Source organism: Halichoeres trimaculatus, unplaced genomic scaffold (genome assembly GCF_033239565.1).
Source record: "Halichoeres trimaculatus isolate MK-OKI-2021-1 unplaced genomic scaffold, fHalTri1.1 fHalTri1_scaffold_5, whole genome shotgun sequence".
NCBI lineage: Eukaryota > Metazoa > Chordata > Actinopteri > Labriformes > Labridae > Halichoeres > Halichoeres trimaculatus.
In genome coordinates this window covers 31,173,443-31,315,870 of record NW_027437183.1, presented here as the reverse complement: position 1 = coordinate 31,315,870, position 142,428 = coordinate 31,173,443, and the positions used below count along the sequence as shown (strand labels likewise).

General features: G+C 40.8%; 9 protein-coding genes and 1 long non-coding RNA gene across 13 annotated transcripts; 1 reads left to right on the top strand and 9 right to left on the bottom strand.

The window, feature by feature from the left end:
• Nucleotides 1-7,214: 7,214 nt before the first annotated feature.
• Nucleotides 7,215-7,835, bottom strand: LOC141790078 (uncharacterized). The gene is made up of 3 exons (XR_012598257.1): nt 7,706-7,835; nt 7,443-7,571; nt 7,215-7,289 (listed from the first exon to the last, which is right to left on the bottom strand). It is a non-coding gene; the product is annotated as an uncharacterized LOC141790078 (long non-coding RNA).
• Nucleotides 7,836-51,023: 43,188 nt separating this feature from the next.
• On the bottom strand, nt 51,024-52,620 carry LOC141790122 (major histocompatibility complex class I-related protein 1-like). Its single transcript, XM_074669781.1, has 7 exons — nt 52,581-52,620; nt 52,135-52,295; nt 52,026-52,065; nt 51,606-51,908; nt 51,314-51,412; nt 51,202-51,219; nt 51,024-51,081 (listed from the first exon to the last, which is right to left on the bottom strand). The coding sequence occupies exons 1-7, from the start codon at nt 52,618-52,620 to the stop codon at nt 51,050-51,052; spliced, it is 693 nt and encodes a 230-aa protein (XP_074525882.1). The 3' UTR covers nt 51,024-51,049.
• Nucleotides 52,621-58,293: 5,673 nt separating this feature from the next.
• LOC141790835 (P2X purinoceptor 4a-like) lies at nt 58,294-63,402 on the bottom strand. The gene is made up of 12 exons (XM_074670938.1): nt 63,260-63,402; nt 62,621-62,768; nt 62,387-62,458; nt 61,770-61,842; nt 61,592-61,688; nt 61,432-61,512; nt 61,207-61,348; nt 58,989-59,125; nt 58,809-58,902; nt 58,642-58,707; nt 58,447-58,551; nt 58,294-58,326 (listed from the first exon to the last, which is right to left on the bottom strand). Exons 1-12 carry the CDS (start codon nt 63,400-63,402, stop codon nt 58,294-58,296), a joined length of 1,191 nt encoding a protein of 396 aa, XP_074527039.1.
• A 1,057-nt stretch (nt 63,403-64,459) lies between these two features.
• Nucleotides 64,460-71,082, bottom strand: zbtb26 (zinc finger and BTB domain containing 26). The gene is made up of 2 exons (XM_074670351.1): nt 70,781-71,082; nt 64,460-67,185 (listed from the first exon to the last, which is right to left on the bottom strand). Exons 1-2 carry the CDS (start codon nt 70,790-70,792, stop codon nt 65,872-65,874), a joined length of 1,326 nt encoding a protein of 441 aa, XP_074526452.1. The 5' UTR covers nt 70,793-71,082; the 3' UTR covers nt 64,460-65,871.
• An 803-nt stretch (nt 71,083-71,885) lies between these two features.
• Nucleotides 71,886-83,047, bottom strand: susd1 (sushi domain containing 1). The gene is made up of 14 exons (XM_074671031.1): nt 82,778-83,047; nt 82,524-82,664; nt 80,570-80,725; nt 80,233-80,385; nt 79,885-80,064; nt 76,722-76,901; nt 76,463-76,642; nt 76,127-76,306; nt 73,796-73,960; nt 73,616-73,710; nt 72,616-72,802; nt 72,433-72,526; nt 72,091-72,346; nt 71,886-71,997 (listed from the first exon to the last, which is right to left on the bottom strand). Exons 1-14 carry the CDS (start codon nt 82,827-82,829, stop codon nt 71,905-71,907), a joined length of 2,112 nt encoding a protein of 703 aa, XP_074527132.1. The 5' UTR covers nt 82,830-83,047; the 3' UTR covers nt 71,886-71,904.
• A 10,936-nt stretch (nt 83,048-93,983) lies between these two features.
• LOC141791022 (uncharacterized) lies at nt 93,984-99,417 on the bottom strand. Its single transcript, XM_074671204.1, has 2 exons — nt 99,303-99,417; nt 93,984-95,021 (listed from the first exon to the last, which is right to left on the bottom strand). Exon 2 carries the CDS (start codon nt 94,999-95,001, stop codon nt 94,321-94,323), a length of 681 nt encoding a protein of 226 aa, XP_074527305.1. The 5' UTR covers nt 95,002-95,021; nt 99,303-99,417; the 3' UTR covers nt 93,984-94,320.
• Nucleotides 99,418-107,958: 8,541 nt separating this feature from the next.
• LOC141789907 (uncharacterized) lies at nt 107,959-111,052 on the bottom strand. The gene is made up of 5 exons (XM_074669442.1): nt 110,669-111,052; nt 110,428-110,591; nt 108,693-108,923; nt 108,318-108,524; nt 107,959-108,155 (listed from the first exon to the last, which is right to left on the bottom strand). The coding sequence occupies exons 1-5, from the start codon at nt 110,938-110,940 to the stop codon at nt 107,959-107,961; spliced, it is 1,071 nt and encodes a 356-aa protein (XP_074525543.1). The 5' UTR covers nt 110,941-111,052.
• Nucleotides 111,053-111,238: 186 nt separating this feature from the next.
• On the bottom strand, nt 111,239-113,622 carry ier3ip1 (immediate early response 3 interacting protein 1). Its single transcript, XM_074669443.1, has 3 exons — nt 113,450-113,622; nt 113,101-113,202; nt 111,239-111,473 (listed from the first exon to the last, which is right to left on the bottom strand). Exons 1-3 carry the CDS (start codon nt 113,538-113,540, stop codon nt 111,418-111,420), a joined length of 249 nt encoding a protein of 82 aa, XP_074525544.1. The 5' UTR covers nt 113,541-113,622; the 3' UTR covers nt 111,239-111,417.
• A 1,183-nt stretch (nt 113,623-114,805) lies between these two features.
• On the bottom strand, nt 114,806-127,297 carry LOC141790220 (mothers against decapentaplegic homolog 2). Of its 3 annotated transcripts, none has more exons than XM_074669936.1 (11): nt 127,116-127,297; nt 125,705-126,114; nt 124,186-124,275; nt 123,748-123,941; nt 121,889-122,023; nt 121,673-121,735; nt 120,753-120,806; nt 119,371-119,583; nt 119,083-119,220; nt 118,700-118,844; nt 114,806-117,121 (listed from the first exon to the last, which is right to left on the bottom strand). In XM_074669936.1, the coding sequence occupies exons 2-11, from the start codon at nt 125,938-125,940 to the stop codon at nt 116,998-117,000; spliced, it is 1,392 nt and encodes a 463-aa protein (XP_074526037.1). In that variant the 5' UTR covers nt 125,941-126,114; nt 127,116-127,297; the 3' UTR covers nt 114,806-116,997. The 3 variants fall into 3 exon arrangements, with proteins under 3 accessions (XP_074526037.1, XP_074526036.1, XP_074526038.1); XM_074669935.1 differs by having other exon boundaries at nt 121,661-121,735; nt 127,116-127,296; XM_074669937.1 differs by lacking the exon at nt 124,186-124,275 and having other exon boundaries at nt 121,661-121,735.
• A 710-nt stretch (nt 127,298-128,007) lies between these two features.
• On the top strand, nt 128,008-139,576 carry lrp13 (low-density lipoprotein receptor related-protein 13). 2 transcript variants are annotated; one of them, XM_074671367.1, is made up of 21 exons: nt 128,008-128,139; nt 128,238-128,390; nt 129,026-129,241; nt 129,331-129,537; nt 129,851-130,066; nt 130,164-130,393; nt 130,575-130,704; nt 131,005-131,195; nt 131,352-131,538; nt 131,695-131,907; nt 132,019-132,202; nt 132,286-132,487; nt 132,794-132,958; nt 135,036-135,236; nt 135,545-136,091; nt 136,176-136,295; nt 136,491-136,598; nt 136,718-136,951; nt 137,051-137,426; nt 139,306-139,414; nt 139,504-139,576. In XM_074671367.1, the coding sequence occupies exons 1-21, from the start codon at nt 128,082-128,084 to the stop codon at nt 139,525-139,527; spliced, it is 4,071 nt and encodes a 1,356-aa protein (XP_074527468.1). In that variant the 5' UTR covers nt 128,008-128,081; the 3' UTR covers nt 139,528-139,576. The 2 variants fall into 2 exon arrangements, with proteins under 2 accessions (XP_074527468.1, XP_074527467.1); XM_074671366.1 differs by having other exon boundaries at nt 128,009-128,139; nt 128,232-128,390.
• The last annotated feature ends 2,852 nt before the right edge of the window (nt 139,577-142,428 follow it).

The following is a 142,428-nucleotide window of genomic DNA, read 5'->3' as shown; positions in this document are numbered from 1 at the left end:
TCATTTCTTGCCAGCTGATCATTGGAGGCTGAGTGCTAGCTATCAATGTGCAAATATGTTCTGTATCTGTAATACAGAGCTGTAACTTGTATGCATACTTTAAAGTTGTTTATCTTGGCAAAGGCTTAGCACGTACAGTGCTCTTCCATGTAAGCCTGTGTGCTTGTTCTTAGGGAGACCCCCCCCCCCCAAAAAAAAAAAAAACACCTTAGGTGCTAGAACGAAAACTAGACACCACAAAACCAGACAACACTTCAGCTGTATAAATCAGAGCTGTCTAACTCTTTTTAGTTCAAGGCCCACATACACCCTAGTTTGATCTCAAGTAGACCACGCCAATAAAATTATAGCAAAATTACTTATAAATAACAAGAAGTCAATTTTTGTCCTTTGTTTTAGTCGAACAAAATACAATTGTTTTTTAAGAATCTTCACATTTAATGAGCTATCCTTCTACGATACATTTTTTTAAAAAGCCTCAGCTATTTCAACAGTATTTAACCTCAGTTTATCACTTACATATGTGTTTTTTAACTGATCACACTGATTGTACAGAGGCATGAAACATAAAATCCCTTGAATTTGGAATGAGAAAAATAAAGTATTGCAGTGAGAGATAAATAGTTTTTGAATTTTTCATAGTTTTAGCTATGACAGTTTGTGCTTAATTGCGATGATTTGATTTGGACTGCAGTATTGGGCTGCATGGTGGTGTTACTGTTAGCACAGTGTCGATTGATTCCCAGTTGGCCCAGTAGACCTTTCTGTGTGGAGTTCTCTCCATGTACTCCAGCTTCCTCCCACAGTCCAAAAACAAGCTCATCAGGTTAATTGGTGATTCTGAAATTGTCCGTAGGATGTGAGTGTATGTGTGAGAGGTTGTCTGTCTCTATGTGTCAGCCCTGCGATTGACCGGCGACAGAAATGAACAGGATAAGTGGTACAGAAAACAGACGGATGGGCTGCAGTATTGAAGCAGTTTATGTAGATTACATGCACAGCATTATTTACACCACTAGGTGGTGCCTGGGAGTCAGGGGCAGAACAGCGCTCAGAAGTCATGTGTGAAGAGCAGTGGCATAAAGAAACAAAGTAAAAGTACTTTGTTAGAGTATTTAAGTAGGTTTTGGAAGGATCTATAATTCACTTGAGTGTACTATTTTTATTGCAACTTTTACTCTACATTTTTACAACATTTACTGTCCCCTTCGTTACTCACTACGTAATAAATGTGAATTTATTTGTCTTATCATGTTTGGATTATTAGGACTGTGTGTTCCCGGCAAATCGGTTTCTTTCATATCAAGCACCACTAAGCTGAGACTCATCTCAGCAAGACCGCACCACCAGAACCAGTGTAGGGCTTGATAATTCCCCTCAAGGTGAGGAGGAGGTGAGGACGACGTGCTGGTTCTCGGGTGTGAGCTGGGAGGTGATGACGTGGACCTGTCCTTCCATCCATCGTTGTTGGGAACGTGGGATCTATCTCCGGTGGGATGGACGAGCTAGCCGTGCTAGCCCAGCGGCAGAGAGGCTGTCGGAGGGCAGAGCAGCATCGTCCTGTCCACAGACGTGGCTGACGGAGCTGACATCGGACGCCAGCGCCACATTGGAGGAGCTTCACCTGCTGTGAGCAGACAGGATCCAGGAGACAGAGACTGAACAGACTGCTGAAGAAGCTCAGTCCTGGACCCTGTGGAGGTGGAGACTGGCTGGGCTGGAGAGTGGTGGACGGGCTGTCGTCATCTAAGTTTCATGTGGAGCTTTTTGCAATTTCTATATACATTTGTTTTCTTAGATGCTGCTGTGACTGCTGAATTTCCCCTCGGGGATGAATAAATTATTTTCAATTCAATTCAATTCAATTCAATTGACATAGTGGAAGGGAAAAGATGTGCCTTCTGTTAAGACTTGGTTGCAGAAATGACCAATGGAAAGGATCAGACACGCTGTTTCTCTCAGCTGTGCAACCTTTGACAAAATGTGGCAACCATTTCTGTCCAACCTATTAACAAAAACCTAATGTAACTACATATGTATGTGTGCTGGCTTATATGTTGTGCCTTTTCTCTATTAGCAATGTATAATGTATAGAGTATTATACAGTTGGAGCAGATTTTTTTTTAATTATATATTTTTTGGAGTTAATGTGTAAATATGCATGTGTTTGTATTAGGGATAGATGAATTATCTAGGTCAATATTTGGCATTTTGAGGCATATTGGCATCAGCTGATAGGAAACAAATTTAAAACTGTGTTGTTGCATCTCTGATGCAGCTGCTCCACTGTCTGCTGTCACTACTCAGTCCCCAGAACTGTCCCACCCACAGTACCATTAGATTGGTTGCAAACAGAGCCATGGCTTAGGTAACAGCCAATCAGTAGTGCAGTTATTACAGTTATTGCAGTTGCTTTGAAATTTTTGGAAAGCTTTAATTACTGTAGAAAACTTTAGCTATTTTTTTTTATGTTTTCATTTAACTTTATAAAACATGCTTCTAAGTCTGGAAGATGTTTAATAATCATACGCTTGAAGGCACTTGAACGCAGTTAAGTGTTGGAGTTTGTATTGTTTAAAATTTTGACACAAATATTTTCACTCTGACTGCAAATTAATATCACTTCAAATACCGGTTATTGGCCTCTTTGACTACAAATAATCAGTATTGGTATCAGCCCTGAAAAATCCATATCGGTCTATCTCTAGTTTGTATATGTGTATACCTGCTTGATTTACCAACCTCTGTTTTTTCTTGTAGTCGCTCTTTGTCTATAAATTGAAAATCTATAAATAAAATAAAAATCTAGGATTTTTTTTATGTCAGTCTGTGTTTTCAATACCAATATTCAGTTATGTTTTTACTTTTTTTTTTTGTAGAGTCGCTCTTTATTTCAGTTTCAACATACTTGTTTACTTAGGCCGCGTTTCCACCAAGCAGATCGGTTTGGTTCGTCTCGGTACGGCACGCATTTTGTGACGTTTCCACTAACTTATCCCAGGACGGATCCCTAAAACTCGAGACGAGCTATCCTACTTTTTTAGGACCCTTTCGTATGGGTACCAGACTGAACCGATCCGCTCTCGGAAGGTGAAGTAACACACTGCAGACTTTTGATTGGTAAAAACAATCGTCACTTACCCCGACAGCGGCTGCTGTATTTCACCTGGTGGCACACATACTTCTCTGAAACAAAGCTTGATTGCACTTTGTAACAGAGAGCTACATACCAATCACAGAGAAGATGAATGTTGCATGTCTTCCATCTGTGCTCTTTGTTTACTGTGTCGCTTTTTTCTTCTTTGTTGGAATTAATCGCGGGGTAAGCTGTTACGGCGTCACGCTATAGTTCAACAGCTGTGGCTTTCTGCATCCAGCTTACACGCCGGCCACCACGAGAGGGCACAGTTTGCTGTGGAAACGCAAATGGGATCAGGCTTGACTGTACCAAACCGTCCCATACAGTACTGAACTGACCCAGACTGCTTGGTGGAAACACAGCTTTATTTACTTGTTTTGACATGGAGGGGAGGGGTAGGAATTGGGGGCGGGGCTTGGGGCGCAAGAATGTGCTTCCAGGTTTTCAGGAGAGGAGAACAGCCTCTGTCAGCAACCAGCAACTTGTTGCCCATGTGGCTGTGATCATACACTAAACAGTAATGTATAGAAGTTTACCTCAAGCTCCCAAACTGCCAGTAAGTCTGTTTCTCTCAGTTAGTATTTTTAGGATCGGGGAAGGACACTATTTTCTATGCTGCCATCCTGCTGTCGTTCTCTTTGCTATCTGCTGTTCGGTGTCTGCCCTGTTGTCATGCACACAGGTCTCCAATGAGCTGATAAGAGGAGATACATCAGGGCCAGTCGGAAAAGTCATTACATACACACTAAATAAAAAACTACATGCAAAAAAGTCGAAGACTGACCCTGTCACACACACATGGATCCCGAAGACTGTCGCTTAGGCGACTGTATGGCAGCTCCTACTACTGTCAGTCGAGCCTGACGCTCAAAAAAAAAAAAAAAAAAAAGGGTGAAAAAACATATCTGAATATTGGCATTGAAAAACATAACATTAAACAGAGAAAATAGTTTCATTTCATTTCATTTTCCACTACTTATCTGGGTCATGGGGGCAGCAGTGCCATCAGAGAAGTCCAATGACCCCTGTCCCCTGCCACTTCCTCCTCTGCTCCTCTGAGGGGAGGTGTTCCCAGGCCAGTCAAGAGATATAATCTCTCCTCCGTGTCCTGGGTCTGCCCCGGGTCTTCTTCTAGTTGGACATGCCCGTAACACCTCCCGAGAGAGGCGACCAGGAGGCATCCTCACCAGACCCACCTGATCTGGCTCCTCCCGATGCAGAGCAGCAGCGGCTCTAGTCTGAGCCTCTTACGGATGTCCAAGCTACAAACCCTATCCCTAAGGCTGAGCCCAGACACCCTGCAGAGAAAGCCCATTTCAGCCGCTTGTATCTGCGATCTTGTTCTTTCGGTCACTACCCACAGCTTGTGGCCATAGGTGGGGGTTGGAATGTAGATTGGCCAGTGAATTGAGAGCCTTGCCTTCTGGCTCAGCTCTCTCTTCACCACAACACACCAGTATAGCGTCCACATCACTGCCCACGCCCCGATCCATCTGTCAATCTCTCCCTCCATTTTCCCCTCACTCGTGATCAAGACCTCGAGATACTTGAACTCCTCCACTTGGGGCAGAGACTCTTTCCCGACCTGGAGTGGGCAGTCCACCCTTTTTCATCCGACTGAGAACCATGGCCTCGAACTTAGAGGTGCTGATTTTCATCCCGACTGCTTCACACTTGGCTGCAAACTGCCCCAGTGTGAGCTGGAGGTCAGTGTTCGATGTGGCCAACAGGACCACATCATCCGCAAAAGCAGAGATGGGATCTGTCACCATTCCTAAAAAAAAATTTCACTTTTGTCAGAATTAAAGGTTCATCTTACAGGATGAAGTGCCTCCTGTGTTTGCTGAAAAACAAGGAAATCTTTGCTTTCAAAAACACCATGAAACCCAAAAAGGGGAGCAGGAGGAAAAGAAGGAGAGAGGGAGCAGGAGGTGAAGGAAGGATAGAGGGTGGAAGCAGGATGATTATTAAGACCAGCACCAATATATAGACACTAACAGAGTTTCTACCAATAAATGTAGGTTGAGTTGTCTTTTTATTGGCTCTCCAGGTATTGCCCCTCTCTTATTGGCTGCTGGCTGTCCTCTGTCTCTTTCTGTGACTGGCATTTATCAAGTGGGTAATGAGCCCCCTTCACTTATCTGTGGGGAAACTGTTATGGTACAGCCACACCGGACGCTAATTTGTGTCGAGATTACATACAAAGTCAATGCAAAGACGCATTTGGATGCAGATTCGCCCCGGCCAGCATGTTGGATGCTTTTGGCGTGGCAGCCGGGGCATCCAACGCCTCTACACTCAAGTTGAAAATATTGAACTTTCGACACATATTCGCAAGAGGCTGTGCCGTGGCAGCCAATCAGCAATGACATTCCCCCACGACGTCATTGATTTGATCACCTGTGACGCTCCCGCCATCTGCTCCAGCTGCAACCCCGTCAAAAGATGGAGGAGAAAATAATCTGTGCGGTGTGTCATCATCCAGAGTTATGGGATTCGACGTGTGTACTCTACAGAGATCAGAAAAAAAGGAGCAGGCTTGGGCAAGAGTCGCTGAGGAGACAGGTTTTGGAGGTAAGTTCTGTAAACATTCGTTCCCAGCTGGATTTGCCTGCACGGGTCATCGCTGAGTCCAACTGTGTTTTTCTCAGTGGAGTTTTGAGCCTGATAGATAAGAGGGAGGAGCGGGGCAGGGGCAGAGCAAGGGAAAGGATGGAAGTTCTCTGCGGTCCTCTCTTTCCTCAACCCCTTCATTAACCCCAGGGAGAACTCCGGGAACATGGGTCAGGGGGTCAAGGATGAGGTCGCAGGGAACAGCCAGGGAGGGTCAGTGGAGGTGGATTACCAGGGAGAGACAGCAGGCCCCTCAGGGTTTGAGTGTAGGGGTTTATTGAGAGATGAATATATACACATATAAAGCATCAGTGCTTCACCCCCCAGCGTCCAGCCTCAGGTGTGACGTGGGTTTAAATTTGCCAATTCTCATCAGGTGAATTATTGACTTTAGTTATTAGGGTTCCCGGTTACTTCTTTTTATTTTTGGGTATAAACATTAACTTCATTTGTGGTCACTCTCTACTCTGGGTGCTCCATAAAATCCCAGGAGCCCCCAGCCTCCCTCAAGTGTCCTGTAATGCATACCAACACAATGAGCACATGTGTACAACCAAGTCAGTAACAGCACATCTGTATAACATTGTTAATAAAAGCTCGTCTACATAAGCTATCTTCTTTTAACAGTCAGACCATGCTGAGGAGCTTTCAAAATGCACACAGTAAAAAAAAGGGAAAAGACACCTGAATAAGAAGCAGTGAGGAGCTCCAGACATTGTTTCACTTGCTTTAGTTTTTGTTCATCTAACACTTTGTTCAGACTCATTTACAGTCAGGACTGTCGTGGCATTATTTACTAAGGTTAAATTTCCCTCTACAATAAAAACTACTTAAGTGTGCTCTAATGTTTTTTTTTTTTTTTTCAGGTGTTACTTTCTCACTTTTATCTGTAAATGGTTAAATCTGTTGTTCTTGTCTAACCCTAACTTCTGAGCTGATCTTCATTTTGATCTTTGGTGTTCCAGAGAAGTCAAAAAGAGAGTCATAATGAATGCTGAGAATTGATTTATTGAAACATTTCAAATAATCCGTAATGTCAAAAAATCTTCAAACACTGATGTTATCAAGAACGGCAGTGAAGAGATTTCCATCAGGATCATTGAGGATGTGTTTTTCTTAGGCTGGTATCGGGTCTCGGGCACATATGAAGGCTTTTTTAAAGTGACACGGAGCATCATTGAAGGGCTGCTTATCTGTAGAAAAAACACACAAGACAGCAAATGATCAGACATGCACTGAGTGACCATCTTAAATCGTTTTTTAGTTCATCATGACAGTGTTTATTGAAGGTAAGCACCTCTGAAGGAACACATTATTCTTTTTCTGTAAAATGTTTATAATTGTTCAAAAGGATTCAGTGTAAAAAAACACTTTCCAAAAGTCACACAAGAGCAATGAAAAGTAAATCTGTACCTCCATCTGCATTTCTGTGCATCATCTCCAAGCAGTTTTCTTTTTTATTGCCTATTTTCCCTTCATTTTTGCCCCATTTGGTGAAAGCAAAGGGCTCCCCATTGGCGAATTTCCAATTACCCTCCTGAATAAGGAAAAAAATAGATAGAAAACACTTTATTGCACAAGGTCAAATCCTCTTAAGTCTGTGTTTTTATCTTTATTTGCAGTGCCTCCACTTTGCAGTGACTTTCATTCAATCTCTCTTTATATCAATAATCTGACATGATTCACTCACGTTCATTTGATAGGCTCCAAACCAACATCGTTCTGGTCCACCTGTTACGTTTCTCACAAAATCTCTGAAACCATCGACTTCATTGTCACGAATTGGAGCCAGATTACCACCCATATCTATGCATGTATCCTAAAGTGAGCAAACAAAGTGAGAGGCAGAATTAGAAGCAGAAATAAAATCACCAAATAAAGGGTTAGAGAAAATATTAACATCAGAAAGATTCTTGAAACAAAGACATGCAGTAAATACAGTGTTATGAGTACCTCAGCATCACTCCAGTCCTTCGGGCCTTTAAAAAACTTGTAACAGCGAGAGTAATTTCGACTCCAACCTTCAGGGCATCTTACGCAGCAGTCTTCAACGACAGAAATGTAATGTTGGAAAGACAATGAACATTGCTGATCCTTTAAATACAAACAGATAAATAATACAGGAAGTGCAAATCAGCTGACTGAGAAAGGATGGAGAGTTATCAAACCCTCTGGTCTCTGACTGTGAGAGTGTGCTCTATGAGCCCTGTGTGTGTTTTTAGAGGATATCACCTCAAACTCCTCCCTCCACTTTATTTTCTCTCTTAAACTACATCACAGCTGATAGAGCTGCTGGAAGCTGCAGCTGGACTCAACCTGAACACGGCTTCATCTCCAGCTGCTGCTCAGACAACCTATACAGCACTATTTCAAGGACAGACTGGAACCAGAACTGAGACCAGCTCAGGCCTTCAGAGCACTTTGACAGCTGGAGACCATCTGATGCTTGGCTGCAGACACTAAATATGACTCCATTATGACACAGAGAGGCCAGTACCTACCTGATTTACAGTCCGCCTGTGAACACAAGAAAAACACTTTAATCAGTTTGATTGTTAGAGGGGAAAAAAAAAGAAGAAAGAAAATTAAAGGAACCGTGGCAAAGCCCACTGAAGGAGTTTTGATCCATCGGTCTTCAATAAACATGTTCACTTTCCCAAAATATATGGTTTAAAATCTGATTGAAGAGTTTCTGGAAATTTCCCTAACATGACCAATATTATCTGTGATCAGATGTTTGTAGTTGGAGCACACAGCACAGCCCACAGAGCTCCAGAAGAATCCAACAAGACTTACATCTATTCCCATCCACAGTCCACTGCTCAAGCCAAGGAGCAAAATGAGTTGAAAAGTGAGTGCCATCTGCAGGAAACAGAAAGAGCTAAATGTTTGCATAGCATGAGAGTAGAGTGATCCATTTGAACAGCCAGAAAGAGAAATGTCATCTGAACTAATAGAGCTGAGAGAAAGACAGGACTGAGAGAAGCTTCACCACATGACTTCTCAAACGTCCCTTTGGGGAAATCATCTCTGAAGCTGGAACTTAACAATATCTGATTCCCTGTTGTTGGTGAATGTCTTCTAGTTTACATCTATTATTGTAAATGAATAAGCACAGTGTGGCACAGATCAAGAAAATATAATATGAAGTAAATTGTGGAGTAGAAGTTAAAACCAAACCCTTACCTTGTTCTGATGATCAGATCAGACTGGATTTGCTGAGATGTGGTGAAGTCATGGTCATAAAACGCTCTTTTTATACTTTCAACAGATGTTTGGGCTCAAAAATTTGCATACTACGAGGCCCTCAGAGGACAATATTGATACTGCAATCAGCTTTGACGAACGTATTTCAACAGCTTTTAGTAAAGGCTGCTCTAAAAAAATATTTGCTGGAAAATTTGTTCAATGATGTTTTGAGGAACGAGAAAAACTAAGAGCAAATATGTCCTGAAACATGTTCGTACACTCATATACATAAGACTAAACACATTCTTCAAACAACTTCTGTTCTCCATCTGATATCAAGGCTGAAAATTTAAACACGACCCCAGTTACAAAAAGTTAGGACCTTGTGTAAAATGAAATACAGATTAATGATTTGCAAATCCCATAAATCCACATTTAATTGTCAATAGAACATAGACAACATAGATTTTTACAGTGAGATGATTACTTTTTCACACAAAATATTTGCCTATTTTGAATTTGATCCCAGCAACACCTCTCAAAAATGTTGCGATAATGGCATCAAAAGGCTTAAAGAAGTAACTTTTAGCACTTTTAATAAGAAACAGTTGTAGGAGCATTTTGCAAGTAATAATGAATGACTCTGTTAATGTGGTGATTTTGTATTGTTCCAGCCCTGTATATAGCGATGTAAGATACTCATTTGTGTTTTGGAAGCACTGGTATGACTGCCTCTTAAAAGTTTAGAGGTTTTAATTGTTTTAATTGTTTGTGTATTTGTGTTTTTTTAGTTTCTGTAGTGTGGACCATGAGTCTGGAATAAAGTTTATCTCTCTGTCTCTCTTCATAAGCTTAACTGGAAACAGGTCAGAGAGGTGACTGGATATGAACATCTTAAAGAGGCTGAGTCCTTCAGGAGTAAAGATATACAGAGGTTCGACAGTCTGTGAAACACTTGCAGGAAAAACGTTCCTCAGCTGAAAATTGGGAAGACTTTGGATTTCTATGTTGGAAGCCCGTGAACTTTGGGCCCTCAACCAGCTCTGCACACAAACCAGACATGGCTCTGTAGTGGAGATCACTGCCTACATAGACACTGCCTCTTATAGTCTGTGAACACAGTTCGTTGTGCCATCCACAAATGGGAGTTAAAGCTGTACCATGAAAAGAGGAAACCATTTGTGAACAGGATCTGAAAATTCTGTGGTCTTCTCTGGATCTGAACTTGTCTGAAATGGACTGAGCCCAATTGGAAACTGTTCTATGGTCAGACCAATCAAATTTAAAACTCTTTATTTAAACCATGGACACTGTGTCCTCTGCTCTAAGGAGGAGGGGGATCTTTCGTTCTGTCATCAGCTCACAGTTCAAAGCCAACATCTCTGAAACTGTGGGGGTCACATTAGTGCCTATGGCATGGACAGCTATCACACCTGGAAAGGCTCCATCAACACTGAAAGGTGAACACGAGCTTTAGACCAACTCATGCTCCCATCCAGACCACAGCTTCCTCAGAAAAGTCCTTACATATTCAGCCACACAATACTAAACCACATACTGTACCCATTCCAACAGCATGGCTCTGTAGTAGAGGAGTCCAGGTGCTGAACTGGTCGTGCCTGCAGTACAGACCTTTGACCAGTTAAATAAATATAATGTATCGTCAAATTAAAAATCCAGCAAAGAAGACCCAGGACTGTTGAGCAGCTAGAACAACAACATTCCCCTTAAAACTCCAGAGACTGGTCTCCTCAGTCCCCATACATTTACAGACTGTTGTTAAAGAAGAGGGAATTCTACAAAGAGGTCAACATGGCCCTGTCACAATTTTTTTTAAGTAGTTTCTGCCATAAGATTCAGAAAATCTATAATTTGGATCTTTTGCACAAGTTGAGGTGCATGGAGAGTGTTTTTGTGAATTAAAGCTGCAAGCAGCGTTTGATGGGTCCTAGCACTATTGCCCGTCCCTCATGCCAGTCTGTCTTGGCCGTTTTACCTCCAATGTCAAGATCCCTTTAGAATTTGTGTGTAAGGGAAAAAGAGCATTTTCCTTCCTTCAGTGAGTCAGACGACCAGCTGCACTGAACTCCTTATGAGTGTGTGACATCATCAGCAACTGCTGCAGAGGGAGTGACATTCACAAAAGTTTTGCAAACAAGTCATCATGGATGACACAATTTTACACAAATCTACGAAAAAAATATGATATTTTTGCAGTAAATTTTTTCAGGAATCCATCCATGTCATTTTTAAAGCTGTACAACGTTTACTTTTTTGTCTAGAAACCCAAATGCTACAACTTCCATGGAGCTGCTTCTATTGATTCTAATGGAGGGAGCTGAGAGGGCTTCTTTGGGGTTCACCGACTTTGAGGGCTCGTTGTTTGAAAACCTTTTGTACAGCAGGGTCTAGTCTGTCATCTCAGTGATTTTCAAGCCGATACCATTTGTGGTTTCGGAGGAGATAATTTTTGAAGAAAGGGTAAAAATGTGTCAAAATTTTACTTTGAAAGGCAAACTGCTGACTTCCTGTTTGAGATAAGTCAGGGGTGTCATTGTATGAATTTTGAGTCTCAATGAGACAAAAAATTGGTAGGTTAGTTTGATATCTATATGACATTCTTACTAGCTGCAAGGGCCGTTGCTGTGTGCCTAGGTGGCACTAGAGAGAAAATTATGGGATGTTGGGGGTCAAGTCTAGTATGATATCTAATTTTTTGCTGATCCTGAGGTGTTTGCCAATTTTGGTGAGTTTCGTGCATGTTTAGGGGGTCAAATTAGAGCTCATAGAGTGGAGAGAAGAAAAGAAAAAGAAGAAGAACAACAAAAAGAGGTAAGAAAAGGACCAAATACTAGCTGTGCTAGAAGAGGGGCCCTTTCCCTTCAAGGGAGGACCCTAATTAGGCCCAGAACTCTCACTTACTTACACAACCAGCATGGGAATCTGCACACCAATGCTCACTTGTATTTGCTGACTTTCATCATCCTTTAATATGATGCAGAACAATCCATCAGTAGACAGGTTCATTTGTGGCTCTAATTTGTATCATTATTGTTTTGACAGACAGGAGAGAGCTTCAGTAAATAGTGTTTTTTAGTCTCACTCTGAAACGTGTAGTCTCTGCCAAAAGACTGTGACCTGTCACCCTTGATGGTCCATTTCTCTTAGCTGTTTCTTTTCTCAGGTGAAGTACTGGCTCTTAAGGAAACTCATTTAGATGGAATTTCTTAGAGTGATAAAATTTTCTTGAGTTTAAGTGTTTCCTAACACAAATAACCTTTTGAGACGTCAGACAGAACAGCAGCACAGGAACACTGAAGAGTTACAGGAAAAGATCACATGAATACGTAGGTACACTGTTTGAATCTCACCTCCAACTGGAAATAAATAAGGGTCTTTTTAATGACAGGATTGGTGCATTTTCTTAGCTACCATCAGGCTTTGGTTGCCATAAAGTTGGTGAAACTAACCACAGTTTTAAAGCAGTCAGTCCTTGTGAAATCAGACCACTATATAAGTCCCCTCAGAAGAGTTCAGTTGAGGCAGGATCAAGATGACGGGGTTAATCCAAACTGGTCTGATAATGCCACAATGGACTCTGGATGTTTTTTAGAGGCTCAGACATGGTAGAACAAAATACAAGGGCCCATAGTGTTTCAACAAAGTTGGAAGCACTCAGTGGAACAAGCCCTATCTGTCTCATAGAAGACCCTGAGAAAACCCCCAGACCATTATTAGTGTATTTATGAAGGAGAGATCAGCAAAGTTAAACATAGATTTGAGAATTGTTGTATAGTGTTCTGCAGACAATGCATGTGAGGTATTTGCTCAAATAACTGAGCTAAAACATAAAATTGGCATTTTGCACAGCAGCACCAAACACTCTCGTGACAACCTGAGAGCTTATATGGTGCATGTCTATTGGACTGACACATACTGACACATGGCTCCTCACTGTTCCCTTCTTGATGTGAGTTCAGCTCAGAAGCAGCAATTGGGATTCCTGCTCAACCATCTATTTCATACAGCTTAGCTTACAAATGTATTCTGTTTGCGCTACCATATTTGCACCCACCGGCCACTTTATTATGTACACGTTGCTGGTACCAGGTTGGACCCCCTTGTGCCTTGAAAACTGCCTTAATCCTTCATGGCATAGATTCAACAAGGTGCTGGAAGAGTGTGGTCCGTATTTACATGATAGCATCACACAGTTGCTGCAGATTTGTCGGCTGAACATCCATGATGAGAATCTCCCGTTCCACCACATCCCAAAGGTGCTCTATTGGATTGAGATCTGGGGACTGTGGAGGACATTGGAGTACAGTGAACTCATTGTCATGTTGAAGAAACCAGTCTGAGATGATTCCAGCTTTATGACATGGAGCGTTATCTTGCTGGAAGTAGCCATCAGAAGATGGGTACACTGTGATCATAAAGGGATGGACATGGTCAGCAACAATACTCAGGTAGGCTGTGGACTTTGAACCATGCTCAGTTGGTACTAAGGGCCCAAAGTGAGCCAAGAAAATATCCCCCACACCATTACACCACCAGCAGCAGCCTGAACCGTTGATACAAGGCCGGATGGATCCATGCTTTCATGTTGTTGACACCAAATTCTGACCCTACCATCTGAATGTGGAGCAGAAATCCAGACTCATCAGACCAGGTAACGTTTTTCCAATCTTCTATTGTCCAGTTTTGGTGTTGCTGTGTGAATTGTAGCCTCAGTTTCCTGTTCTTAGCTGACAGGAGGGTCACCCGGTGTGGTCTTCTGCTGCTGTAGCCCATCTGCCTCAAGGTTGGACGTGTTGTGTTCAGAGATGCTCTTCTGCAGACCTCAGTTGTAACCAGTGGTTATTTGAGTTACTATTGCCTTTCTATCAGCTCCAACCAGTCTGGCCATTTTCCTCTGACCTCACAAGGCATTTTTGCCCACAGAACTGCTGCTCACTGCAGCAGATCGTCTTGAACATGTCTACCTGCCTAAATGCATTGAGTTCCTGCCATGTGATTGGCTGATTAGAAATTTGCTTTACGGGCAGTTGGACAGCTGTACCCAATAAAGTGGCTGGTAAGTGGATATCATCTCACTGTGGCAAAGGGCTTTATGTCCCCTTTTGAGCTTAGCAGCTGTGCTGCTGGGGCGTGAGCCCCTGGTAGGGTCTCCCAAGACAAAATGGTCCCAGGAAATGATCCAGAACGAGTTCAGTTCAATGAACTGTTGTTTAAAAGCTCCCAAATCAGCCTGAGGTGAAGAGCAGAGCCACCCTCACTGGATTAGAGAAACTGAGGCTAACACCTGGAGCAAGGTTGGAGGGGGACACATGTTGGTGATTGTCTTGAGTCTTAATCGTGGGACCTGGACGGTTTCTTCATTGTATCATGTATCCGATGATACAGCCATCGTCAGATGCGTATCACAGGGGGATGAGTGGGAATACAGGACTGCCATCTCTGACTTTGTCGACTGGTGTGACGTGAACTACCTTCAGCTTATAGCAGTAAGACGAAGGAGATCGTTGTGGATTTCCGCAAGAGGAGGACACCCCAGACTGCACCTGTGAGTATCCAGGGTCTGGACATTGAGATGGAGTCCTTTAGATTCCTGGGTGTTCACCTCAACAATAAACTGGACTGGACACACCATACAGACGTCCTGTACAAGAAGGGTCAAAGTTGTCTCCACCTGCTGAGGAGACTGAGGTCCTTTGGAGTGTGCAGGACTCTGCTCAGGACTTTTTATGACTCTGTGGTGGCTTCAGCACTTTTCTATGCAGTGGTCTGGTGGGGAGCAAGGAGTACATAAAAAGGGCTCTAATTTCGTAGACCAGGTGCAAGCGCAGGCGCACCTGCCCTGTACGCCTGCCCTGCACTTTGCAAGTTTCCTGCAGTGCCAAGAGAGGTGCAGTCAAAGCGCAGAGGAGTGCAGAGCTGCGCGTCCACGCCTCCCTCCACGCTACCAGCACTGCGGAAACAGTGCTGGTAGCGGAGACGGTCACAGCCGCTGTCCCTGCAGCAGGAGAATGGACAGCGGGGCACATCGGAGGACACGAAGCGCGTCACTGTGTGGGCCTGCTCCCGGGACAGATTTAATCTGTTCCTTTGTCATTAATAGGAGTACAAAATGAAGAGACAGTTACACAGCTGGCTTATCCATTCAGAATACTTTTGATCCACCTGCACTCCTGGTTTGTCATCCCCAAATAGCAGAACCTTTGGTGATATACTGTATACTCTCCAGGTGTCTCCGCCTCATCCTCCTTACAGTAATGTACTCCATCTTTTTAGATCACGTTAAAAATAAAGACTATAACAAAGAAATATGGGAAATCCTGAGTGACATAGATTTATTTTGTCTCTTTTTTTCTTTGTCTTTTCTCTCCCTCTTCTCTTTGAATTAAATGAAATGAGAGAACCAGATATATACTCAGTATCAGATGTTAAGGCTGTTTATTGTTTAATTGTAAGATGTGCATCAAACTTCCAGCTGCCGTCAGGTTAACTTTCCACTATGACAAACGGCTTTAATCTGACATCAGATGTGACGGGACAGTTAATATAGATATAAATGTATATGCTGGTTCAGACGGTTACATTAAATAGTGATTACTGTGATTGTTTATTGCATTAAAATGTGCCTGACACTCTGGAAACCTGCCTCTGAGGCTTTGATGACATGTGCGCACATGTGCACCTGTCATCAAATAACAGCTGCGGAGGGTGCGCTTCACTTTGCGCCGAGAATAGACAAGGTCGGAGCTGGCGAGCTTTCAGCGAACTTTCTGCACTGTTTTTGGCACGAAATTGTCACTGTGCCAACATGAATATGCCGACACCTCCCCCTGGTGCGCCGTCACTCCCATCTCTGCGCAGACGGTCTACCAAATTGTCAAATTGGCAGCGCACGGTAGTGCACCGCACGAAATTAGCACTGCGCAGGGTGCGCCAGTCTTGTGCCCTCTGCGCTGCACCACGAAATTTGAGCCCATAGACTTAACAGACTGGTCAGGGGGGACGGTTCTGTCCTGGACTGCTCCTTAGACTCCCTGGAGGAGGTGGGTGAGAGGAGGATGCTGGCTAAGCTGGCATCCATCATGGACAATCCCGCTCACCCACTACAGGAGACTGTGAGGGAATTGAGCAGCCCCTTCAGCAGCAGACTCAGATACCCACCCTGTTAGACTGAGTACTACCGCAGGTCATTCCTCCCTTCTGCAATAAGACTTTTTAACACACAAACCTGAACTCACACATGACATCAAGCATTTAATAAATACATGCCTTTTTGCATCACATTCCAGAACTCACTGTAAATTCTCATTGTCAAGTGTTTTTCATTTTCATCCTCCAGAACCAATCTTGTTTTTATACCTCACTCCTATATAAATATGTAAATAGTAATATTTTTTTCTACTTTTCTATACTTCTTACATTCTTTATATTTCTTCATTTTTTTAAATTTATATTCTATTATCATTATTCTATTTTTTATTTTTATTGCATTACAGCACTTATTTTTTTGTGAGTTGCTGTGGCAAAAAAAAATTCCCCCAAGGGGCTCAATAAAGAATATTCTATTCTGTTCTATTATATTCTATTTAAGAGCTTCATGAATCTGCTGCTTTATCAGCTCACAGACTAATCTAAAGGTCTGAAAAGTGCAACAGGTGGCAGGCCGCAGACACCTTGACGTTATTCTTAATAATTGACTGTCAGTTTCTGGGAATTCACATTTCTGGCAGCAGAACCAGCAGGAACCAGTACCCACCTGAGCTTCAGTCTTACAAGACCAAACTCTCCAGGAAGGGAGATGGGTTACGCAAGGTTCACACAGGACGTGCCGTGCGCGGAACGGAAGCGCCGCGCACAGCAGTTTCGGATCGGCACTGGGGTTAACCGATGTAATTGTTCACACAGCACGCGCGTGGAAGCACCACGCGCAGATCGGCTCACACTCTGGATCGCCTCAGCTCCGCTTCTCTCTATTTTTTCTGCGAGCCGCACGCCGCAAGCGCCAGTTGTAAAGTTTGGACGGAGCAGACGGAAACGTCCGATCACTGCCGAGCTGAGTCGATGTCTGATCACACACACACAGAGCGCAGCAGAAAACGCTTCATGAGTGAACAGCCAAGCGCCATGCGCGCGACGCTGTGTGCGTGGCGCCTCTGTTCCGCGCGGCGCTTCCTGTGTGAACTTAGCGTTAGATGTCTCAGGTAGGAAAACAAGGAAGGCTTGAGTAATTTTGTGAACTGTTTCCTCAAACTGAAGAAGTTGTTGGTGGAAAGACTCTCTGAACTCTTGAAGCTAACGAACACATCTTTGGAGGAGAAATAAAGTTTAAATACTCCAAAGGGTTCCTTCTCTTGAACCCCTACAGACAGAGTTAACAAGCTGCTCTGGCAAAGTGTCTATTGATTGACTGTTGGTGAGATTCACCTCGGGATGTTTGACAATGTTGAGAGTTTTTGTGGCTGTGACACAGCTGTCCTCCATGGGGAGGAAAGCATGCCAAACCACGCACAGGGTTTGGCATGGGGGTTGGCTGAACAGAAGGCCAGGTGGTACTCAAAGAACTTGCCTCTGACTTGCTGATTGCTGATTGTTGGGGGCTCATAAGGCAGTGGAAAAGGTCATCCAAGGTATCAAAAGGTACCGGGGTTGGTTCAGGAGGTAGAGCTACACTGAAAAGTTATAGTTATGCTCACTCTACTAACATTTCATTTCAAAACTGCATCAGGAAAAAAAATTGCAGGGGACTTTGCTCTGTGAAGTTCTTAGAAACTTTTTTGGATATGGTTTTGTATTGACATCACCACGGCATGAGACCAAGTTAGTGCCTGTTCTGATTGTGTTGTCTCTCTATTTCTCTTTCTATATTATTATTCCATTTGCATATTAAGCACAAACTCAAATACCTCATCAGTTGTCACCTCATAATTGTAGGGATATAAAAACGCCTGCAGCGACTTTATTTGGTAATGATCAAATCAACACTCTGAAATAGTTCTAGAGTTTGTCATGTCATTTATTTACACTCTTACATAGTTCAAGGTCTTTGGACACACAACACACTGAGGAATAAGAAATGGTCACAAAGGAACCACTGCTGTTGTTCAGGTAAAGGGATGAGGATGTGTCTTGTCGTGCCAAATATTTCAGATTTGTCTCAGTTAAATTTAGGGATAGAGTCAGGAAGCTTTGCACTCAGCTCCTCAAAATGCCTGCTGGAGGAGTAAACAGGAGCAGTGTTGGGCAAGCTTCTTGGTAAATGTAGTGAGCTGAGCGACCAGGCACTGTGTGTTCAGTCTAGACTTTCCTACACTACACCTATGCAAACTATTACAGAAGCGGTCCAAGAGCTTAAGGCAGCATTTCAGTCCTTACAAATAAAGCTACGAAATCTAAAGCTAGATTTAAATTCTCAAAAAACAAGGTTCATGGTCTTCTCCAGAGGTAAATTGCAACAGGCGAATCATTTTAATGTTACTACTTCTGAAGAGAAATGTATTGAAAATGCGACCTCCTACATGTACTTGGGTATTTGGATAGAAAACAAACTCTCATTTAATGTACATATCACAAACCTAAAATGAACATTGGCTTTTATTTTAGAAATAAATCCTGTTTTACTTTTAATGCCAAGAAAAAACTTGTGGAGGCTACATTTTTGTCTGTGATTGATTATGGTGATATCCTCTATATGCATGCGTCTGCTTCCACACTGCGTACCCTTGATTCAGTGTTTCATGTACCTCTTTGCTTCATAACTAATGCAAAATCTCTAACCCATCACTGTATTCTTTATGATTTGGTTGGGGGGGACTTCACTAGCAGTTTGCAGACAACAACACTGGCTGATTTTTATTTATAAAGCAATACTGGGAAAGCTTTCACCTTACCTCTGTTCCTTTCTGTATAGCAGCTCTACTGGGAACCAGCTACAATCCTGTACCTTGCTGCTGTTCTCTGTACCCAGAGTTTTTACAGCCCTGGGGAAAACTGCTTTTTCTTTTAATGCACTTTGGTCTTGGAATAATCGTCAAAAAGAGCTAAAATTGGATGCAATGATATCTCTTAGTTAATTTAAGAGCATCATTAAGAATGTGGTGACAGGGGCATGTGGTTGTTTTTCTTGAAAGCCAAATGCGTATTTGATTATTTGTTTTGAACCGGTTGATTGTGTTGTGTCATTTTATATGTAACGTGACTCTGTACGGCTGCCATTTTTGGCCAGGTCTCTCTTGTAAAAGAGATTTTTTAATTTCAGTGGGACTTCCTGGTTAAACAAAAGTTAAATAAAAATAAAAATACACTAAAGCTACGACCCACAGAAATGTAGCAAGCTCAGCTAAATCAAGATGGCCAAAGTAGCTCAATTCATTCAAGTTACTTTTTCTATCCACACTAAAAAGACTTAACCCCCCTATAAATTTCAGAGACTTATGAAAATGTCAGTAAAACAAAGACAAGAAAATGTTAACTTGTTTGTTATTTAACAATAACTTTTGCTCTCAGTGTTATAAACATATATTTGTGCGAGTAGTATAGCTTGTAAGTATGAGCTTATCTTGACAAACAGCACCTACAGGTGGGCATTTAAAAGGTGACATTTGATAAAATTGACCTATAGCAGGCCATTACAGTCTTGTACGGAAGTCTTTTCACTGAAAACTATATGAAATTTTGTGAACTATTTTACTGAACTATTAGTGTTTACTCAAATCAGGGTTTAATTCTTACATCTAACATCCATGTTAACTAGTTCAACTCTCTTCCAAATTGCTGTATCATCTACTACTAAACTCTAATTTGAAGCTAATGTAGGATTAGGACATCTTGTTTGTTTAAGCTAACACTAAGTTTCCTTTTTTTTTTTTTTTTTTTGGCACAAGTCATTAGCTAGTTAGTATTTAAAGTAATACTGATTATAGAATTCAGATTTTTTTTTGTTGTTGTTGTTGTTGTTGTTTTTTCTTCCCCTTGTCCGCATTATCTTTTCTGCTGAGCACTGTGTCAGATGACAGCGATGAAAAGACCAATGCATTTTTTTTCTAGCAGTCAGAAAGATGTGGATATGATTAACTGCTATAGTGAGCATCACCAGCCCTCCCTGCAGGCTACTCCATCATTCTAAACTTTATTTAACCCTTGATGTGAGCTGAAGGGGAGAGCCGTGCCACACCACAGTGTGAAAGAAGGGGAAATAATGACAGGCAGGATGAGAAAGGGCAAACGGAAGGGAGGACAAACGTCTACTGTTGTTGATTTGAGATAGCAGTTCAAGTGCTGGGCTAATTCAAGTCAATACATAAAGTAAAGGCTGTACGAAACCAGAGACACCAGAAATGTGGGGTCTTGATAGTGTGGGGAGTGTGGGCCTACGTGGATAGGAGATGGAGTGGGATGCATCACAGGATGTGAGAAGATGTGTAAGAGTAGCCGACTCAGAATGTTCTGACGGGGTCTATCGTGTCTTTTAGTTAGTCTCGACAGGAGCTTGAGTATCTGCAAACGGGTGAGGTGGTCACCAAAGACCCAAGTAAGTAAAACACAGCAATAGGTGCCCCCCTGGGCCACCAGGGCACCCGGAACCCCCACACACACACATACACACAATCCGCAAACTACCAGGCCCAGGGACAGTGGATGTTGTGTTACATAGGATACAGATTGTTGTTTTACTGTTATCTTGTTTTTTCCCCACCTCTTCCCTTCTATATGTGTCAATTTAAGTGTTTAGTCCCCCACCGTACACCCACCGTACACACACACTCACACTCACACACACTGTAACTCTCAAGCTTAGTTTAATTCATATTTAGGGAATTGTTCGCTGATAAAAAAGGGCTTTTTGTGTTGATGTGTAATGGTTAGCTTCAGCTGGTTGTGCATATTTGAGAATCAGCTGGAGATGGGTTCTCGGATTGTGATATGTGTCTTGTAGATTGACAGAAACGTTGCCTTGGGTTGAGCTCCTCGGTGAAGGCCCCTCAAAACCTTTCTCCTCCGCCATCTCTCAGTGAAGCGAATAAGTGTGTGTGTGTGTGTGCGATTAACTGTAAAAAAAAATGGATGTCATCTTGTTTGGCTCAAAGTGAGGTCTCCATAGAAACTGCTCCCCCTGGTGGCTCGCTGCAGTATAGGTAAAAAAAATCAGGCTCTCCAGTCATTCCAGATGGGCTGTGGTCGAACTTTAAAAAATCAATACACCTCATAGAAATTTTTCTCACGTCCAATTGTTGTGGTGATTTGAAGATATTATTTGGCTGTCCTATATTCAAGTCCTGATTGTTTCTGTAAAGTTTTCTTGCATTAGGTATTAGAGGTTAAAACAAGGCTTTGTTTCATCTTTATCGATGATTGACAGCTGATGTTATTGGGTTTTTTTTTTTGTTTTTCCGGGGATCAAAAAATATGTTGGGAGGCAGAACCAAGAAAAGATTAGACTCTCCAAAGAATAAATATATTTATTTTTGTCACCCGGCTCCTCTCAGATTCTGAGAGTCCCTTGTAATATCCACTGCGCAGACTCTGGCTGCACAACTGCTACCCATGGCGGCACCTGTGACAGGGTATTTGGCTACAGTCGTAAATGGTAGAGCCACTCTGTCCACTTTATATACAGTCAATAGTGTGTGTATGTGTGTGTGTGTGTGTGTGACTGTAAAAGACTGTTGTGTGACGTGATTACAATACGACAGTACCACTGCTTCTTCGCAGACATGTGCCTGTGCCTTCTTGCCTTGTTCCAGTGCCTAAAAAACCACAACCTGCTGAACCAAATGACTTAAGACCAGTTGCCCTGACATCTCACATCATGAAAGTCCTGGAGAGACTCCCACTGGCTCACCTCAACAAGCAGGTGAACACCTTTCAAGACCCATTACAGTTTACATATCGTAATGGGCTTGGGGTTGAAGACGCCATCATCTACCTGCTTCAGAGAGCCCACTCTCATCTAGACCAGTAAGGCAGCACTTTGAGGGTCATGTTCTTTGACTGCTCAAGTGCCTTTAATACGATTCTGCTGGGGCAGCAGCACCAGAACCAGACACTTGAAGAGAATCAACAAACTGATCAACAAAGCTGCTTCTGTGCTTGGAGTAACTCTGGAGCCGCTGGAGCTGATCGTCCAAAGAAGAATAGTGTACAAACTGATGAAGATAATGGAGGACTCTTCACACCCTCTCCACAACACAGTGATTAGACAGAAGAGTGTTCAGTGAGAGGCTTCTTCAGGTCCGATGTAAGACTGAGAGGTACAGAAGATCATTCCTGCCAGCAGCCATCAGCCCCATGAACGAAGTCCAGAATTAATTATTGTTATTATTATTGCTGTTATCATTATTATTATTATTATTGAACGCAATCTGAACTACTACAATCCTGAATTTCTCTTTGGGATAAATAAAGATTTTTTTTTTTCATTTCATTTAATTTCATTCATTTCATGTCAGCGTTTGGTGATTGGCTTTACTCTGGGATCCTTAAGATTCTTACGAGTGTGAGATAATGGGCTCTAATTTCGTGGCGCAGCGCAGGGGTCGCAAGCCTGGCGCAGCCTGCGCAGTGCTAATTTCGTGCGGCGCACCACCGTGTGCTGCCAATTTGACAATTTGGTAGACCGTCTGCGCAGAGGTGGGTGTGACGGCGCGCCAGGGGGAGTTGACAGCACACCAGGGGGAGGTGTCAGCAGATTCATGTTGGCGCAGTGACAATTTCGTGCCAAAAAAGTGCGCTGAAAGCTCGCCAGCTCCAACCTGGTCTATCCTCGGCGCAAGGCGGAGCGCACGCCATGCAGCTGTAATTTGGTGACAGGTGCACATGTGCACAACAAAGCCTCAGAGGCAGGTTTCCAGAGTGTCAGGCACATTTTAATGCAATAAATAATCACAGTAATCACTATTTAATGTAACTGTCTGAACCAACATATACATTTATATCTATATTAACTGTCCCGTCACATCTGATGTCAGATTAAAGCCGTTTGTCATGATGGAAAGTTAACCTGATGGCAGCTGGAAGTTTGATGCACATCTTACAATTAAACAATTAACAGCCTTAACATCTGATACTGAGTATATCTGGTTTCTCTCATTTCATTTAATTCAAAGACAAGAGGGAGAGAAAAGACGAAGAAAAAAGAGACAAAATAAATGTATGTCACTCGGTTTTTACCAGTGATTTCCCATGTTTCTCTGTTTTAGTCTTTATTTTTAACCTGATCTAAAAAGATGGAGTACATTATCGTGAGGAGGATGAGGTGGAGACACCTGGAGAGTATACAGTATATCACCAAAGGTTCTGCTATTTGGCGATGACAAACCAGGAGTGCAGGTGGATCAAAAGTATTCTGAATGGATAAGCCAGCTGTGTAACTGTCTCTTCATTTTGTACTCCTATTAATGACAAAGGAACAGATTAAATCTGTCCCGGGAGCTGGCCCACACGGTGACGAGCTTCATGTCCTCCGATGTGCCCCACTGTCCATTCTCCTGCTGCAGGGACAGCGGCTCTGACCGTCTCCACTACCAGCACTGTATCCCCTGTGCTGAGAATCACTCAGACCAATCAGACTCTGCGCCTCGGCCGCAGGGCATTTAAAGGCGAGGAGAGGCGCTCATTTGATTGGTGAAAACAGCGCTCGGCTGTGTTAAACCCACTCACGGCTTTTCTCCTCCCTCTTTGCCATTTGCGCGAAGGGAGTCGTGGACGCGCCGCTCTGCACTTCTCTGCGCCTGGACTGCGCCTCTCTTGGCACTGCAGGAAACTTGCAAAGTGCACCGGTCACGCCCTGTGCGCCTGCGCCTGCGCCTGCGCCTGCGTCTACGAAATTAGAGCCCAATGACAGACACCCACAAGAAATACACACAACAATGCACAATGTCGAGAGCAGGGGTCATCAGCTACATTTCTCCAAGGGCCAAAAGTTTTTGAGTGCTAGGTGTTCTCACAGCAATGAACAATAAATGGTGCTGTCATAAATAAATATAAAAATACGATTGGTCAAAGTAAAAAAGATACTACTTATGCTGTCCTCGCAGCATGTGTGCTTGTTCGAGTTGCTTTTCCTGCACTTTACTCAGAGCTTGTTGATGAACCAATAACTGTAAAACTGAGAAATTACAGAACAATAAAAAATAGATCAGTTTACAGCACTGACCGTTCATGTCTGAAGTAAATACTACTGTTAGCAAAACGAAGGAAAATTAATATTCATCTGCACATTTACTCACAGACAAAAGATCTCTTGGTTATGATGTTATGAGAACGAACATTATTTATATGGTGTTAGCTCCATTTTATCTCTCTGCTGTCTCTGAACAAACCAAACACAAGAGAAAGCTAGATGAAACCTCAAAGATTGTCTTAGATTGTAGAGCCGAGAGGGTGCTTACTGTGATGTTACTTTTGAAAAACAAATGAATACAGAGCGGTCATTCTGTCACTATTTGTGAAACAAAACTGGATTGCTTTACAGTCAGCACACTAGTTAATAATGATAGAACCACAACAACTACTACTTTAAAAATACATACTGCATGATAGTGACAGGAAGTAGCAGTAGCAGCATTAAATGAAATGAGTCTTGTGCAGATATTATTATTGAAGCTTATACTGCATGTACATGGAGAAATGATGTGTAGGGAATAGGCTGAGGTTGGTCAGGGCTTGTATGAGTTCAGTGTGCTGATAGCCTTAGGAAAGAAACTGTCTCTGAGCTGTGTGCCTTGGCAGACCTGTAGCGCCTCTCAGAGGGCAGCAGCTGAAAAAGTTGGTGGGCGTGATGTAGTGACAGGTAGATGAGGCCTCATGAACCGTTGCAGCACATTACCCAAACTGTATTGATACTGCGTCCCTACTGTGTAACTGTGTCGCTCAATATGGACACCTGCTGGATCTTAAACATCATGGCAGGAAACAGAGTTGAGAGACTCAACTGGCGCACTGATTCAATGACCCAGAATACACAAAATTATTCAAATTGTTAAATTTTATATTATATTGTACCAGGGCTTGATATGAACTTTTTTGCTCACCAGCCACTGTGGCTAGTGGTATCCCTGAGTTACTAGCCACTCAGTATTTTCACTGGCCACAATTTGTTGTTGGATAATTATGTTCAATACGATTAAAGCCGATGATGACATGCTAAAGTTAACTTAAAAAAGATTTACAACCTCTTTAAATGTAAATGACCCCAATGCTCACTCAAAACAAGACTACATCAATGTTAAAATCCACAGGTCCTTAATCAGGTATTCAGCTCTGATAAAGTTGTGTGTAACATTGTGCTCCTTTCATATGACAATATGCAGTCTATTAAGACATAGTAATTAAAATAGTAGTTTGTTATTGCTTATAATAAAATGGTAAAGGGGATTAATTGAACTGGTAAAAACTCAGCAAGAGACACTGTCTGCTTAAATATTTATTAACGATTGTAATCAGAAAATCATTGCTTTTTTCATGAGAATGACAATGAAGAGGTAAATTAAATTAAATTTTCTCAGAGCTTTCATCATCAGTCATCTTTTTGCTTGTCTCTCTGCTCCATGTTTGAGATAAAATTCAACCCGCCAAAGTGGCCAGTGGGAGCTGTGGTGTTACCAGCCACTGGCGAAATCCACCCGCATTTAGCCGGTTGGCCGGTGTCAATGTCAAGCTCTGTATAGTACTTTAAATTTAAAATGTCTTTCATATCTTTAAAGTATAAAGTCAATTAATGATGTGAACACAAGTTCTAACATATGAACAAAGTTAAAATGTTTCGAGTGATGATGTTGCTTATGCACTTATCTTTGAGTTAGAGAGTTTTCATTTTAAAATAAAGTTTTAATCAAAAAAAATATCTTTTTGTGTCTTGGCAATTCCGTTTTCGGAGAAAGATCTCCAGCTTCAGATCGAGCCGAAACTAAAAAGAACAGAATTATGCAGGGAAAATAAAAAGAAACACCTCATTTGCCGTTATTCGATCAAAATGGTCCCACACGGCTGAAACTGTATTTTTCTTTTGGGCTCCGTATCACAATGGCTTGAAGAAAAGAATTGTGCTTCAAATAATCTGTGATTGGGCATCCCGTTGACAGATGCAACCCGTGAACACAGTTTGGTGCCTCAGTGAGACAGGTGACACAGCAGCTGTATCTGTCACGTGACTTTCTCAAAGTAAAACATGAGGTGACACGGGGCTTCGTTCTATAAGCTCGACACATGGTCGAGGCATTGGTGTCGCTGGACCCATCACTGGTATGATGGAAAGAGTCCTAAATGAGTACCTGACCCTTATGGTGTAACAGGACGTGGCGATGTCCTCCAACCAAATCAGTGGACAGCTGATGATTGTCTGAGCTGAATTCACTACCTTCTTCAGAGCCTTCTTATCAGCGGCTGAGCAGCAAACCAAACCAAGATGTAGTAGGACAAGATACTTTCAATGGCTGCCCGGTAAAAGGCCACAAGCAGTTTCTTCTCCAGGTTAGACTTCACCTCCTGAGCACCTTCAGGAAATGCAGTCTTTGCTGTGTCTTTTTAATTGTTGCTGTGGTGTTGTCAGACTAGGACAGGTTGTCAGAGATGAGGGTTCCCAGGAACTCAAAAGTGTAAACTCCACGCCTTGATGAAAAGTGGGGGGTCTGTACTTCACTTCCTCCTGAAATCCACTATGGGTCATTTAGTTTTAGTGGTTTTCAGTAAGACATTGTTAGGTTAGGTTCATGTACATCATTTATGTACATTTAAAAGTCTTTATCAGTCAGATGTTGCAGTTGCCAGATGTCAACAAGGCTCGTTGAGGTCATCAGATTATTTAGTGCAGTTGTAGAATTAGATGGGGTAACAGAGCATGTAGAAAGTCGGTCTGGAAAACAGTATTGGAATCACCTCCTGTTATGATATCAAATCAAATATTTATTGATTAAGTGTTTTTCATACAAAAGGTGTCACACAAAGTGCTTCACAGTCCTTTAGAAACAAATTCATTTGCCCTTCAACCCAACCCCTTCACGCACAACCACACAACCATACAACCCACATTCATTAGTCACATACACAGTCACCCAGAGCAAGACACACACACACACACACACACACACACACACACACACACACACACACACAAAAAAAAAAAAAACACACACACACACACACACACACTCACACACACACACACACACACACACACACACACACACACACACACACACACACACACACACACACACACACACACACACTAATGTACATAGATGAACCAGTTGAGAGAGCACCATCTGGGGAGTGCACCAGGAGCAGAGAGCCGGCCACAGCCACAGGACAATGACCCAGGGCCCAGAGGAGGGGTGTAGCAGACACCAACCTCTACCAAGAGCTGATGTGACAGGCCCCTGAAACCACCGCCAACCACTGAGTGATTCCTCGAGAGGAAAAAAAAACTGGGGGTCCTAAAAATGACAAAAGGATAAAAAATAAGTAAAAACTATAATATAATATAAACAAGACAGACAATAAAATAATAGTGTCAGATACAAAAAAAAGAAATAAGAAACTTAAGCTTCCAGAATAAATGGGGATAAGATATTTTAAATATTAACCCAAAGCTAAGCTAAAAAGGTAGGTCTTGAGCCTGCTCTTAAAAACATGAACATTCATTACGGCTCTGAGGTCCGCTGGCAGGATAATCCATAGATGAGGCCTTAATGGTGGAAAGACGTCTGCTGCGAGTGTGTTTCCTGATCATGGGAATGACTAGGTACCTTCTGCCAGAAGAGCGCAGGGCTCATAAAAAGAATAGAACAGAATAGAATACAACTTTATTGTCATTGTAACAAGAAAACAAAAGTAAGAAAGTGTTAAGATGACAGCTTGTCCATCATTGTCCAGTTCAGCCAGCCTCCACCTCCACAGGGTCCAGGACTGAACTTCTTCAGCAGTCTGTTCAGTCTCTGTCTCCTGGATCCTGTCTGCTCACAGCAGGTGAAGCTTTTCCAATGTGGCGTTGGAGTCTGATGTTAGCTCTGTTAGCCATGTCTGTGGATAATAGCATGATGCTACTCTGCCCTCTGGTATTCCTGTTGCTGGGTTAGCACAGCTAGCTCGTCCATCTTATTGGAGATAGATCTTATGTTCCCAATAACGATGGATGGAAGGACAGGTCCATGTTGTCACTTCTTAGCTTACACCTGAGAACCAGCACGTCGTCCTCACCTCCTTCTCCTCACCTTGTGGAAAATCATCAGGCCTTACGCCAGTTAGCATTGACATGCTACAGGCTGCTAACAGCTGAGTTCACATGTAAACAATGCAGCCATAAGTTGAAAAAGTAAAGCTAAGTAAAGCTTAATTTATGCTTCACATGTCTGGGATGTCCATCCAGCTTCGTGTGGTAGAGTAACATCAGTTTAGCAACCGTTTCAAGTTTCAACTGTTGTAAACAGTGTAAACAACTTCTTTTACTCTTCAGTACTGTGGAAAACATGAGTTTGCAGTATGCTGTCCCCAGCAGTTTGGAAAAAAGCATTCTCTCGTGCTGATGTTACTCATCTCATTTCTGTGCTTCATGTTCATGCAAAAAGCATAATCCAGCCTGAAGACGCACCACTACTTGTTGCCAGAGATAGAGGTGAGGGCAGGCCCCTTTAGGGGGTTCTGAGCAGAGCTGACATGGTCATTGCAAACTCTCCTTATTGTTACTACTCTGCAGTGATTCAAAGTTTGTCAGCTCTGTGGGGCCCTCTTCTGGCTTGGGGCCCAAGTATTTGCCTCCTCTGCGTGTTGGCATGCAACAGGCTCTGTCTACGAGTTTGTGACCAAGTGACTTTGTGAGTCTTCAGACTCTGCCACCTTGGAGGGAGACATTAGTTGGATATAGAAGTTCCTCAAAGTGTTGTTTCCACCTCCCAACGACATCCCAAGTCAGGCGGAGTGATCCTCCACCCCTGCTGAAAACAGCCTGAGGTAAGACCTGCTTGCCCTTCCTGAATCGTCTGATGGTTTGCCAGAGCTGCTTTGACGCCAACCAAAAGGCCTTCACCACTTTCTCCCCAAACGTCTCCCACAGCCAGCACACAGCATTTATTGTCATGGCACCTTTCAGGGGTTGATTTTCCCTATATGATAAAGCCTACTAAAGTGTGTTAATAGTCTTTTTTTTTTTTAGGTGGTAATTTTTCACTTTTATCTGTAACTGATTAAATCTGTTCTGCTTGGTCCAACCCTAACTTCGGAGCTGATCTTTGCTGTAAACATTTTGATCATTGGTGTTGGAGAGGACTGAGTAAAAGGGAGTCATGATGAATGCTGAGAATTGATTTATTGGAACATTTCAAATTATCCATAATGTCAAAAAATCTTCAAACACTGATGTTATTGAGAATGACAGTGAAGAGATTTTCCATCTGGATCACTGAAGATGTTTTGTTTTTAGTTGGTTGCTATCCTGTTTCGCACACAAAGGAAAGCTTTCTTGTCACCACATGGAGCATCGTTGAATTTCTGCTGAGCTGTAGGAAAACACACAAGACAGCAAGTGATCAGACACAACGCTCTGAGTGACCATCTTGAATCATTTGTTAGTTCATCGTGACAGTAGTTTTAACGTTTTTATTTCCAGACAAAGAGAGAAGCATCACAAAGGTACAATGAAAAAAAATATAACCCCCAACACCCCTAAACCCAACCAAGTCCTCTTTCCATGATAAATAATTCAATAATTTGCTTGAGATTCACTGATTCCAAAAAGTTTCATAAAAGTCACAAAACAGCAATAAAAAGTAAATTTATACCATTGCCCATCACTTCCATGCAGTGTTCTTTTTTCAAGACGTTGTTTGGTTCACCAGGGGGCCAACCAGTGAAGTCAAATTTGTCACCATTGCTCCATTTCCAAACATTCTCCTGAAAGGGAGGAAATTAAAAAAAGACTTTTTTAGTCATTAAGTGATAAAGTTTGTCACTGCACATGGTGGCTCATCCTCATCATCACCCCGTCACTTTGCTGCTCTCTTTGTGACCATGATTCTGTCTCCACCTCAAATTCCTTTGTGCTGATATCTGTGCGTCCCTTCACCTCCATAACCCCCCGACTCCACAGAACCATGGGAATACGTATGCCAATGACCTCGTGTTACATTACACTTATACAAAATGTTGTAATAAAATTCTTTAAAGTATGTCACCTATTTCCGATCCTCTGAGGTCTGTGTTTACTTTGCAGTGCCTACCCTGGTTTATCAACTCCAAGTATTTCTCTGAGTACAGCAGTCAGTATCTTTCTATAAAAACAATCTGACATAACTCACCTTTACTGCATCATAGCCTCCAAGCCAAGTTCCTATTGGTCCACCTGCGAACTGTTTCACCAAATTTCTGACGAAGGGAATTTCATTATTACGAAAAGAGGCCAGATTTCCACCTTTATCTATGCATTCTTTCTAAAGTGAGCAAACAAAGTGAGAGGCAGAATTAGAAGCAGAAATATAATCAACAAATTAAGGGTTACAGAAAATATTAACATCAGAAAGAGTCTTGTAACAAAGACATGCAGTAAAAACGGTGGTATGAGTACCTCAGCATCACTCCAGTCCTTTGGTTCGTTAAAAAACTGGAAACAGCGGCAGCTATGCATTAACCAACCATCAGGGCAGGCCATGCAGCAATCTTCAACAACAAAAATATCAGTTAGAAAAACAATGAATATTGTTGATCCTTTAAATATAAACAGATAAATAATACAGAAAGTGCACATCAGCTGACTGAGAAAGGATGGAGAGTCATCAAACCCTCTGGTCTCTGACTGTGAGAGTGTGCTCTATGAGCCCTGTGTGTGTTTTTAGAGGATATAACCTCAAACTCCTCCCTCCACTTTATTTTCTCTCTTAAACTACATCACAGCTGATAGAGCTGCTGGAAGCTGCAGCTGGACTCAACCTGAACACGGCTTCATCTCCAGCTGCTGCTCAGACAACTTATACAGCACTATTTCAAGGACAGACTGGAACCAGAACTGAGACCAGCTCAGGCCGTCAGAGCACTTTGACAGCTGGAGACCATCTAATGCTTGGCTGCAGACACTAAATATGACTCCATTATGACACAGAGAGGCCAGTACCTACCTGCTGCACAGTACGCAGCCTGTGAACACAAGGAAAACACTCTTATCAGAAGTTTACTTTTGGGATTTTTGGATAAGACATTGAACAAAACACAAAAACAGAAAAAAGGAGCCATGACTGAGACCACCGAGGGAATTTGGATTCAACTTTCTTCATTAAACATGTTCACTATCCCAAAAGGTGTGAATTAAAATCTGATTGAAGACTTTCTAAAAATCCCCCTAAAGTGACCAATATGATCTGTGATCAGATATTTGTAGTTGGAGCACACAGCACAGCCCACAGAGCTCCAGAAGAATCCAACAAGACTTACATCTGCTCCCATCCACAGTCCACTGCTCAAGCCAAGGAGCAAAATGAGTTGATAAGTGAGTGCCATCTGCAGGAAACAGACAGAGCTAAATGTTAGCATAGCATGAGAGTAGAGTGATCCATTTGAACAGTCAGAAAGAGAAATGTCATCTGAACTAATAGAGCTGAGAGAAAGACAGGACTGAGAGAAGCTTCACCACATGACTTCTCAAACGTCCATTTGGAGAAATCATCTCTGAAGCTGGAACTTAACAATATCTGATTCCCTGTTGTTGGTGAATGTCTTTTAGTTTACATCTATTATTGTAAATGAATAAGCACAGTGTGGCACAGATCAAGAATATATAATATGAAGTAAATTGTGGAGTAGAAGTTAAAACCAAACCCTTACCTTGTTCTGATGATCAGATCAGATTGGATTTGTCGAGATGTGGTGAAGTCATGGTAAGGAAACGCTCTTTTTATACATTCAACAGATGTTTAGATTAAAAAATTTGCATATTACAAGGTATATCTGGGACAATATTGATACTGCAATCAGCTTTGACGTACATATTTCAGCAGTCTTTAGTTAAGGCTGCACTAAAAACATTTGTAGGGAACTTTGCTCTGTGATGTTCTTAGGACGAAGAATGATAAAGAGCAAACATGTCCTGAAAAGTTTCTTACACTTATATACATAGTACCTCCTCTGATCATATGGTCTCTTGATTTTTCTTGCTAAGTTATCATTTCATTTGCATATTAAGCACAAACTCAAACAGCCATCTGTTGTCACCTGATAATTGTGGAGACATGTTAATGCATATAGTGTCAATATTCAGTAATGATCAAATCAACACTCTGCAACACTTAAGGCCTTGTCATGTCATTTATTTGTAGACTTAAATGTTTTAAGGGCAGTGGACATGTAACATACTGAGAAATTAGAAATAGCCACAAAGGAATCAATGGTTTGTTCAGGATGTAAGCTCTATCTCCAATAAGATGGACGCGCTAGCTGTGCTAACACAGCAACAGAGGGACTACCAGAGGGCAGAGTAGCATCATGCTATTCTCAGACATGGCTAACAGAGTTAACACTGGATGTAGAATAAGAATAGAATAGATTCGAATAGAAATTTATTGTCATTGTAACAAGTACAACGTAATTGAAGTCACAGCTGCAATCAAGAAAACAAAAGTAAGAAAGTGTATAGAAAGTGCAAAAAGGTCCATAAGAAAATAGATGATGACAGCTTGTCCATCATTGTCCAGTTCAGCCAGACTCCACCTCCACAGGGTCCAGGACTGAGCTTCTTCAGTCATGCTCCATCTCTGTCTCCTGGATCCTGTCTGCTCACAGCAGGTGAAGCTCTTCCAATGTGGCGTTGGTGTCTGATGTTAGCTCCATTAGCCATGTCTGTAAATAGCATGATGCTACTTTGCCCTCTGGTATTCCCTCTGCCGCTGGGTTAGCATGGCTAGCTCATCCATCTTATTGGAAATAGATCTTACTTTCCCAATAACGATGGATGGAAGGACAGGTTGATGTTGTCACTTCTTAGCTCACACCTGAGAACCAGCATGTCCAAACCTCACATCAGGCCTTACACCAGTTAGCATTGACATGCTAAAGGCTGCTAACAGCTGAGTTCACATGTAAACAATGCAGCCATGGTTACATGTAGGATCTCCAGACAAACACAGGAGAAAAAGTAGTAAAAATATCACTGAAGCCAAAAAAAGGTTTGGGGTCCATGACCAACAAATGAGCCATACAAAGTAATGATCCACTCCAAATACAAAGATTATGAAAAAGAGACCATAACACATGAAACCATTCCAGCTTAGTAAAAACTAAATAAATAAATAAACAAATAAAATGCAGAAATAGAGAAACAACAAACTTAACTTTTGCTGGCAACAAAATGTCAGGGCTCGGTCTTACCACGGCGGCCGTGAAGCATAACCACCAAATGATCAGTGGCGTTTTCTCCCGGAGGCCAAGGGAAGCCATGCTTCCTCTCTTTTTTTAGACTGTAGCTGTGATTTAATGAAAATATTCCTTTTTAACAGTTTCAATACTTCTTCTGTGTTTTGTCACGGTCATCTCTTCCTTATTCCTCTCCTCTAGTTATTGAGCATTTTACAATGTGTAAAACAGCGCCCTCGTAAATGTTCTGTGGCGAATGCGTGGTGAAGATACGATACTGTACGCTGTTGTCCGCGAGGAAGCCAAGCTGAGTTGGCATCCCTTGGTGAAAAAAAACAAGACTGATTAACCAATCAGATGAGGCCGTGGTCATGACACTGCTCATCTGTGATTGACCAAGACTGTGTCAAGGGAAGCCACCCTGTCTTTGGCCTCAAACCAATCAAATCACAGTATCGTCATCCTCGAGCCACTGAATGAAATCAGGGAGGTTAGCACATTAGCAGTGTGCATGAAGCGGCCGGTTGTGCGTTTAAGTGGGAGGTTGAATGAATTAATACCATGTTTAAGCTAAGTCAAGAGGACAATGTACGTGTGTGAATGAGTGAGTGAGGGTGGGAGAGTGAAAGGGTGTGTGTCAGTGTTCAAAGTAAGTAAAACGAGCGCTCTCTGGGCACTCTAACAGGTCGTTCCGTTACATGAAATAGCGATACAAACTGCAACAAAAAAATACAGATAACAGGCTTTGTCTCACTTGGCTTCCTCAAAAAAAATCTCGACGCCACGCCACTGCAAATGATTGGTAGGGAACATCACTGCCAGGAATGGGGACTGCTGCTTGCTTCTGCCCACAGCACCTGGAGAACACAAAGAAAATAAATAAATTGATGCCTTCTGGACCACCTTGTGCAGAAAAATCATAGAAGTCTTAAACTTAACACAAGCTAAGTTATAAAAGAAAAGACTCAAATCAAAACTTCAAAATTAACTCAGGAGAATACTTGGATAAGACGCAAACCCTAAGCTTAAAAATACTCAAGATTACTTATGTCGCACAAAATAAAGCAATATCGGACTAGAAAATAAATGTTCAGTCCAACAAGCTGCGTGACTGACATACATCTGGAGTCTCGAGACCAAGAAAGTTCCCTGACGTCCCACTCCATTACTAAGTCTCTCATTCATGTTGGGCTGTAAAATCTTAAACCTGATGACTCCTGGTCTGACTCCACTCATTATGTCCATTTGTCATTGTAGTCAAGCTAAATACAAATTGATTTTGACACAGTTTATGAAACTCACATGCTTTTTGGGTAGTTTCCAGTCACGACTTCTTGTTCCACTCAATCCTACCTACGCTGAATTTATGCACCACAGCCTCGCGTCCGGCAAAAATATGATGTCGGTGCATTACCTGGGACATGACAGACCAGCCTTGCAGCAAATCCTCAACGGAGTGGATCCAGTTTAAGTTGACACATTGGCTTGAACTGCCTGTGGCGGAGTAGAGACAGACTGCAGAAGCATCTGGTGTAATTCCGCCATTACCCCATAAGTGAGTACCTGTACAGCAGAAAAGAACAGCCGAGTCACAGCCGAGCATCAACATGCTTTGGTCACCAAGCAAGACAGGGGTGGCAACTTACACCAAAGTCATGCTGCATCAGGCACACACCCCCAGCCAAGCAGAGCCACAGCCCCACAGCTGTGCCAACACCAACCTGTCAGCCACGGCAGCCACACTGTACGGTGCTCAAGGGAAAAAAAACAAGGGAGACTGTCTGTAATTAATGATGAGGTACACCAAGAAGAAGAAATTAACAGCTTACCTTTTGTATTCAGACACACACATCAACATACACACCAGGTTAAACAATTCTTGCTGCCCCAGGCCCCCTGCGGACGCTGCTGAAAGGTGGCATTGTTCTGCGATTATGCCCTTTCAATGGTACGAAACCGACAAAGATCTCTAGTGTTGTGAAGACTGGCACAGCACTACACAGTGGCAAGGAGTGCCCCAAAGGCATCTGGTTACACCCTTTAGTTTCACCTCCTGCCCATGTGTTTCCCTCTGCCTACTTGGTCTCTGTGTTTCTTCAGATCTTTGCCAGTTTGTCAAGGCTACTAAGTTAGGTCTTTTGAGCTTTCATGTTTTGTTTGTTTTTCTTAGGATTTTTGGTTGGTAATTGAAATCTTAATCTGGGTCCTCCCTCTTTGTTGCTTGAAAAGCCCGACAGGACAAACTGTCCTAATTATGGACCTAGCAGACAATTTGGAGAGTTTGGACTTTTTTTTTCAAAGACATGCCATTCCGATATACGCTTAGGTTTCCTTTTTTGGTAGTTTTCCTAGGACTTGTGGTGGCCCCAGAGGAAGATGTGGCAATTGATGCTACCCATGTCAGATCCTGCCTTGGCTGTGTGGCAACCAGCCCACCCCAGGCAGTTCTCTCAGGCCTATTCAAGTTTGAAAAGCCTGACACACTGTTTGGTAGCCTTTGCTGACATGCCTCTTTTAATGCTGTGTTGAAGTCTAGGACAGAAAGATCAGGGAACTTCCCATTCTTAAAAAGGGGCAGCAGAGAATGTGCTCTGGTTACCGGGGTATATTATTTTCATACTTTAAGGAAAACCAAACCCCAGGGTGCTTGAAGAAAGGCTCTGGCCAATTTTCAAACCGCACATCCAGGAGGAACAATGCAGATATCATCCTGGCCATGGGGCCGTAAACCAGCTCTCTTGCCTCACAAGGCTTCTGATCTGGGAATTGGAGCTCACCCATATAGTCTACAGATGTTTTGTGGGTTTGCAGAAGGCCTACATCTTTTGGGGGCTGTAGGAACATGGGGCTGTTGCTAAACCAGTGTTTACCTCAGTGAAATACTCTGCTTGTGGTCTCCTTGGACAGGATCCCAAGGTGCAGCCAGAGAAAAGAGGGTCTTCAGTTTTGGGGGCCTCAGAATTTAATCTTTGCTAATTGCTGATGATGTTGTCCTGTTTGCTTCTTCAGACTGGGACCTCCAGCAGGTATTGGAGGGACTTTGCAAAGCTTCCTGACTCTATCCCTAAATTTTACCAAAACATTTCTGAAATGTTCTGCTCACAGCACCACAAAACACATCTTCGTACCTTTACCTGAACAAAATCAATGATCCTTTTTTATGTTACGTGTCCACTGACCTTAAACCATGTAAGAGTATAAAGTAATTGCAGAGTGTTGATTTGATCATAACTGAAAAATTACTCTACAGACGTTAACATGTCACGACAATTATCAGGTGACAACTGATGACTGTTTGAGTTTGTACTTAATATGCAAATCAAACAGTAATTTGGTAAGGAAAAAAAGAAACCACACAATTAGAAGAGGTACTAGGTTGGTCAAATGCTGTGGTTATGTGAATGCAACCCTATATCCAAAGAAAGGGTTTTGTAAATGTAAATAATAGGATAAAATGATTTGCACAAATGCAGTTTTGGTTTGGGCTGAAATATGTAAGAATTTCCTGAGAAAGCTGTTGTATGGATGGCAGAATGTGTTGGACTAAAACTTGTATTTAGTGTTTTTATTATTCAGTGTTGATGGAGCCTTTGTAGATGTGTAAGTCTGCCTGTGCCATAGGCACCAACACACCCCTATGCCATCATAGGTGCTAGCCCTGACCTGTGAGCTGACAACAGGCCCTGTGGTCTACTTCTCTTTCGAGCAGAGGACACAGCATCCATGGTTAAAAAAAAAAGAGTTCCAAAATTGGATTGATGGCATCATACAAGTAAAGGAACACGTTGATATTGCATAACTGTTTTTTCATAACTAGACAAGGCAAGGCAAGTTTATTTGTAGAGCACAATTCATACACAAGGCAATTCAAAGTGTTTTACAGCTAACATAAAATAAATCACAGCAGGCAAAATAAAATCATTACATAAAATCACATCATATTACGGAAGCGTATTGCATTCACTTGACGAAAAAAAAAACAACTCAGGTTTTTCAGAAAAATGTATTCTTCGGTTTGTTTTTTGTGGTAATTAATTTTGTTTTTCTGATTAATATTTTTTTATTGGTTCGTTTTTTGATATAATTATTTCTGTTTTTATGAGTAATTTTTTTGTGGTAATTAATTTTGTTTTTCTGATTAATATTTTTTTATTGGTTTGTTTTGTGTTATAATTTTTTCTGTTTTTGGCCTGTTTTTGAGATGGTAAAAAGCCGCTGATGTTATTGATTTGATGTGGCTGTTAAAGTTCAGGTCTGAGTCCAATATCACCCCTAGATTTCTAACCTGGTTACTCACATTTAGAGAGAGAGTCTGAAGGTGACTGATAACCCTTTCACTTTGTTTCTGTGGGCCACAGACAATGGTTTCCGTTTTGTCTGAGTTCAGCAGGAGGAAATGGTTCTGCATCCACATACTGATCTGTTCAACACAGTGACAGAGTGAATCTACAGGCCCAGGTTCGCCTGCCGTCATTGACACGTAGATCTGAGTGTCATCAGCATAGCTGTGGTAGGACACATTACAGCTGCGTATTAGCTGACCCAATGGGAGCATGTACAAATTAAACAATAAGGGTCCCAGGATTGAACCCTGGGGAACACCACAGGTCAGGGCCATTTGGTCTGAGACACAGTTACCAATTTCAACAAAGAAAGTCCTGCTCTCGAGATAGGACTTCAACCAGCTTAAAGCAGTACCAGAGATTCCCACCCAGTTTTCTAACCTCTGTAATAAGATCACATGGTCAACAGTGTTAAAGGCAGCGCTCAGATCCAGCAAAACTAAGACTGAGACTTTGCCTGCGTCTGTGTTCAGGCTGATATCATTTGTCACTTTGATCAGAGCTGTCTCAGTGCTGTGGTGGGGCCTAAAGCCTGATTGGAAAGTATCAAACACATTGTTATACAGGAGAAAGTCAGTAAGCTGTTGGTATACAACTTTTTCCAGGACTTTGCCTAAGAATGGCAGGTTTGATACAGGCCGGTAGTTATTCAGTACTGTGGCATCAAGACTGCTCTTCTTCAGGAGAGGCTTAATGACAGCATTTCTTAAGGCCTTTGGAAATGTTCCAGTCTGAAGTGAGATGTTGACCAGATAAGCGAGTTGTGGCTCAGCACAGACTTTGGAAATCTAGTGGGTAACTCGTCAAGGCAGCACGTTGATGGACTCAGACTGCAGATGATCTCTTCGACTGTTTTGTCAGTTACTAATGAGAATTGTGTCAGCTCTGGGTGTCCAAGTGGCTGCAGAGTAGTTCCTTGTATTGATGAAATTTTTGTACTTTTAATGGCTTGAACTTTGTCGTTAAAGAATATTGCGAACTCCTTGCACTTAGATGTAGAAATGAGTTCTGGGGGCAGTGAAGCTGGAGGATTTGTTAATCTGTTGACTGTAGCAAACAGGACACAAGAGTTTTTACTGTAGTTTTTGATGATTGAACAAGTCTTCCAGAAAACATTGTGTTCAACATGTCACATACAATGAAGCACTGGCACTCTCAAGCGGCATTAAGAAGACAAAACAACAATCAACCACGGTTGTCACAAGTGGCCAATAGGCAATTCACAACAAGTGGCCTTTGGTCTGATGAGACAAAGATTGAGCTCTTTTGCATAAATACCAAGTGTCATGTTTAGAGGAAACCAGGCACCGTTCATCTCCTGGACAATACCATCCTTACAGTGAAGCATGGTGGTGGCAGCATTATGCTGTGGGGATGTTTTTCAGCAGCAAGAGCTGGGATACTGGTCAGGATTGAAGGAAAGATTAGTGCAGCATTGTTTTTTTTATGTTACTGCCTCATTCCAAAATGAAAGCAATTATATTTCTTCCTCAAAAGACCCCATAAAACACTGTAAGACACTTTTTTTTTTTTTTTTTCCCCTGATTTATTAAAAATAAAAAACAAAGGTATCACATAAACATAGCCTTTGCTCAATACTTTGTTGATGTACCTTTCGCAGCAATTACAGCCTTAAGTCTTTATGGATAGCCCATAAGCTTGGCACTTTTGAGCAGTTTGGCCAATTCCTCTTTGCAGCACCTCTTGAACTCTGACAGGTTGGGTCTGCACACAGTCATTTTCTCTCATCTCTTCATGATGCTCAATGGGATGAAAGTCTGGTCTCTTGCTGGGCCACTCAAGGACAATTACAGAGTTGTCCTGAAGCCACTCCTTTAATATCTTGGCTGTGTACTTTGGGTCGTTGTCCTGCTGAAAGAAATCACTGCAGTCTGAGGTCAAAAGCACTCTGACGTGGGTTTTTATCCAGGATGTCTGTACATTGCTGTATTTATTTTTCCAGTATTCATTCATTTTGGAATGAAGCTGTAACATAAAAAATGTAGAAAAGGTTTAGCACTGAATACTTTCCAGATGCACTTAAAGTTAAAGCTCTATCATTCAAAAAAGGAGACATTTGTGTTCGCAATCCAGAACCGCTGCTGTCCTCTCTGGATCAGAGCTTGTCTATAAATGGTCTGAGGCAAAGTGGAAATTGCTCTGTGGTCAGACCAATCAAATTTAAAATTCTTCTTTTTTTGGAACCATGGATGCTGTGTCCACTGCTCTAAAGAGCACTGTGAAAAAGAAATCTTCAATCAGTTGAAGTGATGTGATTTTTTTGTTTAAAAATATTTTTTTCTGCCGTACAGATACGCACTTCCTGGGTCAAGTTCGTCCTTGCAACCAGCCCTGGTTTCTCCCTGTGTAGCTGTGGTCGGACGCCGGCTTTAGACGGCCATCACTAGAGCTGATACTGCTGATTTGGTTATTTGGTTTTATTTACACTGGTTATTCTATAGTTTAATTCAATTCTTCCTTTTGATAAGATAAGATAAGATAAAATAAGATAAGATAAAAATACTTTATTCATCCCCGAAGGGAAATTCATGATTCATGAATGAGATTCATGATTGAGTCATTCATTTTGTTTGATTTTCTCTTCATTTAAATTATTTTATTTATTTTTTGTTCTATTTTATAGTACTATTAGTATTATTTTTCTATGTTGTTTCTTTTTGATTTTACTCTGTTCATCAGTTTGGCTTTAACTACATTTAATGCTTTATCTCTTCTTCCTATAGTTTCTTCAGTTCTTTGACTTGTTTTGGGGGCTTCATTTACAATTAAAATTTTGTATCAAGTCATTTGGTTGTTTTCTTTATTTTGTGTTAGTGATTCACTTTGGTCATACCCTGATAAGTGCTTTTACAGCTATTTTAATTGGTCTTGGGATAGGCAACTGACATAGATTTCTTTGATTGTACAATTTTAATTTTCATCTTAACTTTGAGTATTGTTAAGCTTGGGGTGTGTTTCTTGTCTAAGCTATGTTCTCTTACGTCAATTTTGAAGTGTTTCTTTGATTAGATTTGAATTTTATTTTCTTTTTTAATTACCTATTTCATGGTTCATATTTCAATTTTATTATCTTTTTGCATGAGGCGGCTAAGAAGGCATCCCTACCATTTCTTTTCTTTGTGGTCTGCAGGTGCCGTAGGCAGAAATGAGCAGCAGTTTCCTCTCTGGTGGTGGTGTTTCTCACAAATTGTTTGGTAGTTATGCTTCACGGGTGATGTTTGTTTTGGATTTTCCCTCATTGTTGCCCTGCCGCTGTGGTAAGACCCATCCATTTCTACAACATTCTGTTGTAGCCAGAGTAAAGTTTGTTTGCCCCTCATTGCACATTCTTTCTTTCTTTTTTTTTCTTTTTTTTTTTTTTTTTAGGAATTTTTGGGGCTTTTCCATGCCTTTTATTTGAATGGATAGGGCAGTGGATAGAGCAGTAATGAAAAGAAATCATATCCAAATAAGCAGACATCCAATCGCAAACGCTGTAACTTATTGGTTGTGTGTTGTTTTCTTCAACTGAAGAATGGGATTACAGTAGTGGGAAGGAACTCTCAATGTTAAAGAGTTGGGAGGCACAAGATAGATAGATAGATAGATAGATAGATAGATAGATAGATAGATAGATAGATAGATAGATAGATAGATAGATACTTTGAAATTAAAGTTAGGAGCAGCCATTTGAACCAAGCCAATGGGTTCAAGACATTTTCAATAGGACAAACATTTTGGGCTCTTCAGAGAGGTTCTGAGGGCAATTTTGGGGCCTGATTCATTCATAGGCTTTCCAATAAGACCTTGTTGACCTGTAGTCAGGCTCTGGCCAATTTTTTAACAGGTTTAATTTAAAAGTTAGCATGTTGTTGCAGTGAATTCCTGTTGCCTGTGGGTGCCCTTTTGTTTTGTTTTGTTTTTACTTTAAAGATGTAAAGATGTAGATGTTTTAGGAAGGGACTTCTTATGACCTTGTGTGCAAATGTATTGATGTAGGACTGAGCTAGGACAGTTTAATGTTTTGTTGGAACACATCATATAAATATTCAATTTCATCGTACCCTACCATGCCCTCTGACATAAGACTCACAATTTTGGAGGGGACATTAAATAAAGAAACAGAGGAAAAGAGGTGGAACAAAGCCCACTGATACCCACTTTTCCACCTAACTGGTGCTAGTTCCAGGCCAGTGCCTGGCTTAGCACTGGTTCTTTGTGTTTCCACCAGCACTGGTTCCAGGTTTTTAAGGGCACGGTCACACTGGCCATCCAAAACGTGCCGTGCCTAAGCGCGACTGCACCACCCCCCCCACCCCCCCCACCCCCCCCCGCAGTGCCGTTCCCTAGCTGGAGAGTACGGCCAGCAGTAACACTACTCCAATATGAGCCAGACTTTTGCAGGTACATTGGACAACAGGCGCATGGTCCGCCTACATCACCGTGAAGTGTCTGTCTACATGAAGCGCGATCTCATCAGAGTCAGCACAATGAGACACAGAGAGCACTGCTACAACTTTAGAGACTTTTGGACTTATGGTAAGTCGTTTTCACCCGACACAGCCCTCTAACACCCCCTCTTTGTTTTAAATGAATGTCGAGGGATGCGCTCGCGGTGATCATACGCCAAGGATCATACGTGCTGTCCACGTGCTTGTGCTCGTGCAATAAATAAACCAGGCCAAAGCCCACCTCTCTGAAGCATGCCAAAGCACGGAAGTGAATTGTGCTCAAGGTTGTGGTCCCACTGGCCATTCAAACATGCTTTAGGGCAGAAGCATGCTTAAGCACGGCACGGTTTGCCAGTGACCATGTCCTCTGTGTGAAAAACAGTCATTGTTATCAAGGAAAGCAGCTGGGCAAGTCGTCCATTGTTTTGTCAGAGTTTCCTCATTCATGATTTGAGATGGAGGCAAAATTAAAGCACTAATGTCTTACCTCTCTCATAGATCAGGTCTATACCTTATTATTTGTTAAACAGAATAAACAGTCTCATGTTATTTATCATTCTTAAAAAGGAAAGCTACTGCGTGAGCTGTATATGTTGCCGTTAACTCATTCAAAACTTCAACTGAAGGTGAAATTTAAGCAGCAATGCACAGTCCCCTATAGATCAGGTCTATACCTTATTATTTTGTTAAACAGAGTAAAACAGTCTGATGTTATTTATCTTATTTACATGACAGAGTGTCTCTGTTGCCTCATGTTCGTGGTTTCACATTTGTCCCCTGCTCCGTATTGCACGTGGCAGATATCCACTCCATTTACCGACACACAAACACATGCGCAAGCGCACACACACACATACACAAACTCTCACACACACGCACACACACACACACACACACACACACACACACACACACACACACACACACAAACACACACACACACACACACACACACACACACACACACATTATTATTTGTATTTTTTTGAAGTAAATACCAACATCTTAAGTATATTCTGTGTTAAAATTATGCAAATATATTTGACATGCTTGGTGTGCTAGCTCTTGCAGTAAACCATGGATTCTCTGTTGGCTGCTCGAGGGCACTGAAACACTGAGCTTTGAGAGGTCTTCATGGCCAGGCCCTTTGGCAAAAACTAAAACTAGCTAACTGGGAACTTCATGATCTTCAGTTTGGGGGCCTCAGAATTGAGTATTTTGCAATTTGCTGATGATGTTGTTCTGCTTGCCTCTTTAGACTGGGACCTCCAGCAGGCATTGGGGGGAGCTGAGTGCAAAGCTTCCTGACTCTATCCCTAAATTTTACCAAGACAAATCTCAAGTATTTGGCACACAGCACCACAATACACATCTTTATCCCTTTACCTGAACAACACCAATGGTTCCTTAGTGACCATTTCTTATTCCACAGCATGGTACATGTCCACTGACCTTGAACCATTTAAGTGTACAAATAAATGACATGACAAAGCCTTTAAGTGTTGCAGAGTGTTGATTTGATCATTACTTGAATATCGAAACTGTATGCATTAACATGTCTCCACAATTATCAGGTGACAATTGATGACTGTTTGAGTTTATGCTTAATATGTAAATGAAATGACTTAGCAAGAAAATTAAAGAGACCATACAATCAGAAGAGCAACTGAATTGGTTTGTGTATATGAGTTTAAGAAAACTTTTCAGGACATGTTTGCTCTTTATTATTCTTCGTCCTGAGAACATCACAGAGCGAAGTTCCCTCCAAATGTTTTTAGTGCAGCCTTAACTAAAGACTGCTGAAATATGTACGTCAAAGCTGATTGCAGTATCAATATTGTCCCAGATATACCTTGTAATATGCAAATTTTTTAATCTAAACATCTGTTGAATGTATAAAAAGAGCGTTTCCTTACCATGACTTCACCACATCTTGACAAATCCAATCTGATCTGATCATCAGAACAAGGTAAGGGTTTGGTTTTTACCTTCTACTCCAGAATTTACTTCATATTATATTTTCTTGATCTGTGCCACACTGTGCTTATTCATTTACAATAATAGATGTAAACTGGAAGACATTCACCAACAACAGGGAATCAGATATTGTTAAGTTCCAGCTTCAGAGATGATTTCCCCAAAGGGACGTTTGAGAAGTCATGTGGTGAAGCTTCTCTCAGTCCTGTCTTTATCTCAGCTCTATTAGTTCAGATGACATTTCTCTTTCTGACTGTTCAAATGGATCACTCTACACTCATGCTATGCTAACATTTAGCTCTTTCTGTTTCCTGCAGATGGCACTCACTTTTCAACTCATTTTGCTCCTTGGCTTGAGCAGTGGACTGTGGATGGGAGCAGATGTAAGTCTTGTTGGATTCTTCTGGAGCTCTGTGGGCTGTGCTGTGTGCTCCAAATACAAACATCTGATCACAGATGATACTGGTCACGATAGGGAAATTTTCAGAAACTCCTCAATCATATTTTAAACCATATATTTTTGGAAAGTGAACATGTTTAATGACAAGGGTTGAAGCCAAACTCCCTCAGTGGACTCAGTCATGGCTCCTTTTTTCTGTTTCTTTGTTAAATGTCTTCTCCAAAAATCCTCAAGTTAAACTTCTGATAAAAGTGTTTTTCTTTTTTCTTTTTTTACAGGCGGCGCACTGTGCAGCAGGTAGGTACTGGCCTCTCTGTGTCATAATGGAGTCATATTTAGTGTCTGCAGCCAAGCATTAGATGGTCTCCAGCTGTCAAAGTGCTCTGAAGGCCTGAGCTGGTCTCAGTTCTGGTTCCAGTCTGTCCTTGAAATAGTGCTGTATAGGTTGTCTGAGCAGCAGCTGGAGATGAAGCCGTGTTCAGGTTGAGTCCAGCTGCAGCTTCCAGCAGCTCTATCAGCTGTGATGTAGTTTAAGAGAGAAAATAAAGTGGAGGGAGGAGTTTGAGGTTATATCCTCTAAAAACACACACAGGGCTCATAGAGCACACTCTCACAGTCAGAGACCAGAGGGTTTGATAACTCTCCATCCTTTCTCAGTCAGCTGATTTGCACTTGCTGTATTATTTATCTGTTTATATTTAAAGGATCAACAATATTCATTGTTTTTCTAACTGATATTTTTGTTGTTGAAGATTGCTGCATGGCCTGCCCTGATGGTTGGTTAATGCATAGCTGCCGCTGTTTCCAGTTTTTTAACGAACCAAAGGACTGGAGTGATGCTGAGGTACTCATACCACCGTATTTACTGCATGTCTTTGTTACAAGACTCTTTCTGATGTTAATATTTTCTGTAACCCTTAATTTGGTGATTATATTTCTACTTCTAATTCTGCCTCTCACTTTGTTTGCTCACTTTAGAAAGAATGCATTGATAAAGGTGGAAATCTGGCCTCTTTTCGTAATAATGAAATTCCCTTCGTCAGAAATTTGGTGAAACAGTTCGCAGGTAGACCAATAGGAACTTGGCTTGGAGGCTATGATGCAGTTAAGGTGAGTTATGTCAGATTGTTTTTATAGAAAGAGACTGACTGCTGTACTCAGAGAAATACTTGGAGTTGATAAACCAGGGTAGGCACTGCAAAGTAAACACAGACCTCAGAGGATCGGAAATAGGTGATGTACTTCAAAGAATTTTATTACAACATTTTGTATAAGTGTAATGTAACACGAGGTCATTGGCATACGTATTCCCATGGTTCTGTGGAGTCGGGGGGTTATGGAGGTGAAGGGATGCACAGATATCAGCACGAAGGAATTTGAGATGGAGACAGAATAGTGGTCACAAAGAGAGCAGTAAAGTGACGGGCTCATGATGAGGATGAGCCACCATGTGCAGTGACAAACTTTATCACTTAATGACTAAAAAAGTCTTTTTTTAATTTCCTCCCTTTCAGGAGGGTGTTTGGAAATGGAGCAATGGTGACAAATTTGACTTCACTGGTTGGCCCCCTGGTGAACCAAACAACGTCTTGAAAAAAGAACACTGCATGGAAGTGATGGGCAATGGTATAAATTTACTTTTTATTGCTGTTTTGTGACTTTTATGAAACTTTTTGGAATCAGTGAATCGCAAGCAAATTATAAAATTATTTATTATGGAAAGAGGACCTGGTTGGGTTTAGGGGTGTTGGGGGTTATATATTTTTTGATTGTACCTTTGTGATGCTTCTCTCTTTGTCTTGAAATAAAAAAGTTAAAACTACTGTCACGATGAACTAACAAATGATTTAAGATGGTCTCTCAGAGCGTGGTGTCTGATCACTTGCTGTCTTGTGTGTTTTCCTACAGCCCCGCAGAAATTCAACGATGCTCCATGTGGTGACAGGAAGGCTTTCCTCTGTGTGCGAGACCGGATAGCAACCAACTAAAAACAAAACATCTTCAGTGATCCAGATGAAAAATCTCTTCACTGCTGTTCTTAATAACATCAGTGTTTGAAGATATTTTTGACATTATGGATAATTTGAAATGTTCCAATAAATCAATTCTCAGCATTCATCATGACTCCCTTTTTTGACTTCTCTCCAAGGCTTGTGATCGAAAGTCCAAAATTTTCACTCATCCAGGTTAAAGTTATTCTAGATCAGGGTTCTCCAACTCCTATCCTGGAGGGCCGAGAGGCTGCAGGTTTTCTTTCCAACCAAAAACTCCACCAGCTGATTTCACTGATTACCTCACCTTCAAGCAGAGAGCAGGGACTGATCAGTAAAATCAGCTGGTGGAGTTTTTGTTTGAAAGAAAACCTGCAGCCTCTCGGCTCTCCAGGATAGGATTTAGAGATCCCTGTTCTAGATGTTCAAAAACAAGGCACACCTGGACTAGGCCGGAAGTGAAAATCTGCTCATGGGTTGGGGTTAGACAGGGCTGGAGTGGTACTCCTTGTCAGCCCTAGAGTTCGATGGCTTAGACTGGCCCACTTTAGATCATGACCTATAATATCAAAATAATCAATCAATCAATCAATCTTTATTTATATAGCTCCAAATCATAACAAATGTTATTTCAAGACACTTTACAAAAACATTTACAGGTCTAGACCCGTAAATGTTAATAAAATTTTATTAGCAGAAACCCAACATCAAGACAAGATAAGGAGTCTTATCTTATCTTAATCCACCATGAGTACAGGACTTTGCAGCATTTAGCAAGTTACAATGGCAAGGAAAAACTTCCCTTTAACGGGCAGAAACCTCGGACAGAACCAGACTCATGTTAGACAGACATCTGTCTCGACTGTGTTGGGGTTAGAGAGAGACAGAGGACAGAGAGTGGGAGAGAGAAGGGGGGGGGGACTAGGGATACACACACACTCAGACAGACACATACACACACACACACACACACACACACACACACACAGAAAGGGAGAGAGAGAGAAACAGACGCAGTCTGAAGTTTGGCGCTGTGGCGACAGTTAAGGTGAAACCAGTAGGCCATTCCCGGCAACAATCCAAAGCCGTAGCAGCTGGAGTCTGACGGGAGCACAGCAGCAGGCCATCTACTTCACCGATCCCCAGGAACCTACAAGACAAACTCAGATCCTCCCAGAGAGGTGTATGGTCAGTAACTATAACAGGACAGTAAGACTAGAAGTTAGACTGACAGAAAAAGAGGGAAACAGGAGCCCTGTGTGTCAGTTCCCCCCAGCAGTCTAAACCTATAGCAGCATGAGTAAGAGCTGGTTCAGATCTGATCCAGCTCTAACTGTAAGCTTTATCAAAAAGGAAAGTTTTAAGTCTACACTTAAAGGTTGAGACCGTGTCTACTCCCCGGACCTCAACCGGTAAGTTATTCCAAAGAAGAGGAGCCTGATAACTAAAGGCTCGACCTCCCATACTACTTTTAGAGACCCTAGGTACAACGAGCAGACCTGCATGTTGAGAACGCAAAGGCCTAGACGGATTATACGGAACGATTAAGTCTTTAAGATACGATGGCCTGATGCCATTAAGCGCTTTGTAAGTCAGAAGAAGAATTTTAAACTCTATCCTAGATTTTATAGGTAACCAGTGTAGAGACGCTAACACTGGAGAGATGTGCTCTCTCCTCCCAGTCCAAGTCAGTACCCGAGCGGCAGCATTCTGAACCAGCTGAAGAGTCCTAATAGACTTATTAGGACAGCCGGATAAAAGAGATTTACACTAGTCCAGCCTAGAAGAAACGAAAGCATGGACCAGTTTCTCAGCATCGCTCCGAGACAAGATGTGTCTAATTCTCTTAATATTGCGAGGATGAAAAAATGCCGTCCTTGAGACCTGTTGGATGTGAGAGTTAAAGGACAGGTCCTGATCCAAAAGAACTCCCAGGTTCCTGACAGTGGTGCTGGAAGCCAAGCTGATGTGGTCAGAGGCGGCGATGTTGTTCAAGAAAGCTTCTCTGAGATGTTTAGGTCCAAGAACAATGACTTCAGTCTTCTCTGAGTTCAGCAGTAAGAAGTTTCTGCTCATCCAGGACCTTACGTCTTTGAGGCATGCTTCAAGTTTAGATAAGCGGTTGGTTTCTTCAGGCTTCATTGACAAGTAAAGCTGAGTGTCATCTGCATAGCAGTGAAAGTTTATGGAGTGTTTCCTCAATATAGTGCCAAGAGGAAGCATATACAAGATGAAAAGAATCGGTCCGAGCACTGAACCTTGAGAAACTCCATATTGCACCCTGGTGTGCGAAGAAGGGACGTTGTTCACATGAACAAACTGATGTCGATCCGAAAGATACAATCGAAGCCAGGCTAAAGCGGTTCCTGAGATACCAAGAAGACTCTCTAATCTCCACAGAAGATTGCAATGATCAATAGTGTCGAAAGCGGCACTAAGATCAAGCAAATAATGTAGCCCAACAACAACCTGATATTTTAGATATTTTAAGTCTGCTCTCTAACCCGTTGTTATTATGTGTGTTTTTCTAAAAAAAAAAAAAAAAAAAAAAAAATTCCAATCACCCAACTGAGAAAGGCAGCTCCTGAAGCATGATATTGATAGAAGCACATGTGTGGGCAGCTCCTCAGATAGTGCAGCTCATATGCAGGGACAGTTTTAGGGGTCTCCTACTTCCTCAACAGTCCCCCTGCAAGGATCAGAAATACTTTATTAATTGAAGTCAACACAAAAAAACAAACAAAAACAAAACAAAACAAAAAAACAGAAAGCCTCTTGTTGGAGAGAAGATGGCAAGAACATTCTCCTTCAGAAGAAAAAAAAAGTAAGAAAATCTTCCTGCCAAGGAGGTCAAAGCCAGGTGGCCTGCTCTTTTCCAAATCAATGAGCTGGGAACTTAGATCAGTGCGGTAACAGATTTTTCCCACAAGGAGCCAGAGGAACTGATCATCATACTCAGCAAAGACAACTGGCAAAAAATTGATGAAGTTAAAAAAAATAAATTTTACAAATACACAAAAACACAACAGAAGTGTTTCCAGAGGACACTTAAAGTGATGCACATCTGCTGACAAGCTTGTTGTCGCAGGGGATTTACAGTCACAGCTCTATTATATCTTTCCATCAGTTGTGTTGGGAAATGACGTGAAAAGTGTTTTTTGATTATTTCACATTGTATTACAGTATATGCACAGATCGCTGCACATTACAGCGAGGTGGCTTTGGCATTTCCAGCTACCGAAAGGAGTAGAAAGTGTCAGTAGATGGTGTTATGGTGGCAGAGTCTAAATAAATAAGGTGTCTGCTAGAGATGCCTAAAGTGTCTGTTAATGATTTACAGAGAATCGTCCAGGTATATAGTACAACACCATTTGGCAAGTCGTTGGCTATAAAATGTATGTGTTTTCATTTTTTGGAGCTTTGAAGGTTATTTGCTAACACTACCTAGCCTGAGCTAGAAGACTTGATTTCAGGTCAACCGTACTTTAAAGTGAGTTAGATCATGTGTATATACCTCTCAATTAATGTGTTTGCACTTCTATATAAGTAAAGGGTAGAAATGCGGCTACTAGAGATCTCCCTTAAAGCCCCATAATGGCTTAATACAATACTGTCTTACAAGAGATTCATATTTCATACATTCAGCATGTTATTAAGCTCTTAATCTATCAAAACACTATAGAGCACTTCACACCAGCTTGATGCTAACATATATTAAAAATTGCATTGAATTTCTAGCAGTTAGTACACATTGATACAACATTGTTTCTCCAGCAAAACAACAACTTTCATCACTGAACACAAAGACAAGTGTAATAGTCTTGCACATGCGATTCATTTTTAATCCATTCACATATTATATAGCTCTTAATCTACCAAAACGCCAAGGTGCACTTGGCGCTAGCTTGATGCTAACGTACAGTGGAAATTGCATTAATATGCTATATAGCATGTATAGATACAAAGTTATTTTTCAAGCAAAATATCATCTTTCATCAATGAACAAATAAATGTACATAATTTACTCACAAGAGATTCATTGTTAATCCATTCAGCACGTTATATCTCTCCTACACTACACAACAGTGGTGTGGAGAAGGCTGAAAGAGCTGTCATTCTGTCTTTAAAAGGACACTTACAAACAATCACACGTAATCTCTTTCAGCGCATAAAAAAAAAAAAAAAATCCATACTTAAAAACATCAACATAACTATTAAAATTAACCACACAGCAACATCCAAAATGCACCGTTTTAGATGATTTGACAGCAAACATTCAGCTGTGACAGAAAATCCACCTCAACAACAAGCGTGTCGGCAGATGTGCATCACTTTAAGTGTCCTCTGGAAACACTTCTGTTGTATTTCTAGAGCTGTGCATGTGTTGGGAAATTGATAAAGATGTTTTCTTAATTTGCTTGTGTTTTGTCTTTTTGCATGTACTTCATCAAGTTGCAGTGCTGTGAGCTCTCAGGGCCACCGTATCAAACACATATATCATAGCTGCTGCTTCATTGTTACTGAAGGAAGACGTGGGTCTGTGTTAAACTGTGAGACTTTCTAAGGACCCTCATTCATTGTTGGTCAATCAGCCATCCGCGTCAATCTCTCAGAGAGTTCAGTGGGCTCAGAGCTGCGTTCAGGAGCAGAAAAACAGACAATCAGAATTATCATCAACAACTGTGTCAAGTCCCTCCACAGGCACTTTAAACACATTTGATCTGTAGACACAGAGAAAAACATTTCTACTCACTGGATTCAGAGTGTGGAGCTGAAATCACAAAGAAGAACATTTTAGTTACTAAAAAAATGAAGACTTCTGTAACCTCACCTGAACTACATTTGTGTTTGTCTTTTTCATTCACCTCTTCGATATTTGTGTGCAGCTCTAGCCATGATGAAACCACAGACACCAATGATGGCACAGATGACGATGATGATGGTAGTCAGGTAATGACGAGCAGCTGTGGATCAAAAGAACAAGACAACAAAGATCTATCTCAAAGATCCAAATAAGAGCATTGATATTAGACTTTGATCAATGGTTATTAAACATCAGCCACTGACTGCAGACAGAGAACACTGTCCCCTGAGGAAGACTAAACTGTTTGATCACCTTAAAGAGAAGCTGTCAGCCTGACCAGAGGACACACTCACCATGGTTGGTTCTGATCACATCTTTGTGGAGTTTGGTGACCATGTCCTCCTTCTCACCAAAGAGCTGAAACACATATTCATACTTCCCCCAGTCCTCAGGTGGGACTGATGAAATGTTTAGTTTCACACTCATCTGGAAGGTTCTGTTGTGGTTTGGGAGGATCTCTCCGTGGTACACCTCCTCCTGAAGCTCCTCTCCATCTCTCCTCCAGAACATCACAGCTCTGTCAGGAAAGAAACCTGTAGCGTGGCAGGTGACTGGAGAGGAGGGAGACCTCTGGAGGAGAGACACTGATGGGAGGACTATGTGTGTGTGTGGGGGGGGTAAAGTTAAAAAAACAAAACAAAACAAAACAAAACATGGATTAAAAAGTCACAAATGTGATGATCTTGATGGCTGTCTTTGTCATGTGATCATACCTGTCCTTGGCTGAGAGCTCTTGACAGTGCCCACATACATCTGCAGAAAGTGTGGAGCATCCCGAGTGAGGAGAATTTTTAAAAATTGTAACCCAGGGGGCAAACTCACTTTTTCAGTGGTGGGCTCTGGTTTATGAAAAGTCAGTGTCAGAGTCATCAAGTCAACTGATAAGAAGTCCTCTCCATCATATCCAAACTTCATGACATAATCAAAATCTCCAGTCTCATCGTCAAACTCGATGCCACCTATCATCTGTAAGACGTGAACACCTGAGAGAGACAGAGACAGAGAGAGATACAGATGATCCCACCTATTAAAATTATTAAGCTAAAAACTTACATTTATATTGATTGATGCTTTGGATTTTACATATTCTATAACTCCAGTCTCACTATGCTGACTCCATAAGATACAGTCTGAGTCTTTCATGAAGTCAAAGAGAATCTGCTGGTGTTTCCTGTGATCTTCTGTATTGTCACACCTCTGGTAGCAGCCTAATAAATATTAGAAATAGAAAAATAATATAAATAAGAACTGAGGATAGAGTAGCCTACCTTCAGTATGATTGAAGAGCTGCCTCGCAGAGTGAACCATGTCTTCAAACAAGTGAGGCAGAAATTCCAAATATATGCTTTTGAACAACTTCAGCCAGCCTGGAACAAACTGCATTGTAGTATCAATCCAGTCCAGAGACATTTTCAGCTTTTTGTCATTGTTGATGTAGAGAATTTTGGTTCCATCCACCTCTGCAGCAAAGAAACCAGGAAAGTTTGGGATCCTTGAAAATCCAGCAGAGAAAGTCTCTAGGGAGTGTTTCTCTGTGGGGAAAAAGGAAGATTAGCATCTGTATGCTCAGCACAAACTAATTATTGTTGGTACGGCCCTCTGACACAGTCTATATTTTTCAGGTGGTAAAAAATTAATGGCCCACCACTGCTGTAAACACTTGTAACCAACATTGCCATTTATAAGCGTACTTAAGCTAGGTCTGTATAAAGAAAGAACATAATAAACATGTGCTTCTTTCTTTCAAAGGTCTTTTTATGAAAAAAAAAAAAAAAAAATGAACACAAAAACAGTTTGATTGTGCAATGGCCCACACATCTCCCAAAAAAACATCAAAAAAGTAGAAAGGGGGTAAATTAATAAATACAAAATAGATTAATAAATAAAAAAATAACAAACTGATTATAAAAACTGACAAAGAGATGCATTTGAGAATAGTGAACACACAATTAGGAAGACAAAAAGCAAAAACGACAACAAAAAATAATGATAATGAAACAATTTTAAAAAATAAATAAAAAAAGGGGGAGGGAGCTACTCAGAAATAACTGCCAAGGGTTTCACAAAGAAAGTCAGGAAAGGGCGCCAAACTCTGTCAAATCTGTTTTCTGTTTCTTGTGTGGTAAATAAATGTGTTTCCAACAAGGGGCAACACCTGGTTAATAAAAATCAAGCCTATGTGGAAGTGCTAAAAGTTGCTCCTAACTAAGAATCCGCTTGAGGCTGGCTGCAGAAAGACTGCAAGTCACATACACATCCAGCCATTAAAAAAAAAAAAAAAAAAAAAAAAAGGGCTTTAAGGTATTAAAAAGAATATTTACAGCCTGGTTCAGAAAACAGCGAGGAAATAAAATGCTGATTTTGCTTTCCCACTAGCACACACTGTACGGTGAGTGATTTGTTTTTTTCTATCTCGTGGTTTAGAGGATATCAGGATTGTTTGATTGTCCAATCAAAGACACAGCTCAGCTCACGTGACTGACAGGTGCCCTGTAACTGTTAAAAAACAAAGCTCAAAGCCAAGGTCATATCCAGTGTGGTTGCATCCACAGATTGACTTCATGTTACAGTATCAGAAACATCAAGGTGACGTCGCGGGGACAATGTCCATGGTTTATACAGTCTATGGTTTCTAACTTATTTGCATATCCACTTTTTACTCTTTTCACTCCACACTATTTATGGTTTTAATATGTGCTAAATGATACATTGGTATAGTAACATTCCATCAATCTGTCAAAGTTATGAGTTTTGGAAATAACTTCTCATGAACTGCTTTAGTTTAGGCAGTGCATGTTCCTGTGAGGTCAAGTGTCTCAGTTCAACACCTGTCTGTCTGTGACGCAGTTTGAGTTTGTGAGCTACATCAATAAAGTTAGTTTCAACAAAAGTTTAGAAGAAATGAAGCACAAAATAAAGAAACCAAAGTGGCAAAATCAAAGGAGTCACTTTAAACTATTAATAGAGCAACAAAAAGGGGAGAACTAAGAGTTAGGAAGAGTAAAAATGAAAGTACATGTTGTGACTGTTTTTACCAGCCATGTAGAGGATAAAATTGTAACTTTTCACAGGCATAGTTACTAAAGAGGGGTGTTCTGTTTTTCAATCAAACCCCCTCAGGATAGAGTAGCCTACCTTTAGCCTGGCTGAAGCGCTGCCTTGAATAGTTAGATGTGCCCTCTGTGAAGGCACGCCAGATTTCGTGAAACGCTGTTCCAAACCAACCCACCAGGTCTGGCACAGTCTGCATTGCATCTTTAACCAAATCTGGATTTATTTTCAGCATTTTGTCGCTGACGCAGTAAGACGCATCAGTTCCATCCACCTCTGCAGCTGGAATGAATTCAGGCAAGTTTGGGATCCCAGAAAATCCAGCAAAGAAAGTCATCACAGAGTGTTTTTCTGCGCGGGAAAAAAAAAAAGGAAGTTTAGGATTTTCTCAGCATAGTGTCCAGATGTAGGTGAAAAATTAAGTAAATAGCTGAAAGGAAAGACTCAAACATGACTTGATGATGAAACATGAAAAAATAAACAGTATATGAAAAAAAATTTTTATTGTGTATTGATGTGTTGATTTTGTATTATCAGAGTTATTCAGTCATGTTAATACTGAAGAAATCAGTTTTGCGTTTCCTCTTTTTTTAAAGTTTTTCTCAGTTGCTTTGGTTCATTTCTAAGGTCAGAACTGAAGTTCTTAAAACTACTTGTTCAATCTTCACATCATTGTGTCACTTGTGCTCATCAAAAAAGCAGTTTCTCATTTCTTTGAACAAGTTACAAATGCTTTGGGACATCCAAACAAATGACTATTATGTTTTTTTTATTTTGAAGGGAGGCTCACTGGCTACATTTACATGCAGTCCGTAACCCTTTCATACTTGGAATATTAGCAATAAACCAGTTGTGCACCCCCATGTAAACACCAATAACCCTTTTTTTAAAAACAAAATATGCTCCAGTTTTCAAAAACCTGAAGTTCACCCCTGGGTTACTCCTCTTCTTACCCAAATATTTGGTCATGTGTACACATATCGGGATATCACCATCCAACATTAATTTGTGTTCTGCTCATGTTCTATTCGCAAAGAATCTTGGTTATTTGAATACAGGAGGTCCCCCATGCTTCTGCTGCTGTTGTCACTGCTGCTGCTGTCAATGCTATGGATACGGTAAGAAGAAGCAGAAATGATGTGCATTGGGTCATGATGTTCTCAGTAGTCGAGATGTTGTCCAAGCGCTGCTGTTTTGATACCATTTATAAAGGAATAACCCTGTTTGCTCACACATGTATACAGGTTATTCCCAATGTTCCAGAAACTGGAATTATGACCTTAAACCGAATATTGGCTGCACGTAAACATAGCCAGTCTTACACTTTGAAAAGCCCAGTTCTAGTCATTACGATAACAGGGTAAGTTTAGCTGAACAGCACCATCTAGGCTGCCTAATAACAGGTCATTCACATTACTGTAATCACTTGTTACAAACATTTTAGCAATCATTTCAGAGTGTACTAAAGTTAGGTAAAAAGAAAGAAAATTATAATCAGTATAACTTCTATTTTACATAATTACACATTTCTAACTTATTTGCATACCACCTTTTCACTTCAGTAATATCTACACTGAGACCTTTTCTTTCCACCTCCTTTTAGCTGCTCTTATTTGTTAAATCATGGTGTTGATATGGGCTAAACAATACAGAGGCACCCACAGCGGTACAGTAACATTCAAACAGTCAGTCAAAGTTCTGAGTTTCCACATTGAAAAACTTCACACGAACCACTTTAGTTTAGGCAGTGAGTGTTCCTGTGAGGTGCATGTGTCTCAGTACAACGCCTGTCCGTCTGTGACTCAGTTTGAGTTTGTGCACTACAATTATTATATACTGTTCATTGAGAGATGCTTCAACAAAAGTTCAGAAGAAATTAAACATAAAATAATAATATCAATAAACAAAGTGACAAAATCACAGAAGCCACTTTAAACTATAAGGAGAGCAACAAAAAGTGAAGAACTAGAGGTTAGGAAGAATGAAAGTGAAAGTTCATGGTGTGACAGTTTTTATCTGCCTTGTTGGAGGATAAAATTGTAACTTTTCACAGGCACTGCACTAAATAAGAGTGTTCTGATTTCTAATCAAATACCCTCAAAATAATTGATTGATTCAATAATTGATTGAGTTGATTGATTGTCATTGATTTGAAGGTGAAACTTATCTGTCATAAATTGATTTATATTATTTTCAGCCTCATGTCTGTCAGACATTAACAAACTGTTGTACTGCTGTATGTCAAGCTGTTTTTAGCAGATTCATGGAAAACATATAAACTCTGATCTAACCTGCAAATGCACAGTGGCTCAACAGGACCAACAACAGCACTGAGGTCTTCATGTTTCCTGTCAGGTATCTGAAATGCTCTCATTTCCTGAATAGTGAGGTGTTTTACGAGAAGCGCCCTCTTTGTCATCACCATAAACGGTTCATTTTTGTTATGTGGTTGATTTCAGCTCCTCCTCGAGGGGAAGTGGAGGTCACTCTGCTGTCATGAGAGTGATAGACTAAAGAGGAACACTCAAATGTTCAAACTGTGACACGGAAAACCCCTTTCTGTATTTGAACTAAACTCTAACCTCCAAGTGAACTCAGTAGATTCAACCTTTTCAATAAACTTTGATTGATTTGACCTTTTCGCTCCAAATTAGTTAATGCTTTCACTTTGACAAAGTCACCACCTGTAGAAATGACAGTGAAGGAACAGGTTGAGCCCCACATGGAGTGACAATAACTTTAAAATACATCTTTACTCAAAAAGCACAGTAGGTAGTTTAACATAGGATCATAGAAGATAGAAAGCGCTGTTAGTCTTTCTTTCAGGAAGGTTAGAGTCAGGCTTTAGGATGAAACCAACTGCAGAGACAGACAATTTCACTGTTCATTTTCTTCAAAACAAATTCAGGCGTCTGAATAACAGTGATTTCCCAGATGTCCTCAAAAAGCCTTTAGTTAACATTATATTACAAAAACCATATTCAGAGATGACTTTAGACTCTTCAACTTTAGAAAACTGAAGGAACTTCAGCATCAGGAGGAACAGAAAAGTAGGCAAATTTCTCCCTGGTAAATCCTGGCTTTCTCTAACAAATAGAAATGGCTGAAGCATTAGATCAACCAAAGATCGACCAGTTTCTGTAATTCCTTCTGTAATTCCCACAGCACTGTGTGAACAGTTTTCCCTAAAGAGACTGTACTATATATTTATATTTCTACTTTTGTTTTCATTCTTTGTGCTATGCAGCGCCGAACAGTAAAAGAGAAAATGATTTTTGTCCAGTCTCTGGTAATTAATCTCCCACACACACTAAGATGTAACTTACAATTTACAATAAGTGTCATCAAAACTTTACTAAAACTGTTATACTGACAACATGACTCAGCACTTTGGCTGTCCTATCCATACACACTGACACAAGGACTCATCATTCTGATGCACTGACACGTTCACTGACACAGAAATTTACTTTTGAGGGATGAACTAGGGATTCAGAGAAAGAGACTGGCAGGTAATCCATGGATTTTTACTATTTGTACAAACTGTTTTGAGAAAGACAATAAATGACAACAACAGAAGCTTGGTGTAGAGAGTAAGACAACACACCGCTATCATTCCCCCCCATCTTCTTCTTTCTTCTCTAGGAATGAGAATATTCCTAGCAGCTCTCTGTTGTTAGTGACGCAGGATTTCCCTCCTCTTGCTTTCATTTAATGTTGCTCTGTATCATAACCTACCTAGTTTTTGTAGTAGTGTGTTAATGACCACAACCATAATCCAAAGTTGACCACATATGTAGTAAAACCCTCATGTACAGTCACATCTTTTGTACAGATATATTTTACATTTTGTATTTAAGAACTTAATGCAGGAATTCATGCAGGAAGGCTGCGCGTTCTCCTCAGTCTTCCCACGGTGATGAGACCACATTACTGGGTTCCATATGTGGTGCTCATTGACACCTGTTCAGTAAAAAAAAAAAAAAAAAAAAAAAAAGATTAACACTGAAACAAAAATTGAAGTAAAGTACACACCTTTATTCAGAACTGTTTCTTGCTTGCAGTGACAGATCAGCTGCTTACTGCTTCAGTGGCAGCATCGTCATCCAGATATTCAACTTTACGTCGGTTGTAAAGATGCCTTTTTCTCGCACATGTCAACATAAAGATATCAGCAAAAATAGGAACCTGCAAGAAGATTAAGTGAAAAGTTGCATTTTCTATTGAAAGAATAATTTGTGTAATACTTCAAGAAGGGAACTAGACATAGTTACTCACCAAAGTAAGAAAAGACAGTCCTGCACCTAAACTCACTAAGGTTGGCACTATTCCAAATTTTCCTCCCTGCAACATTAAAGAATCAGGGGATGATGCTGTTATTAAAGAGGTGAGGGCATTTAATGTTTCTGATTATTTCATTTTAAGACTCTTTATGCAGGTCTTACAGTTCCAAACACAAGGATATCAAATCGGATCCCATATGCTTTAATTAAGGTCCTGGTTTCCATTCCATCTGGGGTCTTGTAGTATTTTGCAAACCTTAAAGAGGAAGGAGCTTGTCAAGAAATGTTTCACTAGTTGATTCAAGAAAAAGCATTTTTGTATGTGTTGCTTGTGGCTTCTACCTGAAGTTGTATCCAGGAGCAACGTTGTTGACAGGGTTTTTGTTGTCCAGTCTGCGGAAGCTGTACTTGGGGGAACACTGTCCTGCCCACCAGTCCAGGTCACAGCTCCAGTCAATAATAATACCGAGGATACCCCCCTTTAAAAAACAGTGGATTATAACAGTACACTTTAACTCTGGCTTATTGTCCAAATGTGCTGCATTTTAGACTTTGGCCCCGTTTACACGACAATGTTTCATCTGAAAACGCAGAGATAAAAAATCTGCGTCTACATTGTCCTGTTCTATGCACTCGAGCATAGCGGAGTGTGATGTCAGCGCTTACCATTTACACGGCAACAGTGTCGGCAGCGTTTCAGAAAAAACCCCACTCTGGAGACTGTTTTCAAAAGTTTGTGTTTTAGGTCATTTCTGTGCAAACGTGAGGCTGAAACGCAACAAAACTTGTGTGTTTCACCCTATAACCATTGTTGTGTAACAAACCCTTTGAAGGTCCCATATTCTGCTCCTTTTCTGCAGTGTAATATGGATCATTGATGTCTTCATGAAATGGTAGTAACATGTTTTGGTCCAAAAAGCCAATAAATCAAGCAGGTTCTCATAGCCCCTCTGTTCAGAACGCTCTGATTTAGTGGGCGTGACCTTCATATGTAAATGAGCCACCGCTAATACCGCCCCGCTCTTCCGCGTCACTGAGAGCGGTGCCACGAGCTCTGAGTGCACAATGTTTAGAAAACAGCAAAGCTTGTTTACCGTAACATTACAGGCTAAACCAACAGGCTAACCGCAGCTAAAGTTAGCATCCCCGAAGCTAACACAGAGACAGGGGGGTCACTGAGAAAAAGCTCTTACATCTGCTCCACAGCACACAGCATTTAAAATACTCACATTTCCAGGGACCAAGGTTTGTTGGTGGATGGTTGGTAATGCGCCTGGATTCAGTCTATTCGCTAGCCCTCTGTTGGACCGTCCAAAGTTGGAAAAGCAGTCAACCGTGAAGTGACTAGCACACACATGCACAGTTTTACTGAGTGTAGCTGGAACATTTCCTTGATAAATGAACTCTAGCCACTTTGTCTAGTCTTCTTCTGAGATGAGAAGCTTGTGCATGAACTACCATATTTTCCGCACTACAAGGCGCACCTAAAAGCCTTCAGTTTTCTCAGAAGCCAGTGCGCCTTTTAATCAGATGTGCCTTATGTATACCCCTACCATAGTCAGGGGGCGTCGCCGGAGTAACAGCGGTAAGCAGTGAGAACCTGTAAAGAGGAATTCTGCTAAGTGCTAACATTAGCTCACTGGCTGGCCCGGGCTTCTTCTCTTGTTTATTGTTAGAGCAATACAGCGCCCCCTAAAGGTCTGGCATTTGAACTGATCTCTGGAAACGGCTTTTGTGGATGGCAGAAACGGCTTCGTCTTTACAGCGCTCTTTTTTGAAAACGGCTCAGAAAGTAGTTGGATAGGAAAATGTGCAGCTCTGTGTGGATGTAGCCTGAGTTTGACTGACTTATCTGACTGTTTCGTTGACATTCCCTTTAGCGCAGCTCCATCTAGTGGATGCATAACGCAACCCCAGCCACTACTGTAGCGTCTATTCTATGCGCCTTATAATGCGGTGCGCCCTATATATGAAAACAGTTTTCAAATAGGCCGTTCATTGAAGGTGCGCCCTATACTCCGAAGCGCCTTGTAGTGCAGAAAATACGGTATGTGGCTGTTTACAGCCAACAACAGAGCAGTGATGGCTGTTCTACTTGCCGTGTAAACAGTAAGGCAGCATTCTCAGTGGAAATGCTGACATCACACTCCACTTTCTGCGAGCACATACAACAGGACAAGAGTACTGTTGTTACGATTGTCGCAAACTACCGTGTTGTGCTTGTGCTGTTCAATCTGCTGAATCTGCTGTCTTTCAACAAAATGTGCATCTGTTGCTCCGCTTTTGCCCTTAGCATTCCCCCATACACCAGATCATTGACCCAACTCTACTTCAGTGGAGATCTCCCAAGAGCGGCTTGTGGACAAGACAGTTACAGTTGTACAGTTGACTACAGGCCTGGCATGCTTACCACAGCGTTTTCTGTCCCTCTGCGTTTCCGTTTAAACGCAGATTTTTTTTTCACTGCGTTTTCAGATGAAACGTGTAAACGGGGCCTTAGAGAAAGATCAGGGCTCTAGAAGTTTTTCATGTTTGCAGTTTTAAAAATCAGTTTTCTGACCTTCACAGCCATGTCCTCAAATTCCTCTCCAGCCTCTGAAACCATATGTTTAAGGAGGAATATTGGGCAGTCAGGATCTGTTGTACGGTTGAATTGGCACCTCTTTAGGTACAAAGAGTTGATATGTGGCAGAATGTTTCTTCTGGAAAAGATGGAAAGATTCATTTGAACACACATTGAAACTGTATATTTGCAAACTTTGGTTCTTAACTCTGCAGCACTGACGCATGGAAGTTGAACTTTGGGTATGTGATGCTGTTTTTGATCAGCACAGTGAAGTTCTCTGCAGCAGCGAGCAGCGGGTGCCTGTGTGACAGAGAAAAAACACGTCAAATGAAACGTCATGATACTTGAGTTACAGACAGAGCACTGTGGTTTATCTCACTTAGGCAGCTTTGTGTCTATTTCAAGAGGGCACCATGAGAGCACTTCACAAGTCCGGGCAGTTGTGGAGTAGTTTTCACACAGCCCTGTTCTGATACCTGCGTGGGGAAACAGCTGTCAGGTCTGTTCTGTATAATCCAACATTATCAGTCGAACGTCAGCAAGGGAGAATGGTTTACCGTTGCCTCTAGGATCACTGTATCCCTCGATACAGTCACAATCATCCACGCATGTAGTTGATGGGCCCGGCAGCTTAAGGAGATACCACAGGTGTTAGATTTAGAGTCTGAATCAGTTTTACTGACCAGGTATGGGTGCACTTGTAATAAATTTGACAATATTCAAATGTTGAGTCAAAGTAATCTTGATGAGTATTTGCAGCTGTGGAAACAGCCAATTTATCTACCTGCCTATCTAGATGTGTTTGTGGCTACAGTAAGTACAGTACATAAAGTACTGCATACATGTGGTTCGTTCAGTAATGGTGTTTACAGGACATATCTGACCATGAATATGCATCAGGCTTCATGCCATGTCTGTACAGTTGCTGGTTCAAGTATGCTTATTTCATAAAAGCATGGATCTAATGAATAAAGTGCAAGGTGTCGTCTTGGATCTGACCTTTTCTGTACATGAAAAAACTTGGCCAAAGACTGACTGGAACAAAAATATTAACATGATTTTTGACAATGACAACTCTGAAACAGAGCAGACTTTGTTCCTCACTCTACACGAGGTGTATTTGAGAAATGGCATTTGCATGTAGTGTTAATCATAACGATGTGTCCGTTCTTACCTCAGCACAGCGTGCTTGTGTTTGATGTGGGGTAATAACCATATTCGTCAGCACAAAGAATGAATTCACGCTCTGTTATAAAAGACAAAAGATGCAAAAACAGATATGTTAAGACATGGTCTAACTTTGTTTATAATAGAGCAAACATACAGGCACTTTACCACATCAGATACCATAACTGAAGATGTAAAGTGACTCTAGACTTTCTGTAAGTTTTATTTCTGATACAGATACCTGTGAAGGGATAACATAATCAGCCACGTCCCAAAATTTAGGATCCATGTTTGAAGTATTGGTGAAGGCAAAACCTTTGACTTTGGTGGTGACAGTACTCATGACAGAGTCCGTCTGCTGATAGGCTTTCTGCACCACAAACACATACCTGTGGGTTTATTCACAACAAATTATCAAACAAACAAAAAAAAAACAAAAGATATAGATATATTTGTAAAGATTTCATCTCTTTCTATCTTGCCTATCCTGTATTACAAATAGGGATGGGTACTGAATTAGGTACTGTTATACGTAACAACTGAATTCTGTCTGACTGAGTATTGATTTAAGTAAAAATCAAACAGTATGATGTTTAGGTACCAAAACGCATCATTAAGACTGTGAGGGAGTGTAAAAGTAGGTGATTTTTCACACTGGACATGAACACAGCATTGCAAGTTTATGTATCAAGAAATAAATATGTTAAATTGAAAAACTTAGAGATTTGTTATTAAACAATTAATATTTATTACTACATAAAGACACAAAAGTACTGAAAATTGGTACCGTTGAGTTGAATTGCCAGGTACCAGCATTGGTACCATATTGTTTCAAATGTGGAAGGTACCCATCCCTAGTAATAAAGCTACTGTTACTTACCCAAAGGCATACAGCAGCACCAGAAGCTGGGTGAACCTGAAGAAACATCCCACCGCTAGACTGGGGACAACAAGAGTTTTTGTTGTTTCATAATCAAACACAAAATGTAGAAAGCTCTTACAGCAGCCTCCAGACTTGCTCATTGCTGCACCACAGGCTAATGATGGACTCAGTGTGATAACAAAGAGTGGACAAGGCTGGCTGTATTCAAATCATTGCATTCAAATCATATACCCTGTGTGGACACATATCCAGCTCAGGTTCTCCATCAGCTGTTAGTCCTAACAAAGCATAGACAATACAGACTATGCAAAAAAATATTCAGGTTTGTGTATTTCTTCTTATCACACTGTGTATAGCTCTCAGCTCCTAGGTTCTCACCCCCAGACAATCAGGTAATTGACAAAAGGGAGGCATCTTTCAGTCATAGTCTTGCTCATTCCTTAGAATGTAACAGCTTACATGTCTGCCCCCTTTACATTCGCTGCAAAAAACTGAAATATATCCAATATATCCATATATATCCTATATATATATATTTACATTTAATTTTTAGTGTCAATTAAGTGACTCACTTCAAGATATTAAATAAAAAAGAGTTATGAATAAGGTAGGAACACATTGTTCAGAAAATAAACATTTTTTTTCTTATTCAAATTGTCAGCTTTTTTTCCCCTTAATGCTTACAAGCAACCGAGGCATCATCATTGTCTTAAACAACCTAAAGACAGTTTTTACTATAATAAGACATAAACACTTGGTTTTCACAGTGTGCAACCTAGTGATCACATTTGTAAAGGTGCATTAAGGGAGAATTCAACAGTCACTATAAAGTTTTTCACTGCTCTGGAGATACACTCGTAGCACAGTTACACACATTGTTCAAGCCAGCACACATTTGCATTCCACTTGAAGATACAGCAAACTTAGACTGATAGGGAAGGTCGTAAAAACAACCCCGCACGCTGTGGAAGGCATCGGTTGAACTTTTGTGCTGACCTTTAATTTCTTCAATTCTGAGTTTTCTTCAGTTTCCACACACCGTCACAACAGGTGTGCAGCACTTACATTGCATGATTACACTGGGGAACAACTTGAAAAGAAATCCTGTTAAGTTAGATTTTTATGCTGATTAAAACTAAAATTGGTATGCTGGTTTTGAAATTGCAGTCAGTTTTTTTTTCTTCTAGCACGTGAGGTTTTTCTCCACAGCTTACCCTCCAGATCAGCAAAATCCCCCTGATCAGCTGAGACAGTGTGGTGAGAGGTGTGTGCAGCTCCAAATAGGTCAGTACTGTCAATATCTGCAAACAGAAAGCTAGCATAGCAGAAATGAAGAGGATTTGTGCAGCTTTTCTCTTAACCTTCTGGGGTTTTTTTATGCCATTTTTGTAGTTTTCAAAGCTTGTAACTATTCCTTTGCAGCATTTTGTTTACATATATATCTTTTGTTCTAGATCATGTGTGCTCCTGTAGCTCCTCCAGTATCCATATCCTTTGTAGAAACATAATAGTGTTAAATTAACATTTCAGTCATGCCTGTTTCTTTCATATTTTAATCTATGTCAATTTTTGAAGATTTTTATAAAACAAGCACATTTCTCTTAAATAAAGTATTTTTCACATTTTTAGGAAAACGGGGGTCTATAATTCAAAAACTTGACGTGATAGAAAAAAACTGAGAACAGTTTTTGGATTCTGCACCCAAAAATCAGATAAACACAGCTATCAGACCTAACTCAACAAAAACTGTGTTACCCAGTGTAATTGTTCAGAAAGTGTTACACTCAAATGTGAGATACGTGGGAAGAAACAAGTGACAGTGAGAACATTTTAAAAGACTCTTTGATTGAGGAGCCAAGTTTTTAATTTCGTAACACACATTGAACTGGATGAACACATGAAGGATAGTATGTCACTTTGGTCCAAAAGTACCTCAGATATAAGGTCTGTTTTTTTAAAAAAAGGAACATTTCAGTTTACATGGACACTTTGGCATCCCAGAGTTCACTGGTGTAGCTTGCCTTCAATAACATATTCTCCACCTTTCTCTCTTTCAAGTGTACTTTAGTGATGTCATATTCACACATGTAGGAAAAAATGGCTACGGTTGACTTTATACATCACATATAAATGAATAGGATATATATTGAACACATTGTTAATTTGCTATGTTTTTTTCCTCAGACGACGCAGACACAAAGACATGTTAATTCAATATAAAACTATTGATATACAGTCATGTTTCAGTGCTGGATATTCAAGTACAGTATGAAGGCTTCTACAATGTATTGTAGCACAAAAATAAGATAGTCCACATTAATGAAGCTACAGTGAAATGTAGATCATAAACCCATCTTCCTGATCGTGTTCATCAGACAAACCCAGCAGGATGAGAAGAGACACCAGTCATCATGTTTACATCATGTTCACTCATTCATCCATCTCTGATGATGCAATCATTGGCTTAAAACACAAAGAATAACAGTCTCCATGCTCAGTTTTACTTCCAACAGGACTTATGGGACTCGTCTTATCTGGAAAGAAGTTTGCATCACAGCCATTAAATAAGTAAAGGCATCCAACAAAGCTACGGGGAAAAGTCAATGTATTTATATCCGGCCAAAGTCAAAGTCCACCCCTCCGTCATGCAGGTTTTTTTCATTGGCATTGTCAAAGCTGTTTTTTCCGTGGATCTGTTTCAGGTGCTTACGAAGAACTGGTTTGTGAGCGAAAACCATGTCACAGTAGTTGCAGCGGTGTGGTTTGTCCCCACTGTGCAGGTTCAGGTGATCCAGCAAAGAACACTTTTGGGTGAAGGTTTTACCACAGATTTTACACTGAAAGGGCTTGATGCCGGCGTGGACGCGCATGTGTCTGTGCAGGTTTCCTTTCTGCGTGAAGGTCTTCCCACACAGGAGACACATGAACAGCTTGTGCATCTTGAGGTGGTTGGCGTAGTTCTCCAGCTGGCGGAAGACACGGGCACACTTTGGGCACTGGTGGTACCACTGGAGGGGTTTGTCATAGTTTCTCTGGTGCCCTGTGTGTTTGTCTGCTGGAGGGGAAGAAGAAGGGGGGCTGAGTGGGTATCCGGACACACCAGCAGGAACCGCCATCTCGCTGCCTCGACTGTCCACGGTGGAGTTGATGAGTGAGTGCTGGGGCTCAGGGGAGTGGAGGGCGGCAGGTGGGCTGGTGGGGAAGTGACCGGTGATGGAGTTCTCTGCTGCATCAGACACAGACTCAACTTTGACGATAGTGATGTCACTCTCTACGATACCCTGCCTTGGGCGTCTGCTTATCATCTGAGGAGGAGAATTTGGCTGTATGATTACATCGTCATCATCATCATCCTCCTCCTCTCCGTCAATACTGTTGTCATCCTCTATCTGCTCGATCTCATCATCCTCCTGGTGGAGAGTCTGCACCTGAGAGTGCTCTTGCTCTGTGTGGGTCTGGGAGGATAGACCTTCCTCTATCTTATCACTCCCCATATCCACGTCCACCTCTAACTGGCGTGAAGGCAGAGGTTTGATGAACTTGCTAAGAGCTTGTGTGCACTGCTCCACGATGTGGCCCATTTGGAGGAAGCTGGCCACTGTCAGGTAATGCACCAGCTCCAGCTCAGGAAACTCCAGCTGCCCTGAGTAGCAGGACAGAAGCAGCTGCCGACCCACTTCTGCCTCCTGGATCATGGAGATCTGAACCTCCCTGGAGTCCTGCTGAAGGATGAACTGGTCCCTCAGGAACGAGGACCCGGCAGCAAACACCACCTTGTGACCTGGCACTTCCAGCTGGTTGATGCGCACAGTGACATCGCAGAAGCGTCTCTGATGTCGTAGCAGGTTCATTTTCTGCAACATGGAGTCTCCGAATGTGGCAAAGCGAAACTGCAGGATCACTCGGTTCTGGGCCATGGTGGACTGAGGAAAACAAAAACAGAGAAAGACATGAGGCTGAGCACTAAACCAAGGCAAGTTTTCAATATCAAAGCGCTTTACAAAGTTAAAAATAAACGGTAACATCAACAGCATTGAAGGAAATGTGTCATGAAGGAGACGAGCTATATGACAAAAAAATGATGCCAGGAAAGAGAGAAAGTGTGAAATAAAATTAGGGCTGAACAATTAATCAAATTTAATGCAACATTGCATTGTAATAGAGTGCAATTTTCAAATCACAAAGGCTGCAATAAAAAGAAAAAAAAGATTTTCAAGTACATTTACTTTAGTTTGTGTTTTGTTACTGATGAGAGATCAGTAAGATTTTTACATGACTAATATTTATATTTATGTTCGAACATTGTTTCTTTTTCATTTTATTAAGGGGAATTCCACATGTTGACATATTTCAGTGGTTGAGCCAGAAATTTGGTCTCATTCACATTTTAGCACTTTATTTGGTGTGATATACATAGAAGAGAGGATTCATATCTATTTTTTATAATATTGTTCATTCCAGGCCTGTTGTTCTGCAGTGCTTTGTTCCTCTCACTGATTTTATGAAAGGTAGTTAATGATAATTTTATTACACGTCTACAAAGTTTAAGGTTTAATCAGTCAATATTCTACTGTGATTGTAATAGTTATATCAAGATATGTTAATTGTATCAATTCATTTCATCTCATTTCATCGTAACACGTAGATGTGGCCTACAGGAAAGAGTTGTTTATATGTTGATAGTATCCTTGGTTGTGTTGGTCATACTATACAACTGTTCAACTATTTATTGCTTGTGTTCAGTGAATAATGTAGAAGAGCCCCCCCCCCCCCAAAAAAAGATATATATATATATATATATATATATATATATATATATGTATATATATATATATATATATATATATATATATATATATATATATATATATATGTATATATAATAAATAAAAATATTGCATGTTAAAATGCAATCACAATATTAGCCAAAAAAATCGCAATTAGATTATTTCCCAAAATCGTTCCGCCCTAAATAAAATCATAATTGGAATCAGTAAAACTGTCTCAGAAAGAGGTAATAAAACAAATGTTTATAAATGAGTTTCCATTCTTTTGAAGGCAGAGTAAGAAGAGTAAAAGGAGAATTTATTCAGTCAGGACTTGAAAGTCAAAATGCTGCTTGTTCTGACTTGTTCTCTCACTCACTGGCCACTTTATTAGGTACACCTTGCTAGTACCGGGTTGGACCCCCTTTTACCTTCAGAACTGACTTAATCCTTTGTGTCGTAAGTTCAACAAGGTACTGGAAACATTCCTCAGAGAGTTTGGTCCATATTGACATGATAGCATCACACAGTTGCTGCAGATGTGTCGGCTGAACATCCATGATGAGAATCTCATCCCAAAGGTGCTCTATTGGATTGAGATCTGGGGACTATGGAGACCATTTGATTACGGGGAACTCATTGTCATGTTGAAGAAACCAGTCTGAGATGATTCCAGCTTTATGAAATGGAGCGTTATCCTGCTGGAAGTAGCCATCAGAAGATGGGTACACTGTGCTCATAAAGGGATGGACATGGTCAGCAACAATACTCAGGTAGGCTGTGGACTTTAGACCATGCTCAGTTGGTACTAAGGGGCTCAAAGTGTGGTCTTCTGGCGCTGTAGCCCATCTGCCTCAAGGTTGGACGTGTTGTGTGTTCAGAGATGCTCTTCTGCAGACCTTGGTTGTAACCAGTGGTGATTTAAGTTACTGTTGCCTTTCTATCAGCTCCAACCAGTCTGTCCATTCTCCTCTGACCTCTGGCATCAACAAGGCATTTTGGCCCACAGAACTGCTGCTCACTGGATATTTTCTCTTTTTGGGATCATTCTCTGTAAACCCTAGAGATGGTTGTGGGTTAAAATCCCAGTAGATCAGCAGTTTCTGAAATACTCAGACCAACCCGTGTGGCACCAACCATGCCACATTCAAAGTCTCTTAAATCACCTTTCTTGACCATCTCTTGACCATGTCCACATGCCTAAATGCACAGAGTTGCTGCCATGTGATTGGCTGATTTGAAATTTGTGTTAACAAGCAGTTGGAGAGGTGTGCCTAATACAGTGGCTGGTGTGTGTATGTCACAAGATCAACCCTGAGGCTGACAGAAAGCCAATATTGTACGGATTTTATAACTGGAGTGATGTGCACAGTTCTGGTGGTTTTTGGCAGGACTCTTGCAGTGAGCAGCATTTTGGACACAGTGAAGTTGCTGAACGGCTTGTTTTAACAGTCCTGTGAACAGTAATCCAATCTGCTAGAAATCAAAGCATGTGCTAACCTCTCAAGGCCTGTCTGTGTCATCATTCCTCTCTCCTCTTCCTTTCACTAGCTATATTCTTCAGATGGAAAAAAGCAAAAGTCAATGAATTGATGTCACCCTAAAAATTTAAATCAGAGTCCATGACTCCATAGTTTGATGAGAAACACTTACTGTGTCAATTCATATGCACTAACTTTGTTTGAATCTGCTATGTAATTAGTGTCAATCATGTCACAGGCAGTGTGCCCCTGTCAATGGCTGCCTTTTCTCATTTCAATATAAGAGACTTATGGTGACCCTCACTGACACACTGTCACTATGATACACTGTTTGTCCAAAAAGAAGCGCAGAGTCCAATCTGTATGCACCCAAGCAAATTGAAGCCTTTTCTTTTAGTTAGCCTCACTGATTAGTGGTTTTCTTTAGGCTCCACAGCTGTTCGGTCCCGATCCCTTGAGTTCACTTCACATTGTGTGTGGAAATGCTCTTACTTTAACCATTAAACATAGCCCTGAGTTCTAATGTTGTTTTTCTTTGATTTGATTTTACCAAACATTTAAGTGATCATTGATCACAATCATTCAGGGATTTTTTCCGGCCATATTTCTTCTTGAAGATGATTGGTCCCCACTATCCTTCCTGTTTTTAATAATGAGTTGGACAGTTCTTAACTCAATTTTAGTAGGTTCTGTAATCTCCTTAGATATCCTCTCTGCTTTGTGCATGCAAATGATATGACCCTTCTCAAACAGTCTGTTTGAGAAGGGTCAAAAGATGTTATAACATCTTTTCCACGACCATGGTTGTTAAAGAAATGAGAATCAACTCGTTGCACCAGCTGGGGTTGAATAACTTGTTTCCAGCTGAAAGATAATCGCCCATGCAGTAGTTATCCAAAAGGAGGCTTGTACTTATTTGCTTAGTTAAATCCAAGTGGAGTAATATATTTCGTATCGCATCTGTCGTTAGTAACGGCAGCTACAAGCGAAAAAAGATGCAAAATAAATCCCACAACAGAGTTCCCACGGCGCCAATTGCACTAAATGCAGACATGAGTACAAAAGCTCCACCAATACTGATTTTTAAGTTTTAATGTTAAACCGATACGTACACTAAACTGAAGACAAACACTGGATCACAGTTGAGGTCGTATTGTTGTTAGCTTAGCAGTTAGCAGCAATACACTACCTTTCGCAGGGGACCTTGATTAAACCTCGGTTATAATCTTATACACAAACCAACACAAAGAAAGCTGTTCTGAGTGACTTACCTTGACGAACATTAGTGATAGATATGTAAACAAGCGCCGCCTTCACGTACACCGCTGGCCTACTCTGCAGCTCTCACTATGGTAGCATGCAGCCCTGATAGCACGTAGCTCTACCGCTAACTTATATACTTATTTCTTTATACAGCAATTAGAGTTATGTACCTCTTTGAACATTTCATTTAAAAATGTGCTTTCATCGGCACGACAGTGGCCTGTGTTTGTCCGGGTACCACCGGGTATGTGGTGGATCTGCTCCGGATATAAAAACTGTATTTAACGGACGTACACATGCAACGCGTCTCCATCTGCCGGCTCTGACAAATTACTGTTACCAAAATAAAAGCACAATTATATGAACACTTTATATTAATGTAATTACGAGATGATAGTCATAATTGATGTAGTAGTCATAATATTGAAATAAAAAGTCACAATTACGAGAAATTTTATTTTTTGTCATTGTCCGAAAAGGGACTCCATATTGTAGAAATTTCAAAACATCCCATGTCATACCAAAAATTATTGTAAAGAGATAACAAAACGTGTACAGATCTAGTGTTTCTACACTTATCTATCATTCAAAACACATTTAGAATTTACTAAGAATGTTTATTGTTAGTCAATTATTTACAGAATGTACAATCATTGTTATGTACAGATACATTACTAACAGTTTATGTAATATAAATACAATAATATTTTATTAATTAGGAAAAAAATAAATAAAAAGGTCATCAGCAGCCCAGCAATTAGTGTCATTTCCGCTCGAAGAACCTGAGAAATGAGGCAGGTAGAACTGCAGTTATTACATAACAATTGTTTGTGAAAATATTTCGTTCCCTTTTCAGAATATTAACCCCCCTTTTTGTATCCATTAGAATTAATAGGGATGGAAACATTTAGATGAAAAAAATCAGTACAATAAATTTACTTGATAGGATAATAATAGAAGTATTTAGTGGTGTTACATACCGGATTAAATTGTATCCTCCCAAAAAGATTAAAGCAATGACAACTACTGAGACAGCAGCAGACAGAGCAGAAACCTGCTGTACATAGGTTGTACCTGAAACATGAAAATGTTCCATATGAGTTAATAAAAGATGGCCTTTCTAAATTGCTTTTCATTGTAAAAACACATTTTCCTCTTCTGCAAAAATCTTTCCAAATGAGTTACCTCCTACTTTAGCCCACAAGACACAGGTGCTTTTAACAGCCTGAAAGAAAAGAAAAAAACATTTAAGAACACTTACATTAAGTCCAGTGCATTATTTCAGTACAAGTGTACTTTAACAACTAGCTCCACCCACCTGTTTCCACTGACTGACAGTGCGTAAGATGATATAATAATTTCTGCTCCTCTCCAGTGGAACATTAAAGAAGCCTCCATACTGGAGTCCATCCCCCACAGTAAAGTTCAACTCTTTCCCAACACGTCTGACCGCAATCTGGGCAGTGATGTACTCTGTTGAGGGTTTGCTTTTGCTTAAAGAGAGTAAGCTGGCAGGAGAGGAGCAGTCGAACACCTTACTCTGCTCTAAAGGAAGCACAAATACCTGGAACAAACTGTTGGAAAAACACAATAAAGATCATCCACTTCAGATGTTATCGTTGACTCATTGTCCCTTGTTTCTTTCCCTCTTGGTTTTTACCTTATAGGATCAAGTGTGTTGAGTGACCTTTGTAGCCTCAAAGTTGGCATAGGAGTCTGAAACTCTCTGAAGTAGACAATGGGTGCTGGAGGTGCTGCCAAGTGAGATTAAAATGAGTATGCAATGAAGACAGCAATATAGTAGCAGTAATTATTTCCATATGTCAAAGAAGGATTGATGTACCTGGTAAACTGGTGCTTGTGTTGACGGTGGTTGTGTATCTGGCAGAGACAGCAGTGATGGAGATGCTGTAGTTTGTGACTGGAAGCAGGTTCAGACAGAGTTCCAGCTGCTCAGCCTTGGATCTCATGAACTGCTTTCTTTTATCACGAAAGGACCTCTGGTAGTCCCTGGATCCAGCATAGGTCACCTGTAATTACACACAGGGATGTGAAACTCATTTTAGTTCGAGGGCCACATACAGTGTGATATGATCTCAAGTGGGCCAGACCAATGAAATCATAGCACAATCATGTATAAATAACAACACAACAAAGTTTTCCTATTATTTCCTATCGTGTTATTAAATTTCTTGATATTTAATGAAAAATCGTTCTGAAATCCTGTCGACCACAGCATTCCTCCTCAGGCTACTGTTGGCAAAAGTTAGTCAGTCCTCAGGACACAACTTCTGCAGCCTCCAGCGTGTGAGATGTCCATCAGAGGTACCGATGTTTATTATTCTTGGTGCAAGTATAAGGCAACCCATAGATGTCTTTTTTAATAATAAGTACTATTATTTTTGAATTTTTTATAGCTTTATTAACGTCAGTTTGAGTTAAAAATGTGCTTAAAGAATTAATTTGTTCTCCAGGAACATTTGTTCTCATCTGCAGTCCATGTAGCTTACATGCACTGTATTGTTTACACCACTAGATGGCGCCTTTGAGTCTTGAGTGAAACAACTCAGAAGTTTTGTGAAAAGAAGAGTTGTTTTATTGGGACCCGTGGTTAGTACAAGACGCGTCAGTTTTACAAGTAGCTGAGAACTCGAGCTGAGAAAATGTTTTAGTGGATCTCATTATATAAACATTAAATGAGTGACAGAACATTGTGGTGATGAAGGGCATGCCTCCTCAGTGCCCATCCTTGTACTTATGCCAGCAAATGAGAACAGTAATGGTTAAAGATAAACAGCAGGTACTTAAAGAAAGATGAAACTGAGGATGAAATCCCCTGTTACCTTGTAAACTTCTGTGTCCTCCTCATACTTCTCTGCTGTCCAACGCAGACACTTTTCATTGATGACAAATAGGTGATTGATGGGTGGCTTTATTTCTTTAAGTGACATAGGAATGAACAGAGAGTCAGGGCAATCAATATTACAATGTGTATAATTACTAAAAAAAATTCTCTCACTTACCTATACATTTCAAAGAAGCTATCTCCCAAACCCCAGAGCTGCCACACAGTGAGACGTTGCTGCCTCTCCAGCTGTGATATCCATCCAAACAGCGATGAATGGCAACACTTCTGTTGTGCCACACCACCGCAGAGTTCTCGAGGAAGGGCACTGGGCCACATTTAGCTAAATGAGAAACAAAGAAAAACAGAACTGATTGTTATTTCATGAACTGAATGTGGGGCTTTATTAGCACTGATTATACACAGTTTATATCTGTCACTGCCTGAATTTGAACTCCCAGTGCCTTTCATTAGTCGAGTCTCACAAACGTTTATCACCATCAGCTTTTCATCAACATTCATGAAACAAAGAATGGAACCATGCATATAAATTTACCAGCATATAAAGAGGTTAGAGCTGTACCTTTGCACTCTATAGATACTTTCCCCCATTCTCCTGATAGTAAACATGTTGAAATATTATTTCCACTCTCTTGATATAATCCATCCATGCACTCATACAGCACCACACTGCCTGGTCTACTGGTGCCATCCCACAGGAGGTTAGTATGGGGGAGGTTTAGTGGGTGACCACAGCTTAAATCTGCACATAGACATCAATTAGCACAGAAAAATTAGCGCAGTACAATCTTCACACAATAAGCAACCAGAAGGAACCAAACGATGTTGGAAGATATACTCATGTGCTTTTTTGCCTGGAGAAGTGAGCTGTAAGTGGTACATGTGCAGCTCTTCAGAAGTAAGCATCAAGAAATGAAATGGAAAAACACTAAGATGGAAACAAAAGGACTAGTCCGTGTCCGGTCAGAAAACCTGGAGTTTTACTGTTAAGTTCCCAAATTTATCATCCAATTAGCCAAAAAACTATAGCTGCTGAAGATCAGTGACCCCCTGCTGTAGAAATACACTGATGGGCCAATTCAAAAACAGACAAAAAGACTAAAGATACTAAGATATATTTTTTCCAAATTATCTCAAAAAAGTATTTTGAAAATAAAACTAAAAAACACATTGGCACATCATATTTTAAGGACAACAGGCACATAGTGGTTGTTTTCTTCTTGCCTCAACCTTTGTATCAGTGACTTGTGGACGACATCTATCTTATTTTAATTTTAAACAGAAGCCATTTAAAAGTTTACTGGATATCTAAAGTTTCTGTATTTATTTGTCCTGTTTTTAACCCCTTAATGCCCGAGTTAATTAGAAATAAAAAAAAATAGATTGTTTTATGTGATTTTGCATTTTTACAGATATTTAAGATGCTATGAGGAGGATCTATTTCATTGCACTCCCTCGCCACCTTGTGGCCCGGGGTCGCCGTACACTGTCCTAAATTACTTATAGCGAGTGTGTGTTTGTTTTGGAATTAAATAGAAAACAGTTAAAAACAAATTTTCTGTGTTCAAGACAACTTTTTATGGGTTACAATGTGCCAAAGTAAAGGACTTATTAGTACAGTTACATAGCACTACAGTTTGAAACGTGACATCAAGCTAACATAGTAGCAGCCGGCTATATGCCGGCCAGTGCAGACGTATCTGTAGGCTAACGTGACAACAAGCAAACACTGTCAGTTTGTAAGTAGTTTAGTAGCCTTTTATATTTAGCACAGCTGGCAGCCCGGTGCTCTAAGACGTGTTAGTAATGTGTAATGTCAGTAAATCCTGGTTATGTCCTACCAGTCATCTACCAAGCAGAGCTAACGTAACCTCACTTCATTTTATTAAAAAAAATCTCAAGTTTGAACAGACCACTGCAGAATGGAATCAACATTATCACAAACAGTTTAGCCCAGTTTAGTTCAGTTTTAAGTGTCCTCTGGAAACACCTCCATTGTGTTGTGGTGTACTTGCAGCATGTTTTTCTAATGTGTTGTGTTGTGGTCTTTGTAGCGCATTTTTTCTAAATGCCGCGCACGTGTTGTTAAATTAAAGAAGACATTTTCTCAATTTTCATGCGCTTTGTCTGTTTGCATGTGTTTTCTTAAGTTCCAGTGCTGTAAGCTCTCAGGGCCACCGTAGATATGCCTTTAAATATGTTTGTTTTTATCCCTGACCCCAGGAAGACTAGCTCTGCTCCAGGGTACAGCTAGTAGGGATCCAAATTAAATAAACTAATACTTAATTTGGTTTAACCGATTGATAGAAAATAAGACTACCTGTGCACATATTGCTGCATCTTCTTAATTAACCTGTCACCAATGATATCACAGTCTATCCTCTAACTCCCTACAGAAAGCACCTAGTTTATGTGTGGCCAAAACCACCTCAAATATTCAGAAATGTGAGCAAAAGTTTGTCAGAATGTCAGTGATTAAAGATTGCACCTTCACAACGTATATCCACGTCCTCCCACTGTCCAGTTTTCCTACATACTGAGGAGTTCCTCAGGCCCCTCGTGTAGTATCCTTCCTCACATTGGTAACGCACCACACTGCCAAGACGTGATGTGCCATCCCATAGCATTTTTGCGTGAGGTTTAAAAGCAGGCTTTTGACAATTTATTTCTACAAAAGACAGAATCAATGGTACAGTTATAAATATATTTCATCAAACTTGAAAAAAAAATTCCAGAACGTCTGAAATTACACCATCAAAATAATGATTTATTACCAAAATTTAGGCAGCATCGTTAGTTTGTACTCTTTATGTTTAGAAATCACCTTGGCAGCGTACGAAGGCCTCATCCCATCCTCCATCAGCAGTGCAAACTGACACACTTCCTTCGCCAACATTGCGATATCCAGAGTTACACTGATAAACAACCCGAGAGCCCATAGTGGAGACGTTATCCCACAGCATATGAGAATGAGGAATGACTGGAGGAACACCACAGTCAACTTCTACAAAGATGGAGACTTTCTTATTAATCAGGATGAAACAGTTAGTGAAATGTCTCAAGCTGTCGCTGAAAATATTTACCTGAGCATGAGATATCTGCCTCTGTCCAATCACCATTAGCCGTACAGACTGATATATTGCTCCCTTCACTGTGATAAAATCCTCTTTTACAGAAGTACGCCACTGTGCTGCCAGGGGTGGAGGTGCCATTCCACACTTGCCCAGTGTGAGGCAGTGTAGGAGGATCACCACACAATATCTCTGAGTTGGAAATCAACAAACAAACAAACAAAAGCTTAAATAAATTTCATTTGATCTCTGCACAGTGCGGGCATGCTCATATTAATGAGCCAGTAAAGTCAAAAGGCCTGTGTGAAGGAGGAGTGAGCAACACTTTAATCAGATGTAATAACATGTTTTATGACAAACGTGTCTGTTACCTTGGCATGAGATCGTTGGGTGTGTCCATTGACCATTTATTAAACACATGGATATATTTTCCCCTCCTTTGTACTTAAAGCCCTCTTTACAAAAATAAAACACATCGTTGCCAGGGGCTGAATTGTGGTTCCAAACCTGCTCAGTGAACTCTATTTGTGGAGGGTTTCCACACAGGATCTCTATAAGGAGTAACATGCATCATAACCATGTCAATCAGACACCAGGAAAAGCTTCATTCAGTTCAGAGTTAAAGATACAGTCGAAGTGTGTGTGACGGTACCTTGACAGACCACAGACGGTCTCTCCCACACTCCATCAGCTGTGCAGACTGACACATTGCCCTTTCCAACATTATGATATCCAGAATAACACTCATAGTGCACCTCAGTGCCCATCCTTGTACTGTTATTCCACAGCATATGAGAGTGAGGCAGGGCAGGCGGAGGGCCACAGTCGACATCTGAGAGCCAGAGCACTGACATGTTTGGTGCTGGAACAGTATCTACTGGAAAACCTCCAGAGACTCTCTTCTGGCTTAAAGTTTCATCATCTCTGTGCCTCGGACATGATTCTAACGTCATATCAAGCTCCTCAAGGCTTACAAAACAAGTCCATGATCTTTTTAGTTTCTCCTGAAATGACTCTCAGGTGTGTTGTTTTTGTTCTGAAAGATGAGCTGCTGATACGATGTGAACAAAGTGTGCCCTTGTTAGTACAGAGAGACACACAAAGATTAAACAGACATTGAGGTATGAGATCATGAATGTCCTCACCTTCAGCTTCCTTTACCCATCTCTGGTTCTTCATGATGGTTGCAGTGATTATATAGTGTATGTGTTTCCCAATGAGTTTGCTGTCACTTACTGTCTACTTGAGACTAAACCAAGGTTATAATAGTTAACTAAAATGAAACTAAAAACGAAAACTAAAATTTAAAATACATTGCAGTTAACTCAAACTAATAAAAACTAGAAAAGAAAACAAATACGATAAGTAAACTAAAACTGTATCTTGTGTTCACAAAACTAACTGAAACTAACTAAAATTAAAGATAAAATGTCCTTAGTTTTGGTTTCTGACAATATTAGTAGCCTTTAGGATTTAAACTAATCCGACACATTTTTCCCAACCAATTTTATGACAGTTTTCGGCAGTTGTCAGCGCCGTACGGCACCATCACAGCGACGTACTGGGACATGCTTGTTTACTGCACTGACTGGCTGTGCGCTGTGCTGCGACCAAACGTAGTGGAGCAATGAATCAGAGCATCTGTAATAGTTTAATTTCATGTGAGTCTGACTTTAATTGTATTTGAGTCCACCTTTATTGTTACAGAGTCCAAGTTTCTAATTATTAAAGCTCATATTATATTGTTTTATTTAGTTTTAGTTTATATTAATTTTATGCAATTTAGGTTAACATTATTTTATATAATTTATGTTTTATATTTTCATATTAAGTTTATATTATTTTCATGTGTTTAAGGCAGCAGCCAACAGTTCAGTATCAGCATTGACTGAGCAGTGAGCACTATGTTGGACTTGAAAATAAACCGTATTACAAAATATTTACTCTGACCTTTTTGAATCCTGCACCTGGTTCATAAGGTATGAAAAAACTAAAACTAAACTAAAACTAAAACTAAAACTAAACTGAACTGAAACTAAACTGAAACTAAACTAAAACTAAACTAAAACTAAACTAAAACTAAACTAAAACTAAACTAAAACTAAGCCTTGTTGCAAAAATTAAAACTAAATAAAAACTAGAATGCCTGCTCTAAAACTAATTAAAACGAAACTGTAATGGAAAAAATTGTCAAAAATAACTTAAACTAAACTATAATGACAAATCCAAAACTATTTTAACCTTGGACTAAACATCTTTGTCTTTGTGAGGACTCTCCGGAATCTGTTGTGTTTTCCCAGGGTTAAGACTCAATTTCTCATGAGCCCAATCACCCACTGCTATAAAGATTTGACTCTTGCTAAGGAGCTCATTTGTTTAGAAGCAAATGAATAAAGATCAGATCTTTAACACAACTTTTCTTTGTACAAAACAGCTTTTTACAAGATGCAAAGCAACAAGGTAATACATTTATTAAAAGTAGTTTATCCTTGTTGTTTGAAACGTGATGGCAATCAAACTTTGTAAATTCAGTTAGTACAAACACTGCTCTAAAAGACATTTCTGTAACGTTAGTAAATCTTGGTTATGTCCTACCAGAGCTCATCTACCAGCTCCAACCTCACCAAGCAGAGCTAGCGTAACCTCACTCTTCATTTTATGATAGACTTTCAAGTTTGAACAGACCACTGCAGAATAACTGCTGCAGCTCGTGCTCTATCATTCCCCTGTTCAGCTTGCTTCTGCTCTTTTGTCCTACTTCCTCTAGTCAGTCCAGCTCCAGTGTCAACAAACAAAATAAATCTAAGAGATTGTTTTCTTTGAGATAAAGGGCAGGTCTTGCTTCTCACTTGGTCAACTCACTTCTTAATTTTAAAATTTGTGACCGTCATTATTTGGTCAAAAGGACTTTAGGCCTTCTTGGCCTAAGTGGATTTGTGTTCTCTCAGGAAAATCCATGCTGTCAGTGGATACATGGCTAAAAATACATACTGTTAAAACTGTACCATGTATGATTTTAATGTAGCAATCAAGCCCCATCTGAGCAATGAAGAGCAAAGAAATCTAAGTCAGGATTCAAAAAGTACAGGCCAACAATAAATGATGAAAAGATCTTTAGGGCTCGATGAGAAGACTGTTATTTCTTGGTTAGTTTGTTGTGCTCACAATTTGTTACCTTCACAGACTGCAGTCGGCTCTGTCCACCGTCCATCAGCTGCACAGATAGAACTGTTGTCTCCACTCCTCCACACAAACCCGTCAGCACATTCAAACGTGACCACACTGCCGTATGTGGTCCCTGTGAATGGCAGTCGTATCATGTTCTTCAAAGATGCAGGCCTGCCACAGTCAACCACTGAGTGGGACAAAAAAACAAAAGGAGTCTCTAAGTTCAAATCCAGTTTTTTCATACACAGGTGGACATTAGTTACTCCAGATCAAAACTTTAAACCCACTCCACACTGATCCTCAGCAGGTTTTATGTCTGTGAAGAGGTTTAAAAATCTTAATAATCTAATTTTACCTCTGCAGAAAGCTTTGTTTATGCTTGGGTTGAAGGGCTCTGGTCCGTTGTGGATGATGTATCCTAGTTGGCAGCTGCACTCAAAACTGCCCATGAGATTCCTGCACAGCGCCCCGTCTCCACACAGGCCTGTGACCCTGCACTCATCAATGTCTGCACATCAAGGGGACAAAACTGTAACTTTTGCCTCTTTAAACTGTCTCCCCTTAAACTTACAATCCCATGTTTGAGAAAAGATTTTTTATATTTGTGTGTGAAAACGTGCTGTTACACGTACAACAGTTTAAATAAAAATAAGTCAGCAAGGACTTTGACATCCTCTCCAGCTTTAACTGACCTTGGCAGTGGGTTCCATCATTGGGGATGAAGACGTCCATGTCGTTGGAGGGGCGGTAGCCTGACGAGCAGGTACAGTAGTAGCTGCCGTATGTGTTGTGGCAGGTGGTGTGCTGTCCACAAATCCTTTTGGCTCCAATCAGACACTCATCTTTATCTAGAGGACAAAGGTTTATTAACCTTGAATATAAAAGGAGTAGAGAAGAGGAGACATTCTTCATACTGCTCATGCCCTGACTCATGCTGTGACTTCTCAATGAGTGTCATCATCATCCCAAACTTTTACTTGGTACAGGATTTGGTTTTGTTCATAATTAGATGAGAGCCTGAATATTAATAACCCAAATCTAGACTTTATGCTTGGTGCTAGAGCAGTGGTTCCCAAACTTTTCAGGCAGTGCGCTCCCTTTTACCTCTCAGCTTAGCTGACGCACCCCCAATACCTAAAACATAAAAATAGAAAAGGCATAGTCTTCATAGCCACATATACCATATAAGGTTTAATAAAATAGGCTACTGTTAACACAGAACAGAATGTACAATTATGGGCCTGATGATCTCTTACATTAGAGGATATACAATGTAATTATGAAAACAATAATATTTGAAAGTCAAGCATGGTTGCCAAGCAATGAATAGCACTCATTGCTATGTAACAAAAGTTCAACACTTAAATATTCAAACTGTTAACCTCCATTAAAAAGTGCTAAAATTATGTATTTAATTATTCATGTATTGATACAATATCAATAAATAATGGTGCTCAGCTGCCATTACACTCATGTTGTGCGCCCCTTAGCGGCAACTCATGCACCACTCTTTGGGAATCCCTGTGCTATAGTAATTCACATACTGTATGTTAGGATTTCAGCTTTCAAAGATTCAATACAAAAATGTATTGATTTCACTGGAATACTGACTTAATTTGACATTTCTTATTGATTTAAGCCGAGCATACACTGTGCGATATTTTAAATTATTTGATACAGCTCCATCTCAAACTGCACGACTAGATCGCAAAGTTCAAAAGTTCGCAGCCCATGAATCATGTTCTCACACTACACGGCCAGATACTCTGATGCGACTTCACTGCTCACACAATACGTCCATAGTCCACATGTCGGACTCCGTATCATTCTTCTCTATGGTGTTTTAACTGCAACGTCAAATATAGGCAGGAGAAGAAGAAAACGCACCCGGAAGTGGGAGACGCATATGGAAGATGAGCGACAAAAACAAACGCATTGCCTTGGCAATTTGTACCATTCTGTGCGCAGAGACAACCACAAAAAAAAAAAGAGAAAAATAAGTATATAGTAGTATGGTCTGTCAATTCTTCAGCGGAAACTGGAGGTAAGCAGCGACAGCTACATAGCACTTTAGACCAATACTACCTACACATTCATTTTTTACACTCCTTCCTTCTCCATCTATGCATTGCGCATGCTCTGTTAGAGGTTGCGGCAAGTCAGCTCGTAGCACTGCTTCTACTGTGCTATACCTTCACAAGGAGCGACCAGGATTTCAAACAAGTTTGATTTTCTTGAGATCACCGATTTGTGATTGGGTAAACGTCATGTGACATCAATCTCTTGTCGTTAACCCATGTATACTACACGAAGCACAACACACGATCGAGCTGTAATTTGGCCCAATCCAAAAAATAGTCGCACGACTGGCAAATCTGCTAAAAACGAGCCGGCAGTCGTACAGTGTATGCCCGGCTGAAGTGAAGCTTAGGCAGTGTTTCTCAAAGTGTCTTGGACCAAGGGAGTAACTTGAATCTGATAACTGGTTTGGGAATAGTACCGCATTGGATTCATCATTAATGGGTCAAATGTGCTGCTTTTGGGCACAATGCAGAGAAACTGAGCGCACAGTGATTTGACCTTGATGTAAATATATTGAAGCCAATTAAGACAAAAACAAGTTTCATGTCTGAAAATGACTCCTACCTTGACAGAAAGTTCTTCCATTTCCAACAAACCCGTACTTGCAGTTACAAACTTTTCCAGAGCCATCCGCCTTGTCATCACATGTAGCATTAGCATGGCAGCTTGCACATATATCAAGACTCTGGCCTTTTGCGAGCATTGCTGATGACATAAACAGAAATCTGTTTGTTAGTATCTGCTGACAGACATTATACATAATAGATGTAAAACATAACACCAAACCTCCACCCAGAAGGAGACTGAGATGTTCTCACCTGCAGAGGCACAGAGGAGAAAAACCATCATCGTTCTGCTGCTCTCAGCCATCTTCTCTGACAGCCTCTCTGTTGTTCATTTCACTCCATCAGAAACTTATCCTCCTCCTCTTCAACCATCTTCTTTTGTCATTTTTGTCACCCGTCTTGTTGGCTGTGATGACACAGAGCCGTTAGATAACCAGGACGGAGAGGATGCTGTGGGTGGGTGAGCTGAGGTCACTCCGAGACGCTTTTCTCAATGGCTTTTTTGAGACTGGTGGTTTTGTGGCTTCATCTGTCATTCTGTGGAATATTCAGTTACATTCATAGCTGTTGAAGATATACGCTCTCAGCTTACTCTGAAAAACTGCATACTCATGCTGCGGTCAGATAACAGCTATATTTGGCGTAACGAACCCGCAGGATGTCCTGCAACATTTGAGTCACAGGTCAGTGTGCCTTGAGGAGGATATAAACTGCATCACTCCGGTGTTTTAAAAAAATATTGACAGATTAGGCCTAAGCTTTTTCAACCTGCTGACTGAGATGCTCAATCAAGAACATGTCAAGAAATGTCCAATGGACCCAAGATCCTACGTCTACATTGTCTGTAGTCGGTATTGAGGGGGCGTCAGCTGGTGTGCTGTGGGAGTGGGAGATAAGTCTGGTGAGCTGCTATCTTTCTCTCCAGGACAGCCCATAATGGGGTCTGACTTTCACCACTTCCTCACACAAGGGCTGATTATCCCTCACATTTCCCTCAGGACAGACAGTCTGTAAGAAGTAACTAAACAGAATGTCTTAATGCACTTAAGGCAAAACAAGATAAAATAAAAGTCTTCATAAAAAGTCATTTTTGACAGTATTCTGGATCAAATTTAGCCAAGCTGTGTCACATCTTGCGAAAGTGTATTCATACAGAGCATTCCAGAGATTCATGATTGCTAATGAAGTGAAGCTGTTCTGTGTTATCCCATCATTTTCCTTCCCACAAAACATTTAAGCTCTGGTTCCATTGAAAAAAAGAAATTGAAGGTTCTTTATACAGGACATTACCAAGCAAGTCTTATTTTTAGCAAAAAATGTCTCATTAGACTGAAAAAAGACTGCGAGAAGTTCCTGAGTGATCTTGAAAAAGTCTCCCTTCTAGTCTGATTTTGATTCTCACTTTAGAATGAAATTATCAGCACCAATATAGGTATTCCTAAATGCTATTTCTTAGCTTTATGATGGGGTGAAACAGGACCAGATTGTTTTACGGCACATCTAAGCCTCTATGACGACACCACGCCAGCTGAAGAAGTTTAGTTGTGAGGAGACAGATCGGTGTTCTTCTCTGCTAAAAAAAGGTTTGGTGATGGTGGACACAGGAGCCTGACTACTGCAGTCAAGTTAGCCCTCACTTCATTTTTCTGTGCGCGTTTATCCTGGGTATTGCGGTAAAAAGGTAGGTCTGACGGAACTTCAAAATAAAACTCACGCCAAAGTTTGGCAATCAGTTTGTCAGTAAGTAATGCAACATTAAATGAATGATGATGTGGTCCCCCTATGAGTGAGGGGCAATAGGGGTTGGGTGCAGTGTGAGCTGGGCGGCAGCTGAAGGCAGTGACCTTGGCAGACTGATCCTTGGCTGCAGAAGGTAGCTCTAGGGATGTGGAATGTCACTTCCTGGTGGGGAAGGAGCCTGAGCTGGTGCGCGAGGTTGAGAAGTTAAGCCGCTGACTGCTGATCAAGCAGTATGGGTCAGTTCGTCTTGGTACGGTGCGCTTTTAGCGGCGTTTCCACTGACTCATCCCGGGACGGATCCTTAAAAACCGAGACGAGCCGTCCCACTTTTTTGGGACCCTTTCGTATGGGTGCCAGACTGAACCAATCCGCTCTTGGAAGGTGGAGCAACACACTGCAGACCGTTGATTGGTCCAAAGAATCGTCACTTACCCCGACAGCAGCTGCATTTCTCCTTGCGGCTCACAGACTTCTCTGAAACGAAGCTTGATTGCACTTTTTAACGGAGAGTTACATGAAAATCTCAGAGAGGACGAAATGCTGCATGTCTTCCATCCCTGCTCTTTGTTTACTGTGTCGCGTTTTCTTTTGCTAATTTGCTATTGTTTACCAGCTACGGCATCCGGCTTACATGCAGCCCACCAGGAGAGGGCACAGTTTGCTGTGGAAATGCAAACGGGATCAGACCTAACTGTTCCAAACCATCCCAAACCGTACTGAACCGACCCGGACTGCTTGGTGGAAATGCAGCTTTAGATATAGTGGACCACACCTCGACACATAGCAAGGGCTCCAGAACCAGCCTTCTCGAGTGGGACTGGACTCTGTTCCATTCTGGAGTTGCCGATGGTGAGAGTAGCAGGCAGGGGTGGCGATACTCATTGCCCCCCGGCTTGGTGCCTGTACATTGGAGTTCACCCCGGTGGACGAGAGGGTAGCTTCCCTCCGCCTTGGGGTGGGGGGACGGATCCTGACTGTTGTTTGTGGCTATGGTCCAAATAGCAGTTCAGAGTATCCACCCTTTTGAAGTCCTTGGAGGGAGTGCTGGAGAGTGCTCCGTCTGGGGATTCCCTCGTCCTACTGGGGGACTTCAATGCTCACATCGGCAATGACAGTGAGACCTGGAGGGGCGTGATTGGGAGGAACAGCCCCCCCGATCTGAACCCGACTGGTGTTTTGTTGTTGGATTTCTGTGCTTGTAACAGATTGTCCACAACAAACACCATGTTTAAGCATAAGGGTGTCCATATGTGCACTTGGCACCAGGACACCCTAGGCCGCAGTTTGATGCTCGTCCTCGTCTTGACTCAGTAGTCGTGTCGGACTTGCAGCTGCATGTCTTGGATACTCAGGTAAAGAGAGGGGCGGAGCTGTCAACTAATCACTACCTGGTGGTGAGTTGGCTCGGGTGATGAGGGAAGGTGCTGGTCAGACCTGTTAGACCCAAGCGTATTGTGAGGGTCTGCTGGGAATGTCTGGCAGAGGAGCTTTAACTCCCACCTCCAGGAGAGCTTTAACAGTGTTCCAGGGAAGGTAAGCGAATGGGCTTTGTTTTGTGCCTCCATTGTTGAGGCAGCCGATCTGAGCTGGCCAAGGTGGTGGTCCCTCTTTTTAGGAAGGGGGATTGGAGAGTGTGTTCCAACTACAGGGGGATCACACTCCTCAGCCTCCCTGGTAAGGTCTATTCGGGGGTACTGGAGAGGAGGGTCCGTAGGATAGTCGAACCCTGGATTCAGGAGGAGCAATGTGGTTTTCGTTGTGGCCGTGGAACTGTGGACCAGCTCTATACCCTCAGCAGGGTCCTCGAAGGTGCATGGGAGTCCGGTTTGGTGACCTCAGGATTGGATTACTGCTTTTTGGAGATGATGTGGTCCTGTTGGCTTCATCAAGCTGTGACCTTCAGCTCTCTCTGGATTGGTTTGCAGCAGTGTGTGAAGAGGCTTGGATGACAATCAGCACCTCCAAATCTGAGTCCATGGTCCTCAGTCAGAAAAGGGTGGAGTGCCCTCTCTGGGTTGGGGATGAGATCCTGCCCCAAGTGGAGGAGTTTAAGTATCTCGGGGTCTTGTTCACGAGTGATGGAAGGATGGAGCGAGAGATCGACAGGCGGATCGGTGCAGAGTCTGCAGTAATGCAGGCTCTGCACAGGTCTGTCATGGTGAAGAGGGAGCTGAGCTGGAAGGCAAAGCTCTCTGTTTACCGGTCGATCTTTGTTCCCACCCTCACCTATGGTCATGAGCTTTGGGTAGTGACTGAAAGAACAAGAGAAGAGCTGGACGAAGTAGCTAGGAAGAGAGAAGTCTGGGTTGCCCTGCTTAGGCTGCTGCCCCTGCCACAGTGGCAGAAGATGGATGGACTACATGTGATTTCAAAATAAAAGCTTCAGATCTGCGCTTATATTCAGACTAGGATCAAATGCCTATTTAAAGAAATAAATCCACCACTTCACTTCAAGAGATAGTAGACCTTCTCAGGATAACATTCAGTGCAAATGATACAATTCTGATGCATTATTTCAAAGTAGAAGCCCTTGGAAGTCTAACACTAAGGTAATTTTTTGCTATGTACATATTCCAGAATAAAAAGGTCAAAACAAACAATCGACCAACGATTCCTCTTCAGGATGAAAGCAAATTTTGTCAGGATTACACAGAATAAAAATGATCCAATTTGGATTTATCATTTCAAAATTAAGCAAACTTTTTGTTATGTACATATTCAAGAATACAAAGGCCTAAACAAATGATGAATCAACCATTTAACTTCAGGATGATAGGAGACCTCATCATTTTTACTTGCTGTCTTCCTCACAAGGTCTGCTATTATCTTGAAGTGGAATGGTTGATTGATTATTAGTCTTGACCTCTTTATGCTATTCTGAAATAACTCAGCTCAGTATTAGACTTTTAAGTGCTCTAATTTTGAGAATTGGAGAATTGGATCATTTTCACTTGCTGTCTTTCTTACAAGGTCTGCTATCATCCTGAAGTGGAATGGTTAATTGATTTTTTTTTTTACCTTTTTATTCTGGAATATGTTCATGACAAAAATTAGCTCAGTTTTAGACCTCAAAGGGCTCCGATTTTGAAATTATACATCATTTTTACTGGCTGTCTTCCTCACAAGGTCTGCTATTCTTCTGAGGTGAAATAGTTGATTGATTATTAATTCTAACCTTTTTATGCTATTCTGAAATAAGAAGCTGAAAGCTCAGTTTCTTGACTTTAAAGGGCTACCATTTTGAAATTATACATCAAAATTTGATCATTCTCACAAGGTCTGCTATCATCATAACCTTTTTATTCTCAAATGCATGCACATAGCAAAAAGTAACCTCAGTATAAGATTTTTTTAGGGCGTTTTTTTAGAATGATTCATCAGGATTTCGATTATTTTCCCTGGGTGTCTTCTTATGGTGTGGCCACACCAAACGCGAATTTGCGGCGCGATTACATACAAAGTCAATGCAAAGACGCGTTTAGCCGCCGATTTGCCTCGGGCAGCGCGATTCGCGCGTTTGGAGCGTTCACGCGTTTAGGCGGTAGACGCGAATTCGCTCGAGTTCAAAATATTCCCCCACGACGTCATTGTTTTGACGACGTTGGGGGGCAACTGCCGCCTGCTCCGGCTCCAACTCCGCCGGAGGATGGAGGAGAAAACAATCTGTGCGGTGTGTCATCATCCAGAGTTAAACGATACAACGTGTGTACTCTACAGAGACCAAAAAAACAGGAGCAGGCTTTGTTGAAAGTCTCTGAGGAGACAGGTTTTGAATGTAAGTTCTGTAAACATTAGTTTCCAGCTGGATCTGCCTGCACGGGCTATCACTGAGTCCGACTGTGTTTTCCTCAGCGGAGTTTTGAGCCTGATAGAGAGGAGGAAAGAGTGGGGCAGGGGCAGAGCCAGGGAAAAGATGGAAGTTCTCTGTGCTCCTCTCTTTCCTCCACCCCTTCATTATCCCCAGGGAGACCTCCGGGAACATGGGTCGGGGGTTCGGGTGGTCTAAGTTTGACCGGCTACTAAACTACTTAAAAACTGACAGCGTTAACTTGTCGCATTAGCCTTCACATACGTCGGAGCACCAGGCTAACATGTAGCCGGCTGCTACAACGTTTGCTTAATGTCACATTTCAAACCCCAGTACTCTGTGACTGTACTGATAAATACTTAACCTCTGCGCGTCGTATCCAGTATAAAGATGTCTTGAACAGGAGACATCTCCCTTTTCTTTGTTCTTTTTCTACTCTTTTTTTATCTTTTGTGGCGACGTCCTTAGTTTTTTTACTATTTTTGTTCCAATGTGTGTTAGGGGATCCTACATGTAATCATGGTCTTATATTGTACAAACAAGTCTGTTGTGCAAACAGTGGAGACAAATCTAACCTCTCATTTTAAAGTTTTTTTTTTAGCATTTTGAAACATTTCATACACAAATATTTATAACACCAGCTGAATAATGGAATCATGATCATGAATGACATGTGATAAATGTGAGAAGGAAACAGCCTGAAAGGAGAGACCCAGTAGATCATAAACATAACTATGGAAACAACAAAAAACAACAAATTCAGGCAGAGACTTCAGGATCTGACTGGAAAAACTTTAAAAAAGACGTGGATTTATATTACAGTAGAAATCATCGTATTTTATTTCTGATCTCACACCAAAAGTTAAATAGTTCATTAAAAATAAATCTCTGTCTTCATATTTAGCAGCTGTATGGAGGCCAAGAGAAAAAAAAGACTGTAATATTTTACCTTTATGGTTGGGATTGAGTAAACAAGGACTGTTAACACTGCTGTCGAAATGTCACATCACCTTTAGCTATTCTTAAAAAATGATCTTCTGAAATGTTTCCTACACGTCACATCAATACTTTCAACAACACTGAAAACAAGTGAAACCTCAGTGTCTTAGTTCGAGAATAACTAAAGGTTAAATGGATGAATGAATGAGTCATTTCTGGTGCACCTTGTTTAGAAAAAGTGACATTCAGTTTCTTCATCAATACATTTCTAAACCGAGCAGATCATTCTGGTAATGTTGTTATTCTGATTTAAAGTCATATTGATGCTGACATGGCTTTTTTAAAGCATCCTCAACCACACACACACACACACACACACACACACACACACACACACACACACACACACACACACACACACACACACACACACACACACACACACACAAACCTTAATACAAAACAATCACATCAAGATGAGCAACAGTAGGAAATACAACATAAACAGTTAAAAGATCAACAATGCTTTAACAGCATTTGTTACGTTACACACTCTGTAAAGTTAAAAATCATATTTTTAAGCAGAATTATTGTTTTGTTTTTTAATTATTTTTTTTTTAATTCTTTTTTTTTTTATTTGCTGAACACACACTTACAAACATTTAAAACATTTAAAGGGAATGGGAATTATCGTAATGTTGTCTGTGACTGATCAAGTGTTTACACACTCAATGAAACACAGGCATTACAATAAACACAGTTGAAAGGAGCAACAATGGGGGAACATAGGGGGTTTCAAAGGGGTTTTAAAGGGGGCTCAGGGGGGCTTCAGGAGGGCTGACTGGTCTTTTGTGAGGAGGTCACTGGCCATCACTAGAGGTTCCTCTGTTTCTTCTAAAAAGGCCCAGGAACCTTTTCCTCAAAGATTTCTTTGGTCTTCTTTGGGCCACCTCCTCTATTTGACCATCAAGGACTGCAAGAGTGTCAATCACAGAGGTCGCTGGTCTCACCTCTTCTTCCTCCTCTTCCTCCTCCCCCAAAGGAGTCTGCTGGGGGTTGTTAATAGACTCCAGCAGAGTGGCCTTCTCCTGCTGCCACTGGTCCTGCTGTAGTGCCAGATCTTCTTGCACTTGTTGAAGAGAGGCCTTCAACCTGCAGGTTTCTCTCTGCTCTACCAGGAGCTGTGACCTGACAATTTCCCACTGGGACTTCTGGGTCGTCAGCTCCACCTTGGCCTGTCTGAGCTCTTCTGACATCCTGTGAGTGTCCTCTCTGTGCTTTGCAATGAGGTTTGATCTTTCCTCTTCCCACTGGTGTCTGTAGGTCTCCAGGTCCTCTCTGGCCTGGCAGAGGGCGCTCTTCATCCTGTCTGCTTCTGTTACTTGTGCAGACAGGAGATGTGATCTTTGTTGATCCCACAGACGCTGGAGTCTGTCCATGTTCTCTTGAGCCTGGTTCTGTGTGGCGTGGATCTTCTTCATCTCCTCAATCTGTTTTTCCAGGAGATGAAATCTTTCTTTCTCCCACTGCAACCTCTGCCTGTTTGTTTCCTCATGGGCTTGTTTCAAAGCAGCCGTCATTCTGGAGGTGGTCTCCCTCTGTTGTTCCAGGAGACCAGATCTTTCCTCCTCCCACCGCTGCCTCTGATTCTTCAGCTCCTCTTGGGCCTGATGCAGGGCAGCCTTCAACCCACTGGTCTCCTCCTGCTCTGACCGCCGATGGGATCTTTCCTTTTCAACCAGCTGCCTCTGAGATTCCAGATGCTCTTGAGCCTGGCACAAAGAGGCTTTAAGCTTGGAGGTTTCCTCTTGTTCTGATCGACGGTGTGATCTTTCATCCTCCAGCTGCTTCTTCTGATTTTCCAGGTCTTCTTGAGCCTGGCACAAAGAGGCTTTAAGCTTGGAGGTTTCCTCTTGTTCTGAGCGACGATGTGATCTTTCCTCCTCCAGCTGTTTTTTCTGATTTTCCAGGTCTTCTTGGGCCTGGTGCAGGGCAGCCCTCAGTTCACAGGTTTCCTCCCTCTCTGTCTCATGATGGGACCTCTCCTGGTCTGTTGACTGATCCTCTGGAGCCGTGATGTGTGCTTGCTCTGAGATAGTTTCATTCTGAGCCTCCCCAGGTAGATTGGAGCTGGACTCAGCTAACTTTGTCTGCTGCAGAAAAGCATGAAGCCGATTGATCTCTCCACAGAGGAAAAACCTCTCTTGTGCCCACAGCTGTGCGTTGTTTTGAATGTTTCCGACAACCTGGGACAGATGAGCTTTCAGCTTGTTGGTCTCCTCTGTTTGCAGGGCCAGGCTGTCTTCTGTTTCTCTGCACCTCTGCTTCTCAGCTTCAAGGTTTCCTCTGAGTTTTTCCATCTCTGTGCTTGTTTCTCTGGTTGAGGCTTCATGGTTTTCGAGCTGTTGTTTAAGCTGCTCTACCTCATGAAGCAGAGCCAACTTTTCCTCCTCAAGTTTTGAGACCTGGTCCCTTTTGCTGATGAGGCTGTGAGAGTCCAGCTCAGGGATCTGTATCACAGCCTGTTTGGACTCCTGATGTTTGATGTCGGGCTTGGTCAAAGGTTTCTTTTCATTGACCTTGTTTTTCCCAGAAACCACTGCACTGAATGACATTTTTACTGGAGAAACTGTTTGTTTGAGAGTTCCTGCTGGCTGTGGTTGTTCGGGGTTTTGACCAGGCTGTGGTGCTGGCTTGGGTCCTGGCTGGGGTCCTGGCTGGGGTCCAGGTTGGGGTCCAGGTTGGGGTCCAGGTTGGGGTCCTGGCTGGGGTCCAGGTTGGGGTACAGGCTTGCTTTCAGGCAGTGGGTTAGACTCTGCAGGCGTTGGTGTTGGTGGCGCCGCAGAGTTTCCTGTCCATTTTCGGCACCCCTCTGCTTCCAGTTCCTCCTGAGTATAATCCCTGAGCAGGAATGGAAAGGACGAAGCCAAGTTGACCTCTCCTTGCCTTTTGTTCTTCTTTTTCTTTGAGATCCTGCTCTCAAAGTAAAATTCGTCCAACTCCTCCTCAACCAGGTCGATGGGTCTGAGCTCAGTGTAAGATGTCTGAGTCGTTGGGTTGGAGACGACGTTGTTTTGTTTCTTGTTTCTGCCTTTTCTGGCGTTCCTTTTTGTTGCTTGAACAGTTGTTTCCATCGTGGAAATGATTTTGGATGCTCTGATTTGCAAATGTGGCTCTGTCTCTTGCTCGAGTGTGAGTGAAATGAAGATTCTAATCTGAGGTTCTGAGATTAGTTCATACAAAGCACTCTATGACATCACCACTCTATGACATCACAGTGGTCCAAGACAGAAGGACAGTCTGTGTTGTTGTTTTTCAAATTTGAATGAGAACAATCATTCGAAAAAATGATTTTAGGAAGGTAAAAAAAAAATGAATGAATGTTTATCCATTTGATTAATAAATTTACAAAGTAACAAGAGCAAAGTCACAAATTTACATGTATAATCTCATTAATTTTTGAGAAAAAAGTCAAATATTTATGGAAATGAACTTGTTATTTTAGCCTTAAGCTAGGCTATCAGAAGAGCAGACACAGACACTAACACACATAAATAGAGGCCCATAGGTGAAAGTTAAGCAGGTTCATTCCTGTAAAAGTTGATATTTCATTTAAAAGGAGATTCCTACACCTCTACCTTTTATTCGACTGCAGATGCTGCCATTAAGTGCAGGATATATATGTATATATATATATATATATATATATATATATATATATATATATATATATATATATATATATATATATATATATATATATATTTTTTTTTTTTAATTTATTTATTTTTTTATTCCTTTTCCGTTGCTAGGCGCTACCCAAGTAGCTGCCTGTTGCAGCAGCTCTCTCGTCTTTGTCCGTTTATTGTAATTTTTTTTGTCTCTTTTTTGTAATCTTTGTATTTGGAGTGGATCATCACTTTGTATGGTTCATTGTCGGTCACGGACACCAAACTTTTTGTGGCTTCGGTGATATTTTTGACTACTTTTCTCCTGTGTTTGTCTGGAGATCCTACATGTAACCATGGCTGCATTGTTTACATGCGAACTCAGCTGTTAGCAGCCTGTAGCATGCCAATGCTAACTAGTGTAGGGCTTGATGATTTCCCTCGAGCTGAGGAGGAGGAAGTGAGGATGACGTGCTGGTTCTCAGATGTGAGCTGGGAGGTGACGACGTGGACCTGTCCTTCCATCCATCCTTGTTGGGAACGTGGGATCCAGCTCCGGGGGATGGACGAGCTAGCTGTGCTAACCCAGCGGCATCGTGCTGTTCACGGATGTGGCTGACGGAGCTGACATCAGACGCCGGCGCCACATTGGAGGAGCTTCACCTGCTGTGAGCAGACAGGATCCAGGAGACAGAGACTGAACAGACTGCTGGGGAGGCTCAGTCCTGGACCCTGTGGAGGTGGTGACTGACTGGGCTGGAGAGTGGTGGACGAGTGGTGGACGGGAAGTCGTCATCTAATTTCTCATGGACCTTTTTGCACTTTCTATACTCTTTCTTACTGTTGTTTTCTTAAATGCTGCGTTGACTCCTGAATTTCCCCTCGGGGATAAATAAAGTATTTTCTATTCTATTCTATTCTATTCTATATATATATATATATATATATATATATATATATATATATATATATATATATATATATATATATATATATATATATATATATATATAAATTGAAGATCTTTCATAGGTCAAGAAACTTTCCTAGCATAATTTTCACACAAATAAAAAAATAAAAATAAAAAAAAACTGAAGAGTTGAAAGACTTGACTTTGTTCTTAGGAAATCTTTATTGTTGGTAGCACCTGATCTCTCTAGACCTTGGTGAATTATCACAAACGCCGTCATTAAGATCATACATTTGGCAAACATGCATTTTGTTAGTATCAAAATGGTTAAAACAACATTTATATGATAGTTGTTTTTCCAAAGGATTATGATTTACCTTTTAAGATGTTAACCCTTTCACCTGCTGCTCAGCCGTTTGGTAGAGCACTTTTTTAGTGGCGATATCTGATTGAAAATATGTTGAACTGAGTTTAATGTGATTGGGTTGTCAGCTTGATTTTAGTGCTCCAACAACATGAAAGATACAACATACATTTCAAAGTTCTGCAAACAGTTTCTGTCCAGAAAACACTTTTGTAATTTTGGTAAGGAGCATCTTATTTTTATAACAATGGTTTTTCAACTTAAACATGCCTGGATATGAAAACATACAAATATAAAAAGAAACAGATATAGGCTCAATGTGTAGTAATGAGTTTTTTATCAGAGTGAACATCTTGACCCTCCTGGTCATGAAACAGAGCAGCGACAGCAGCGTTTCCTTTCCTGTTCAGGCTCCACCTCCTCAGGTGGAGGTGCTTCAGGAGCTGAGGATTCCTCCTTGTATTCAGACACTGAGCCACTGGAAGTTGACAACAACCTCCCACACACTAGTTCAGCTGCTTTTCCACCCATAACCGACAAGTCTGTCACAGTTTTCTCTCTCAGCGACATGTCTCCATCATCATCATCATCGATCAGCACAAACTCCTTGAGGTAAACCATCTCCACGCCGTGGAGGCTGTGGTTCTCTGTCGATTCATCTGTGGTGTGGGCATCCACAAAGGTCAGAGTCGAGGTCTCTGTCAGGGTCTCGTGTTGGTCTGTGGAGTTGTCTTCCTGTCCTGAGTAGGCCTGGCTGTTTGAATCCATCATCCAGAAGGAGTTTTTCTGGAAGCCTTCCTCCTTCATGCTGTGCCTCTGGTCCTGACTGTGAGACAGGATGTCAGGCACACAGGACATCTTGCCTGTGTCATCTCGGCTGCTGACCTTTTCCCTCCTGGACTGAGAGCCGTTCTCTGTGACATGACCATTCTCAGGATAGATCTTGAAAGCCACCTTCTGGTTCTCATGGTAGACCTGAACACTGCTGCTCCCTGCTGGTGAGGAGAGGGGGATGCTGGCAGTGTCTCCTCGTCCTTGCTTCTTCATGTAATAACTCTTTTGCTGCACTGAGATGAAAAAAGAAGCAGTTAATTTTTCACTTTCCAACAAATAAAAAGATACAAAAAGTCAAACAGATCCATTTTTCTTGCTACCACAGAAGACAGCACGACAATGGTACCACTAGCACTTGTGAAATGTAGAATAAATTTTTATTTTTTTTATTTTTTATTTTTTTTTCACGGTTCATGAACTGATTAAGTTTAATCAATTTTCAATAATGTGGAAAAACATCATTCATAATATGTTTAATAAGACACAACTATTATACATGTTTTTATTTGACTTTGCTTGACCATTTTCTCACCTCAAGAAGCTTGTGTAATATCTGTAGATAAATATGACCTATTCAATTTTGAAAAATGTAAAATTATGTCTGATGGTGTTTCTTTAAACTTAAGGTTTTTTTTTTTTTTTTTTTACCAAACATATTTATTTTGTCCAGACACCATGGCACACCTGAGTGTAGCATGTTTACAGGATAATTAATGCATCTTACAGATGAGGTTAGTGTTAACAGATTACTTTACAGCCCAATTCCAAAGTTGGGACACTGTATTAAATTTTCATAGGAACAGATTTTTGATGTTTTATTTGTATATCATTTTAACTCTACATTTCATTTAGAAATTTAAAAAGTTGTGACAAAGACAGCACGACACTGAAAGTTGTGTATTGATCAGTTTCTAGCAGTAGACACATAGCAATTAGTGTCATACCTCTCATTCAGAAAATCTGAAGTAAATGATGAAAAGTGAAGTGAAAAATTACAATGATAATAGTTCAACAATTTCACAGTAATGTTTCTGAGTGTCTAATTGCAAAGGATTTGGGAATTTCATGATCTGCAGCAAAGAACATCAAAAAAATCTATGAGACAAACACAACTCTGTAGTGGAAATCACTGCATCACTTATAAAATTGTCTTTTCCTCAAAGGTAGGAAAGCACCCTGGGAATGACTTATGGATCAACATGCTGACATCCAGAAAATGCCTTTTTCAGGGAAACTCTTATATATTTTAACTTGACACAACAGGCCATACATCTTCTGGTTCAGGCCCTCGTGATTTCACATATCAACTCCAGTAACTCTCTCCTAGCAGGCCTCCCTGCATGTCTATTTAAACCTCTGCAGATTACCCAGAATGCAGCAGCACATCTGGTCTTTAACCAGCCCAAAACAGCACATGTCACTCCACTGTTAATCTCGCTGTTAATCTCTCTTCACTGGCTTCCAGTAGCAGCTACAATCAAATTCAAAGCTCTTCTTCTGGCTTACAGAACGGCTCCTGCCTATCTGGGGTCCCTCTTTGAGGTCTACACTCCTCCTCACCCACTATGCTCTGCCTGTGAGCGCTAGACACCTGGTGCTCTCAGCCCAGTGTGGCTCTAAATCTCCAGCCAGACTCTTCTCCTCTGTTGTGCCCAAATGGTGGAATGAATTACCTAACTCTATACGATCCACAGAGTCTCTTTCTACTTTAAGAGTTGTCTGAAGACTCATCTGCTCAGGGAACACTAAGGCCCTTAATCTGAGCCTTCTCCTCTTTGTCCCCAGGGGTAGAATGAATCAGTAGGTCTCAGACCCTGCTTTTAGTCAATATTTGGCACTGATTAATAAATGTTGTTAAAGGTTGAACAATATTGTTGATATTGGTTTTGAGTTGTGGTTAGCTATGGCTGCGTTATCTTAGATGAGGAAAAAACTGCACTTCCTCTGGTGGCTAAATAATTTGAAACACTTAGTTGCACTAACTGAGGTTTTCCCTCCAGTCTAAATTCTTGTTTGTTTATGTCGCTTTGACAAAACGGTAGTATAATTGTAGAATCAAACAAAAGCATGGCTCTGTAGTAGAAGAGTCTGGGTGCTAAACTGGCCTGACTTCACTCCTGACTTGGCAGTTATCAAAAACATTTGGTTCATCATGAAATAGAATTATGGAGAAGCTGAATTGCTGAGCAGCTGAAATCAGTTTACAGAGTGTTGTTGAAAGAAGAGTTGATACACAACAACTGCTTTAAAAAAATGATGCTTGCATTAAATCATAAATGAACATATACCATAGACTGTATATAGAGTGGACAGTGTGGCTCCGCCATTTATCATTGTACAGTTTTGAAGCCAAAATACCGCAGCCATTGGCAGAAATTGCAGCCAGAGTCTTTGCAGTAGAGACTGTGAGGGATTCTGGGAGAATCTGAGTGGAGCTGGGTGACAAAAATAATATATATTTTTTTTCTTTTAAGATTCTAATCACTTCCTGACTCTACCCCCCGACATATTTTACAATACCCGAAAAAAATACACGAGAACGGCAGCTGTCAGTCATCGTTAAACGTTACGTAAAGCCTCGGTTTTAACCTTGTATAGCTAATGAAAACAAAACTTTTCAGAAAAAAGAGGACTTGAATACAAGACAGCCAAATAATATCTTCAAATCACCACAAAAATCAGACGTGAGAAACATTTCTACGAGGAGTATTAATTTTTTAAAGTTTGACCACAGCCCATCTGGAATGACTGGGAAGCCGTGTTTTTAAACCTATACTGCAGCCAGTCACCAGGGGGAGCAGTTTTTGTGGAGACCTCACTTCGAGCCGAGCAAGCGGACGTCCATTATGGCATATACTGTATCATCTATCTGTCCCAACATTTGATATGTTTGACTTTTTGAATTAAATGAAGGTTTTGAATGATTGACCATCAAATGCTTTTTTATCAAGATTTTAAAAACAGTCTGAACTATTTTGGAAAAGGGGTTGTACAACATACAATCACAAATCAAAAAACTGAAAAAGAGAATATTTAACCTATATTTGAACTCATAATGCATCTTAAAGACTGGGAAGTCTCCAAAAGATGACATCAGGGACAGTGACAAACTGAGGCTCATCGCTTTTCCAGCACATTCCTGTCATCACAGAGAATGTTAACTCAATTTGTTTAATAAAGTTTTCCTTATTTAGTCTCAGCTGTATAATGCATCATAACAGAATAGACTGTCTGTGATGGAGAGGATGATTTGTGTTATTCATCTCAGTCATCCACAACTGCACAATCCTGCAGCTGCAGTTTAAACATTATTTACATAATCCACAGAACAACATCTGGGACAGGTAGTAGTATGAGCAGTGGAGTTGTTGTTAGAGAGAATGAGCTGTCATTCAGTTTTGGCCTCTGTGAATAAATAAATGAAGCTGGTTCTTTTAAAAGAAGCAAAAAATAACTTCAATTCCCAGAGGAGCGGCTCTTTGAAGAAGGAGACGGATGAACTCCTCTAAAGTGCTCTAACCAAGGACGGCGCATGTGTGTGTGTGAGTGTGTGTGTGTGTGTGTGTGTGTGTGAGTTTCATCTCTTTCAAAGACTCTTTCAAAGACTCACACACACCCTCCAGCCTCACAGAGATTTGAGATAAAGTGATCAGCGCGTCTCTATGAGAGGCTTCAAACAGGATTGGTCAGACTTTCAGGTGTTTTGAAGGTACAGTGTAGAAATCTATTTCTGCAGAAACATACTGACAGCGCTACAGCTGAGGGGAGCATTTCTGAAACTTGATGTCAACTGTGTCAGGTATATAACATTCATGTTAACATCAGGGCCAGGACAGAGAAGCAGGATCCCCCCTCTTTACACCTCTCCATGCTAAATTCACTACTGTTGGCACAGAAGCTCGGCTGACTGACCCTCTTACACTTGACTGGATCATGTGCATGACAGAATCGGGACTCTATAAATGAATAATAACGGTAATGTACATGTTAACACAAGCACCAGTGTGCTGCTCTGCAGATCATGATGGTGACTGAGGAACAATGGAGGAAAAATAGATTGAATCTGAACACATTTATGGCATTATTGGGGCTGTTTTTGTCAGAGCAGGATAGTCAGGAAGGTTAAAAACAGTTTCAATTTGTAAAAAAAAAAAAAAGGTTTTAAAATGTCATAACAATGATGAAACACAATGATTCCTGTAGAGTCTTATAAATAATGTTCAAACTCTAAAAAAAAATAACAATCTGCAGATAATTCAGCTATATACCATAAAAATCTGTATGCACCACAAGGTAGAGCATCCAATCAAATCATTTCTTTCGTAAAGAATGAGAAAATATCTGGAGCGGTTTTAAGGAGCACAATATGTCCATTAATAAAGCTCCCATGTACCGAAGTTCACCCTTCACACCAGTAAACAAAAACCACACATCACAGGAGCAAGCCTGCAGCAATCATAGATGGAATAAAAACCAGTAAAAAACAAAAACTTGAGAATTAAAAAAGGGTTTACCTCCAACCTTCCACGGCTGAACTCTTCCCAGAGTTGCTGTAATGAAAATCACATGGCAGGGGTGGGATGACCCAGCGTGCGTCCCTCTGATCCGTAGTACAGCTGGTGAAACTGATTTCTCCTCCCTCTGAACGTCTACAAACACACACTCTCCACACACCCTCCCCCATCCTGTAAACTACAACCGCTCACAGCGAGCAGGGAGGCAGTCTCAGGATGCTTCACTGATTGCTGATTTTGTTATTTGGGATTTTGCTGAACATGTGTTTTTTTTGTACAAGTAGGATGACCTTCACATTCAGGGAGCTGCGCGTTTTCACACCTGGACACAATCACTTACTACAACACCTAAAATGAGGCATTAATCATAGGGATACCTCTGCTGTTAAAAGAGAAGGGGAATAATTGGGCAAGATTACATGAGAAAAAAAACTGTAAAACCCAGGGGAAAATGTTAAAATGTTGTTTCTAAAACAACAACCTGCCCCTAAAACTCAAACTTCTCCACCAAAATTTTTTGAGATTTGGGGGGCGCTACTGAGCAGACCATGGAGTAAGTCCTGTTTTTGGAGGCTCCCGCTAATTACGATTTTTAAGTTTCATAAAGTACATTTTTACAGCCTGCTTGAATATATAGACAACTGAAGAACGTTCATAAGATACCAATATTTCCAACGTTTTCATTTTTTTTTTGGTGAAATGGCGTCGAGTCTGAGGAAATATAAATATCACGGATCAGCGACGACTAGGCCCGGCTCATCCCCAGACGAGAGTAATCCGAAGACCCCGAAAGCAGCGGCTAGCCCAAGTAGCTCCAATGCTAATACTAACGCTAGTCCCCGCGCGAAGGAACAGCTCAATCAGAGCGAGATGGACACCGCGGAGTTAAAGTCGGAGCTTCTCTTGTCTATCAAGAAGGATATTGCTGGGGTACTGAAGGAGGAGTTAAAGAAGGCACTCGCTGAAGATTTTGACGACATTAAGACGCAGTTGCGGGAGGTGAAGGAGGAGATCGCTAACTGCAAGGAAGCGACGCGGAAAGAAATTGAGGAAGTCAAGACCACGGTGAGGGATCTTGAGAACGGACTGTCCACTTGGAGTGACGAAGTGACCACTCTACAAACCACAGTAACTGTCCTGAAGAAAGAGATGACTGATCTGAAAAATAAATGCGATGACCTGGAAGGTAGAATGAGAAGGTGCAATATTCGCATTTTAGGCGTTCCAGAGACCCCAGATTCAAGTACCTCTACGGCTGTGACCCGGTTACTGAGAGAAGTCCTGCACATGGACAAGAATGTCCTCATTGATCGCGCACACAGGAGCCTTGTCCCACGGCGTCCTGGAGGGAAGCCGCGTGCCATCATAGCGAAGCTCCATTACTACCAGGACTGCGTGGAGGTATTGCGCCGAGCCCGAACCCAGGCTCCGCTGAAGTTAAACGGACAGTCCGTGGCCATATTCCCTGACTTCACCCCATCTGTTGCTCGGAATCGGGCTGCTTTCACAGAAGCCCGAAAACTTCTCCGTGATCAACCAGGTGTCCGGTTTGGCATAATGTTTCCTGCACGGCTCCGCATTACACACAATGGAGAAGAAAAGGAGTTTGTGGATCCTACTGCTGCAATGGATTACATTAGAAAATACGTGATTAAAACCTAGGAATGGGGACACGAACCAGCTTCGTGGGAGCGTGCAACTTCTATAGAGGTTTGGTAAATCTAACTCTGTATTGACTCTATATCTGTACCGAACACTAATTCTACGTGGCTTTTGTTTCATTACATCGGTCTTAGTCAGCTATTTGAAAAGTTCAATGAATGTAGGTTGTATTTAAGCTTAGCGGGAGCCAACTTTGTTTTGTTTTGGCTCAATAGGTTACCAAATAAGCACGAATCGTGTGGATTTATGTGTGATGGTTTTTTGTTGGAATGGTCACCAGGTTCTATTAGGAGACCAAGTTCATTTTTTGGGGGAGGTTGGGGACCAGCCAGACAGTATTTTTTGTTGTTGTTGTTGTTTTTTTCTCATGGGTTGTATTGCAATGTTTATGTTTATCTACCTTCTTTTCAGTTGCAATGCTTATACTTAAATATCTGTAACCACTATGACTTCTTCATTGAGTGATTGCTTGATAAATTTTGTGAGTTGGAATGTAAAGTCTCTGAACCACCCAGTCAAACGGAAAAAAGTTCTTACCCATTTACATCAGCTTAAGGCCGACATAGCGTTTCTTCAAGAAACACACCTGCGCATTTCTGATCACTCCAGACTTAGAGGTGGTTGGATAGGCCAAGTGTACCATTCAAAATTTAATTCTAAATCACGAGGCACTGCAATTATAATTAACAAATCCTTACCTTTTGTGGCTACTAATATTGACGCTGACCCAAATGGACGATTTATTATTGTTGTAGGGAAAGTATATGGATTCCCTTTGGTGCTGGCAAACATTTATGCCCCCAATTGGGATGACTCCAGTTTTTTTAGTGATGTTTTTTCACGACTGCCATGTATGGCATCACATAATGTCATTGTTGGTGGGGACCTAAACATTGCCTTATCCTCTTTGGATCGCAGTTCTCAGAGGGTTATTCCTGTTGCTAAATCAGTACATGTAATTCACTCTTTTTTGGATACTTATGGTTTGGCTGATGTTTGGAGATTTCGGAACCCGTCCTCACGCAAATTTTCTTTTTTTTCAAATGTTCATAGAACATTTTCTCGAATAGATTATTTTTTGTTAGATAAGAAACTCCTTCCTCTTGTTGCAGATTGTGACTACAAGGCCATGGTCATTTCAGATCATTCCCCTGTTGCTCTCTCATTACGGATTCCAAATGTAAGTTGTAACTATCGGCCCTGGAGATTTAATCCGTTACTGCTTGCAGATGAAGAATTTAAACATTTTTTGCGATCTCAAATTGAATTTTTTGTCAGTATAAATCAAACCTCAGAAGTTTCACACTCTACTGTATGGGAATCTCTTAAGGCATATTTGAGGGGTCAGATTATTTCCTTTTGCGCAAAACAGAAGAGGGCCGCAACGGAGCATCTCACTAAATTGGCTGATCAAATTGTTAAATTAGATGCTGCATATAGTATTTCTCCCTCCCCTATATTATATAAACAACGATTGCAATTACAAACCGAATATAATCTTTTATCCACAAAACAAGCTGAACATCTTCTTTCTAAATCCCGAAGCGGCACATATGAACATGGTGAGAAGACAGGCAAACTTTTAGCGCAGCAGTTGCGACAAAGGACAGCTAACCAAGCTATAGCTGAAATACAAAATGATCAAGGGATAAAATATACAAGCAATTTAGACATAAACGATAGTTTTCTGCAATATTATCAAAATTTATACAGCTGTACTTCATCTGGTGATCACTCGAATATAGATAATTTCTTTGAAAATCTGAATATTCCTTTACTTGAGACAGATGCAGCTAATAGTTTGGAGGAACCAATTTCTGATCTTGAAATTCATAGGGCTTTGAGGAGCTTACAATCTGGGAAATCTCCAGGTCCAGATGGGTTTCCATCTGAATTTTATAAGGAATTTGCTCCTCAGATTATTCCATTGTTAAAGTCTACATTTGAGGAATCATTCATCTCACAGTCTTTACCACCGACAATGCGCCAAGCAGTTATTTCTTTAATTCTTAAGAAAGATAGAAGCAGTCTTAATTGTAGCTCATACCGCCCAATATCCCTACTAAATGTGGACACAAAGATTCTTGCTAAGTTGCTGGCTCATCGCTTGGAAAGGGTCTTGCCATCCATCATCTCACCCGATCAAACAGGTTTTATTAAAAACAGATTTTCTTTTTTCAATATTCGACGTGTATTAAATATTATTTATAACCAATCTGACATAGATGCTGCTGAAGTAGTAGTGTCACTTGATGCCGAAAAGGCGTTTGATCGGGTGAGATGGGATTTATTTTTTGCCACTCTTAGACGGTTTGGATTCGGGACAAACTTTATTTCCTGGATTAAAGTGTTATACTCCTCGCCGGTCGCGGCTGTTCGAACTAATAGTAATTTATCTAAGTATTTTCGGCTCCAGCGCGGTACGAGGCAAGGGTGTCCTTTGTCACCCCTCCTCTTTACATTGGTGATTGAACCCTTGGCAATTGCTTTAAGACAGCGATCTGACATCAAAGGGATTCTTCGTGGAGAGACTGAGCATAAAGTCTCGCTTTATGCCGATGATATGCTTTTGTTTATTGCAGATCCTTCACATAGTCTTCCAAAAATTTTAGATTTGCTTAAGGAGTTTGGAGCAATTTCAGGATATAAGGTAAATTTTGAAAAAAGTGAAGCCATGCCCATTGGTAGAGTAATAGGGGAATCGTCAACTGTTCTAGATCCTTTTAAACTCAGTTACAATAAATTTAAATACTTAGGCATATGGATTACACGAAATCACAAAGATTTATTTAAAGCGAATTATCAAGTGTCACTATCAAAGCTAAAACAAGATCTTGGAAGATGGGAGTTGCTGCCTCTTTCGCTTGGTGGCAGAATTAACATCATTAAAATGAACATTTTTCCTAAATTTTTGTATTTGTTTCAATGTCTTCCAATATTTCTAACCAAATCTTTTTTTAAGAATATAAACAGTCAAATTTCCTCTTTCATCTGGAACAAAAAACCACCGAGACTAAAGCAAAGTGTACTACAAAGGCCCCGGAGCGCGGGAGGCTTGGCACTCCCAAACTTCTTATTTTACTACTGGGCATCCAATATAAAAGCAATACTTTACTGGGTACAAGTGGATGATAATTTACCATCATGGGCAACCCTTGAAAAATTGTCAGTGAAACAGGTCACACTTAAATCTTTGTTATGTGCAAAGTTACCTTTGCAAAAACCCATTTCCAACTTTACTTCAAACCCTCTTGTTATACATTCAATAAAATTATGGAATCAGTTCAAGAGTCACTTCAAATTGACAGCATTATCCTTGTTTGCACCACCCCAGAGCCATTGTATGTTTCCTCCATCAATGATTGATAAGTCTTTTAGCATCTGGACAGATTTGGGAATCACATCAATGTATGAGCTCTTCAATGACAATGTCTTCAGCTCTTTTGAGCAGCTGAGGACTAAATATGATATTCCTGGATCTCACTTTTTCAGGTACCTACAAATTAGACATTTCATCGTCTCCAACATGGACTCCTTCCCATCTTCTCCCTCCCCATCGCTTCTGGACGATATCTTCAAGCTCAAACCCACAGTCAGGCGCCTGATAAGTGTTATCTATGGGTTATTAAATAAGTATAAGATGTCTACACTGCAGACACTTAAATATAGATGGGAGGAAGATCTGAGTGTACAGATTTCAGATGAGACCTGGAAAAATATTATTGACAGAATTTTTTCTTCATCCATTTGTCTCAGGCATACAATAATACAATTTAAAGTTGTACATCGACTTCATTGGTCAAAAACTAGATTGAGTAAGATCAGAGACGACTTTGACCCTACATGTGACCGCTGTAGACAAGAACCAGCCTCGTTATTACATATGTTCTGGACCTGTTCTAAATTGCAGAATTTTTGGAAAAATATCTTTGATACTTTTTCTAAAATATGTGGTTTTTCCCTAAGTCCTTGCCCGTTCATTGCAATATTTGGAGTGACTTTGGATAATCGCTTATCAAAAGCACAAGGTAGTTTAATTTCTTTTAGTGTACTTTTGGCTCGTAGGAGAATTTTGTTGAATTGGAAGGATGTATGCCCACCTGTGTATGGGCTTTGGGTCAGAGACGTTATGTATTACATTCAGTTAGAAAAGATAAGACACACACTAAAAGGTTCTGTCCAAAAATTTTATGATATTTGGAAACCTTTTCTTACCTATTTTGAAGGCGTAGAGGCAAAAGACATTGCAGTATAAATGTATATATTATTATTATTACTTTGTCTGGCTGGCTGGGGTTGAGGGTGGGTTTTGGGTTTGAACAAAAAAATATGTATGTTCAAAATTTTTTGAGATTTAAGCAAGTATGCTTGCACTTTGAGAGACAGATGAAAATAACATCCATCTCATGTATTTGTGTTCATATATGAGGCTTTAACGGTGATTGGAGCTTACCGTAAAGATTAGAAACAGCTGACCTGACTTTATTTAGAAAATGTAACCATACCTGTTACCTTTAACACCTTTAAGTTTCTACATGTTTCTGTTTCTATTACTAAAACTTAAAAACTCAAAAAGTGACCTGAAATTTAACTACAGATCAGACTTCTTGCTGTGAAGAATATAAATTTAACATCTGATCTAACTCTTGAAGAGCATTTTTTTTCAAGATGTCACATGGTTTCCACTTCCGTCTGATGAAATGCTGTTTTCTATCAATAGAAAAAAAAAACCCTGAATAAACTGGTTGAGTTGTAATCCTGACTAAATCTGATCTTTAATCCCTTTCTGATGGTTGTATTAAAAACTCCTTCTGTTCCTTTTAAAATCATCTTCAAAAAAACAAATTTACTCCTGTATTTCCTCCTCTTGAACACACAAATTCACGCCAGAATTGTCTTCATGAAATGTTGCAGCCATGCATGAAAAGCCACTTCTCTCAGTCCCATGCACAGAATGTGTTTCTCTAAATAATACAGGAGGACAGACCTTCACATACATGCAAGCTGCAAACAGGAATATCAGAGAAATCAAATATTAAAAAGTTTCCATTCCCCGTGGAGATGATGACTGCATTAGCCCAGTATTGTCAGCCGGCAGACATGTCATCTTACAAACTGCTCGTGTGCTGTGGATCTATGAAACCTGAAGCACAAAGACCTGCTGATAAAACAGTACTAAAGTCTGTTCCACTCATCCCAGCCTTCAGTAATCCTTTCAAGAGGATTGGAACAACATTAGACAAGAAGTATTTCAGTGATCTATGATATTTAGTTGTTGCTAAGGTGGAAGTTTTAGCTCCAGGATTTGGGAATTTTTTGTTGATGTCAACTTATTTATTTATTTATTTATTTATTTATTTATTTATTTATTTATTTATTTATTTATTTATTTATTTTAATTATTTAAAATCCCCAGGAAATTTGGGTTATTTTTTTTTCTTATCAAATTTGAAAACATTTTTTTTTTATTTCATTTTTAAAAATGATCTTGGTTGAAAAAAAAAATCAAGATTAAAAGCAAATTCAACTGTGTACCATGAATCACATTTGCGAACAGTTCCAAGCACATTTGTTTATCATCAATCACTGCTTCATTTCAATTGAGACCAAATTTCTGGATTTGGAATCTGAATCTTCTTTTATTTTTCACCATTCATAGTTTAAATTATTCTGTCAAAATAACCATTAAAGTTCAACAGTTCCAAAAACTGATTACTGTCACTTATAAATATTGTATAAGGCATATTTGCAATAAATGTTTGTTTGTGAAAAATATTTATGAGTGTATTCATAACAGGGAAAATTATAGAAAAAATCCTTTGAAAATTCAATTTTTATGTCATTTGAAAATATTACATATTTGCATATGTGTCTGTTCATAACAATCCAAAACTTTTAATATCTATAGTGCATGCATATGACCAGGGAAAAGCAGTTGATGTAAATTACAGAAAATGCTCCAAAATTCCCATTAATTTCTGTTAATCTCTGAATCCCATGAAAAGTTTTCAACTTTGAAAATGTGCATTCCCTGATTGTTGCACCTGAATGTACTTTTATATTGAGATCAATACACCTGTCTCTTTTATCACAAAAACCAAATACTCATTTGATGATAAGCTCAATTCAGCGACTGTGAAAAGATAGTAACTCCTATGCTAGTCCACTTTGAAAAGTTACATTGGGCAGCACATCAGAGCTACCTCCATTAACTTCTTACCTCCTGATTGGTTTGCTCTAAAAACCCCTCAGGCTCACACTGAACTTATTAGACTCTGCAGTTTCTGCTGATGCCCCAAACTCATGGATTGCCCTTCAACAAACTCTGGAGTTAAACTCTATCCCCACTTCTACTTTCACTGCCTGACTGTGTGATATGTTCGTAGGTCTCCATGCAGAAAATCTTTTGTATGTTCTGACTCTCATCTGCTGACTGTCCGCTAAATCCTGCTTGAGTTTTCCTCTAAGAACATAAATGGCTTCCTTCAACTCAGAGGGTGGGGAAAGGGGATCTGTGTGTTCTTGTGGCGGCATGTGTGCATGACATTGGGGTGAAATGCATCTTACAGTTGCAATTTCACCGCCTGGAATTCTTGACACTCTTTTTTTTCCAGTTTGACTGCTGCGTCAGATTTGACAGGGGGTGGTTACAGATGTGTGAGATGAACCATTTTAATCAAATATGTTGATCAAAGCACTTATTACAGCAACCAGAAGAAGTTTCATACTGAGAAAATATTTCTAGCATTTTCCCTTGATCTTCAAACTGTTCAATTTAAACCATAATACAAACAGGGTTTTCTTTGCCCCTCCTCTTCATGCTAAGCTAATTCTTCTCAGGCTGTGCCTCATTTACTGAGGGGCGACATGAACTGCACTTGAACTCGTTGCACATGGGAGCTTTAAGATTATAAAATAGGAAAGAAAAAAAACTCTCAGAGATGTGAAAACATGTTTCTTTATGGTATCTTTATCTTTATGGTATCTTTAGCAATCAAGAGTGAGAAATCGATCCTGTCATGTGAGATGTGTGGCTTCCATGCTGGTGCATGTGAAAACTGAGGCCTTGGGCAGAAGACTGACCCCCGTCATCAGTCGTCTCCCAGAACCTGAGCTCCACTCTGCCTGGTACAGACAGAGGCTCCTTAAACTGGGCTGCGATGTTAACAGGAGCTGTGATGACCTCAACCCCTGAAAAGAACAATGAGGAGGCCTGGTCAGTTTTGCTGTAAGCAATCCAAAAAGTACAAGCAACAAAAGTTTTACAAAGCAAATACTTTGATGAAATGTGTTTCATAAATAGAAAAAAAAATGTTTGGATAACTTGTAAATAAGTTTCATAAAACACAGTACCTTTGTGCTTCTCTATTTCAGCCAAGCACACCGATAACTTCCAGAGATCTGAGGAAGTCTGACTTCTACCAAAGAGCCATGCAGGCACATAGAGGAGCCGGGAAGGGGAGAGGTCAGAAGAAGACCACAAACACGGCAGACCAGCAGTCCTGGGAACTCTGAGCTCTACTTCTTTAACATTTCCTGGTACTGGCTCTTCAGGCTGGCCTGTCAGGACAAGGAAAAACAGAATCTGTACCCTTGTCTGATATGGTGTATAAACCCATTGTCTAAGATTTGTATGACAAATGTATAAATACTCAATAAAATGCTGCAGTGACGAGAACAAGAGATTAATTTGTGTTCTTTTTTGCAGAGAAGCATAACATGTCTCACTCATATTTCCATTTCCGATGGGTCTGTGGAGCTTCTTTTTGGACAGCAGCGTCAGGACACTCTCCCACACTGAACACCCAGTACGAGAAGTTGCACACAGACAGATGTCCACTTCCACTCCCTCATCAAGCTGGTGGTACGCCAGGACTTTAACCTGCAGCATGAACGGACCCTTCTTCAGTTCATCTACTGGCTGAAGGGTTTTTAAGCTCTGACGGACACGAACCAGTCCTGCAGAAAAAACACTTCCATATCAAATCATATAGTTTCTCGAAGTCCGATACAGATGAATCTAATAATAAAAACAGTAGATTTTTAAGTAGATTCTAAGTGACATGAACATGACTAAATGTCAAAGGTGGCTTAACAAAACTATTATGAATGTTACTTTTTTAAATTCAAGAAGTTGTTAGTACAGACTACAGTCTACTATGAGTGTAGTAGAGAGAACAAAGTATCTTTATTACTGTAATCAGGCCACTCTCTGCCACAAAAGCTATATGACTGTTGATGACATAATCAAACATAATCTTCTAATAGGTCTGTATGGCAGATTTACTGGCACTAAATTGACTGCAATTTGCGTCAGTTAGCATTGGATTTTATTAACAGAGTAAGGCTATGAATAATTGGCATGTATTGGTTTTAATTCCTCTTAAAGTGGACATATCATGCTTGTTTCTCCTTTTCACTATGCCAGACTAGGATGCCTGTAAAGCATTTCTGCCCTCAGTACAAGTCATTTAGTTCCTTCATTGCCCCACAATAGCGTTCTCAATATCCTCATTTTAGGCCATTCTGAAGATCACGTGAAACGCTCCGTTTTTAGAATGACCTCCAGTAACCTCGCAACGTCACAGCCCTTTGTGCTCTGATTGGTCAGTTCTATCAGAGGGGCGGAGGGGGTAGAGCCAGGGGGCGGTTTTTGCAGCATGGCAGTATTTATAAAATTGCCACATTGAATGGAGCAGACCGAGCGAGTTTGCTGTTTGTCAAAACTTCAGCGTAAGGCATTGATAGCACTAATAAAATGGCAGAGTGTAGGATACGTCCTTTTGTATTGGACCCCGAGTCAGACTTGGACGGTTCTGCAGCTCAGGAGGAAGAAAATCCACCTCGACACAGATCATCTCAGGACGCTCCAGTGCGGTGAGTCAAACCGGTACTGTAACATGTAGTTTATAAGTTTATACTCGGCTCTTGTTGGGTGTATCCCTCGGTGGCGGTTGTGTGACTAACTGACATCACAGAGGAGGAGCTGCTTTATCAGATTACTCCAATAAAAAGACAGGATCCTCGAGTCGTCACAACGATCAAAATCTCGCAACCAAATGTCCATGACCTATTTTCAGAGGCATCAAATCTCGCTCTAGGATATTAGAAAAAATACAATATCTCATTTTTTGAAAATTCAGGGGATGTAAGGTCTTGTTTTCAAATTCATTATATTATTTGTAAGTATTAATCCAGGGATCAGTATGATATGTCCCCTTTAAACACGGGACAGAGAGTTCTCTGATTTATTTTGAAATTCCAAAGCGGAAGTCTGTGTAATTTGTGCGGCGCGCTATGTAGTACATTCAGATCAATTTCCGGAGCGGAATTTCAAAATAAAAGCCACAAGCAATACGCATAATTCAGCATGTTAGTTTTGAAAGGAAAATTAGCCTAAAACCCGGACTTAGCATCACATATCTGTCAAAAGAGACGGCCTGGCTTGAGTTTTTGATCATACCTGCAGGACTGAGTCTGAACTTTCCGTCTGTTACCGCCATGAGCAGCAGTCTGCGACACAGGAACTCTGGGAAGCACAGAGGGGTGTCTCTGTACTCAGTGTCTGGATAATCCCAGCCATAACCTGCAGCACTACAGAACCTTCTCAGCAGAGGAGTCTCCCACCTTGAAAGAGAAATACACCAACTCAAACTGAAGCTGTCCAGCTGCCACTTCTTCTGTGGGAGTGGAACGAAACTTACCTGCAGTTTATGATCGTGTAAACAACTTCGCAGCTGTCGGTGGTTGAAGTATACAGATGTCCTGTCCTCCACCGGGTGAAAGTTTTGATCAAATATTTCATGTAAAGATACACTGAGCTCGGGAGCTGCTTACTGTCGAGTACATTTCTTTTCAGCGCCGTGTGTGAGGAGTAAATGTGAACATAAAACAAATACAAAGAACTTACTGAGAGCGAAGCAACAATGCAAATGTATGTATTTCCCATTGTTGCCCGAGATGATAAACTGTACATCACATTTATCAGAAAAAGAAACACGTCTTAGATTGTAATCAATGTGCAAAGGTGCAAACACCGCCCGGCTGGCTGTTTATTGAAGTACGGAAAGCGAGTCAGAACAAACTTAACGCGCTTGACTATCAGAAAAAAACGCTGATTTTTGACAATCATTAAACAAAGATGTACAAACATTAGTTTGCTTTGAAATTTTTATTTAACACAAATGGAGTTTTAACCACCAAACCTTTTCATGTACAATTAAAACCAGTGAAAAAAAAAGGACCGTTCCAATATGCTCCTTTTTTTATTTTGAATTATTGGTAATTATCAAACAGGTCAGGATGTTGTGAATTGATGTGAGTTGTTAAATGAAATCATTCATAGTCCAGTACACATTTCCTGTGTCATACAAATGTTTCTCCAGAAGGGTTCCTGAGGTGATGGTGCACTCTCTGACAGCAGACCGCTTTGTCCCCCTTTAGGCTCATCTCGTCATCCAAAGAGAAGCAACAGCACAATGCAGACTGAATTTACTGCTATTAATGGCACTGCAGGGTGAAACAGACACAACAGATGATTAGAGATCAAAACCAAGAGGAGTCTTACATCTTTCAATGAATGATATATTAGCACATCAAATGCAAAAAGGAACAGTAAAGAAGATGACTAAGTATATATTTTACAGATGTTTATGTCCTGGAAAGAAGAGTCAGGGGAGGAGGTGTTTTAACAAATACGTTTGGATAAGCAACAACAAACAAAACAATTAAAAACAGACATAGATGCTCATTTTATTTTAATTCTGGGCAAGTACAGCTATTTTACATGAAGTAACACACTTGTTCTAAGGACTTTTATATTCAAAATTAACCAAGCTTTCTTGAACACATTATTGTTAATCTTGTCATTTCTGGCAACAACTGTTTTTGCACTGATCACATCACTAGCCTTTTTGTATTGTGTCTACATCTTATCATCTGTATAATTCAAAATTTAAAACTTGGAAACTAAATTATTTTTTCCTGAACCATGCAGATTTAGTTTTTGTAATGTGGCTTAAGATTTGCAATCAAGGGCATTGCTATATCACAGAAAAAAAAAAAAAAAAAAAAAAAAAAAAAACAGGCCTTCTCTTAATTGTATTTCAAACCAGTTACATTATTATTAAAATATTATTAAAAAAGTCAAATCATTATGCTTAAAAACTATTTAATTTCTCTTGATTATTTTCTCCTTGTGTCTCATTTTTTTGTTTAATCTTGATCTGGGTTCTTAGTAGTCCGTAGGACAGTATTTCCTTCATACATGGATCCCTATAATGAAGAAAACTTTGAAGTTTGTGTTGGTCAAAACTACGGACAGGATTTGAAACAAACACTTTATCCTAATCGCTTTATGATGTCTAAGTCAGTATGAGGCTGCCTATGAATTTATGGTAAAACTAGTTTTCACAAATCAAACCTGAGCCCAATTATTGTAGACAAATACCAGCCACGGTGGCTGGTATTTGTCTCACACTTTCTAACCCTGTATTACTTCTACTGATGAGTACATAAAACATCCTGAAGCACTTTGAGGTGAAGTGGTTACCTTCTACCTGCCAATGCATTATTTGGAGGAGCTCCAGCAGGAAAAAAAGTTTTTAAAAAAAAGAGTAATTATATAATTTTACAAAATGTAGACACCAGGAAAAGTATGTGACATGTTTTGCAGCTTTATCAGTCAGAGGGCTTATTTAAGCCGTGGAAGAAATCCAATCCTGTTTGTCCTTTTTGTCTTCTGTCTTAATATACCTTAACACGTTGGCACTAACAGCATCAAAGCCTCATAATAACCACATGTCATTGTCATGCTTTATGGGAGTTTGTTATGTCTAAAAATTCTGTGATATTATAGTGACTTCTGGTCAGATTCTCCACGGTATTGTACAGGGATGCATAATTATTTTATTTGGCTTGTTGTGTCCATACCAATCAGAAAGCTGAGCCTCAAAGTGACGTTATTGTACGAGTCTGTATGTATGTATGTAGTATGTGTATGTATGTAGTATGTGTATGTATGTAGTATGTGTGTGTGTGTGTGTGTGTGTGTGTGTGTGTGTGTGTGTGTGTGTGTGTGTGTGTGTGTGTGTGTGTGTGTGTGTGTGTGTGTGTGTTAGTGTGTTATTACACTGACCTCTCATCACTGTCCTCACAGAGCGAATGAGGTTCATCAGCTGCACTTTGATGCCCGGTTCATCCCCGAAGCCCCCCACACTTTGGTCCACTCCCCAGCCAACTGTAACGTACAGAAAATTAGCGTAGCCTTATAACTGTTCCTCATTTAACAGTTGTTCACTTCAAAACCTAAAAATTAATGTGATATGTTAAAGTTGTACACTAGGAGTGACTTATGTTGTTAAAATCCACTAAACGCATGAAAGTGTAAAAAAATACTCCTGTGGTAAATAATAGCTAATGAGTTAGCATTAGCCATTCGGTTAGAAATCTACACAGACAAACAACATTCTGACAAAGCTACTCACTTTTGCTCAGAAATCTTTCTTCGTGTAGTACAGCGACGGCGTTGACGCAGAGGATAGCAGCTTGAATGAGGGAATAAAGAGTAAAAGACATTTTGTCTGGTGTGAAGAGTTAGCTGTTATGGGAATGCCAACGTAGCTACGGTGGCTGGGAAGGGACACACCTCTTTACAGCTTGTGGAGATGCCGTGACGTTGCGCCTTTCTGATTGGACAGTTCACAAATATTCTTTCAGTCTCTGACTGTTTACCGTGTGTCAGCAAAGGAAGACAAACCATCAGATGAGTTTGGACTCTGTCGTCGTTAAGTATAAAATACAGAATGAGTCTTGTCAGTGTTTTTTTAATCGTTGGGTAATGCTTCCTGACATACAAATAATTTCTTTAAAAAGTTATACATTTTTTCACGTTTAAGTCTTTTGAATGTATAACAACTTGTGATATAAAAAGCCAAGTAAAATACGACAAATGCCAAAAAAATCGAATTTGACATTATGAAAGAAATGGAAAAAAAAGCCAACAAATTAACCTTGTCTACAAAAAAATATTATATATTTAACCTGTGATACCATGTGATAAAAAAATGTTAACAAGTGTGTCCTGTCCAAGAGCAGCAGCAACACATTTCAGTTAAGTGACATATTCTAGATCACAAAACACAAAGACTTCAGTCAAGTACATTTAAAGAGACAAGCCAGTCAAACCTGAATTTTCCTGCAGCAAATCCCAAGCTGCAGGAGCAGAGGCCCTAAAACTTTTCTATGTTTCAAGGCGCTCTCTGGGGAGATAGTGAGAATATGTTTTCGAACAGGGTCACAGAGTAAAGACGAGAGCTTCAAGTATTTCTTAAATTAAACATAAATGAGAGGAAAGCAAGTTAAAAATCGCCTTGTAAAATGAGTACATGCAGCGTTTTTGCCAACGTGGCTGGCACAGACCAAGACCAAGGGAGCAAGTGATGAGTTCAGAGACTTAAGCTTTGTCATGAACCTCAGAGCTCCACATTATCCAAAGAATTAAAGCTCTGAGAGGAAGCATGCCTAAAACATAAGCATCATCGTTCAAAGGCAAAAAAAAAGTAGTAGCAATAAGTCTCTTTTCTGCAGCATGAAATAGAAGCTCAAACGTTAATTTCAAGCTGCAGAATGTGAGGCTTCAAAAAGGGGTTTAAGTGGGTTTTTTCATGCGGCATCCTCGTCACAACTGTACAGACAACAAACAAAAACAACAACCAGCAAGTAAAGCTTGAGAGTAATTCCACTGCTGATATTGATATTGGTATTTATAGCATTTCAAATATGTTCTATCTAAAATTTGAAGTATCCACAGTATCAAGAAAACACACACTCAACAGACTGAATCATGAGAATAAAAATCTTTATTAGTGTTTTATGAAGTCTGCATAATATGCCACACGCCTGAGAAGCTTATGGTCAGAAAAAAAGAACTGCTCTATCAATACCGCCCTCTACTGGTAAAACAACTGCGACATCTACTGTACTGACTGCTTTGCAAAATGATTACTGTTAAATACACACATACTGTACTACTGTTATGTATATGTACGTCTGGTCCACGTCAGTTTTTGTAATGCATTTTTTCACATTCATATGTTGTAGGCCAAAGATAAAAACGATGTAACACTGGACCCTAACGCATGGTTTCAGTTCCCCAAATCCAAACTCCACTAGGTGCACGTAAAGTACAATCGCTAGTGCCAGAAGGTAAACACATTTACATCAAGAGAAAAGGAGTGAGGGAAACATGTTAAACTCGCAACAGCCACATAATGACAAATATGGCAGAGTTTTAGCTAATATGTCTGGTTGTACATACTGTATTTTATAGACAGAACAAGTACAATACACACATTAACACAGAATGTCCTAGTGTGCAGGCACATTCGCTCTTATTTTCTCATGGAAGGCAATGGTTCCAGCTCCCATGTTTCTGTAACATTTTCAAATCCAAATATATCTGGATGACTTTAACCCGCTTGACTAAGCACCAAAAGGCTACAAGAGGTCACGTGTGTTGTTCGAGAAGTGAGATGAATAAATGAATGAATGAATGAATGAATGGCCATTACAAAGTTTTACATGCTTCTGGAATCATTTAAACCATTACAAGAAGGTGGACTCTGAGTTTTGGGGAAAACCTGTTCAGTACTTTAAATGCACCAGCTTTCTTTGGGAAAAAAGGACAGAATCAGGCTACACGTCATGTGGGGCAGTGATCTTTTTTGTTTGTTTGTTTATAACCAAGACTAAGAGCTGCGATTAGAAATGTATTTGAACAGAATCTTTTGGATAAAACGAAGGAATGATCCACGCCCTCCATGTCTTTTTAGAAACAGCTGTGGTCTTGAAAATATTACTGTAATAAAAAGTGAACGACAGAAAATCTTAAGTATATTTATATATAAAAATACATGAGAATACAAAAAAGTAGCAAAACAATGGGGATATAGGCTAAAAACAGAATGATTTCATTGATACCTTCAAATTCTCCTGGTGAGACGTTCAATGCTCCACCTCAGAGAGCCCCAGGGCTCTCAGTGTCGTGTCAAAAAGAGAAAAAGCTTTTGAAAACAGCTGATATTCTCTGGTCCCTGCCCAGTGCACCTCGCAAAGCCTGCTCAACATCTCACTAGTTTCCTAACCAGGCTGCTCTGTGGGGGTGTGAATCAACTTAACCATGGACACAGAGAGTGCCATATAATGACAAAGAAATAAACTACAGCCACAACCAGGCTTGCAGTTGTTTTGGGGGTTTTTGAGTTAAAATTTTCTTTACCAACATTCCTATTTGTCCGTTAATAGGTGTGTCTTATAAAGACACACCAAGTGTAACAAAAGTCAATTCCATAAATCCATTCAATTTCATAAACACTGGCGTTTCCTTCAGAGGGGAACAGCCAACAAGGCCATCGATTCTTTACCAAGCCACTCTGACAAAAGATGGGTCAAAGCTTCCCAGACAAAAGTAAACTTAGTTTCAGAACAATGGTTGGGGAAGGCTGGAACAAAATCAATTTAGCATTCAAGCTCATGTTTCTCATACCAGTGATCTTCAGTACTGAGAAATTATTCACAGACATTTTTGGTATTTCCCCTACTTCCTGGACTAAAAACCAATATACATTTCATTTGTACCACAAATAGATCTAATATTAAGGATTTGGGGGAAAGCAATTTAACAAGGTGCAAGACATAGATGGGTATAAAAGTGCCAAATTCTTTACTGAAGTCTGTATGTGTGTGTATTTTGTATATGTATAAGTATATGTGTGTGTGTGTGTGTGTGTGTGTGTATTTTGTGTGTTCATGTATATGTGTGTCTTTGTGAGACAGTGAGGGTGCGTTTGTTTTGGTGTTTGTGTGTGAGAAGTTAAAACAGGGATGTGGAACTGGGCCACAAATACTATGACGAACGTTACAGAAAAGTCATTCTGTGGGGTTTCCGTTTTTTTTTTTTTTCATGAAGGACTCACAAGTTTAGAATTTAATGACATGTAATGGGGCTGCGCTTTTGGGGCACGTCCTCAGCTGTTTAGGACATACTTGAGCAGCGGGCAGACGGGGAACCCATCTGGGTCAGAACCTTGTCTAGCCACTGCAGGGGTCCATTCAAATGCAGCTCGATCCAGCAGGGAGTGCTTGTGACAGTCTGCCTCCTGTAAAGAGAGACACACGTTTAAAATTCTGATCAGTTCTTAAATTTCCTTTGTCAACGGAAACTGACTATACATCATGGTTAATTCTGAAACTTGTCAGTGCGCACATGAGCCGTGTTTTCACCCAGCAGTCCAATTTAGACCAGTCTGGTCTGGTGTAGGTTGGGTCGGTAAAGCCTGATCCTGTTTGAGTTTCCACAGCAAACTGTGCCCTCTCATGGTGGGTGCTGTGTAAACCAGATGCTGATAGCTGCGTCAGTTACATAGTAGCGTGACGCCGTAGCAGCATGACACAGTGTATCCCGACAATAAATCCAACAAAGAATAAAAACATGACACGGTAAACAAAAAGCAATGATTGAAGACATTCAGTAATTTGTCTTCTTTGTGATTTTCATGTGGCTCTTTGTTATAAAGTACAATCAAGCTTTGTTTCAGAGAAGTGCCACAAGGGGAAATACAGCCGCTGTCGCATGGTAAGTGATGATTCCTTCAAACTTTGCTGAATGGCATAATTTATTTCCCTAATATGATGCATAGTAAAATAAACTACTGAAGAGGAGGACACTTTACAACTTATTGATGATGTTTTGAGTGAAGCAAATGCATAAAAGCAATAAGGCAGCTGCTGACTACCAGAGCGTCATGACATACATAAAGCCTGGGAGCAAGTGAGTCAAAGCTGAAAAAGACAACAACTGTAAAACAGATCTTGCTTTTAATGAAAATACTTCTGTTATGTGTGAGGCTTTGAGCAGAAGACACTGTTGCTTTCTCTTGAACAGTTTAAACTGCAAGACATTTTCAGTCCCTCACTTTAAAATCTCTGCTTTATCACATTTGATCTATTCTCTACTTTCCTTTTTCATTCTCCTCTCTAATTGTGAAAACATTGAGCAAACTATTACAACTCCACACATTAAAACTATATCATCTTAACATGAACTAAGAGCATGTTCATAGTTTGAAAGAGAATTGTTTGGAAAATAAAAGGATAATGGCTGAAGGAATTGCTTCATCAATAACGGACTAGTCAACTAACAAAATACTCGTTAGTTGCAGCACAAAACTATAGTTTATGACTTCACTGTCTTACAAAGTTTCATAAATAAGTTGTATGTTCCATTTGTACTGGAAGTCAGGATTTACGAGTTCCAGCTGGAACGCCCCCAGGGATCGAAATTTCCTACTGGGAAGTCAGCAGACCCACACCACCTCAATCAAAGATGGCTGCCCCGGTGTATTAAGTAATTAAGCTCCTGTAATATTCCATTTGTTTTAGCATTTTTGACGAGTGTTTGTCGCACTGAATCAGCCTTAAGCGTAGTATTGTTCGATACTTAAGTACAGAAAAACTGCTGTTAAGGCAAGTTTTTCTGACTAGGCAACTTGAACACTTTTAACTCTGAGATGACGCCATTCCCACTCCCCACTTCCAAGTTTTGATGTAAATGGAAGGCAGCATCATGTTGTGACACGAAAACAAAAGTTTGGATAATCTTCCTATAAGATGTGACAGAGCCAGAACAATGCCCTCACTTCAAACTTGAGCAGATATCAGGGTGTAGCACTGCTTACCTGTACTCGGCCCCCCAGCCTTTAACAAAGCTCATGCGGATGGTGCACATCCTGGTGAGCTGGTAGACAGCTTCGAAGCCCTGGTTCACCGACTGAGCCAGCAGGGCTGCAAATTCCTGGTTGTTGAAGATTTTTAAATTACATCCTGAAGGAAAAAAATAAGAGAGAGGGTTGGTTTATATCTTACTGGTGCCTGTCACTGTATCTCTTTGAGGAGTATTTGGTAGTTTTGTGTTGGAGTCAGCACATCTGAATAACACAGACATCAGTGCTGGTCACACTGAACCTTTCTTGTTATTTTTTGCATTGGGCTTTGTTAATTCATGACAGTTTGATGCTTATTCATGTGATTTAATCTGATTGCAACAAAACTGAGCTCTCACCTGGTGGAATTTTACACACTGTTGCGGGATGCCAGCCATACCGCTGGTTGCAGTTTGGACTTTGGACAAAGATGGCGCTATCACTCAGGCACTCAGCAAATACTTCCCCTCCAATGTAATAGAGTCTAACTCCTCTTCCTGTAAACACAGAAAAGCAGGAATCAAGGGTTAGGATGATGTAAAATGGGCATGAGCCTAAAATTTAAGTAATCCTGGAGCAGGAACAGGTATTAGACTCAAGAATAAACTGTAGAGAGGAAAGAAGACTTTCTATTGGCTGTTTCTTACCTATGTGCCTCCGGGTCATCTCCACCGTGGCATTCCTGTTGACATTAGACAGCAGACCGAGGCAGAAACGCTCAGAGTTTGACGGATCCGTGAATCCATCCACAGTCAGCGAAGGCTGGGAGGCGTGGAACGTCTCGCCAACGCGCTGGTTCAGCTCGTAGTAGGCTATAGAGCACCAGAAAGCTGGCTCCGAATAAGTCACTGGCTGTAGGTCTAGAGAAGAGGTCAAGTCACTTAAACATGTCCTGATACGTCCTACTCTGATGACACGTTTAAACATGTTCAAACAAATAATGAAAACATGAGAGTCCCACTCATGATGTCAAATACTGATGGATACTGAAGTGTTTGTCCTTCAGTGAGTGGAAAGAAACACAAATTTGTTTTCCCAAAAACCAGACTCTGATCCCTCAAAACAGAAAATAGTATAAAATCTCTAATGTAGGGATGGGTACCTTTCACATTCGAAACAATACCAATGCCCGGTACCTGGCAATCGGTACCGGTACTCAACAGTACCAATTTTCGATACTTTTTTGTGCTTATGTGGTAAAAAATATCAATTTGTTTGAAAATAAAATCTCTTTTTTTTATTTAATATATTTATTCTTCAATATATAACCTTGCAATGCTGTGTTTGTGTCCAGCATGGAAAATCACCTACTCCACTACTTCTTCACAGTCACAAGGATGCGTTTAGGTACCTAAACATGGTACCTTTTGGTTCTACATAAATCGATACCCGGTACTTTTGACAAAATTCAGTCGATACCTATAAAAGTACCTAAATCGGTACCCATCCCTACTCTAATGTAACTTTCGGGTAATCAAAGATGGTGGACAAAGAGCAGAAAAAAACAAACAATGATGGCTTCATCCATAACTCCTTCTTCTTCAATGTTGTCCAAAAACTGTGTAGATGGCATAACTTTAGACTGTCATCAGCTTTGGTTCCAAACTTGGAAAATAGGTGCAGTTTAAGCGAAAAACAATGTAGCAAGAACGGAAAGATCTGAGCAAACAGGGGCTCTAGGTTTCCCATTTCAAAATAAGACTTCAACTCAGCTCAAATAATGACTGTGTACAGATCTTGTTTGGCAGAGTATATCCTAAGGGTGCCCATATCCGATTTTAAATAATGAGCATGCTTAGCACCTAATATTTGACACTATTTTCAAGCAGATTGAGGGAATTAAAAACATCCCTATTTTGCTAAAAAAAAAAAAAAAAAAGATCTTGTCACATTGCTTAGACTTTACAGACGTTCATTGGTTAGAGTGAAAAAAGGCCAAAAACCAGTGACGTCAACTTATTTGCATCCTACTCATAGACACTGTGCTTGTTTTTCTTCTCTGTCTTGAAAGGAAGGGTTTGCATCTTACCCATGCTGTGGTTGACAGGAGACAGAGTGCTGGGGGACAGCTCTGCTGGAGAACCTGCCAAAGAAAACATTGAGTCATCGATATGGATGGTTTGACAGAGGAACAAAACACAAGGAACATGTGGATTGCTTCAAAGACGAGATCAAACTAGTGGCTGCCTCACAAAAGAAGGTCAAAAGAACTTTGAAAAAGTGAAACAGGTGTGTTTTTGAGTGATAACCAGGCTAAAACAACTACTGTGTGCATCCTACATGTGTGAATGGTTCAGATCGTATCAGTGTGAGTTATGACTTGACATGACACTGAGCTAAATGGAAGACTTACTGAACAATAAGTAACTTGTTGCACTTGGAGGATAAAAAACACAGCCTCAGGCTGTCGCACAAAGTATGCACTAGAGCAGCATCATGGCGGCCAAAATGATAATCGTGATTATTATGATTGGCATAGAGATTGTGATTATTAACGACTAGGCCAGGAGTGACAAAACACTGATGAGGAACTATTACTGCAGTTTGACATCAGTGTACATCTGTAGTAAGTGCAATCTTTTCTTTATTTCTTGTACAAGTAAGATTAAAGGAATTTAGTGTGCATGTGGAAAAAAGCACTTTTAGATCATGTGAGCCAGAAAAATTTATATGTGCTTAACAAATTTTTATAACTATATTTAGCAACCAAAACTCTCGTTTATAGCAGCAAATCAAAATATCTAAATGAAAGACTGAAGAGATTTTACTCAATTTTATTAAACTGAAAATGTTTTCCAGTTGTGTTGCTGTTGTGTGAGTATACAACCACATACTCGTGTCAGAGAAATGTGTAAAATAAAAAGCACCTCTGGCTTTGAATTGAGGAGATGGGGAAGAATCACAGGGAAAGGAGGAGGGTTTACTAGTCTAGGGTACCTGTGTCCATACTTTGATTCATCTGTTGATCGCTGGCCTCCCCATCCTCACTGATGTAGCCCGGTGGAGGCGTTTCTGTTTGGATGATGCAAAGAGGAAAAAACATGAGCTCCAGTGTAAAAACAAATAAACATTTTCTTCTTCATTAAATTTCTTTAAAGTGAAATGAAAAGAGGAACCCTAAGCCAGCCAAACGTATTCACGCTCAGGGAGCAGAGATGAACTCACCTGGTATATAGTTGTTAGGAGGTTCGATTCCTGCAGGAAAGTTTGTGTTCTCAGGTATGGAATGAGTGTAGTCATCCAGAGGTGGCAGCTCTGGCAGGATATCTGAGTGTCTTGGCACGAGAACAGGAGGCAGCACTGCAGGGCGAAAGTGTCCAAAGAGATGATTTAGATTTGTCAGTCATATGCTTTTAAAAACATTTTTTCATCTTCAATGCTTTCAGATAGTAATGCAAAAAAATGAACAAGTGGGTAGAAAAGACGTTTGCGATGTTTGCAGAAGCAACAAAACAAAACATCAGAATTACTCATGAAATTTAGACTGAGATTCTGAGACGACACTGAAGTCACTTTCAATGCAGATCACCAGCCTTGAACTCCCAAAGAAGATTTTGTTGATGAAAAATTAAAATCTGACACAACTTGTAGCTGCTCGAGGCTTCAGCAAGCAGTCACATCATTTGACGCAAAGACTCTGCTTCCAGCTTAAGATAAGAGATACCTGCTTAAAGGCACATCTAGAGCTCACCAGGACACATATTTTACCTGGTTTAAGCAAGAACGAACAGATGCTACAAAAGGACAAGGGTCACTGTACTACAGGAGACAAGCCTGTCACATCCTCTAATAAAATCCTGTTTTACTTTTTTAATGGGATCAACAAAATCTACTGAATGACAGTGAGAGCTTTAAGGAGATTTTAACATTGTGTTGTTGTTTTTTGACAAAACCAAGCTACTAGTCATACTGCTAAGCTTATTTGCAATTTTCAGATCTCTAAAGCCAAAAATGCTTTTCACAAGTGTCTGAAGTTAACACGTACTGGCATGTTAAGTAAAGATGAAACAAAAAAGTGCCAATTATTATAAATCAGGGGTCTGATTCACATTTATCAGAAGAACAGGGAAAGACAAACATGCACGGTTCATGTAAAACATCACATAAGTTTTGAATTGTTGCGCTGATGGCTAAAAAGCGTTACGATAAATTGGGAGAAAGAAGTTACAAGCTTGGAGAAAAGTGACCACATTATCATTTCACCACTCACCAGCGCTGATTTTCTGCCTTTTATTTACTTGTTAAGTTTGGGAGCTTGAAGACATTACAAATTATAATATGGCAAAACAAAGCTCTTTAAAATTGTATCATACTCTATTGGCACAAGTGGATTCATTCACATAACGCTGTATTGTGAAGTTTATGCACAGCACAATCGATACAACTTCCACGGCTCATCTCAGTTAATTTAAAAACCTCAGTTTGAGTTTGTCAGAAAACATCAGCATGAATATCCAGAAATAAAGATTACAACCCCAGATTTTATCTGGGATGAGTTTCCTGTCTTCACTTAGTATCTTATCATATTTTTCTTTTATTTTATTTTCTTTTTTTAACAGAAGAAAAAAGAAAAATCCTGCACACTGGCCAACTCACAGGGAGAAAAACTTTAATGCAACATTTAATATTTGCTTGATAAGGTCTATGACCAAAATGTTGATTTTAAGTATTTCTTTCTGGAAGTTGGCCAGTGTGCGAGATTTTTCTTTTTCTTCTGGTAATTTGAACTATTTTTGTCTTGTGCTGTTTCTGCTTTTATTTATTTAAGCCATCATAAGAGAGAGTCACCTCTTCGGGGAGAAGGAAATGAATTTTGGACATGTCCAGAAGAATAACATCCTTGATTTACACCATTATCTTTGTTTTTATTTCCCCATTCTGCTTGATAAACTTTGTGTGTAATACCAGAACCCTGAATTTCCCCTCAGGTATTATAAGTACCTTTCTCACTATCGATACATCCATCCTAGAATACAGACATGTGTGGTTTAGGTTTGATAAGATAAAAAGAAAAGTCTTCTAACCTGGGGTCTCCACCCGCTGGTAGTGGTAGGGGTTGATGCAGACCTCATCCTTCTTTAGGTGGAAGGCATACTCACAGGCCTCAATAGCGCGCAGCTCGTGGTGGCTGTGTAGATCAGGCCATCGCCACAAGCGGCAGTAGATAACGTGAGGAAGCCCCTTCCTGTGGGAGACCTGCAGGCGGCCATCCAGTGATCTGATTAAACAGCAAACAGGAGATGGTGGTGAGATGGATCAGAGATACACAGGGGAAGAAAGAAGGGGTGACACATAATATGGCCGGGTGGGGTGCGGGTTGTAGGAATGGAGATGAAAGGATTGAGGGGTGACAAGAACGAGAAACAAAGATGTTCTCAAAGCCTGTCACCTCAAACACTGCAATGACAACTGTCCCACATCAAAGCTGTATGCAACACCATACAATAGTTGAGAATAGTCACCTGGTTTGGTCAGGGTAGTTGTATAGGCCTGATGTATCCCACTGTTCTATCGTATTTGGTGTACTCAGTCCCCATATTTCAGAGCAATTGCTGTGCACAGAGAAAACAACAAAACAAAAACAAAAAACAAATGATAAACATGGGACATGGCTCATTCAGAAATATCAGTATGAGTAATGTGAACATTAAAAGGCCTCTTTTATTGGAATCTAATGGCAAAATAAAGACATCAAGTTCAGTTTGAGAGGTGAGAATGGAAAGATGGGAATTTCAAATAAGAGAAGCCTTTTTGACAGAATAAAGGAAAAAATACAACAACATGGAGTCAGCGAAACACAATGAATGAGACAAAGAGCATTCTTCAACACTGTGGCATTGTATCAAACACCCAAAATAACTCTGAACTTATCTGGAGACATTCAAACAAACACTGAATACACACAATGGCACCAGAGAGTGGGGGAAATGGAGGAGGCAATCGTGGGTGGGGGGGAGTGGGAGATAATTTTGAAACATTCTCAAAACAATCACAAGAAATGGCCTGAAAATTAGACAGTCAAATCTTGAAATGAGGACAAATGAGAGAAGTTGCTTCTGAATAACAGGACAATACATTTCTACAGTTTAATGCTACGAAAACATAGAGCCTTGTAATCTAAATGTGGGATTACAGCTAACATGGAATTTGTTTGGTGCAAATTTTTGGTCATTGACAGCGCGGGAAAGTAAGTTTTAATCACCACTCACGGCAGCTTGTAGGTTCTAAAAATCTTCAGCAGCTATTTGTACTTCTGAGAAATCAGTTTCTAGAGAAGAAACGTGCCAAAATGTTGGAAAACAATTCCCTTATTACATTCAACACATGTATAGCTGGTAAGCAACATCTCTCTGCATTATTGACTCTCCCTAACCCCCCTCACGTATATATCTTCTACTATTTCTGCCACATTTAAGAAATTGATTCATTCACATTGCCAGCCACATAATCTCTACCAACCTAACAGTGCGAACAATTCTCAGGCGATAACAACCACTCTGCTATCTATAGACATACAAACATCCGACATGGTACTCGGCTGCACATGATGTTCCCACTAAACGTGAGTCTGGGCCATCAAGGCTGGCTGGCTGATAATGAGACCATTTTTTCTCACCATTTAAGTCTTTCATCAACAGATAAATACAAGCTGTCTGCCTGTAAGCGCAGTTGTAAACAAACAGTGAGCTGATTCCCATCAGCGTGGCTTTTATAATACATTATAGCTTTCCTTCTGTTGTGCAAATATGATAACATCTTTATGTAAACCACATTACATTTCCAATTTGTTACCTATTCATCTACAAACACTGAATTTTATTGAAACAGAATCTCATTACAAGTCCAAGTTTAGCATCAGCGGACGACTGTTTGATGTAATTCTGCGACCCTGACATGTGAACTAAGCACACTAGCATTAACTTATGCAGCAGCTTTCTCCTCACCCTACTTTGAAGAGCAGTGTAGTGCTGAGCAGCATACCTGGGGATGGTGACACACTTGGTGTTGCAGTTCTGCGTGGTGATAGCTTTCTCCAGCTCGTCTAGCTGACCTGTCTTCTTTAGCTTCTTTACTAAGCTCTTCACAGCCTTCTCGCACCATTTCTCCTCTTGCCCATTCTGCTCTCCACCGCCTGCTCCACCGGGGCCGCTAGTTGACTTCTTCCAGCCCAACAACCTCTTCACCACGGGAGGGGTGAATGGCAAGATGGAGGACATTCTGGATGGACAAGCCGGGAGTCTCCAGAAGACTCAATACAAGCTCTCACACACACAAATAGAAGGGACCTAGTGCTACAGTTTGGGCCCTTGCTCTGCTGGGGCCCCTCTCCTGACCAAAAAGTCACAGGTGGAAGCCAGTGTTAGCAGGATATACTCAAACGAGGTGGATACCTTGGAAAAAAGTCACACACAAAGTACATCGTTAAAAACAAAACATGCAACAGATAATAACAACAGCCCAAAACAAACAACAAAGGGAATTTCTTCTGTCAGTGAAAATCTCTGAAAATGTGGGTATGATATATTGATATGTTTGTTGTAAAAGAAGCGTAGTAAGTGCTACATAACTGCCTTATATTATTAGTTTGGTGAAAACAAACAGTGATGTCCACTTGACGTTAGCCTGTCACTAACACTGATCGACATCACAGTTAGCTAGCTGGAAAATCCAACTGGTTCACACCAGAGATGTGCCTGACACCTTCACATCCCGTACATGAAATGCAACCGCTGAGACTTTCCTAAAAAAGGGGACAGGCTAGAGATGAATAAAAATAGGGAATTTATTCTGTGACATGGCCCCCGGCGCTAACACTAACTGGCTTGGGAAGGCCGGCTGCTAGCTACCTGGTCGGGGGGCCTGCTTAGCTTGAATCACAACAATAAACCCACTAACGTCATCTTAACCAGTGTTTTACAGCTAAATGCTTACATTTTTACAAATGGAGGACAAAAGTGAAGATTTACAGTAAATATACAAACAGGAGGCAGTTTGTGTGGGTCTGCATCCCGCTAAGTGAGCTAGCATTAGCGCAAAGCAGCTAGCTGCCAGCTTGTTATCAAAAATCCTTTTGTTGTGATCCACCAAAATACCTCCTGTGCGCAACAGTCAGCCGCGCTATTCGGCTACCTACCGTCGGCCTGTCAAGCAAACTCAACACAAAAGTAATCTTTTAAAACACGAAACCTGTAGTATCGCAATGTTTTCATGTTTCATTTAGTCGCAGGTAGAGAGGTTTTGTGATATTAACCAAGATGTACACACCGCACCAAACGAGTTAGCATCTTAGACGAACTCTTCTGAACTGAGCCTGGCTCCCGCTGGCTAACGGACCTACAGCTCCCACACAAAACAACATGCTCCAAAGTCGACAAAAGCTTTCAATAGTTACCCCAGTTTTAAATCCCACGGCTCTGCTTTGGGAGGAAACGAGTGCACAGCCCTCCAAACACCTTGTTAGCATTAAAATACCTGAACTGTTTGCACCGTTGCTAATTTTGACTTGTAGGCTTGTTCTCAAGCTGCTACTGAAGCTAGTCTGCTAGGCTCGGTAGACCGGAACAACAAAACAAACTTGATAGCTACGTAAGGGCGCTTAATCCCTCCTATTCAAAACATGATTGGAGGATAATACAGGACATATTCTGAGCACTCCTTTGACAATCCCTGTTATTAAATTAATTGTGTGAGTTTATTGATGTAATTCAGAGATTAAGTGGCGGACAACTAATTCAAATCTTAAAAAAAAAAAAAAATCACTTTACCCCAAATAAAGAGTTAGATTAAAAGCATTACTTGCCTAGATTTATTTATTTATTTGTTAATTTATTTATTTATTTACTTATTTTACAAATGGTACCTTAATTTTGTTTCTCTCACAGAAACATTTTCACTGGACATATCTTGATTTTTTTTTTTTTTTTTTTTTTTTTAATCTGATAAATGTATGTAGCCTATGTAAAGAATCAAAATCGCTTTTTCTTAAAAATTTGGCTTATGTTAGGTGGAAAAAGCCGAAACTTACATGATTATGGGTGTAATGATTGATTACTTTTTAGTGAAAAGATTAGTGAAAAGATTATGTTCAAAAGAATACTGATTAAAATATTAATATTAAATAGATAACTCTCTATTTTTTGTTTAATTAGTAGCGAAAGTACATTGAGTCAGCTTTTGAGCCACTTTTTATTCATTTGTTTTTTTTTTCTTATAGGATGCTTTAGTGGGACCCGGCCTGACGGGGCAGTAGCTCCTCCCTGCTTCAGGTGTTCAATCAGGTTGCATCGCCCTCACCTGGTATAATTATAAATGCACGAGCACTTGGATTCTCCAGGCCCGTTTTATTTAATCGCTGACCATGGGTGGACTTTTTTTTCTTTGTGCAGTCTTGTTACAGTCCTTACTGTCATTGCAAGGTGAGCCAGGTGTACAGATAATTATGTTACTTTTACAGCCTGTAAAAATGATAATGGAATTGTGCCCTAAAAGTAAACATAACGTTTCTCAGCCACAGTTTCAGCTGGAAGTAGTCCTTTAAAGTGTGGCCGGGGCTCTAAACTGTGTAAGGATGGCTCATCCTGCGTCCTCTTCAACCATGTGTGTGATGGAGAGTCTGACTGCACGGATGGCTCTGATGAAGAGGGTTGTGCTTTGGGGTGCAATGAAGGTAATTCATTAAATTTGCTGATCATGATTGGTAACGCCAAATGGTCCCTGCCAGTTCTCAGGTTAAAGATAGAGTCAGATTTGGTATGTAATATAACTCTGGAGTACCAAACAATAGAAGCATTGGACTTAAATTAATTAATTCCATATTAGTTATGACAGGAGCTGACATGAAGTTTGATATATATATATATGGCTTAATAACTGGATTTGGTTATACTTAAATTATTTAAGTCTTCCTGGAAAATTTTACCACTGAGTTAGACTGATTTAAATGTTTTTTTATGAATTAAGGAATTTTGCACTTTACACACAAAAAGTACTCCTGAAAATGAACCAAATGATTTGAAATGTCTAAAATTAAAGCTGTAAAAACTAAAAACCTTTTCAAAACATGTGTCATGGGATGTCTTAACTCCATGTACACTAAGGACACACTCAAATTGGGGGAAACTATACCCTATAACAGGTATATTGGAGCCATGAAACTATGTTTGCCAAATGATAAATGGGAACTTAAGTGCATTCCATGAAGTTCCCTAATTTCAACATTTCATTTAGTGCCCTGTCAGACTTGCCAGTAAAGAAAAAAAGCACTGGCATGAATTAAAAAACCTTAACCCTACCTCTGTACAGACCAGTTCCAGTGTGCCCACGGAAAGAAGTGCATCGACAAGGGTCAGGTGTGTGATGGCATACCTCAGTGCCAGGACAGATCTGATGAACTCCAGTGCACGAAGCAAATTGAGGGCTGTGTTCACCACTGTGACAACGACAACCGCTGCTTGCCTGCAAACTTCCTCTGTGATGGAGAGAGGGATTGCTTAGATGGCACAGATGAAGCCAACTGTGGTAAACTGACACAAACATGAAGATCTCTTACATCAGTTTATCACTTCAGCAGTTTAATGTTAAGTTTTAATGCTTTTTTTCTTTATTAGAGGATCAAGATCTAGAAGAAAAGGGGACCGCTGCTACTGTTGTGCCTGTTACAACTGCTGGCTCATCAGCCCCCATCAAGTGTTCTTTGGGCTCTAAACCCTGCAAGAGCAACTTGGAGTGTGTCCTCTACAAGCATGTGTGTGACGGTGAAGTGGACTGTAAAGATGGCTCCGATGAGGAGGAATGCTTGTCTACATGTGAAGCAGGTAATCTGCCTGTTGGTTTGTCCAGTTTGCGGCTTCATGGGTTATGAATGTGCCTTTTCTGCCCTCTGGTGGATTTCTTTCACACTGATGCACTTGTTCATTCTCTTTTTTTCCAAGTGAATGAGAAATGTTGTGTGTTTCTTCACTGAGGTTGGAAAAAGTCTGCAATGTGGAGATATTTAGGTAATGTCCGCAGGATTATTAGTGGTGGGCTGTGTAATCCTCTAAAGCTGGAAATTATTTAATAATTTGAAACCCAGATGACCCCACATCTGCCAAAACCCTGGTCATAACATGTGTGTGCTCTCTGCAGACCAGTTCCTGTGTGCCCATGGAAAGAAGTGCATAGAGCTGAGCCAGGTGTGTGACGGAGTGCCTCAGTGTCAGGACCGCTCTGATGAGCTGGAATGTGCCAAGCAGATGGATGGCTGTGCCCATCAGTGTGATAACAAGAGCCGCTGCATTCCTGACAGCTTTCTCTGTGACGGGGAGAGGGACTGCTGGGACGGCAGTGACGAGGCTAACTGTGGTATGTTTTGGATGAGCCAGGAAATTAGTCTGCTTACATGCTGTTCAGCTCTGCATGAGGTTGACACCTTTTATGATATTTGTCCCCCCTTTTCAAGCTGAAGAGCTCTGTAGTGCCACTGAGTACAAGTGCACAAGTGGCCAGTGTGTGTCTGCCACAATGCGCTGTGATGGTCACCCAGACTGCTGGGACCGTTCAGATGAGGAGGGCTGTACCAACGCACCAAGCTGCACCACCAAACACCGCTGCCCACAGAGCAAGGAGTGTCTTGTGCAGGAGTGGATCTGTGATGGAGATTCTGACTGCAAAGATGGCACAGATGAGAAGGTGGACTATGAAAAAACAGACAGGAACTATATGAGATTTTCATTTCTGAATAAGCTCAGCGCTTTCACAACTGTCATGAATCACACTTTGTCATCTGATGGAGGTTTGAGATCATCTTGAAGAGTCTTTCTCAGAAATGGTTTTATATTGAAGCAAAGTATTCATTTGACTCCTCCTCCAGGATTGTCCTGAGGTTCCTCTAAGCTGTGGAAATTTCCAGTGGTCTTGCAAATCCAAAAACAAGTGCATTCCCACAGTCTGGAGGTGTGATGGCATGAAAGACTGTGAGGATGGCAGTGATGAGGCTGACTGTGAGTAGTAGATACCTTTTCATTTTTTTCAATGGGTTGCACAGTCCATCACTTAAACTACGATAAAATGATACCAAGGCCAAGGAACAATTTAAAATGCACAGGATTGAAGGACTGAAAGTGGAATGTGATCCATTTTTAAAGCTAATTATGCATATTCTCAATGACTTAAGTTGAACCAAAATATTTTCAAGGTCAGAAAGTGGCATTTCCTGATGCTCTCCTTACTTGAGATTTAACAGGTAATGCATCATAAAGGCCTTTACTGGCATTGAGAATCTGTGTGTGTTTGGATACCAGGTGGGGTTGTGACCTGCCCCCATCACCAGTTCCTCTGTGGCAGCCAGGAGTGCATGGATCCAGCCCTTGTGTGCAACGGTATCACCAACTGTGCTGATGGCTCAGACGAAGGAGGCCTCTGTGATATTGTCTGTGCAGAGGCTGATCGCAACCGCTGCTCTGAGAGCTGTTACAGCACACCACAGGGACCAGTAAGAACCCTTAAACTCTCAGTTTAATAATGAACTTTTTACGTCCAAAGTGGATCCTGCAAGAAAGCTGCTAAAATAAAAGTGGGAGTATAAAATGGACTTTTATTACATGCTGTGAAGCCTTTTTGATGGAAACACTTGGCTGTTGCTGTTTAGCTTTGTCGCTGTGCTGAAGGATTCAGACTCCTGGAGGATGGGAAAACCTGTGCTGATATTGATGAGTGTGAAGGCCGGAGCCCTGGTGTGTGCAGTCAGCTGTGCATCAACACTCCTGGCTCGTATCAGTGCAACTGTCACCCAGGCTACATAATGGAGGCAGGTGGACAGCACTGCAAGATCACTGGTAATTTTTTTGGCGGAGATATTTAACTGCAAATCTTTTTTGCAAAGTACTGGATATATGAGGCACATCAGACTATATCTTCTAGTTATGAGCAACCACCGACAGACTGAAAGGCCATAACAGCCGTTTCCATCATGTCATGTCTGTTTTCCTCAGGTGAACCCTTTCTGTTGGCGTCTGTCCAAACAGACCTGTTCTTGTTTGGTCTGCGTAGCCGCAGCTTAGATGTGCTGTCATCCTCTGCCAAGAAAGCAATCCTCTCCTTGGACTATGACTGGAAGGAGCAGAGGGTCTTCTGGGTTGGACTGGATTCTGAGAGCATTCGGTGGTCCTCACTGGACCAGAAGACCACAGGGACTCTGATTAAAGGTTTGTACAGCACTGATGCAGTTGAAGTGTTATTGGTTAATACCATCTGACTTTACATAGAGGTGAAACCAGGATACTGCACGATACACAAGATGGTGTTTCCCTCGACAGGTGTTCGAGCTGACTCTGTAGCTGTAGACTGGCTCGGAAGGAATCTGTACTGGATCGATGGAGTGAACAGTCAGATTGTGGCCATCAAACTGGCCAAAGCCACTGTGAGCACACCGGACTACAGTGTCATCCTGGATGAAGACCTGGAGCAGCCTCGCTCTCTGGCACTGCTGCCTCAAAAAGGGTTGGTGTAATTTTTGTTTTCAACAAAATATGTAAGACTTTTCCATGGGATTCAGTTTTCACAAGTGCTCATTTTGTTACCAGGCTGATGTTCTGGACAGAAATTGGTAATGTAGTGAAGATTGAGCGTGCAGGGATGGACGGGTCGGAGAGGAGGGCAGTGGTCAACTCCAGTCTGGGCTGGCCAGGCGGGGTGGCTGTGGACACCATCTCTGACAGAGTCTACTGGACAGATGAGAGGCTGAGGTTAATTGGATCCGCAACACTGGATGGGGAAGATATTCAGGTACAACGTTCAGGAGGGAGATGTTGCCATGTTTATTTAGTATTATTATATTTAAAGCTTATTGTCTAAGCTGTTATGAGTACCAATGAGAAGTTACTTTCCCTCATCACTCAATCCATCTTATGCTTGTCCTGCTTTTCTGTCCTAACTACTGCTACAACAAAAGTGATACTTCATACTTCACCTTTTCCCAAATGCCTTGAGGATGGATTGATAAACTAAAAAAATAGAGCATAAAATACTGTAGTAAAAAACAAAGTAGTGTACTTGTTTGACCCCCATGCTTTGTCTAAATGTCTCCCTCAGATTCTACAAATGAAAGAGACCACTAACCCGTTCTCCCTGGCAGTGTTCAATGACATGCTCTACTGGACTGATGCCAAGAAGCGAGTGGTGCAGGCTGCTCATAAAATAACTGGCAAACAACATCAAGTTCTACTGAAGAGGCCGAGACAACCTTTCGGTGTGAAGGTGAGTGAAATGCTCAGAATAAAGGACGTTGAACACAGTAGGACACAGGGCTTTTATTTTATAATGGACATTGTAGCTAAATTTGGTTCACTACACTTGGGTTAAGTGGTGATAGCTCTGGTTGAATGCCCACGCGCAGCTCTGACATTGAACACTGAAAGCTTTCCACTTCACAAAGTTCTGCACCTATTTTTAAAACGGTAGAAATTGTGGAGTTGTGGAGGAAAGGTATTAGAAATAGTACATCAAGCATTTGGTGGATTTACAGCCGTAATACCAGAGGGGTTTGGATTCTGTGTAAGATATGGGGTATGATGATTAAAGAATAAACTTCATACTTGATTGAACATTTGATGTGTTGTCCCAGCACAATGTTCAGACTGTAAAATCTGAGCAATATGTGCTCAAAAGGTTAGGACAGGGGAATGTTCAAAATTTTGTTGCACCCACTTTCTTTTCAAAACACTGTACTGCTGAAATGTGAAAGGTCTTCTCTAAAAAGTACAACTCCAATCACCACATGCTGTTCCACACAGTACCCACTGTTAAGTATTAATGGAGCCTCTCCAGATGTGTAAGCTTCCCGTGTCATCATGAGTGGGATTTTAGAATGGTGCACTGATGACAAGCTGTGTGGCACCTCGTCTTTTTAGAAGGGTTAGGATGTGGTGCCGAAACCGGCCTACACTGCAAAAAAAAATAAAATCTTATCAAGTGTTTTTGTCTTTAAGTAAAAATGTACTTATTATACTCAATATGAGCCACATTCAACTGACCAGTCAAGAAAAAAGTTCTTTTAAAGACAAAAATGGAGTCTGAATTGCTTGTAACAAGTAACAAAATATCTATGGGAAATTTTTTTTGCTTGAAACTACAATAATGTCATAATACAAGTGACTTTTTTCTTGTTCCATTGGCAGGGTTTTTCTTTTTTTCACGTTACAAGGAATTCAGACCTCATTTTGTCTCTAAATAACTTGAGACAAGACACTTTTCTGGACCGAGCCCAAAGAGTGATTTCTACTACAGTGTCATGTTTTTAATGCCATTCCACCCAAAGATGATAGAACTCTGGGTATTAGTTTTTGGCATTTTTTTACCGAAACGTCAGATTCTCCAACTAACTTGATGATTGTTTTGTGGATGATGAATCTACACATTCTTTGCAGTTTTGTCCCTGGGGACAAAATTTTTAAATTAAGAGTCTATGAGAGCAAACTGTTTTACAAGAGTAGTGCGTGTGTGAAGTGTGTGTCCTTCTGGCCATGTCCACATGTAGCTGGGTATTTTCAAAAACTAGTAACCCCCCCTCCCTCGTTTGTTTAAAAAATACTTCCGTCCACACGCAGTGGGTAAATCAGCAGGTGAGTGCAGCTCCAAGCACGCCAAACCCATAATAGACAGTGTTTTCCTGACGTAAAACCCATGCCAGCCAATCAGAATGTGCACCCGTCATTCAGCTGTGACGTTTGAGAACCGAAAACTCTGTTTACCGGTCCACACGAAACCATGAAACCGGAGTTTTCTGAAATCTTCACTTTGGCTGGAATTTTCAGAAAACTTAGCTTTTAGTGATGTAAAGCTGCGGTTTCGTGTGGACGACAGGCGTAGACGTATAAAAATATGTGGTTTCCCAAATACCCAGCTACGTGTGGACATGGCCTCCATCTCCATCTGACTCAGCCTCTCTTGGATGCCCCTTTTTATAGCCAGCCATGTTGCCAAACAATGTGAATAATGATCCTTCAGGGTTTTTTCTTTTTAAGCGTCTCACAGCTGTTTCCGGGTTTTGCTGCTCCTGTCTGAATTTGATGCCAACACATTTTTAAAAGTTCAAAGTGAGCAAATACTTTCTTTCCCCGCTCAACTTTTATGTTTTCAGTTGCAACATTAGAGAAGTAGTTTTGGCACTTTTTACTCAACCAGGGTTTCAACAACTCACAAACGTATCAACACTCTACATAACCACTCAGCTTTTTGGGGACTTTGCAGTGTACAATGGCATTACATTTAAACATCTAACAAAAATGATTTAAAAAAAAGCCTTCTTTAAAAACCTGTCATACTTGGGTTGCAGGTTGTTCACCCACTGCTTCAGATGAACACTGAGAGTCCCTGTCAGAAGATTCAGTGTTCCCACATGTGTGTGTTGAGTCCGGGACCAAAAGCTGTGTGCAAGTGTCCTTCAGGTCTGGTCCTGGCTAAGGATGGTTTGAGCTGCTCCAGGCTGGTTGACTCGTCATTCCTGCTGATGCTGTCCCCATCCACCGTCACACAGGTTTTGTATAGTTCACCAAGTTTGAACGACTTGCTTGCTTCACTGAAAAGAAAGTAATGTACTTGGATTAGAGGGCATTAAAGCTCTGTATTTTAAACCCAGCCACTTATGGATTTCTATTTTCTGTGCATGAACCGAAGTGTAGTACAGGCATACCGACAAGTGAAAGCCATCATAAAGAGGCCATTAAAAATGAACTATAAGACTTTACATATTTACCTCTGGTCGCCACTTCAAACACCCCACTTGTATTTCACAATCTATTATTATACATTAAATTCTGTGTTTTGATCCATTGCTCTTTGTAGATCTACTTGCAGTCCCGACACACAGCAGTGGAACTGAAGGGCTGGCCTGAGCATGTGGCACTGCAGGTTCCCAGCATCAATGAGGCCGGCATCATGGACTACAGCCTGCGTGACCACACTCTCTTCTTGACAGATGATGGTACAACCTCTCTAAGCTCCTTCAAGCTGAAGGAGGCAGACTTGTCACCTAAGGGTCAGCTTCTGAAGCTCATGGGCGACACCATCACTGCCATGGCGCTTGACTGGATTACACTCAACGTGTACTGGAGCAGCACCAAACAGCCTCGTCTGCAGGTCACCTCTACGACAGCAGCTCACACGGCTGTTCTAATAAAGGAAGGGATAGGCAGAATGGAGGCCATTGCTCTCCACCCCGTCAGTGGAAGAGTGTGTTTCATCAACGTGGGTCTGCAGGAAACGGGTACTCTGGCTAATTTAGAGTGTGCTAGCATGGACGGCACAGAGCGTGCTGTGAGGAAGGACGCTGTCCAGTCCACATCTCTGGCCTTCTCCAGTAAAGGGGATTTGATTTACTGGGCTGACAAAGGCAAGAGCTGTCACAGATTTAAAGTAAAGTTAACGCAAGTGTTAGTGTGTAGGACAAACGTAACCAGCTTTGATTCTTTCTCAGGTTCAGGGTATATCTGTTCTGTCCAGCTTGATGGATCTGGATACAAAGAGTTCAAGACTGGGGCAGGCCTGACTGCTGTGGCCCTGAGTGATGAGACTTTGCTCTGGATGACTGTCAGTGGTAATGAGACGTTATGTTCCAAAAACAATGAAACGTAAAATCATGATGTGTTCATCAGTTTCTTGAGCTGGTGTGGGTAAACTTCACTATTCACTGTGATATAGCTCTTTTTTTCTGTGCGTTGATTTTTGCTGATGTAGAATACTTTCTTTAGCTGATATAGCCACATTACTCTTTGTTTTCCTTTTCTTCAAGATAAGACCCGGCTCTGGTACCAGGATGAGCAGCAGCAAAACAAACTGTGGTTTGAGGTCGGCACAGAAGTGGTCGGTTTAAAGGCGTTTAGCGAGTCAAGTCAGACTGGTATGGCAGACAACCACACATCATAACAGATTACCATTTTAAAGGGTTCCCATGTGAGCGTACTGAGGTGTTACTAAATATCAACTGCTCTCTGACTGCTTCCCTGCCTATTTTCACAGGTTCAAACCAATGCACAGAAAACAATGGCGACTGCCAGCACTTATGCCTCCCCACCCCAAAAGGCAGGACGTGCAGATGTGCCCATGATCACGTCCTTGTGAACGCCACTTCCTGTATCCAGGAGCAGCACTGCCCGGCTGGCAGCAAGCCCTGTCTGGATCAGCTGATGTGCAAGCCTGTTGAGAAATTCTGCGATGGGCACGTTGATTGCAGTGACCACTCAGATGAGAACTGTGAGTCTGAGCATCTTCTTGAAAAGGGGATAAGAGCAGAAACATTTAAAATAACAAAAAACAGCTTCAGTTTTAACCTTGAACCATCTTTTAATCTAGGTGTGAGTTTAAAGCAGAGATCAGGAGCTAAAGTCCTGGCTCCCACTCTGCCCCTCAACTCATCTTCTCCATTGCCTCCGAATCTTGCTGAAGACCCAGGCCTGAACACCACCCTAAACGGCAGCGGTCTGCTCAGGAACCTGGATGCCTTGCAGTGCAGCCAGAAACGTTGCAGTGGTAACGGCCGCTGCGTGGAGGACAAAGGCGACACTGCTTGTGCGTGTTCGCTTGGTTACAGCGGTGACTCCTGCCAGGACCACTTCTTCAAGACCATGCAGGGTCCCATTGTGTATGGTGCTGCAGGGGTCTGTGCTGGACTGGTGGTCATTATTGTGATGGCTGTGGTGGTCAGAAGGAAGAAGAGTGCCAACACAAGGTTCGTAGGATGACCTGCCATGATACAGATTGTTAGTGTCTGTTTTTAAACACAGAAGAAGTTTAAAACGTGACTAGTTTTATTTCTAAATTTATTTTTTGGATGACCCCAGTAAGAGTGGTGCTTTTCAAATAGAGCCATCATCTGACAAACCATAGACTGTAAAACAAAAAATGGATGTCATATTGGTTGGCTCAAAGTGAGGTCGCCATAAAAACAGCTCCCCCTGGTGGGTGGCTGCAATATAGGTCAAAAAAAATCAGTCTCCCCAGTCATTCTAGATGGGCTGTGGTCAAACTTTAAAAATTTAATACACCTTTTAGAAATGTTTCTCACATTGGTTTGCTGAGGTGATGTGACAACATTTTTGGGCTATTTTGTGTTCAAGTTGTCTTTTTGTAAATTTGTGTTTTTATTAGTTATTGGACCTCAGAAATTTAGGTTTTAAGTCTCATTTAAGGATAAGTAACAGCTACCATTATTGTGTAGTTTTTTTTAGGATAAGTTAAACACGTCTGGAGGGATAGCCAAGAAGAGATTAGTATGTTTGCCCTGAGAGCTCACAGCACTGTAACTTAAGAAAACACATGCAAAAGGACAAAACACAAGCAAATTAAAACATTTTCAGCAATTTAACACATGCGGCATTTAGAAAACGTGCTGCAAGGTTCACAACACATTAGAAAAATGTGCTGCAAATACACCACAACACAATGGAAGTGTTTCCAGAGGAAACTTAAAAGTGATGCACATGTGAAGACATGTTTGTTGTTGGGGCAGATTTTCAGTCACAGCTTTATTATGGTTTTCTTTCCATCAGATGTGATGGAAAATGAGGTAAAAATTATGTGTTGATTTAGTTAACATTGTTTTACAGTTTGTGTAATAAAGCTGTGACTGGAAATCCATGTCAACAACAAGTGTGTCTGCACATGTGCCATCAGTCTTAAGTGCCCTTTGGAAACACTTTTGTTGTGTTGTAATGTATTTGCAGTACGTTTTTTCTAGTGTGTTGTGTTGTGGTGTTTGCAGCGTGTTTTTCTAAATCAGGGATCTCAAACTCGTGCCATGGAGGGCCAAGAGGCTGCAGGTTTTCTTTCCAACCAAAAACTCCACCGACTGATTTCACTGATTACATCACCTTCAAGCAGAGACCAGGGACTAATCAGTGAAACCACCTGGTTGAGTTTTTGGTTAGAAAGAAAACTTGCAGCCTCTTGGTCCTCCATGGCACGAGTTTGAGATCCCTGTTCTAATTGCTGCACATGCCTTGTGAAATTGATAAAGATGTTTTCTTTGTTTGATTGTGTTTTGTCCTTTTGCACGTTTTCTGTTCTGTTGCAGCTCTGTGAGCTTTCAGGGCCACCGTATTATTAGACTTAAGAAAAAAAAAACTTTTTTTTTTCTTCCTTTGCTCCACTCAGGTTCACAAAGTCTCTCAAAGTCTCTATTGCGTAGACTCTGGCTGCACACTGCTGGGACCTATAACAGCAATTGTAAAAGGCGGAGCCACGCTGTCCACTCTATGTACAGTCTTTGAGACAGACTAGTTGAATTAGTGTTGTAGGTCTTAACATCAAGGTGTTCAAAGAATGTTGAAGCTGAATCATTAAGTTTAAGTCCCTCAAAGTCCCTCCGTTCCAGCAGAACCAGTCATGTCTCATTTAAAAAACAAAACAAAACATGCCTAGATCAGATTTGTGGATGGCAACAAATGTACTTGAAGCTAGGTTGTACAAATTAACAAAAGTCATCGTTAACATGGGCACTGCAGTTGCATTTGATGCAGCTAATGTGTTTTTTTTCTGTACATAAATTATGCAACAGCTAAACGTCTATCAGGTATGCATGTGTTTACCTTAATATTTCCCTCCTGCAGGAGAGCTGGCCCCGCTGCAGTGAAGGAGACGAGTATGACTGATCTGGAGAACAAGGCTGAGTCCACCCCCACAACACAAACTGCTGCATCAGACAAAGAAAAAACAGAGGTGGACCTCCCAAAAACTTCACAAACAGGTTCCCAGTTTATCTCTCTGTGCCTGTGGTTGAGACAGACATTTCTTTTCTTTCTTTGTAGGAAGCGGTGTCTTCTGTGGACTGAGGCTGATCCCTGGGCAAGACATGTTTTAAATAAAGTGTGAGCACTTTCTACTGTTTCCTGTGAATTTATTTTAGCATTGTTTGCCAACAGCTAAACCACCAATGATGAAGTGTTGGTTTTCAACTTTCACAAAATTGTGTAATTGAACTGACAACCAACATTTACCATTTCGAAAATAGCTTTTTGTGTATACCATAAAGTGGACTATCATCTGGAAGGAAGGAAATCTGTAAGTCTGTGGTCTCACACTGGACGCTCATTTTGACCGCTAGAGCCAAAATATTTTAATCCACCTTCCTGAGCATGTAATTAAGTAATTCACTCATCTCTTATGTAAGTTTATCATTCAAAAGATCGAAATTACGCCAGCATTATGACACATTTTCAAAACACGTTTATCTCTGACATTGCATTTGTATCTGACTCACTGCCTTCTAAAGTTTGCAGCATCTCAAAGGTCTTCACTGTTCGGAGTTGTCTTGCTGCAAAATACGCTTGAACTAGATAGCTACTAACTGACAGTGCGCACAGTTTGTTGCTTACCAAAAAAAACCAAACACATTTTTTAAGTAATAATTTATGCTCCTTATGTGTAATCTATTTAAAGTCAACTGCATTTTAAGATATGACAAGATACTACTGTATCCATCCCACTATAGGGAAATTTGCATAGCTGCAACAGCATGCTCAACGTGGCTAAGACCAACAAGCTAGTGTATCTTAGGAGAAGAAGGACACCACAACCCCTATTTTCATTCAGGGGGCCAGTGTGGACAGAGTGGACAGTTACATGTACTTGGACAACAAACTGGACTGGGGTTTGAATACAGAGACCATCCACAAGAAGAGTCTGAGTTGCCTCTACTTCCTGAGGCTAAGGTCCTTTAACATCTGCAGGACGATGCTGAGGATGTTTTATGAGTCTGTGGTGGCCAGCACTATCCTGTTTGCAGTGGCGTGCGGGGGTAGCAGGTTGAGAGTCGTGGACTTCAACAGACACAACAAACTCATCCGCAATTCAGTGACATTACCGGGGTGGAGCTGGGCTCTTTGACAGCGGTGTCAGAGAGGATGTTGTCGATGCTGCATAACACCTTACATCATCCACTCCACAGTGAACTGGTCGGACACAGGAGCACATTCAAAGCAACACCAATCCCCCCACCGTAACACCACAGAATAACACAAGAAGTCATCCCTGCCTGTGGCCATTAGGCTTCATAACTCCTCCCTATAAAACCACATACCTAGACACTAGACTATTAACATGGTCCTACTCATGTAAATGAAACTAATTTTCAAGTCATGACTGTGCAACCCCTCTGCAACTATTATTATAGTGTGCAATATGTGTTTTAACCCAATCCAAATGTGTATTATCTGTTTATCCATTTGCAAAGTGTAATATCTGCCCTATATGACTCGTGAGTGCAATATCTTATATCAGCTCAACTTGTCACATTCATTATGTAAATACCACTTTGTTTTGGATATCATATTTTTCATGTATTTATTTTTAGTTGTGGCACATTTTACTTATTTTATTGCTTATTCTTTTTTATTTAATTTCAGTATACTTTATTACCTTATTTGTACTGTGAGCAACTGGTGACATCAAAAGTATTTCTGATTTTGAATCTGGCTCTAGTGCAAGAACGTGAAAAATATTACAGTGAGATTACACAGAAATTCAGCAAGGGCAAGAAAAAAAAAAAAATTCTTAACCATAGCACTAAAATAAAAAAAAAGTTAGACAGGAAATGTTGTTAATCAGAGGCGACAGCTTAAAAATCATTTAATTAAATCAAATTAAATTATACAACTTTAACTGAAAGACACTTTTGAGAAAATCTGAGACCCTAAAGGATGTATTTTTTATTTTTAAAGTTTCTGACAATAAATAAATCATAAAAGTAAAAAAGTAAGTGTTGCGGCAATTCTAGCATTAAAGTGTGTTTGAAAGGATGGAGGGACTGCAAATGATCTCTAGTGTCCTAATCTAAAACTCACTTAAGTATCTGGTGGGTCCAGGAATTGCACTGACAGCAAAAGCTTTTCTTTGCTTGATCTCATCAGATCTCTTATGCAGGTACCTCTCAATAAATTAAAATCTAGAAGAAAGGTTAATTTAATAGTTATATTAAACAGAGAAACTTTGAAAGATTCAGTACACAATGAAATATTTCAAGCACTGTGAAATTTCCACAGTCAGCGATGGTGTCAGCAATCTATTTGACTATAAATTAAATTGGATTTGAAAAAGAAAATGTTTGGGCTTTACTTTTGTCAACAGACAGGTTTTTTCAGCTCCAAGTCTTATTAAATGACTTTGCTTGACAGACTGTGATATGAGATCATTACACTTTTATAGATATTTCTTCCACTGTATGGAAAATGTCCTTAGCTCGGCAGCCACTTTTTAAAGTTTCCTGAAAACTTTGTTCTTCTTCACAATCTTCACTCTTGTTAATTGTGAAAATTAATGAGTTCCGAGGAACAATCAAAACCAAACTGTTAATGTTTTGATACAAGTCAGTGAAACAAGTCTGTCTGAATCATTTCTGAGAAATCAAAAGAACGTATTCAAAGTGTAAACCAGATCGTTCCCATTGTTTACACCCAAACCACAAAACACATGTTTACTTTGCTTATGAATAAGCACTTGAGGTGAACATCTTCTATCATTATCTCTTGAGTGTTTTTAGCACTCTCTAATTTCACTGTGTCTGGGGTGTTCAGGGATTTAATTTGGATTGTTCAAGAGTGACGGCTCGGTAAAAAAAAAAAGGCCATAAGAACATAAGCCCATAAAGCGGATGATGAATTGCTGGTCGTTGTACCCACACCTATCGAGGGCCTTATAAAAAGATGTCTGAAGCTGGAGGAGAAGGAGAAGTCGTT

Bases quoted from the DNA above. Each gene is read 5' to 3' on its own strand.
- LOC141790220 (XM_074669935.1), bottom strand. From the start codon at position 125,940: ATGTCCTCCATCTTGCCATTCACCCCTCCCGTGGTGAAGAGGTTGTTG. The intron at 124,276-125,704 runs GTATGCTGCTCA...CTCTGTGCACAG, and splicing joins AAGTGTGTCACCATCCCCAG to CAATTGCTCTGAAATATGGG. The intron at 117,122-118,699 runs GTAAGCAGTGCT...CTCTCTTTACAG, and splicing joins GGCTGGGGGGCCGAGTACAG to GAGGCAGACTGTCACAAGCA.
- LOC141789907 (XM_074669442.1), bottom strand. From the start codon at position 110,940: ATGTACAGTTTATCATCTCGGGCAACAATGGGAAATACATACATTTGC. The intron at 108,525-108,692 runs GTGAGACATGTT...TTGTCCTGACAG, and splicing joins CATCGGAAATGGAAATATGA to GCCAGCCTGAAGAGCCAGTA. The intron at 108,156-108,317 runs GTACTGTGTTTT...TGTTCTTTTCAG, and splicing joins TGAAATAGAGAAGCACAAAG to GGGTTGAGGTCATCACAGCT.
- ier3ip1 (XM_074669443.1), bottom strand. From the start codon at position 113,540: ATGTCTTTTACTCTTTATTCCCTCATTCAAGCTGCTATCCTCTGCGTC. The intron at 113,203-113,449 runs GTGAGTAGCTTT...TGTACGTTACAG, and splicing joins AGAAAGATTTCTGAGCAAAA to TTGGCTGGGGAGTGGACCAA. The intron at 111,474-113,100 runs GTCAGTGTAATA...TTCACCCTGCAG, and splicing joins TGTGAGGACAGTGATGAGAG to TGCCATTAATAGCAGTAAAT.
- LOC141790835 (XM_074670938.1), bottom strand. From the start codon at position 63,402: ATGAGCAAGTCTGGAGGCTGCTGTAAGAGCTTTCTACATTTTGTGTTT. The intron at 61,349-61,431 runs GTCAGTGCTGCA...CATCTTTTCCAG, and splicing joins CCAAAGTTCAACTTCCATGC to AAGAAACATTCTGCCACATA. The intron at 58,552-58,641 runs GTGAGTAACTAT...ATCTTCTTGCAG, and splicing joins GACTGTCTTTTCTTACTTTG to GTTCCTATTTTTGCTGATAT.
- lrp13 (XM_074671366.1), top strand. From the start codon at position 128,082: ATGGGTGGACTTTTTTTTCTTTGTGCAGTCTTGTTACAGTCCTTACTG. The intron at 132,203-132,285 runs GTTGGTGTAATT...TTTTGTTACCAG, and splicing joins GCACTGCTGCCTCAAAAAGG to GCTGATGTTCTGGACAGAAA. The intron at 139,415-139,503 runs GTGGACCTCCCA...CTTTCTTTGTAG, and splicing joins CAGACAAAGAAAAAACAGAG to GAAGCGGTGTCTTCTGTGGA.
- susd1 (XM_074671031.1), bottom strand. From the start codon at position 82,829: ATGGCTGAGAGCAGCAGAACGATGATGGTTTTTCTCCTCTGTGCCTCT. The intron at 76,902-79,884 runs GTAACAAATTGT...TTTCCAACTCAG, and splicing joins GCCGACTGCAGTCTGTGAAG to AGATATTGTGTGGTGATCCT. The intron at 76,643-76,721 runs GTAAATATTTTC...CCATCTTTGTAG, and splicing joins GGCAGATATCTCATGCTCAG to AAGTTGACTGTGGTGTTCCT.
- LOC141790122 (XM_074669781.1), bottom strand. From the start codon at position 52,620: ATGGTTCACTCTGCGAGGCAGCTCTTCAATCATACTGAAG. The intron at 51,909-52,025 runs GTATGATCACAT...ACACACACATAG, and splicing joins GAGCTCTCAGCCAAGGACAG to TCCTCCCATCAGTGTCTCTC. The intron at 51,413-51,605 runs GTGAGTGTGTCC...TTTGATCCACAG, and splicing joins TGTGATCAGAACCAACCATG to CTGCTCGTCATTACCTGACT.
- LOC141791022 (XM_074671204.1), bottom strand. From the start codon at position 95,001: ATGAAGAAGCAAGGACGAGGAGACACTGCCAGCATCCCCCTCTCCTCA.